The sequence below is a fragment of the Tasmannia lanceolata genome, unplaced genomic scaffold, assembly GCF_043159265.1.
Source record: "Tasmannia lanceolata isolate RefF3 unplaced genomic scaffold, GAP_Taslan_0.1 ptg000012l, whole genome shotgun sequence".
Classification (NCBI taxonomy): Eukaryota; Viridiplantae; Streptophyta; class Magnoliopsida; order Canellales; family Winteraceae; genus Tasmannia; species Tasmannia lanceolata.
The window spans coordinates 7352861-7497039 of NW_027518689.1; the positions used below are offsets into that span (position 1 = coordinate 7352861).

Here is a 144179-nt window from a genome sequence, read left to right on the forward strand (position 1 = left end):
TCCATCAATGTGCTTTTCATCCATAGGACTTGAGCACAGCAAGCTCCAGCTGCCACATATTCTGCTTCTGTTGTGGACAGAGCTACTGAATTTTGCTTCTTGCTAAACCATGAAACAAGTGATTTACCCAAGAATTGGCAAGTCCCACTAGTGCTTTTCCTATCTACTCTACATCCAGCAAAGTCTGCATCTGAATATCCGATGAGAGTGAAGGAAGATGATCTTTCATACCACAGTCCTAGACTTTGGGTTCCTCTTAAGTACTTGAAGATCTTCTTAACTGCTGATAGGTGAGATTCTTTAGGATCCGATTGAAATCGAGCACAGAGACAGACAGTAAACATAATGTCTGGTCTGCTGGCTGTCAAATAGAGCAAACTACCTATCATACCCCTATACAATTTCTGATCCACAGATTTGCCAAATTCATCTTTTTCTAGCTTAGCAGTAGTACTCATGGGAATTCTTGATGTCTTACTGCTATCCATGCCATACTTCTTTAATAACTCCTTTGTATATTTTTCTTGATTTAAAAATATTCTATTTTTGTATTGTTTAATTTGGAGTCCTAAGAAGTAGGTTAACTCTCCCATCATGCTCATTTCAAATTCATTTTTCATTAAGGTTGCAAATTCATCACACAATTTTTGATTAGTTGAGCCACAGATGGTATCATCCACATAGATTTGGACAAGGAGGATATCATGATTTTCTCTTTTGATAAATAAGGTTTTATCCACCTTTCCCATCTCGAATCCCTTTTCAACTAAGAAAGTGCAAAGCCTCTCATACCAAGCTCTAGGAGCTTGCTTTAATCCATATAAAGCTTTATCAAGCCTGAAGACATGATTTGGATGTTTGAAGTCTTCAAAACCTGGAGGTTGCTCAACATACACTTCCTCTTGGATATAGCCATTTAGGAAGGCACTTTTGACATCCATTTGATATAGTTTAAATCCTTTATGAGATGCATATGCCAAAAGTATCCTAATAGCCTCCATACGGGCAACAGGAGCAAATGTCTCATCATAATCTATCCCTTCCTCCTGATTGTACCCTTGGGCTACAAGCCTAGCTTTATTCCTAGTGATAATTCCATTTTCATCCAATTTATTTCTATACACCCATCTCGTGCCAATGACTGGATGATCACTAGGTCTAGGCACTAGCCTCCACACTTTGTTCCTTTCGAATTGACTTAGCTCTTCTTGCATAGCCATCAACCAATATTCATCCTTTTCAGCTTCCTTGATGGATTTTGGTTCTAATTCGGATAGGAACGCCAAATTGTTACTCACACTACGATAGTATGATCTAGTTCTTACTGGCAATGTGGCATCACCTAAAATTTGGGATTCAGGATGATCTACCAATGTTCTCCTATCCCTAAGTAATGAGTCATCATTTTCATTTTCTACTTCCTCACTAGGTAATGTATGACTTGTTGATGCATGAGGAGGAGCACTCAATTTTGGAAAAAGATGTTCAATGGGTTCATCCTCATCATGTGGCATTTCTTGTGGTGTTGGCTCTCTTTCATCAAATGTCACATGCATGGATTCTTCTACTACTAGGGTTCTCCTATTAAATACTCTATATGCCTTACTATGAGAAGAATACCCTAAGAATATTCCATCATCCGATTTCCTATCAAATTTGTGTAAATTATCTTTAATGTTTAAAATAAAGCATTTACATCCAAACACTCTAAAATAGCTTATATTTGGTTTCAAGTTTTTCCAAAGCTCATAAGGTGTTTTCTTAGAAATTGGCCTTAGATATACCCTGTTTATGATATAGCAAGCGGTGCTAACCGCTTCCGCCCAAAAATATCTAGGGAGATCATTTTCATGCAACATAGTTCTAGCCATTTCTTGGAGAGTTCGATTCTTTCTTTCTACTACTCCATTTTGTTGAGGTGTTCTAGGTGCGGAAAAATTATGTTTTATGCCATGTTCATTACAATAAGTGTCAAAATGTACATTTTCAAATTCAGTTCCATGATCACTTCTAATGTGGGAGATGGCAATACCTTTTTCATTTTGAATTTGATTGCACAATGTAAGAAAGTTTTCATAAGTTTCATCTTTATGTCCTAGAAATATGACCCATGTGAATCGTGAGTAGTCATCAACAACTACAAACACGTACCTCTTTCCACCTAGGCTACTAGTCTTCATTGGTCCAAAAAGATCCATATGAAGTAGCTCCAAGGGGTAGGAAGTTGAAATCATATTTTTAGGTGTAAATGAGCTTTTCAATTGTTTTCCTAATTGACAAGTTCTACAAATGTGATCCTTGATGAATTTGAACTTAGGCAATCCTCTAACACTTTCTTTTGAGGAGAGGGTCGAAATGAGATCCATTCCGGCATGACCCAACCTCCTATGCCATAGCCAAGAATCCTCACTAATGGCATTTAGACAAGTCACATTTTGGAGTCTAAGATCATCTAGTCCAATTGTATAAATGTTATTGTCTCTAGACCCTATGAATTTTACTTCTCCATTTATCTTATTTTTAACAATGCATTTATCGGGATTGAAGACAACTTCAAAACCATTATCACATAATTGACTAATGCTAATAAGATTATGGGACAAGCCATCAACAAATAGTACATCATGTATGGGAGAGGTAGAGTTACCTATGGTGCCTTCACCTTTGACTTTTCCTTTCTTATCATCTCCAAAGGTAACGTCTCCACCATCCTTGAGCGATAGGGATGCTAATTGAGTAAGGTCTCCGGTCATATGTCTAGAGCATCCACTATCAAGGTACCATGTGTTCTTCTTGTTATGGCTTTTAAGGCATACCTACATATGAATAGGCAAGTGAGATCCCTTAGGTACCCAAATCTTCCTAATCTTGCTATGTTCATTTGTTTTCACATTAGAGTTCAACTTAATCTTATATTGTTTAGCATGTAAGCAAGCAACCTTGTAATGACCTTCTAGACCACAATAAAAGCAAATTTTGGTACCGCTAGAAGAGACCTTTTCAAGTTTAGTTTTATAGTTGGATATTGTGGTGTTCCATTTATGTCCAAGTCCACTTTTGTCACTTGACATTCTTTGAAGATTTACAAGCCTATCCAATTTTAATGAACTATTTTCAAATTTTTCAAAACGTTTCTTTAGTTCATCATACTCAAAAGATAATCTACCATTTTCATGCTTTAGATTGTTGTTTTCATTTGAGAGTTCTTGTCGGTTTTTATTTAAGATTTTGATAGAAGCATTTAACTCATGAATTTCTACTTTGTATTTTTCATTCTTATCATCTAAAAATTCATGATCCTTTTTTAACCAACCAAATTCTTTTGTCATGTTAGCAAGAGAATTTTCAAGTGATGCAATTTTATCAAATTGAATTTCAAGTTCATCATTTGCATTTTGTAGGGAATCAAGAACTTCTTTTAAAACAATAACATCATTTAAAGTGTTTACCTCATTGTTGTCGTTTGTTGAGGCCATGAAGCATACGTTCCTTGCTATCAAGCAATCTTCGCCATCATTTTGTTCGCCTTCGCTTTCAATTTCCTCATCCCATGTGGCGGTCATTCCTTTCTTGCCTTCTCTTCTCTTGAAGCGGTTGTTTGAAGTGGGTTCATTGTTGAGTGGACAATCCGGGCGAATGTGTCCAAGCTTCTTGCAACCGTAACATCGTGGTTGAGAAGATCCATCACCGAGTTCTTCTTTCTTCTTGAATGGAGGGTTTGTCCTTCTATTTCTCATCCCTCCCATGTTCCTTTGCAAGAATTTGATCCTTCTTGTTAGGAGGGCAACTTCATCTTCCATGTCTTCTTTTGCATCTTCATTTTCACCTACATTACAAGCAAAAGCAATTCCTTTTCCTTTTTCGATTTTAGTTTCGATTTCGGGTGCTTTTGTTTTGAAAATAATTTCATGGGTGATCAAGGACCCTATTAGTTCATCTAGGTTCAATGTGTTCATGTCCTTGGCTTCGGTGATTGCGGAGGTTTTGGATTCCCAAGACAAAGGTAAGGACCTAAGGATTTTAGTCACTAAATCTCTATTGGAAAATTGTTTTTCAAGACCCCTTAATCCATTTACAAGATTGGTGAATCTAGTGTACATGTCGGCAATTGTTTCATCGGATGTCATTTGAAAGAGTTCGTATTGCCGAAAAAGATGGTTCATTTTAGATTCTTTTACTTGATTGGTTCCCTTATGGGTGACTTCTAAAGTGTCCCAAATTTCCTTAGCCGAATTCAAATTTGATACTCTATTGAATTCTCCGGGAGATAGAGCACAAATAAGAGAATTCATGGCTTTGGCATTATAATTCGAAGCTTGTTGTTCGGCTTCGGTCCAATCATTTAAATTTCTTGTGGGTAAGATGTATTCATTATTAATTGCTCTCCACATTTGATAGTCTTGGGTTAAAAAGATTTTCATTTTGGTTTTCCAAAAACCATAGTTTGTTCCATCAAAATAGGGTGGCCTAGTGTTTGAATAACCTTCATGGTGTTGAGGGTAGTTTGCCATTTTAGAATCTTTACTCTATACCGGTTAGGGTTTTCTAAAAATTAGAGACGAGGCTTTGATACCAATTGAAATAGTCAAGAGGGGGGGTGAATTGAATTTAACTCAATATTAGGCCTTTTGAAAATTACCTATGAACCCTAATTGGAATTTTTCTTCACTTAATTAAATATTTGGTTAGTGCAAATATAATTGAAAAACAAAGTGAAAATGCCAAGCCAAACAATAATGGAAATGCAAGAGTGAGAAATGACACACCGATATATAGTGGTTCGGCCAACGGCCTACTCCACTCTACTCAAGGTCGCACTTGAGGGATTCCACTATTGGAGACCTCCACGATGCCCGGCTCCGAGGCGGTTACAATTCCAAGGGATATTAAACAAGGATGCCCTTACACCTTTACAAAGACTCTCCTTCTCCGCCGAGTTCTAAGCGGTTGCTCTCTAGGGAATTAAAAACGGAATACCCTAGCCACCTATACAAGATATGAAGGATTGATAGCTTGGCTTCTTCTTGAAAGCTTGATGCCCTTTGTAGTTCCTTGATTGCTCTTCAACAAGGATTTGCAAGTGATAGCTCTAAAATATCCAAACTCAATAGGTTCACAAGTGAAAGGCAAGTTTGGGAAAAACCAAAAATCTTAAGCTTGAAAGGGTTGCAAGTTTGCTTGAGTGCTTAAGAGGGTTTTTCAAAAATCAAGAGAGAGGAAATAATCCTCTAGAAGTTGTATAAATAGTATCTCCTCAAAATATGACCGTTTGGGCTTAAGAGAATAAGAAAATAATTTTTAAATCAAAACCCAACGGCTCTTTTTTGAGCTGTCGCAAGGTTCTCGGAGTTCCGAGAACCATTCTCGGAGTTCCGAGAATTCTCGGAGTTCCGAGAAATATTCTCGGAGTTCCGAGACAACGGCCAGAAAATGGAATTTTTCTACTGGACCATTTCTCGGAGTTCCGAGAAAATGTCCAGACGCTACTGGACCTTTTCTCGGAGTTCCGAGGGAACTCTCGGAGTTCCGAGCTCGGAGCTCCGAGAAAAAATCTCGGAGTTCCGAGAAGCCTAAAAATCCACATATTTTGAGATTTTATTTCTTGTTTGATTTTTGGCTTTTGGAACTCATCTCCTATGATTATTTTGGAATGTTTATGAGGGTCCCAACATGTTGGTCCACCACATAAGCATTCACTAATCCATTTTAAGTTTTTAAGTGTTCTTTGAAAAACATTTTGAAAACACTTTGCCTTGACTTGGAAATCTAAAGAGAAAGGATGTACAATGATACCTATGTAATCTTCGATCCCTCTTTAGCTTTGGTCTTCAATTGATCTTCCATCTTGTGTATGCTTGCTTGAGAGATGAGGTGAGCTTCACTTAGCTCCTTTGACTCTTGTATGAGATATCTCCAAGCATGACCATGTTGTGTGTTGGTTTCTTCAATGATCAATCCTATCTCAAACACAACACTTCAAAGCAAATTGATTAGTATTCAAAAAACACAATCAATTATGTTTAGAATCATCAAAACAAGATAGGAGAGTAGACCCTTGGGCTTACAGTTTCACACTCATACCCTATCTCATTCTATGTTTAAAAAAAACGGATTTTTGAGTCTAAATTCACTACCATTTGCTATACATCTTCGTTTGCCTCATTCAACAGCTTAAGGGGGAGTTTTATAGCTAATCAACATGAATCACTTCTCGGATATATCCTTGTTCATGTATGCGCTTAAAACTTGATTAATTCGCCTTTTTGTCGATGCCAAAAGGGGGAGAATTTTAGAAATTGATTATCTATTTAAGTTCCATATGCACTGAAATCCCAGTTGGGCAACCAAGAGGGGGGTGAATTGGTTGGGTATTAAAATTTCTACTCTTTTAGTATTTCTTTTCTCAAAAGATTACTAACACTTGTTAATTACTCTTTGGTTAATAAATGTTAGCAAAAATAAAAGTAGAGGAATGAACAACCACAAAGCAAATAAGAAAAGGGGAAGAGTAATAGAAGAGATACCACACTAAGATTTATAGTGGTTCGGTCTTATAAATCCAAGACCTACTCTACTCTTCCCAAGTTTGTGTCCTTGAGGGAATCCACTAAAAGTATGATTCTTGGTACAACGAAGAAGACTCCGCGTCTTCAACACTTGCCCACGAAGATGGCTCCGCGTCTCCGAGCACTCGCCAATTTCAAGGGGTTTAATATTGGTGCCCTTTCCACCTTTACAATGATTTTCAAATTACAATATGTGAATGCCTTCACTTAAGGCTAATACATTACGTCAATACAAGAAATCTTCTCCAAATGATTTGCAAGTGAGCTTGATGAGAACTTCTCCAATGATGGGATTGCAAGTGAGCTTGGGAGATCTTCAAAGATGTTGAAGGCAAGTGAGCTTGAGTTATTCTTCTTCAACTAGATTGCAAGTAGGCTAAAGGAAATCTTCTTCAAAGTAGATTGCAAGATTTTGGACAAAGAAGAAGAACTTTTTATAAAGATTGCTTGAAAACTTAAATCACACTTAGGGTTCTTTTCTCAAGATTGCAAAAGTCATAGAATGATGAAAATAAACTCATATATATAGCCCCTTAGAAGATATAACCGTTGGAGGACATATTGGGCATTTTTGGGTTTTGAAAAATAAAAAAAAGAACCAGCCGCAACTCCCAACGGTCATATTTTCCCGACGCCAGATGTCTGCCCAGACGTCTGGTTGCTTCCAGGGATTAACCAGATGATCGGGCAGACCTCTGCCGCAAGGTCTGGTTTACAAGTTCACTTATCAGATGAATGAGTTTTTCTCTGAATTTTTGTACACATATGTGTTGTTATTAGGGAAGATTATGTACCAAAATTTAGCTCATTTGAAAACCGTTTGGGTCTCTTTTTGATCCACCAGATGATCGGACCAGACTTCTGCCGCAAGGTCTGGTCTGCAAGTTTGGCTAGTAAATCAATGATTTTTCTTCCCAAATTTTGTACATATCAAAGTAGGTATGAGATAAAGGTGTTGCCAAAATTTCAGCTCAATCGGAAAACATTTGGGTCCCTTCGTGATAGGAAAGCAAATGGTCTTAATTATGGTTTTCAAAGGATGTTTGGATTTTTGCGTTAAAAAACACTTTGGAAACACTTTGAAAATACTTGCAATCTTGTTTTAAAGATGATCTCCATTTGACCTATTTTTGAATAGTCCTCTTGAGTCCGGTGGTTGAATGAGCATGCTTATCCTTCCTTGTACATGCTTGTTCTTTGGTCTTTAATTTGACTTAGCTCTTAATGACTCCATCTTGATGTTGATTGCTCTTCTCTAAAGTTCAACTTGATTTGTCTTTGTCCTTCTTGGTTGACGGATCTTCACTATGCCTTTGATCACCATGTTCTACCTTGTTGTCGATCTTGGTAATCTAAGTTTCCTGTATGAGCTTATCATGGTAGAATCATTAGTACCAACCTACTTCGATCAATGTGGGTTTGTTGTCATCAAAACAATGAGTAGGGCCACACATGGGAACCCTTGGGCTAACATGCACTATATGCTTTTACTTATTATCTTTTATCGTTGTGCAAATGTTGAGGGGGCGTTTATGCATTCACTTGCCTATTATGTGACTCCACACACACCTCATAATCAATTTTGTTTGTCATCATAAAAAAGGGGGAGATTGTAAGCACAAGGGTCTACTCTCCTATCTTGTTTTGATGATTCTAAACTAAATTGATTATGTTTTTTAATACTGATCAAATTTGCCTTGAAGTGTTGTGATAAGATAGGTTGATCATAGAAGGAACCATCACATCACTTGGTCATGCTTGAAGATGTACTACACATAAGTCAAATGAGCTAGAGACCACATGTGACAACTTACCTTGGAAGAACAACCAACTCACCTCAACATACTCAAGCAAAGCAAGCACACAATAGAAGATCTATGAATACCAAGACCAAAGAGGAGCGTAATTATACTTAGACTTGTTGTACATCCTCTCTCTTTGGATTTCTAAGTCAAAGCAAGCTTTTTTAAGAAAATGTTTTCAAAACGATTAACATTCCCCGTATTAAGAACTTAAATGGTTAAGTGAATGTTAGTGTGGTGGACCAACATGTTGGGACCCTCATAACATTCCAAATTATAATAAGAATAGAGTTCCAAAAGCCCAAAAATAAATCAGCAACAAAAACAGGAAAAGACTGTTGTTTTAGGCTTCTCGGAACTCCGAGAATTTTCTCAGAGCTCCGAGCTCGGAAGTCTGAGAAATCTCCCGGAGCTCCGAGAAACTTTCTAGGAAGTTTATTAAAGTTCTGTTTGATTTCTCAGAACTCCGAGAAACAATCTAGAAAGAATTCTGGTAGTTTTCTCGGAACTCCGAGAACGTCGCGATAGCAAAAAAATATAGCCGTTTGAACTGAAACGGCTAGTTATTTTTTGGGGTCTTTTTGATACATCCACCCCCAAACGGTCATATCAATTTAAGGGCTTATAAATACACATTCAAGAGGTTCATCTACCTCTCTTGAATGATTGAAAAACAACCTTAAGCATTCAAAGCATTTGAAAACCCTTTTGGCATAAGCTTTTGTTTTCTTCTCCACCAAACTTGCCTTGCACTTGCAAATTATTAGAGTTTGGATTTAGGGCTTTTATTTGCAATCTTTTTGTGGAGAATATTCAATAAGCAATCATTGTGCATCAAGCCTTCAAGAGAGGTCAAGCAATATTCTTTCCATTCATTGTAAAGGTGGCTAGGGCATCCTACTCTTAATACCTTAGGGAGTAGCGCTTAGAACTCGGCGAAGAAGGAGAGTCGGTGTAAAGGTGACAAGGGCATCCTTATTTAATACCCTTGAGAGTGTAATCGCCTTGGAGTCGGGCATCCTTGGGTGCTTACATGAGCTTCTTCTGGTCTTGAGATAGTCTTCGAACATGTTCTTGCACTTGTGGTTCCCTTGATTCTTCAATACACCATACGGTTTGAAGGATAACCACCAAGACTTGACTTTCTCCAAGACTAGCCCTTGTTCTTCTTGCTCCAAGTGTTTATATGAATTAAACCTGTCTCAATCACAACACTAGAGCAACCATTAGCGCACTACCATCAATTTGGGTTTGATGATCACCAAAACAAGAGTGGGATGTACCCTTGGGCTTCCAGGAAACCTGTGGAACGTGTGAAGAGAAGTGGTGGTTCTTATAGTGGAATAAAATATTAAGAAGAAACTCTCTCTCTCTATCTCTCCCCTCCCATTCTCCTTATGTAATTTGTGTTTTTATGGGTTGTTGCTTCCACGCTTTGATCTCATTTATTAAACAAGTGGTATCAATGCTTTGTTGCTTTGATCTTGATTTTCTACAAGTGGTATCAGAGCCACCGGTCAGGGATTGATGTACGTAGCCGATCGAAGTTGATCAAGCCTCCAAGGTCGAGATCTGAAACTTGTGCGCTCAGAGATAAGACGTAGAAGTTGTAGATTTGGGATCCGACTTCAAGTTTGTCACTCGTCAAAAGCTTTGATCAAGGAGATGAATTTTGCCAATTCAGTCAATGGTGTTGAAAAGCTGAACAAAATAAATTATCAATATTGGAAATCTTGCATAGAATCGTATTCCCAAGGGAAAGATTTATGGGAGATATTGAATGATTTGTAAACCACTTTTCCTAATGGAGGTGCTGAAACCGCAGACGTTTTGAGGAAGTGGAAGATCAAACCCGTTAAAGCCATGCTTGTGTTGAAGGCTATCATTCAGAGGGATTTTTTTATTATATTCTAAAGGCGATGACTCTGAAGGAAGCATGGGATATCTTTGCCATTTTGTTTTAAAAAACAAACCATGCAAGACTACAGATGCTTGAAAACGAGTTAGGATCTGTATCTCAAGGGAACATATCATGAAATATTGTAACTCGACGAAGAGTCCAGGATTTCAGATACACGGATGCGGAGGATTATAATCTGAAGATTGAAACCCCAAGTACACCGGTTTCATCACTGCAATCTAAGGATGGCCGTCTCAACCAACTTTAATTGAATTGGAGTCTCTGGGCAAAATAAGAGATTCTAGCCAAGCAGATAACTAGATCTACAATAAAGGAGAACGAGGAGTTTCTCTTTGCTGGCCGAGGGAGGAAGTTTCAGAATTCCACTTCAAGAAAGAATGAAAAAGGTAAGACGGAGGACAAATCAGATCAAAGGGAAGAAAGTTTTGATCAAGGGGGAGCCTCAAGTGATAGTGATTCTGAGAAACAAACTCGGAACTCTGGATTAAGATGGACGTGCTACAATTGTGGTAAGCCAGGCAACTTTGCCAGAGATTATCACGCACCAAACAAGAAGAAAGAAGAAGGTAATACTACAATATCTGAAGATTCTCAAATGTATGACAGCGATGAGGAGTGAAGTGCTTTTCTCTCCATCGAAGAAGACAAGATGATTCATGCGAAGTAGCTCTTACGATTATAGAGATTGTTGATGTTACGAGTGAGAACACAAATAGTGTTGACCGAACAGTTGATTCGGGATCTTAAAATCATGTGATAGATGTTCCTTTCAACAATGATTCTAGTGGAGGTAATGTCGAATTAATAGAACCTCGGGAGCAGGCGATGCCCAGAGATGAAAACTTTGAAAGTCAAAAGTCTGCTGATGTGGCGTATTCAACGACATAAGTTTAAGAAGTCGGTATTACCGAACCAACATCTTTGGAAGAAGCCCAAAATGTTCCTAAATGGAAAGAAGAAATGCAAGAGGAAATCCTAACCTCAGAAGGAAAATGAAACGTGGGATCTAGTTCCACTACCTATTGAAGTGTCACTTATTTTGTGTAACCGGGTGTAGAAGGTAAAGACCAAAGCAGATGGATTGGTTGAAAGGTTCAAGGTGAGACTTATTGCCCTTATTGCTTGTAAATGGTGAAAGTTGTGGAAAATAGGCATGGAGAATGCTTTCTTGCATCGTGAAGTGGATTGGTAAAATTTCATGGAGCAACCCAGGGGGTTCGAGAGTACTATGAATCCATAATATGTGTGCAAGTTGCGAAAGGCTTTGTATGACGTAAGCCAAGCTCCGAGAGCGTGGTACGGTTAGATAGTGAAGTTTCTTGCTGCATTTGAAGGGTTGGACTACAAGAGGTTTTTGAAGTTTAGAAAGGAGCTTAACATGACTTGTAAAGAGTCAGAGCTGAGGGGGAGAGTTGAGAGTCATCGCCGACGCTCCATGACACCGGTGGGAACGGGCCGGTGCGGACGAGGGCGGGCGACGCAATGTGGGCCCACATGAATTGATTTGGTAGTTTCAAATTTGGGTTTTAGAAAGTGGTACCTTGAGGAAGTTGAGTTGTTCTAGGAAAAGTATAATGTGAGTTAGTTTTTAGTAAGTATAGGACACTGTTATGGTAGGACTTTTTTATTTGTTTATAAGAAAAAGGATGATAGAATCGTGTGTTTCCTTTTTGTAGTTGGGTCTTTTGGTATTGCTTATAAATAGATGAGATGGACCAAAACATGTATACACAAAAATTTTGAGAGAACAATACTTGAAGTGTGAGAAAAGTTCTAAGATCGTAATGGTGAGAAAGAGAAGAGAAAATCGTGGAACGTGTGAAGAGAAGTGTTGGTTCTTGTAGTGGAATAAAATCTTAAAGAGAATCTCTCTCTCTCTCTCTCTCTCTCTCTCTCTCTCTCCTTCTGTAATTTGTGATTTGCGGGTTGTTGCTTCCACGCTTTGATCTCGTTTATTAAACAAGTGGTATCAAAGCTTTATTGCTTTGATCTTGGTTTTCTACAGAAAAATCCTAAGAAATTGATATAGGCACACAACCCTTTTGTCGTATACCATTCATGAACCTATATACAAGCAACAAAGTATTGGTTGTAGCAAAAAGAAGGGTGGTCCTCCACACTCAAAGATCATTAGAGAATTCTTCCATTGTATGAAAAAAACTGTAACTTATCATTTGTTTTTATATTTAAAACTTTAATGCATTTATTGTAATTTTTGCACTCAAGCTCCATTTCTTTACATATTAGAACTTTTCAAGGTAAATTTTTAAACTGAAAAATTTGTCGTTGTTGCTTTGCGCACACTAAAATGAGACGTAAAATTTCATATTGTTTCTTTCACCATAAATTTTACCCTTTATGAAAAAAGAAAACTCCCTGTATTTACCTACCCATATACTGATAGATATTTTAAGTCACTTTATCACTCAAAAATTATTGTTTAAAGATTTTTTATAAGGCTTTTCATCATATAAAAACTCATATAAAAGAGCAATCGTGTCCAATGAAGAGGTCCCAGAACCAACATCAAATATGTCTTCATTTATCTTTACATTATTTTACTTGTCCACACTATCTTTTACTTTCCATTAGTTGTAGTTCAACCCAAGAATTAACGATTGGAAAAAAATGGATTCATCATCTCCGGTGAGCATTTTTCTTTAATTCTCTATCTATCGCACCGACATCTTTTGTGTTATTTTATTAGGAATTTAATTAGATTCTTTTCTATCCCCGTTGAGTCGTTTGCATTCGGTGTGCATCGACCTTAAAGCCATAACTTTGGCACCGTGTCCTTTAAAAGTCCTTTTGTCTTATAAGGCATTAGAGCCCAAGGAAAAAGTGATGTTGCCCTCTTCTTCTCAGTCGACTGAAAATCCAGGGGATGGAATTGACTACCCTCGAATTGACACCTGCGCGTTCAACACACATCACACAATACTCACTCCTCACTAACTGTTTCACAATCTGACTAATCCGAGTAAATGAGCCATCAAGTATGTCTATTCTTTCTTCTGTCAATAATAGAAACAATATAACAAATGATTAATAAGAGGATAATTAAATGCTTGAAGCAATTAAAACAGAAAATCTACCAAAGAAACAGTCATTTCCTTCTCTGTTTCGCTTTTCTTTTTTGTACTTTTGTTTCTCTTTTTCTTTTTCCTACACTTGGAGGAATCTCCTTCTTTCCCTACGTACCGTCGGTTAAATTAGTCTAAGTAGAAAAGTGTAACTATTTTCCGGAGGCTCTTTGCTTCGTGGAATGTTTCCATGTTCATTTTGCATTCATGGGACGCGAAGCAAATGACTTGTTGTACATGTGGGACAATATCTTTGTTACACAGCATTTGTTTCATCACCAAATCATTAGCAAAATATCAAAAAAAAATTATCTTCCAATAAGAACATATTTTGTGTTTGTGTACACATATCTATCGATGTGCTTGTGTACACATATAGATAGTTTCCATCTTTCCAAAACTGAGGTCCTGTTGTGATATGTGCATGTTCGTGGGGTTAGTTAGATTGTGGTTATTAATTATGTGGTTATGGGTTTAAGGTTGTGGATGTTAGTTATTTCCTATTTGTTATGTAAGTGGGTTAGTGGGGTAGTGATGTAAAACTACCTTTATGCTTGTATTTAAGTTTGTTTTTCAATGGAATGAAGAAGAAAAGAAGATTTTTAAAACAAGAAATGAGACTTTGTTTTTTAGAGTCACGGTTCCTCTCGAATTTAGCTGCTAGGAGGTCCGGTTGCCTCGAATCAACCTCTCTCCCCCTCATTTCTATTTCCTATTTTGTTTATTTGTGTTACAGCCAATTAGGCACGTAACAATTAATGATATGTGCATGTTAGTGGGGTTAGTTAGATTGTGGTTATTAATTATGTGGTTATGGGTTTAAGGTTGTGGATGTTAGTTATTTCCTATGTGTTATGTAAGTGGGTTAGTGGCGTAGTGATGTAAAACTACCTTTATGCTTGTATTTAAGATTGTAATTCAATGGAATGAAGAAGAAAAGAAGATTTTACAACAACAAATGAGACTTTGTTTTGGATAGTCACGGTTCCTCTCGAATCGAGCCGCTAGGAGGTCCGGTTGCCTCGAATCAACCTCTCTCCCCATATTTTTCTATTTTCCATTTGTTTACTTTTGTTACGGCCGATTAGGCACGTAACAAATTGGTATCAGAGCCGTCGATCTTGCGCCATGGTTGCACCTTCAAAGTTTTGGGAGTCCATACGTGAAGATCTGCAGGAGATCAAGGCAATGGTTTTGAAAATGATGGAAGATCATCGACAATTTGAGGAGGGCTTGGAGAAAATCAGCAAGGTAATCAAAGAAATCCGTGAAGATGAAAAGTTCAATCGTGACAATGTTGATCTTTTAGTGAAGAAAAATACGAGAATTGATGGTGATGAAGGTGATTCAGTTGAACGCATTGTCAAGGACCATCTTGATTTTGCTGACCCATTTGGTCGTTTCATCGTTTCAATTCATGTTTCAATTTTGATCCCAACAAAATTTGAATGTAGACTTCAAGAGATCGAAAACCATTAAGCTATGGGATCCCGGTGGATTAAAGTGTTTAATTCAATAATTCGACCTTGAGGGCAAGGTCGTTTCAAAGGGGGGAGGAATGATATGTGCATGTTAGTGGGGTTAGTTAGATTGTGGTTATTACTTATGTGGTTATTATGGGTTTAAGGTTGTGGATGCTAGTTATTTCCTATGTGTTATGTAAGTGGGTTAGTGGGGTAGTGATGTAAAACAACATTTATGCTTGTATTTAAGTTTGTATTTCAATGGAATGAAGAAGAAAAGAAGATTTTTACAACAACAAATGAGACTTTGTTTTGGAGAGTCACAGTTCCTCTCGAATCAAGCCGCTAGGAGGTCCGGTTGCCTCGAATCAACCTCTCTCCCCCTCTTTTTATATTTTCCGTTTGTTTGCTTGTGTTACGGCCGATTAGGCATGTAACATGTTGTTTTGGTTTTTTCAGTTTTGGACTCACAATCGGTTCTCAAAATCCTAAGGCCTTGTTTGTTTTAGAATGTGATAACTGATTGTGGGCCCCAAACCGATTATTGGACTCAAAATTTACAGGCCAATCGTGGACTTGTTATTGGACTGAAAATTAAAGTAAATTAAATGAAAACTTTTAGATAAACAATGAGAATTAGTGTTAGGCCTGTAAATTTGATTATGGTCTCATGCCAAATGAACTATTTTAGATCCCCATAAATTCAAATCTAGTAAACCAAAGAAAAATACTAAAAATAATATAACAGTTTGGCTCTTTCAGAACAAGTATGACTGCCACGTGGAAATGTTTGATCCTATCTGGCTAGTTACAACAAGTCCATCCCATTGTCGCTGTGTTGCGGTCCAGGTCCAAATCCAGCTGAGTGCTTGAACAGATCCTTCCACGAGGCGTTCCAGAGTTCAGAAGGTCTACAAGACGGTCTGGAGGAGGAACCTTCGCTCATAGACAAAGGGTTAAGGTAACGCAAGGGCGTATAAGGGGAGGTCATAGAGAAGGAACAATGGGCTGAAATAAAAGCGTAACTCTTGGAAAATTCGAGGCGATAAAGGCAAGCATAAGGTGGGTTGCATGGGAAGGTAACAACAAACAGCAGATGACTTGTTTTGGGATGATGATTTCTGGTAAAGGGACAAACTGAGGCAACGAAAGGCAACTAAAATTTTATTCATCAAAAGCTATCCAAACGTTTACACAGAGTAGTCTATTTATAGACTTTGTAAAAGCTTCCTAATCCTACTCAAACAAGGAAAAAAAAACTTTCTAAAATTCTAAAACTCTTAAACAATATCCAACGTCTTAAAATTCTCTAACTGAAATAAACCAGAGGGGGGGTGAATTGGTTTTAACACTAAATTTATACATTTTTTAAAAATAAGTATTAAACCTAATTTGAATTTTTTTCTCTTGATTAGATTTTGGTTAGTTCAAATAAGATCAAAACAAAAATGAATTGCAAAACCAAAATCAAGAATGAAAGTGCAAGATAAAGAAAGAGCACACCGATGTATAGTGGTTCGAGCAAAGCCCTACTCCACTCTTCTTAAGATCGTCCTTAAGGATTTCCACTATTGTGAGACCTTCACGATGCCCGGCTCCGAGGCGATTACACTCCCAAGGGATATTAAATGAGGATGCCCTTGACACCTTTACACCGACTCTCCTTCTTCGCCGAGTTCTAAGCGATACTCCCTAGGGTATTAAGATAGGATGCCCTAGCCACCTTTACAATTAAAGAAGATGAATAGATTAGCTTCTCTTGAAAGCTTGATGCATGTTGTAGTCCCTTGAATGCTTCTCCAAAGTAGGTTGCAAGTTGAAAGCCTAAATCCAAACTCAATAGATTTGCAAGTGCAAGGCAAGTTTGGGGAGAAAACAAATTCTTAAGCTCAAATGGGTTGCAAGTTTATTTGAATGCTTAAGGAGGTTTTTCCAAATATTCAAGAGAGGAAAATAATCCTCTTGAATGTGTATATATAGCCTCTTAAGAAAATATGACCGTTTGGAATTATAAAAATCAAAAACTAGTTTTTTATTCAAAAACCAACGGCTCTTTTCTTGGCTGTAGCGACGTTCTCGGAGCTCTGAGAAATTCTCGGAGTTCCGAGACAAATTCTCGGAGTTCCGAGAGAACGGCCAGAAGTTGGAAAATTCTACTGGACCATTTCTCGGAGTTCTGAGAAAATGACCAGAAGTAAAAAATACTACTGGACCATTTCTCGGAGTTCCGAGCTCGGAGCTCCGAGAAGCCTAAAATCAGCAAACTTTTTATATTTTTTGTTGCTATTTGATTTTGGGCTTTTGGAACTCAATTCCTAAGATAATTTGGAATGTTATGAGGGTCCCAACATGTTGGTCCACCACATAACCATTCACTAAACCATTTAAGTTCTTAAGTGTTTTTTGAAAAACTATTTTAAAACACTTTGCCTTGACTTAGAAATCTAAAGAGAAAAGATGTACATTGAATTCTAGGTAACCTTCAAACTTCTCTTTAGCCTTGGTCTTCAATTGCTCTTCCACTTTGTGTATGCTTGCTTGAGAGATAATGTGAGCTCCACTTAGCTCCTTTGACTCTTGTTTGGTACATCTTCAAGCATGACCATGTGAAGTGTTGGTTTCTTCAATGATCAACCTATCTTAACACAACACTTCAAGGCAAATTGATTAGTATTCAAGAACATAATCAATTATATTTAGAATCATCAAAACAAGATAGGAGAGTAGACCATTGGGCTTACACTAACTCTAAACTAAAATTCGTCCAACTCAATCTTCTCCTACAATTTCTCAAACATCAAATCCTACTCTAAAAAGAAGTCTCATACGACTAACTCTTAGAAAATTAAAATTAAAATAAACAAGGCCTAATAAATCAAAGTTAGTGATCAACGTGGACCGTTGATTTAAATGTCGTCCGATATCTTTTGATCTGAGGGTCCTGGATGATCCGATCAAAGCTCTGACGATCTTGACCGTTGATCTTGTGTTAGAGCAAGATGAACCTACATCACAAGGCCGAACTCCGAGGGAACCCCTTGACACTCAAGTCAACTCTCGAGGTAACAGATGGAACTAAGCTCAAAACAAAAGCTTATGCGTACTTTGGCATCTCTTCCAACTGAGTTTGAGTTTCCCCTTTTATAAATGGAGTTCCCTTGGGATGTGGGGATGCATATGATCTCGGCGAGCGCAGGCATTGGTGCCTTTGCCGTGGCCTCCAGTATGCTCAACCTTTCCAGGTTGGGTTTGGCCATAGACAGGATGTTTTAAAGAGGTGCCAGATGGCACCGACGCTACTTCTTCCCTAGTGAAATACAGGTGTGACAATCCAAGGAGGGGGGGTGAATTGGTCAATTAGAAATTTTAGGCTTAATTAAGTGAAGATTAAAAGTTAATCTATTAATTAAGCACTAATTAATCTAACACTTGTTCAAATAGGCATATTAGTGAAAGCTAGGGTTTAGACATTCTAATCATGCACATTTACTAACCCTTGTTCAAATAGATATTGTAATGTAATTAGGGTTTAAAGATTTTAATCAAGTGCATTTACTAACCCTTGTTCCATTTAAACACATAAACAAGTTAGGGTTAGAGATTACCAACCACCACACGTGCAAGAGAGAGAGGGAGAAGAGACATCCACAAGGAACACAAGATTTATAGTGGTTCGGTCTATCACAAGACCCACTCCACTCTTCCAAGTTTACCTCCTTGAGATCTCCACTAAAATGTTAAAGTCGTACACCCGACTCCATCTCCAAAGGGAACAAACCCTTTCTGCACGTCGCAGTTGTCCGGCCCATCGCGGTCGTCCGGCGAGGCTAACCTGTTAGCTCAAAAATTCGACTAAAAAACCTATCCGCGGTAGACCGACCCATTGCGGTCGTCCGCCAAGCCCAACGTGGATGTTTTCTGGATTTCCAGAAAATCAATCCGCGGTCGACCGGATTGGCCCGGTAGACCGGCCCGATGAATTTCGAGATGTCCTGGACTTCTAGGTTCCATCTCGTGGTCGCCCCACAAAGCCTGGTCGACTGGCCCTGTGTGAAATTACATTTTTAACTTTACAAATCAGGGGCTTTTAGGCCATGGTCTTGGGCTTAAGTCCTAGGTTTTCAAACACATTCTAGGGTGTGTGTATGGTTTTCGAAGATGGAAAAAGTTAAGTATGAAAACCATTTGAAAACCTTTTCAAAGTGCATTTAAATATAAAATCAAGAGGACTCTAAATACATTCTAAAATGATACTGTTGAGTCTTCTTGGAATGTATTCGCTCCTTCACACTTTCTTGGACTTTTTCGGCTTGTGAGTGAACTTCTTGACCTTGTTTGGCTCTTATGACTTGTCCTCCAATCTTCAATGCATGTTGAGGTAGATGAGGTGTCACTGTGGACCCCGATCCGAGAGAAAGGGGGGGACGAGCCCCCAACAGCCTCTGGATCATCCACATGTAAAGGAAAGCTCTATCGAGGAACTCTCAAAACGGATGCCACCCTCATAGCATAGCACGAGTGGCAATAAATGAGATACCTCTTTATCCAAGGATAAATCCTCAAACCAAGACGTACCTAAAACAAACTCAGAGTCGCCATCCATGGATAGGCCATGGAACCCCAAAAAATAAATATGCTATGTATACCATGGATAACCAGAAATCTATATGGACTCATGCCTGATTACGAATGGAGAAAGTCCGAAGAGCTCCTCCAATTCGTCTGAGTGCAAGCACTTGGTCTCTTATGCAATTTATTATTAACCTTGAAGAGTTTTGGGTGAAAATCATGTGAAATGGGAACAAATATCCCCGAGTGAACGTCTACCTAAACATGCTTATTTCGGGGATGGAAGAATAAGCGCACACAAAATAATGAAAGAAGTGTCACTTAAGCATAGCTAGGTTATGAGTGACATGCCTAACTGATGTCTAAGTTCTTATGAACAAGCACATGCATACTACAACTAAAGGTATAAGGTCTGTACAGGAAAGTAAGAAAACACAACAAAACATACAATATAACTCGATACCACACACGACGCAACACAACAAATTCTAAACTTTAAACGATTTCGCCCGATTCTTTGGATGGTCTTAATTCATCCAAAGCTGCCTACGTATCCCCGCCTCCACGAGAATCAAAGCAACGTAGTTCTTCGCACCTATTCTAAGCTATGATGCCAAAGACATCTAGACCTCTATCCTAGACTCGACCTAAAAAACCGGACTAGTTATTGTAAGCCCAATGGTTCCCACCTTGGCAATTCCCATCTTATTTTGATGATTCCAATACACAAGTGATTTAAGATCACTAATGTGTTTGATTGTTTAAGTTGTAGATCTTAATTGTGCTAAGACAACATTGCTTGGATTGAGGCCAAGAAGATCTCATTGGACCACACATGAAGGCCAAAGACATCGAAGTCCAAGACGAATGAAGACTTGAAGAATCGCATTGAAGATCGAAGTTAATTTAGATTGTAAAAGATCCAAACTTAAATTAGATTTTAGAGGCATAAATTAAGTAATCTCACACACCCTTAAAATGTATAAGTGATTGTCCTTGTGGTGTTCCAACACTTTGGAACCCTCACAACAATCCCAAGTTGGTGAAATATTGGAAGCCCATAAACAAGAGTTGAAAATCTGCTGCTGATAGGCTTCTCGGAACTCCGAGAGAATTCTCGGTGCTCCGAGCTCGGAACTCCAAGAGATTCCTCGGAGCTCCGAGAAATGGTCCAGTAGAAATTTTCTAACTTCTCTTTGTATTCTCGGAACTCCGAGATTTTTTCTCGGAACTCCGAGAACACTATAACGGTCTGATTTATAGCCGTTGCGAATTTTCACAGGAATTACCACTATGCCCTTGAACGGTCATATTTTGGTTTTTCTATATATATGGGCATTCTAAACTTCAAAACTATGAATCCTAACACTCTTAAACTCTACTTGAATATCCTAAGAGTGAATCAAAGCTTATTTATGCCTCTCATCCTCTAAGATTAGGATTTGGATTATAGGCTCAATTTGTACATCTTATTCAAAGTTGTAAACCCTTGTGAGGGATTTTTTAGTTCTTTCTTTCTTATTCTAAGATTGTATTTGGGCGAGTGCGAAGGGACGCGGAGCCATCCTTAGAGGGCTAGTGCGAATGGGACGCGGAGCCATCCCAAGAGCGAGTGCGAGGAGACGCGGAGCTTTCTCCGGTTCGTGGCAAGTTTTGGAGGCGGAGCCGAACCAAATTGTAATTGGGTTGATTCCTCGCCATTAAAGGAATCCTTAGTGAAGTCATCAACGGGTTTGGTTGGTGGAGTGGAGTAGGCCTCGTGTTTTGAGGACCGAACCACTTTAAATCTCGGGTGCACTCTCTCTTATCTTTTTGCTCTAAATTTGCATTGCACTTAGGATTTAACTTGTTTGCTTAATATTCATTCCTTGATCCCTTGATCTACAAAATTAGGTTAGAGGTTTTCAAAAGATTAAAACTTGTTAGGAACCTAAATTTGTGTCTCCTCATTTGTTGCCATATCGGGACCACCCTTGGATTTTCACTTGGTATCAGAGCCTTAGCTCTTAAAGGATTTTCTTTTCTTAAAATCTTTGGTAAATTTTTCTTTAAAATTTCAAACAAGGGAAAGATCATAAGATCTTTGGCAACTTTCTATTTTGTGAAATGGCAAATTCAAATGGAACCGGACTTCCGGAGGGCCATTCCACAACTAGACCTCCCTTCTTTGATGGGTCCAACTATGGACATTAGAAGACAAGGATGCGCATCCATCTTCTTTCGATAGATGTGGTGCTTTGGCACATTGTTGAAAATGGATACATGTTGCCTTCCAAACCATTTGAAGAATGGAATGTCGTAGAGAAAAGGCATGCAAATTTAAAATACAAAGCTATAAATTCTTTGTTTTGCGCCCTATCTACGGAGGAGTTTAATAGAGTAGCTCTTTTTGATTCTGCCAAGGTTATTTGGGATACACTTGCCGTTACCCATGAGGGAACATCAGAAGTTAAAGATTCCAAAATAAACTTGTTAAAGACCAAATATGAAATGTTTAGAATGGGTCAAAATGGAAGTATTTCCGAAATGTATACCCGATTTTCTAAAATTTCTAATGAACTAGCTAATCTTGGTAAATCTTATCCTACTGATGAGCTTGTGAGTAAGTTGCTTAGGTCACTTCCTCCACTTTGGGATCCAAAAGTCACCGCCATACAAGAATCAAAGGATCTCAAGGCGCTAACTATGGAAGAGCTCATAGGATCTCTCATCACCCATGAGATGCTCCTCACTAGCCGACAAGATGAGAAGAAGCCAAAAGAGAAAGAAAAAGAAAGTCGATCTCTAGATCTAAAGGTCTCCAAGGCAAAAGCGGACTCATCATCCTCAAGTGAGGTGGATAGTGATGAAGAAGAAGCCTTAAGAAAATTTAAAAGCTTATGGAGAAAGAAGCATAAAAAGGATAAAAAGAAGAAGAAAGTGAAGTTGAGGGAGCTATAAGATGTTACAATTGCAAGAAAACCGGACACAAAAGACCGGAATGCCCTCTTCTCAACTCATCCTCCTCAAAGTACAAGGGTAAGAAGAAGGATTGGAAGAAGCATAAGGCTCTTGCCGCCGGTTGAGATGCGTTAAGCACGTCGGGCAAAAGTTCAACTGAAGAGGAAACCAATAAGGATGATCTTTGCCTCATGGCACTCTCCCATGAAGTTGAGGTAAATTCTAACCTCTCTTATAATTCATCAAGTAGTGATAATGAAAAAATATCTTATGATGAATTGTGCTTAACCTTGCATTCTCAAATTTCTAAAAATAAAGTTCAAAAGAAATCTATTTCAAAATTAGAAAATGAACTTATTTTTTTGAGAAATGAATCTTCTTCCATATCTCAAGCTAAAGAAAAAATTGAAAATTTTAAACTTGAGATTAAAACCCTTAAGGGTCGTTTGGATGAGAAAACTTGCCAACTCCAAAATGTGGCAAGCTCTTCCAAATCTTATGAAGATGAATCTAATAATTTTTTAAATCAAATAACCCATCTTCATAATGAAAATGAAAGGTTAAGATTATGTCTCCATGGATTCCTAAATGGTGACAAAATAATTGACATAATCTTAAAGAAAGCTAGTCATAGACCTAATCATGCATTTTATGATAGGTCTAGCTTATCTAACCCTTATGTTAGATGACATTATTGTGGAATAAATGGTCATTACCAATTCCAATGTGCATCTAAGATTAGGGATTGTGGTGGAACCAAGAAATCTTGGGTTCCCAAAGCCCCCATATGATTCTCTTCATATATGCTTAGATTATGGGCTTATGCTTAATATTGAACATCTTTTTAATGGTTAGTTTAATATCCCCTCTTATATTGAATAAAAATTCTAAATAGGGGGAGTACTAGGTTTGTCTTTTTCCATGAAAAAGGGGGAGCTTAAAATTGTAAATTTCATCCACTTGCTTTTCTTTTACCCCAAATCTTTTTTATTGATGCCAAAGGGGGAGAGAATTCTAGTATATGGAAAAATATGTGTGCTTTTATTGGAAAATCTCTTGTGCTTATCATCATCAAAAAGGGGGAGATTGTAAGCCCAATGGTTCCCACCTTGGCAATTCCCATCTTATTTTGATGATTCCAATACACAAGTGATTTAAGATCACTAATGTATTTGATTGTTTAAGTTGTAGATCTTAATTGTGCTAAGACAACATTGCTTGGATTGAGGCCAAGAAGATCTCATTGGACCACATCATGAAGGCCAAAGACATCGAAGTCCAAGACGAATGAAGACTTTAAGAATCGCATTGAAGATCGAAGTTAATTTAGATTGTAAAAGATCCAATCTTAAATTAGATTTTAGAGGAATAAATTAAGTAATCTCACACACCCCTAAAATGTATAAGTGATTGTCCTTGTGGTGTTCCAACACTTTGGAACCCTCACAACAATCCCAAGTTGGTGAAATATTGGAAGCCCATAAACAAGAGTTGAAAATCTGCTGCTGATAGGCTTCTCGGAACTCCGAGAGAATTCTCGGAGCTCCCAGCTCGGAACTCCGAGAGATTCCTCGGAGCTCCGAGAAATGGTCCAGTAGAAATTTTCTAACTTCTGTTTGTATTCCCGGAACTCCGAGATTTTTTCTCGGAACTCGGAGAATTTCTCGGAACTCCGAGAAATATTCTCGGAACTCCGAGAACACTATAACGGTCTGATTTATAGCCGTTGGGAATTTTCGCAGGAATTACCACTATGCCCTTGAACGGTCATATTTTGGTTTTTCTATATATATGGGCATTCTAAACTTCAAAACTATGAATCCTAACACTCTTAAACTCTACTTGAATATCCTAAGAGTGAATTAAAGCTTATTTATGCCTCTCATCCTCTAAGATTAGGATTTGGGTCATAGGCTCAATTTGTACATCTTATTCAAAGTTGTAAACCCTTGTGAGGGATTTTTTAGTTCTTTCTTTCTTATTCTAAGATTGTATTTGGGCGAGTGCGAAGGGACGCGGAGCCATCCTTAGAGGGCTAGTGCGGAGGGGACGCGGAGCCATCCTAAGAGCGAGTGCGAGGAGACGCGGAGCTTTCTCCGGTTCGTGGCTAGTCTTGCGAGGCGGAGCCAAACCAAATTGTAATTGGGTTGATTCCTCGCCATTAAAGGAATCCTTAGTGAAGCCATCAACGGGTTTGGTTGGTGGAGTGGAGTAGGCCTCGCGTTTTGAGGACCGAACCACTTTAAATCTCGGGTGCACTCTCTCTTATCTTTTTGCTCTAAATTTGCATTGCACTTAGGATTTAACTTGTTTGCTTAATATTCATTCATTGATCCCTTGGTCTACAAAATTAGGTTAGAGGTTTTCAAAAGATTAAAACTTGTTAGGAACCTAAATTTTTGTCTCCTCATTTGTTGCCATATCGGGACCACCCTTGGATTTTCACTTATTAAAGCTTCTTGTGCAATTATTTAAATTCCAGTAGATTGTGAATTTCAGGACACCCTATATGCCTTAACTAAATGCAGGTTAGCCCTAAGCTAATGCAGGTCGTTCCTACACCCTATGTGTAACTAGGCTGTGTGCCCTAAGAAAAATAATGGGATCACTAACGCATCCTAGACCTAGTCATCAGTCGGCGATGTGAATTGCCAACTGACCGGACGGAGGCGTAACAAACTCCTAACTCTAAAACTCTCTATCTGGGACAACTCCTAACTCTAGAGGAAGATCTTTTTTTTAAAACAAGGTTTTAAAATATTTTTGTCATTTTTAAAGAATTCAAATGATTTATTTACAAAGTTTGGCTGGACTTGTGATAAAAAATCCCAAGCTGCACTACGTACCTCTTGGAAGAGGATCAAGCCAATGTAGTTCAAAACGAACTCTTGTAACTACCACTAAAACTTGACAATCCAAGTGATTTAAGGTTTTTGATATTTTCAAATGTTTTTTATGTTTTAAACTTCTGATGTTTTTTGAGTTTTCAAAATATTCCAATATTTTTGAACCTTTAAATGATTTCAAATGTTATTGCGATTGTAAATGATTTCAATGCTAATGGATTTTAAAATTTCAAATACTTTCACCCTTTTGGTCAAAGGCCAAAGGGAACACACAATGCAACACCCTAGGGTAAAACCCCTAGGGTAAAGGGAAAATCCCAAACCAGCAAACTAGTATCCCAAAACAAGATGTAACAATTCACAAACAAGTAAACAAGTGTTTCAAGAACAATGAAAATGATCTAAGATCCCTAAATAAGCAAAGCTTCAATAAGACTCAGATAGTCCCTAACAAAGTGAAGTAACGACAACTCTAAAGGAGAAACTTCTAACTAAAAATACTAAAGAGGGGTACAAATGAGTCAATGACTCTCTAATAACGCTACCAAGAATTGGGGGAAAAAGTGAGTCAAAGACTCACTAGAAGAAAGGGGGATTCTAACATGATGCTGGGTAAGCCTCCTAAAGGGAAAACTCTCTAAATGAGACAAGGCTTGTCTCCAAATAGGGGCTCTATAAATGAGGCAAGGCATGCCTCCTAGACACAAAGGTGGGCTCCAAGTATCCCTATCATTGTCCTTACAATCATTAGTAGGGCCAGGGCAACTAAAAAGACAGTTAGTCTTATACTTATGAGGGCGTTCCACAAACGAGGCTAGGCAAGCCTCCTAAAAGGGGAAACTCTATAAATGAGACAAAGCCAGTCTCCTATGGGCGGACTCCTCTAATGAGACCTAGATAGTCTCCAAAAGGTTTGACTTTTCTGCTGAGACATAGCTTGTCTCTCTAAAGGGTATGACTCTCTGTTGAGACGTAGCTCTCCTCCCTAAGAGGATGGGCTCTAGACGACTCTATCATTGCCCTTGCAATGATAAAGGGCTCTAATTTCTACAGGTGTATAAAAGACTAAGGCTGGTCTACTAAAATAAAGAGGGGAGTGCTACTTGGACAAAGCAAGTCCCCTAAGGATGGGCTTGGGATGACTCCTCCATCACCCATATGATGAAGAAGATCTAAGTAAACCTAAATAAATCAAGAAATTTGATAATAAAATATAATAACATCTCAACTCTTTATATTGTAAAGTTAACAAGATGAACTACACCACACTATATAAGCTAAGATGTTGCCAGTACAATTTTGAAAACCTAAAGAAATCCTATTATACAACTCTTTTATTAAAAATTTTATTTATACCCATCATTAAAACAATTATTTCCCAATCTACAACCTCTAACTAGACAAGATGAAAAATTCTCTTAGAATCCCCACTGTTGTTATTAATATCAACAACCATTCTCTCCGGCCCAACTCCATCTTTTCCGACCACTCCATCCGGAATCCGACCACCTTCTCCATCGACCCCTACCACCATTTTCTTCCCATTCCATCTTCATCAACACCTTTTTACAAACCCCTTTCTTCTCTGACCCAAATCCAAGCAAGCATCTCGGCCCCCATTTTCCGGCCATCTTCTCCAAATCCCAAACCCATCGCCTCTCCTCACAGCCACCATCAAACCATCTCCCAAACCCATTTCATTTTCCCACCATCACCAATAAACACCATCATCTCCATCTTCTCCTTCATTTTTCTCTTCTTCTCTACAAAAATCCAAAACCCCAAAACCCAATCACCTTCACCAACCCCCATTTTCGTTGGAAACAGAGGAGGGGAGCTCCTCATTTGGGCGAAAATTAAGAGACAGGGAGAGATAGGGAAAGAGAGAACTAGAGGAATTTTCCAAGCCTTAACCACTGCCATTCATCTTCTCCGACCAATCACCGACAAAGCTCCGGCCAGTCGGTTTACCCCATTAAATCATTTTTTTATTATCTTCTTCTTCAAGTTCTGCCATCAGTATTTCCCATTACCATCCACCTGTCCATCCTAGATCCCCAATTCTCCTTCTTCTTCTTTAATTTTCACCATCACAAACCTACCTCCAATTTTCCTGCCGGCAAATCCGAGCTCCGGCTCCGTCTCCACCCTCAAATCCATTTCCATTTTCGCCCAAACCAACCACCACCACCATTTCTACTCTAATCCGAACCCATCCCCATTAATTTCCAAAGAAAAGAAGGAGAAAAGTTGCAGAGAACTTGTTAATCTCGTCCTTCATCTCCGATCTGAGCTCCACCGCCACTTCTTTCAGACAAAGGCCTTCGTCTTCAGGTAGCCCCTATCATTTTAATTATATAACCTGATTAGATTTGAATGTGTGTGCTCATGATTGTAATCCCCGGAATTCTTCATCTTCTTCTTCTCTGATTTGGCCTTTATGATGCTATTTATCATGCTTTGTTACTCTAAAATGAGTTTAACAAATTCCTTCATATTTCTGACTGTTTCGGATGAAATTTTTTATATTGACTAAAAGTTTTATTGGAATTTTTAACGGCCTTGGAAGCCCATATCCCTAGAGTGGATTTTAGTCGTGAAATAGTAGCCTCGAAGCGAACCTTACAAAATCATGTGAATGTTCAATGTAAAGTGATGTTTCATCTTCCTCATTTTCCTCTAGATTCTAACCTTTCGTGGGTAATTGAAACGGTTTTATTTCTTATTTTTTATCTTGATCATGGCATAGCAATGAGCATCATAGATAGTTTGGTCTGGTACAAGGGAATTTTCATCCCTTCGTATATGAGGACATTTTAATAGTAAATTGGTGGAATAATTCCATTTGTAAGATCCCTTTTGAATATAGCACTTATGTCTTTAAATTGTCAAGAAGACTAATGGCCAAGCCTGCTACGGAAGTTGTTAGACCAGTGGTAAAGAAGCAATTCAGACAGTTTGACCCATTACCGTATCCACTGCCCATGATACTTAAGAAATTGATCAGAGACAAGAAGATCAGACTTTCAGATATCAAACTTGCACCTAGTCCACTACCTGTAAGCTAGAGAAAGGATCAATACTGCGAATATCACAGAGGCCCGGGACATTTGATTGAGAACTGTTTAGCTTTGAAGCACGCGATTCAAAACATGATCGATAAAGATAAACTTGCAGTTGAAAGGCCGAATATCACTCAGAATCCTCTTTCCAACCATCGTGTTGTTGCTCCTCCTACTACTAATGCCATCTTTGTAGATGAGCCCATTCTTGATCCCTCTGCTTTCATTTGCACTATCAAGTCAGACAAAACATATGTTTTGAAGTTTGACGAGGAAGAACTCAAAAAATTCAAAGAAAAAGAGCCTTATGTGCTGTCATTTGACGACGCTGAGCTTGCTGAGTCATCTTCATCCCAGTCTTATGCGCTTCAGAATGTTGGTATGGAAAAAATAAAGAAACCTACCTATGTTCTAAGGATGGAAGACTTTGAAGAGGAAAACGTCAGTAATACACCATATGTTTTCAGAATGGACGAAGATGAACTGTTGCTGCTAGACGATCAATCTGACGAGATGCGTCACATGACCAGAGGTGGGCAAGTATTCAAACCTCCGGAATTGAGCGCACAAAATCCGACAGAGGTTACAAAAAACACAGAAAATCAAGGGCAGAATAAGATGAACATAGACGAAGAATATGAGAGCTTGTTAAAGCAGCTGAAAAAGACTCAGGCTAATATCTCAGTATGGAGTTTATTCATGGCCTCATCAAAGCACAGAAAGTTAGTCCTTTGAGAGCTTAATACAGCACAAGTCTCTGTTAACACCACACCCGACAAGCTTGTCAGTCTCGTAGCCATGGCTAGAGCAGCAAAGACTTTGTCATTTATTGATGACGATTTACCTCCTGAGGGCCGAGGCCATACCAGACCTCTTAAAATCACAGTCATTTGTAATAAGAAGAAGGTGCCAGAGGTGTTGGTTGACAATGGCTATGCGCTTAATATTTGCCCGTTAAGCACCGCAACAACCCTTGGATTCAGTCCAGAGAACTTTATTCCATCTGAACAGGGTATTCTAGCATATGACGGCAGTCACAGAGATATAATCGGAACTCTGGTCACTGAAATACAGATCGGAGGAGAAGACTTTGAGATAGAATTCCAAGTCTTAGATATTAAGGCTTCCTACTATTACTTGGCCGTTCGTGGATGCACAGGGTGGGGGTTGTTCCGTCTACTCTCCACCAAAAACTGAAGTTTGTTCACAGGAACAAAGTGATAACTGTAAAGGGGGATCCAGATCTTGAGATAGGGCAGATTACTCCAGACTTACTGGGTTTTTGTTAGAAGTGATTGCAATCACTGTTGAAGAAGCTATGAATGAGAAAATTTGTTTCCTAACCAGCACAAATTCGAATGTCATCAAGATGATCAGCTGACAGGGGTATATACCAGGTGCCGGGTTAGGCAAATATCATCAGGGTCTGACTGAGTTTCCAGTGTTCGAAACATTCAATGGTCTATTCAGGCTGGGGTACAAACCCACAAAGAAAGAAGTCAAAGAGATGAAGCAGTTAATGCTGAAATGGGCAGAAAACCGTCGTCGTGGCTTAGGATTACCAATGGCACCAATTGATTTGACAATGAACAGCCGATTCCGAAAAGAAGGCGCGGCCTTTCCTTTCTGTGGCTATACTGAGACTTGGTTGGATGAGAATACAAGCCAGATGCTTCCGGGGTTCGAGATTTTCTTTGATCTTAAGGTAGAAGATGAGCCAATGGGCATGCAGATTATAGAGATAGAGTCTGAGATTGACTAGGCCGATCACATAGAGCTGAGCCTTCTGAGTTCACTATTTCACGAGGAGTCACAGACTGTGGCCATGATTTACAAGAGCCCGCTGATACTAGACCCAACTCGCCTTATCACCCCGGCTGAGGAACCTTTGACTAACTGGACTTCTCAAGTCCTACCCCAGGTTATTTCCAGTACAAACATATCCCTTCAAAAGAGTCAGTTGTCCGTAAGTATGTGTCAGTCTCCGAGTTTGATTCAGTGTCTATTTCTGCTAATGAGTTTTTTGATGCAGGTACCATAGAGGACTATTCTCCTAAGGTCGATGCGGTCCTTCTTTCTCTGGCGAGATTGAGCTGGAGATTATTCCTAATAAAGCATCTGATGCTGTTTTCTCATATAGTTCTGAGTCAGCTGACACTGGTGTCAACATATCCATTGCGTCGGTAAAAATGAGTCCAGAGTTCATTGTAAACCCCGATGAGGGTAATTCATCTTCTGATGTATTTGATTCAAATTTCAATGAAATAAAGGATTCTTCTTCTGTGTACATTCCTGTCTCTGTTTCTATTTCATCTACTGAATCTGCTTTAAAATCTGATAATCTTAATAATAACAATCAAGACTCCCCCTCTGACGAGGATGCTGACGAAACTCCCCCTGAAATCAGACATATGTTTCAACAAGAGGAGAGTCGCCTAGCAAAACCGCTTGAAGAGAAAATTGAGACCGTGAATATCGGTGACGAAACCTAGGCTTGGGAGATTCGGATTGGCAAAATTTTATCTCCTGAAGAGCGCAAGGAATTGATCGCCCTGCTTAAAGAGATCAAGGAAGTTTTTGCTTGGTCTTATGATGATATGCCGGGATTAAGTGAAGAGATTGTCCTACACAAACTACCTTTAATCCTTGGCTCTAAGCCAAAGAAGCAAAAACTCTGAAAACTCAAAAAGGAGTGGGAATTGAAAGTGTATGAAGAAGTAAAGAAGCTGTTAGAAGTAAAATTTATTCAAGTGGTCGAATATCCCGAGTGGCTTGCAAATATTGTACCAGTACCCAAAAAGGACGGAAAAGTTTGAATGTGTGTCGATTTTCGAGACCTGAACAAGGCAAGTCCTAAAATGACTTTCCTCTTCCAAACATTGATCTCCTTGTGGATAACACTGCCGAGCATGCTCTTTTATCTTTTATGGATGGGTTCTTAGGTTACAATCAGATCAAGATGGCACCTGAAGACATGATGAACACAGCGTTTATTACTCAGTGGGGTACTTATTGCTACAGGGTGATACCGTTTGGTTTGAAAAATGCTGGTGCTACATATCAGAGAGCCGCTACGACTCTTCTTCATGATATGATTCACAAAGAGGTCGAGGTTTACGTAGATGACATGATCGTAAAGGGGAAGACTCGACCAGAACACACTGTTGCCCTAAGAAAGTTCTTTGAGCAGATCAGGAAGTATCAGGTTCGCCTGAACCCGAGTAAATGTGTATTTGGCGTTAGATCAGGAAAACTCTTGGGGTTTATGGTCAGCAAAAGAGGAATAGAGGTGGATCCACAAAAGATCAAGGCGATCCAAGAAATGCAGCCACCTGTTCTATCACCTGTCATTCCAGGCCAGCCATTGTTGTTGTACTTGTCTATCACGGATACAGCGATGGTTGCATGCTTGCTCAGCAAGATCCAGAAACTAAAAAGGAGAGGCCTACTTACTACATCAGCAAGAAGATGTTAGAGTATGAATTAAAGTACACTGTTTTGGAGAAGACTTGTCTAGCATTAGTTTGGGCAACTCAGAGGCTTAGACATTATTTGCTGTCAAACAAGGTTCTTTTGCTTTCACGGATGGATCCGTTAAAGTACTTATTCGAGAAACCTGCCCTTACAGGAAGGACCGCAACGTGGTTATTGTTATTGTCTGAGTTCAAAATCACTTATGTCACCCAAAAATCTATTAAGGGGCGGGTCGTAGCTGAGCAACTGGCTTATGCGCCTGTTGAAGAGAATGTTTTTCTTAGGGCAGAGATCATGGATATTGAAGAAGAGACTCTGAATACTACGTGGCTTATGTACTTTGATGGAGCTGTCAATAATCAACGACAGGGAGTAGGAGCTGTGCTTGTATCCCCTTGGAAAGAGTACATTCCTATCTCTATCAATTTGCAGTTTGAGTGCACTAATAACATGGCAGAATATGAACCTTGCATTGCCGGATTCGAGGCAGCCTTAGATTTGCAGATTCAAGAATTGATGTGTTTGGGAATTCCATCCTGATCATTTGCCAGATTAATGGACAATGAAAAACTCGAGAAGATAGATTGATCCCTTATAATACGTATTTGGAATCTTTGGTCATGAAATTAAGGAGCGTCACATTTACTCACTTGTCAAGGACCAGAAATCATTTTGCTGATGTTTTGGCCATTTTGGCCTCGATGTTAGACATTTCTGCTATAATGGAAGTTCAACCACTAGCCATCAGACTGCAATGGGCTCTTGCGCACGTGAATGCTATAGAGATTTCAGCTAGGTGTCCAGAAGCCTTGGTACACAGATATCAGAAACCTCATTTCAGGCAAGGGACATCCTCCAGAAGCTTCAAGCAAAGAAAGGAAGACTCTTCAGAAGTTAGCTGCTAACTTCATCATTTATGGTGAAGAGCTGTATAGAAGGTCATTTGATGGCATACAACTCTGTTGCGTTAATGAAGATAAAGCTGCAGAACTCATTGAGCATACCCATGAGGGAGTTTGTGGACCTCATATGAACGGGAAGATGCTATCTAGAAAGATCCTTAGACTCGGATTCTATTGGCCTACAATGGAAGCAGACTGCTTTGCATTTGTGAAGAAATGCCATAAGTGTCAAGTCTATGCGAATCTTATTCATGTTCCTCCTTCAGATTTGCACTCTTTGACTTCGCCATGGCCGTTTTTAGTATGGGGAATAGACATCATTGGGAAGATTTATCCGAGATCCTCGAGCGGACATGAGTACATTTTGGTAGCTATAGACTATTTCACGAAGTGGATAGAGGCTGCATCTTATGGTTCCATCACTTCGAACACAGTTGCGAAGTTCATCCGTACCAATATAATTTGCAGATACGGAGTACCTCATGAGTTGATTTCTGATAATGGATCACATTTCAAGAAAAAGGTGTTACACCTGTGTGAAGAATTTAAAAGCAAGCACCACAAGTCGTCTCCTTATAGGACGCAGACGAATGGAGCCGTTGAAGCAGCAAATAAGAACATCAAGGTAATCATCAGCAAGATGATTGAGACTTACAAGGACTAGTCGAATAAACTCCCTTATGCCTTATTGTGGGACCCAATCCCGCGAGAGGGGTTGGGCGCGAGCCGCCACGCTCTGTCTTGGTCTCTCGTACCCGAATGACGTGTGCTTTTTATTATTGATTTTAATTACTCAACCAAGCAAGCAGCAACCAAGCCATAGGGTGCAAACAAACGTGCAACCCAGTACCCATAAGGGGAGGGGTAAGCTGCCGAGCCTAGCAAGGTGTGATTTAATTCATCTTTTCTGTGAACTTGAGATCACTAAGGCAATCCGAATTCCACACAAAAGAGAGTGACAGAGTCGCCACCTAGATGAGGGATCTAGGACCCATAATTTACCAGAAATCTAGACTCGTTACCTGGTTACGAGAATGGAAGGTATGGGGAGTTACCACCACATGCACCATTCCTGCCCGATAATCGGTCTTCAATTCCAAAAGTTAACTCTTTTGAATTTCTTTTAAATGGCTCATTTAACTCTATATTAATATGCGAACTACATGACATGCATCCTAAGATCTAATTTCAATGTAATTCCTAAATGTGTATCTTGATTTTCTTAATTTGTTTGAATTCAATATAAGTGAAAGTTCTCCTAAAATTCTAATTTCATGGAAAGTCCTAAGTGATTTAATTACTTTTAATTTAAGGATTAATATACAAAACCCCACCACTTATGTGTAGAGCCGACTCGGGCTTGATATGTCACTCGAGTATCCAAGTTGCCTACGCATCCCAGCCTCACTGGAATCAGAGTCGGTCGTAGTTCGGTGCACCTGAACTAAGCTACTTATGCCTAACTCATCTAGAACACCAATCTAGACTGGATTGACTGTTTTAACAGTTTAAGAGAAATTATTTAGTTCAAGTTGAAGATTTTATTATCCTAGGACCTCATCTAAGATGTTATATGGTCCTATCTAAGTGCAAGACACCCCTTAGACTAATGCAGGTGAACCTACATCCTAGGTAACTAGCTTGTCCTATGAGAAAAGGGGTGACTAGTGTAACTAGATCTATTGGCACGGTTGCTATCCATAGCAAACGACCGTGATGAGACTGGACGCCTAACTCTAGGACTCCCTAAAACCTAGGATACAACGAGACGTAAGTTTTCCTAAGGGGCCTTAAAGGTTCCTACGATAGGAGACCGTAATCCAACGGCTCCTAAGATGCGGATCGAGTTAATTCGATTTGTTAAACTTAATGATTTTAGATTTTTGAGGATTTTTTATTCCTAAACATCTAAGGAATACCAAAGGCTCTATGGTTCGCAAGTTTCGGCCTCGAATCGCAACCATGGAAGGGAATCATGTTCTCAACACTTGTATAATTTAGCATGTAAATTATAGTATCTTATTGCCTGGCATATTTCTCAGGATTTTCGTGGACAGTGGACCTCGGAGCCAATATCATACTATAATTTACGCACTCCAATTATGCAGGATTAATCGCAATTAGTATACGATTACGGTTGCGATCTCGGTAGTTAAATTGTCACACCATAGCCAATTTATAAATGAAATCTATGAACCCTAAGGTTTCTGTTTAAAAAACGTTAGGGATTGAATTTATGATGAAAAGTTAAGGTTGTTGGGAGATTTTTACTAACTTTTGTATTGGTTTGCTATTAAATTGTGATTTAATATCATTAAGACCAAATTGCTAGGATTACACAGTAACCCTAAGCAATCGAATATCAAATCAGCTGAAACATTTCCAGTAACAAGATATGGATGATTGTGGATTACTGGAAAATTTTCATGAATTATCATTAAGATTTGATATCAATTGCTGATTTTCTAAAATTTAAATCATATTATAGATTAACACCGCAACTTATAGCATATCAATTTCAAATTAATCCAAACTTTCACAGAATAGAGATCTAGATTATTATAGCTTATTGGAAACGTATATAATTTTTATTAAGATTTGATATCAATTTCCAATTTCTCAAAATTCAAATCAGTTCATAGATTAACACAGTAACTTATAGCATATCACTTTCAAATTAATCTAAACTTTCACAGAATAAATATAATCATGAGATTAGACTGCGGTATGACTTTCATGGACTTTTCTTACGATTTGATGTCAATTGAAATTCACACAAAAATCGGATGAAACCAAAGAATTACTTAAAAAGCAAACCTAATAGTATCCTAAAATCAAATAAAAAATTTTAGTAGATATATAATAGATTATAAAATTTTCTATCAAAATTTTAAAACTTAAAAAGTAAATCTTCTCCATAAAATCGATTTTTAAATAGAAAAGGGGAATTTGTTTCCTAGGAATTGAAACCCATTTATTAAAATAAATTACAAAACCAAATTAAAACTTTGCAAAACCAATTGAAAATTTTTATCTAACATTCCACTAACCAAAGTTACTGGTTTGTAAGGAAAAATTCAAAAATTTATTAATTTAATACGAAAACGGATTACGGCACGTAAAACGAAGAAGCGATTAGAAAACAAATAAAAAAACTTTTTTTCGTAAAAGCAATTTCATGAGAAATTCAATTTATTATTAAAAATTAATTCTGGAGAGTTTCATCAATTTGTAAAACATTCTGATATTTATTAAAAATGGCTGAAATTTAAAATAATTTAAAACCGGATTAAACAAATTCAAAAAAATCTCAAAATTTTTTGGTGTTCTGAAAATCAAAACATTGGTTTGGAAACAAGATTTCACAAATTTTGGACATGGTTTGATATACTTTTGGATTCGTTTATCAAGAAATAACCCCTTTCGGGGTTATTGTTTGAAAAATAGAATGAAAATTAAAACGGCCAAACCGCGATTGGAAATTAAGTTTCCAGTAGTATTTTATTTTATAGAAATCCCAAAAAATATCAGTTTTTAAAGAAACCCACGTTTTCTAATACTTGCTTTGATAATCCGATTTAAATTCATATTGAATAAAAAACAAAAGAAAATCATTATTAAATGGAGAAAATTTAATTTTTTGGTGAAATTTTAAATTTTGAAAACTTATAATCTATATTATAACATACTGGAATTTCAAGGAAAAATTCAATGATTTGATCTATCAAAAGTAAAACCTTGGCAAGTTTTTCTACTTTTGATATTACAAAGATAAAGATCCTACCGTTGATCGCGTTCCTTGTCTCTAGGGTGCGTAGATCCGAGGTATACGCTTTGTCGCACCCTTTTATATGATAAGGAAGACCCAAAGAACACCCCAAAGATCCTTGATGTGTGATTTGTTGAAGAAGAAAATGGATTTTAAGAATCCCTTTTGTGAAGAACCCTTGAGAGATATGAACACACTTCAAGAGAGAAGAGGTTTTTTTTTTTTTTTCTTGGGAGGAGAGAGAAAAATGATGAATTTGGATTTTTTTCCATCTCTTCTAGGTGTTTGCTTTGACTTTTATACAAAAAAAGGTAAGGTTAAGAGAGAAATAATAATTTCCAATGTGAGAGCTCCCTTTTTGGCTTGTTTCCAATTCTCCCCTCTTGCTTTCTTTCTTTTTTGTTTCCAAATTGGATTTGATTCCAATCTTAATTTCTTGTCAATCAAGACATGCTATTCTTATTCCACATTGCTTCTTTGGAAGAAAACCTTTGTAAGCAATCATTCATCTTTTCCTTCTTTTCATTTTTTATTCTTTTTATTTTTCTTTTAACAAATATGATGTCACCATTGTGACATCATCAAGGTTGGGTGCTCAACTCATGTGGGTCAACCATGTGGGCCACCCACCATGGTGGTTGACCCATATGGGTGAACCCACATGAGCTCCATCTTTGCGGGTTTTAGCTCAATGGGCCCTTTCACACGGGTTTCGGGTTTTTCCGTAAAAAATCAATAAAATCTTTCTAAATTCAACATTCTATATATGGACCCAACCCATTTGACATTTATGGTGCATCCCTCACACATGATCGGACCATCTTTTTTGGAAAATAACTTTTCGGACCAAAATGGCCCTATTTGACTGTTAGACATCCAAATGAAATACCCTCAGATTGGTTCACCCCTAAAGGGAAAAATTAAAAATGGAAAGTCTTTGTGGTCAAACTTCAAAATAGAAAATTTTAAAATTAGGTCATTTCGGTGAGCAATATTAAACAGGATCATTTGGTATCCCCTGAAAATACCCAAAATGCCCTCAACACTTAGAATTTCCAAATTAAGCGAAACTCCTGAGAAATTCTAAATTTAGCAGGTTTTCCAAAATTCAGGAAATCATTCATAATTTCTCAGACATATTTCGAGGATCAAAAGAATTACACAGGAAAAGACCAAATTACCCCGAGGTGCTAGAATTTGGCGAGACTAGGGAAAACCCTTAGAAATTCTAAAAATAGCAGATTTTCAAAAATTTATGAACGAACTCAAGATTTCTTAGACACAACTTAGGGACCAAATATGATATGTTTGGAAATGTCTAAAATACCCCCGAAGTGCAAGACTAAGAGAAAATCTTGAGAGATCTAAATTTAGCAGGTTTCCTAAATCTTACGAAATTACTCCTAATCCATCAGCCGTACCCTCGAGATAGTTTTGGACATATGAGAAATGATTAAAATATCCATAAGATGATGAAAATGTAGAAGCCCCATGAGTTTCTAAAAATAGCAGCTTTTTCAAAATTTGTAAAATCACTCAAGATTTCTCAAATATAACTCGGGGGTCAAACGAGACACATCGGGAATGACCAAAATACCTCTGCAGTGCAAAATTAGCAAAAATGATGGAAACCCTGAAAATTCTAAAAATAGCAGATTTTTTCATTTACTTGGAAACTTCAACTTTCATCCTCTAGAGGCCAAAGGAACCCCCTAGAGACCTTCAGGATCGCGAATCAACTTCAAAACTCCCATAATGAAATGAAATCTACCCTAAATGCATGGATGTCTAATCTAATGCTGAATACGGATTCAAAACTCGATGATACTACCGAATCTTTTGCTTTGTAAAGCGTAGCAAAATGGGGGTGTCTATACTTATGGGCTTATAGGACATCGATCAGGTCTTCAACAGACGTAACTTTGTATTCTTTGGTGTACGGAATTGAAGCAGTTTTACCAGTTGAATTGAGAATCCCGTCTTTGAGGGTGATGATGGAGGCTAACCTGCCAAAGTCAGAATGGGCGAAGGCCAGACATGATGAGCTGCAGATGATAGATGAGAAGAGGTTGATAGCCTTATACAATATCCAGGGATATCAGAGATAGATTGAGAGAGCTTTCAACAAGAAAGTTTGTGTCCATTATTTGAAGCCTGGAGATCTTGTTTTGAAGTCCAATAGGGCACCGGTATTTGACCCAAGAGAAAAGTTCAGGCCAAACTGGTCTTGTCCTTACATTGTTGATGAAGTCCTGCCTAGAAAAGTCGTATGTCTCCTCAATGAAAATGGAGAAAAATTAAATGAACCTACAGACCTGGATCAATTAAAGAAATATTATGCTTAAGTACACCATAAGGCCATCCTTGGACGATTTGAGATTTCAAGCCAATAACCTAAATGTTTTGAACCATTTGCAAACCCTTTGGGCCTAAAAATTATTTTCTTTGATACCCGCAAACTAGGGGCATTTTATTTTTATTCTTTATTCTTTATTATGAACTACGTTATGACCTGATCCCTTTTTAAGGGTACGTAAGCAACCTGATCACTTCAGGTTCGGTCATCATCTTTTACAACCTTTCGCCATCTTTCGCAGCTTTTCGCAACCTTTTAGAAAAATAAAAAATCCATGAAACCTAAATGGGCGAACTACGCGGATCTGATTCCCATTTCTTCAGAGATACGTAGGCAGTCTGGAGGGTCCAGATTCGGTCCAAATACATGCAAACGCACCAAAGTTTAACCTGTTTGAACCTAAGCCTACCTGAAAGTCCTTCTGATGTATTTAGGCCCCGGTTTGTAGAGAAGCAGAAAGAAAGAAGAATGATGGAATCTTAGACCCGCTAGACTGAAAACCCGAAAGGGCAGTCTAGGCAAAAGTTAGGGTCATTCACCTGCTAAGCTAAAAACCCGAAAGGGCGGCTTAGGCAAAAATCAAGGTGCTGAGCTTGCTGGACGGAAAATCTACAGGGGCAGACAGTCCAGGCAAAATATAAGGCATGCGGTCCGTCGAATCGAAAATTTGAAAAGGCGATTTGGTCATGGCAGTGACTTCATCTAGAGATGGCAGAGCTTCAAAGAGCCAGCTTGACTTTCATTTTCTTTAGCACCTTCTCAAAGTCTGAGTAAGCACCAGTAGAGCTTCCTCTGGTACTCTTTGAGTTAGGAATGTTGAAACTAAGCAATCTAAAGGGATAATAACCATGATGGAAATACCAAAAATATGAATGAATCACCTTAAGCGCAGTATTCAAAAGACTCTATGAGTGGTGGACTTTTAACCATTTTAAAATATTTACCAGAGACTAAGAAGCAGATTTCAGTTTCTCTTAGTGTTCGAGTCATGTGTTTGTCATTGTCTCGTTCGTGGTTTGTCAAAGTCTTTCCTTTGTTGAGTCAAGGTCAATCTTCAGAGTCTTGTCAAGTTAATATTCCTCCAAAAGCCGAGGTGATAAAAAAAACTCTCAGAGAAGCAGAGAATTGTGGCTCCTATGAACAAAATGCAAAACACTGCAGAGTTCAGAGGTTGATAGACTTTTAGCCCAGTTCCAGCATTAGTAAATGGCAGAAATGAAGAAGAAGATTCTGAGGAGAACTATGTTCTTGTACTTTTGAAAAGCTTTATAAGCCCAAGTGTTTATCAGAAAACTTTGTAACCCCAAGTGTGCATTAATGAAAGCCTTTGGCCTGTTTTTCTTGTGTTGCTCTTCAATGAATTTTGTTATGGAAGTAATCATACTAGGGGCATCTTTTATGACTTGCGTCATAAAAGATGTCAAAACTACAACGATATCTGAGATGGACATTCTCCTCAAATAGAGACTAGAGAAGTTTGAACACGCTCTTTTAGTTCAAGTTCCCCCGTCGAGTTGTTCTCTTTTGGAGTAAAGTTTTCCAAAAATCTTATTCCCAGCGGAGTCTAAAACTCACTTCTGTCGTCTTTAAAATTCCGTAGAGTGCTTTACATCTTTTGAAAAATGATTACAACCCGGAAAATCCTGTTAAAATTACTTGAGTTTGGTCTTTGGTAAAGATCGTGCATTCTCATTATTCTCTTTGAGAAATTATTCTTCCATTGGTGAAATCGATATGAGTCAGTCATTTCGAGTTGTTTGTGTTAAAGGAAGAAATTGCTAGATTCCATGATTCATGGTCTAGCCCTTTCTTCTGCCCTCTGAAAAAGCAAAAAAAAGAGCTTTTGATTGATTAGTGTACTTTTAATTCTTATTCTTCGAGTATTTGGTTAGTGTTACTTTGGTAAGACTTCAATTTCTAAAAAAAATAAAAGAAGAGAGACTCTTTGAGTGTTGCAGACTCATGGAGTGTTGCAGACTCATTGAGTGTTATAGACTCTTTGAGTGTTTCCTTTGTGACTCTCTGAGTGTTGCAGACTCTTTGAGTATCCGCAATGTATCCCTACCTAACAAGTTAGGAGTCAGGCATATTTGTGAGGGGGTTTGTATGGATCTGTATTGCATGACGGGCATACAAATCTGGATTTATATGGAACTGTGTTACCTCACGGGCATATAAATCTGGGTTCATATGGGACAATTTAGCAGTTACTTTGTTGATTAGAAACTCTTTGAGTAGTTGGGACCCTTTGAGTGTTACAGACTCTTCGGGTGGTTGAGGCTCTTTGAGTATAAAGGTTTTTGTGTGTGTTTAAGACTCTTTCAGTAGTTTAGACCCTTTGAGTGTTACAGACTCTTCGAATAGTTGAGGCTCTTTGAGTATAAAGGTTTCTTGGTGTGTTTTAGACTCTTTGAGTAGTTGAGACCCTTTGAGTGTTACAGACTCTTCGGGTAGTTGAGGCTCTTTGAGTATAAAGGTTTTTGTGTGTGTTTGAGACTCTTTGAGTAGTTGAGAACCTTTGAGTGTTACAGACTCGTCGGGTAGTTGAGACTCCTTGAGTGGTATGATTTCTTCGTTTAGTTGAGACCCTTTGAGTGTTACAGACTCTTCGGGTAGTTGAAACTCTTCGAGTGTTGCAGACTCCTAGAGTATTTGATTTGAGGTTCTTTGAGTGATCGGTTTGAGACTTTTGAATATTACGGTCCCTTTGAATGATTTGATTATGGGCTCTTTGAGCAGTTGGTTTGTATCAGTTTGAGCAAACTGGTTTGTACCCGTGCGAATAATATGGTTTACATTTTTTGAGTGATTTTATTGTGTTCGTTTTCATAAAACTTTGTTTAAAGATAAAAGAGTAAGTTTGTGTTTTGCGTTTTCTTGCTTTAATAGAGTCCTTGTGTATCGGTTTTGATAGTTGAGTCGTGAGTATTAGAGAGAGACTATCTCATTGAGATGCCATGATTGCCGAGTTAAGGGTCGGTGAGAAGTTATCTCCCTTTTGCTTTCGGTCTTTGAGTCTCGTAGTGTTATTTTGTTGTTTTACCTTTGTGAATACCTTTTTAGAACCCAAAACCCAAAAATTGGCTTTGCTTTTGGGTCAACCAAAATGAGTTGTCTGTTCAGCTTTGGTATTCACGCGTTACACACGCTCTGCCAAAGAGGGGCATCAAGCCTGTGGACCCCGATCCGAGAGAGAGGTGGGGTACGAGCCCCCAACGGCCCCTGGATTATCCACATGTAAAGTAGAGCTCTACCAAGGAACTCTCAAAATGGATGCCACCCTCATAGCATAGCACGAGTTGTGATAAATGAGATACCTCTTGATCTAAGGATAAATCCTCATACCAAGACGTACCTAAAGAATCTCAAAGTCGCCATCCATGGATAGGCCATGGAACCCCAAAAAACAAATCTGATCTGTTTACCATGGATAACTAGAAATATATATGGGCTCGTGCCTGATTACGAATGGAGAATGTTGGAAGAACACCCCCAATTCGTCCGAGTGCAAGCACTTGGTCTCTTATAACATTTACCTTGAAGAGTTTTGGGCGAAAATCATGTCAAATGGGAACAAATATCCCCTATTGAATGTCTACCTAAACATGCATATTTCAGGGATTGAAAAATAAGCACACACAAAATAATGAAATAAGTGTCACTTGAGCATAGCTAGGTTATGAGTGACATGCCTAACTGATGTCTAAGTTCTTATAGACAAGCACATGCATACTACAGCTAAAGGTATAAGGTCTGTACAGGAAAGTAAGAAAACACAACAAAACATACAATATGACTCGATACCACACACGACACAACACAACAAATCCTAAACTCTAAACGATTTCGCCCGATTCTTTGGATGGTCTGGTATTGATCCAAAGCTGCCTACGTATCCCCGCCTCCACGAGAATCAAAGCAACGTAGTTCTTCGCACCTATTCTACGCTATGATGCCTAAGACATCTAGACCTCTATCCTAAACTCGACCTAAAAAACTGGACTAGTTATTAAAGCTTCTTGTGCAATTATTTAAATTCCAGTAGATTGTGAATTTCAGGACACCCTATATGCCCTAACTAAATGCAGGTTAGCCCTAAGCTAATACAGGTTGTTCCTAAAACCTATGTGTAACTAGGCTGTGTGTCCTAAGGAAAATAATGGGATCACTAACGCATCCTAGACCTAGTCATCAGTCGGCGATGTGAATCGCCAACTGACCGGACGGAAGCGTAACAAACTCCTAACTCTAATACAAACACACAACAACCACAACAATCAAACAACAAACTCCTAACTCTAAAACTCTCTATCTAGGACAAACTCCTAACTCTAGAGGAAGATCTTTTTATAAAATATGGTTTTAAAAGATTTGTGTGCTTTTTAAAGAATTCAAATGATTTATTTACAAAGTTTGGCTAGACTTGGGATAAAAATCCCAAGCTGCACTACGTACCCCGTGGAAGAGAATCAAGCCAACGTAGTTCGAAACGAACTCTCCCAACATCAAATGTTTTTTATGTTTTAAACTTCTGATGTTTTTTGAGTTTTCAAAATATTACAATGTTTTTTAACCTTTAAATGATTTCAAATGTTCTTGCAATTATAAATGATTTCAATGCTTATGGATTTTAAAATTTCAAATACTTTCACCCTTTTGGTCAAAAGCCAAAGGGAACACACAATGCAACACCCTAGGGTAAAACTCTTAAGGTAAATTGGAAACCCCAAACCGGCAAACTAGTATCCCAAAACAAGATGTAAAACCCCCAAACAAGTAAACAAGTGTCTCAAGAACAATGAAAATGATCTAAGATCCCTAAATAAGCAAAGCTTCAATAAGACTGAGATAGTCCCTAACAAAGTGAAGTAACGACAACTCTAAGGGAAAAACTCCTAACTAAAAATACTAAAGAGGGGTACAAATGAGTCAATGACTCTCTAATAACGCTACCAAGAAATGGAGGAAAAAGTGAGTCAAAGACTCACTAGAAGAAAGGGGGATTCTAACATGAGGCTGGGTAGGCCTCCTAAAGGAAAAACTCTCTAAATGAGACAAGGCTTGTCTCCAAATAGGGGCTCTACAAATGAGGCAAGGCATGCCTCCTTGACCAAAAGTTGGGCTCCAAGTATCCATATCATTACCCTTGCAATGATTAGTTGGGCCAAGGCAACTAAAAAGACTAAGTTAGTCTTACACTTAAGAGGGCGTTCCATAAACGAGGCTAGGCAAGCCTCCTAAAAGGGGGAACTCTATAAATGAGACAAAGCCTGTCTCCTATGGGCAGACTCCTCTAATGAGACCTAGATAGTCTCCTAAAGGTTTGACTTTTCTGCTGAGACATAGCTTGTCTCTCTAAAGGGTATGACTCTTTGCTGAGACATAGCTCGTCTCCCTAAGAGGATGGGCTCTAGACGACTCTATCATTGCCATTGCAATAATAAAGGGCTCTAATTTCTAAAGGTGTCTAAAGGGCTGAGACTAGTCTACTAAAATAAACAGGGGAGTGCTACTTGGACCAAGCAAATCCCCTACGGATGGGCTTGGGATGACTTCTTCATCGCCCATATGATGAAGAAGATCTAAGTGAACCTAAATAAATCAAGAAATTTGATAATAAAATATAATAACATCTCAACTCTTTATATTGTAAACTAAAAAGAGGAACTACACCACACTATATAAGCTAAGCTGTTGACAGTACTATTTTGGAAACCTGAAGAAATCCTATTATACAACTCTTTTATTAAAATTTTTATTTATACCCATCATTAAAATAATTATTTCCCAATCTGCAACCTCTAACTGGACAAGATGAAAAAGTCTCTTAGAATCCCCACTGTTGTTATTAATATCAAGAACTTGAAAACATCATCAGTAGAAAATTCCAGTTTCATGGACACCATTATGTTTCAGTAAACAGCTTAAGAATCAAAAGTAGTAATTCAAATTTTCACCAAATCTAAATGTAATTAATCATAATTAATAATAACACTAATTATGGGTCAAAAGTAGCACTATAAGATATAGATTAATTTAAAGAGCAAACAAGTTTCATATCCTTATTAAAAATAAGTACAGCCAATCATAAAACATATATGGTTATTCTGTAAATAAATATACAACAAGGTCCTAGACCTCAAATCCAAAATATAAGATGAGATGAAAGTTTTTTTTTGTTCTCACATATGGAACCAAAAGAAAGGACATGAGATAATTTTGTGCAAATGCTTAATGTTGTCAACATCAAAACGAGAGTTCTAAAAAACAGGTATGAATCCATTCGACCCCTGTATAGTACACTCTATGCATGATAGTCTCATCGAGATATAACAATTCAAATCCTTTAAATTTCCTTCCATGTATATCTCTCTCTATCTTGAACCTCTTCTTTTACAATCTTTCTATCTCTCATTTTCTTTTAAATTTGTGATGGTCTGACAGGAGACTAGGATTTGAATCAAAATGAAACGCTATTAGACCAAATGGAGGTAAGACATATGAGTATTGCATTCCCATAAAAACCAAATAGCATACACAGCAACAAAACCTATAGGATCACTTGGCATAAAACTACCTGAACTGAAAGAGGTTATGCAATTCATAGAATATACTTAGGCTGACATTATGACACAGAAAACTTGGGCTGAAATGTTCAGAACATGGGATGATTCATGGACTGAGTTGTGAAAGAACTGGGACTGATTCAGGGGCTGAACTGGGCAAAAATCAAGACAGATTCAGGGGCTGAACTGGGCAAAAAATTTGGACAGATTCTGGGGCTGACTTATGGACTAAGCCTGTAAATCAATGAGAAACTTAATTCAACCGATGTATAAACCTGTGGGACAGCAGTGGAACAGCGACTGAGTGCCTTAAACCAAGACAAATCACAGACACAAAGTGTAGAAAGCCATAGGACAACAGCTATATACTTTAAAACCGATACAAATCATGATTGTTGAGTGCATAAAAACAAGGAACATAACCATGGTTGAATTGCCAAAAAACTGGGAACACAACCGTGGCTGAATTGTTCCAAAACAGGGTTGTAATTTTTGTCCTCTCCTCTATAAGCCTATATTCCATGGTTAAGAGAAGGTATCTAGTTTACACATTGGTCATTACATACCTCCGAAAAATTATGAATGTAATTTGAGAAGCTAAAGTAGGGATTTACAATCAGACCTTCTACCTGATAATATCTTCTCAAAAACAATTGATGTCTCAAAAGAAAATAAAACAGGGGTATACAATCAGCTTTCCAATTATCCTTGCATTCTAAAAGCAGTTAATCGTACAATTAGTACAATCTAAGCAACATGAGACTCTCCAATTACCACTACATTAAAGATGAATTACCACAACACTACTGACATCTAACCAAACACTCAGGAAAGTTGTCTAAAATGATTTTCTTGACAATTTAAAGACAGAAGTGCTATATTCAAAAGGGATCTTACAAATGGAATTATTCCACCAATTTACTATTAAAATGTCCTCATATATGAAGGGATGAAAATTCCTTTGTACCAGACCAAACTATCTATGATGCTCATTGATATGCCATGATCAAGATCAAAAATAAGAAATAAAACCATTTCAATTACCCACGAAAGGTTAGAATCTAGAAGAAAATGAGGAAGATGAAACAACACTTTACATCTAACCTATAGAGAAAAACCGAATGAATTAACCTTGAACATTCACATGATTTTGTAAGGTCCGCTTCGAGGCTACTATTTCACAACAAAAATCCACTCTAGGGATATGGACTTCCAAGGCCATTAAAAATTCCAATAAAAACTTTTAGTCTATATAAAAAAATTTCATCCGAAACAGTCAGAAATATGAAGGAATTTGTTAAACTCATTTTAGAGTAACAAAGCATGATAAATAGCATCATAAAGGCCAAAGCAGAGGACAAGATGAAGAATTACAGGGATTACAATCATGAGCACACACATTCAAATCTAATCAGGTTATAGAATTAAAATGATAGGGGCTACCTGAAGACGAAGGCCTTTGTCTGAAAGAAGTGGCGGTGGAGCTCAGATCGGAGATGAAAGACGAGATTAACAACTTCTCTGCAACTTTTCTCCTTCTTTTCTTTGGAAATTAATGGGGATGGGTTCGGATTAGAGTAGAAATGGTGGTGGTGGTTGGTTTGGGCGAAAATGGAAATGGATTTGAGGGTGGAGACGGAGCCGGAGCTCGGATTTGCCGGCAGGAAAATTGGAGGTAGGTTTGTGATGGTGAAAATTAAAGAAGAAGAAGGAGAATTGGGGATCTAGGATGGACAGGTGGATGGTAATGGGAAATACTGATGGCAGAACTTGAAGAAGAAGATAATAAAAAATGATTTAATGGGGTAAACCTACTGGCCGGAGCTTTGCCGGTGATTGGTCGGAGAAGATGAATGGCAGGGGTTAAGGCTCGGAAAATTCCTCTAGTTCTCTCTTTCCCTATCTCTCCCTGTCTCTTAATTTTCGCCCAAATGAGGAGCTCCCCTCCTCTGTTTCCAACGAAATTGGGGGTTGGTGAAGGTGATTGGGTTTTGGGGTTTTGGATTTTTGCAGAGAAGAAGAGAAAAATGAAGGAGAAGATGGAGATGATGGTGTTGATTGGTGATGGTGGTAAAATGAAATGGGTTTGGGAGATTGTTTGATGGTGGCTGTGAGGAGAGGAGATGGGTTTGGGATTTGGAGAAGATGGCCGGAAAATGGGGGCCGAGTAGGCTTGCTTGGATTTGGGTTAGAGAAGAAAGGGGTTTATAAAACGGTGTTGATGAAGATGGAATGGGAAGAAAATGGTGGTAGGGGTCGATGGAGAAGGTGGTCGGATTCCGGTTTGAGTGGTCGGAGAAGACGGAGTTGGGCCGGAGAGAATGGGTTTTGATATTTAGAAACAGAGGTTGGGATATGGTGGAAGTATAAGGGGAAGGAAGAGAATGGAGGTGGAGATGGAGAAGTGGCGGTGGGGATGGGGATTCACGATGACCAGCCGGAGAGATGGCCGGAGATGGCAGCTCCCTTTCCTTCTCTCTCTCTGCAATTTTTCCTCCTCTTCTCTTTTCTCTAGAAAAAAAAATCCTCCTTCCCCGAATGCCCTAATTCGACCATCCCCCCCCCCATTTCCCTCCTTGGACAGCCCCTCCTAATGTATTTATAAACATTTTTTATACTAGCAGGGGGTGGTCCAAGTAAAAGAAAAGGGAAAAATTTTGTGAAAAATATCTTCTCTCTACACGATCTCAGCCCTTCATATTGCCTTTATGAATAACGGGTTGAGATCAAAACCCTTAAACCTCCTAGGAAGCTTCCAAGAAAGCTTCATAATATTCCCAACCAACTAATCCTAACCCTAAACCTCATTAACTCATGATTAGGCTTAATTGTAACTTGCAAAGGAAGAAAATAATCTTCTATATTTACCAAACTACCCTGCTCCCGGATAATGCACCCCTTAATTATGCTACACATTAATCTGCACACCCATATATCTTCCTGGACAGTCCCACCGCAGTAAGTTTGAACTGGCTTTCCAGGTTCCTGCACACCCCCTTTTCTGGCTAAGTTGCCACCATTATTTCTACGCTACACTACCCGACAAACTTCATTCGTTTGCTAGGCAAACCGCAACGAATTGGATGAAATTTTATGGGGACTTAAATGAGACCCTAACTTTTTCTAGGAACAAATTGGGGACACTAAAACACTAGTTTGATAGGGTTTTTATCCTAACCGAGCTTATTATGGTTCGGTCAAAATGGAGTGTCTATAGTCACCATGGCATGTTCAACTCCAAGCTCCTTCTTGACACTTGTTTAGGAACTTGTGGGATCTTCATGTTCAGCTTCTTGACTTGAGCATCCTCAAATGAGGATGTCTAGGTGCAAGCTCTTGGTTTCTTTGATCCTTGATCCACAAGTCATGTGTTGAGAAGAGTTGTGTAATGACGATTATGACATGAAAATTCTGTAAACAACATAAAACCTCAAAGCAACACATTAGTCCATAAATGCTAATCAATTTGATTTCCTAGCATCAAAACAATAGGGTAAGGTGAATGTTTGAACCCACGGAAACCCTTGAGCTTATATTCTCCTCCTTTTTTATGATGGCAAACAAATTGATTAGGGAGGCAGGAGATATTTAAACAAATTTATGAATAAGCATTTAAATACTATAAATAATGAAGCAATGCTCCCCCTCACTATATGCACAAGTGTAATACATGAATATAAAGCATATGGTGCATATACAATGGACTACCTAATCAATTTCCAAAATTTTCCCCCTTTTGGCAGCAGCAAAAAGGTAGGAATATGCAAGTGAAAGTGTAAGTGGGGTGTCAAGATGAATGATAGCTTATAAAAGCTATATTTATATATATATATATATATATTATATATATTATATAGTATATGATATGACAGTCAAGCTCATATGATGCTTATCAAAATATAAACCAAGGTAAAATGCATGTAAGCAGATTTGTTTTTTGATGTAATGATTTGTAAGTTAAGCATAAGTATGGGGGCAATAGATCATTTAAACATATCATAGTGATCTATATAAACATGAGTATATACCTAATTAGCTCTCCCCCTATTTATTTATCATTGGCCCTAGGTGAAACCTATGTTAGGGCATGACAAGGTAGAATGGTTGGAAAGGTGATGGGTTTTAACTTTGAACTCTTAGGCAATGGGCAGACAAGTCTATTCCAGAGCATGGATATACTCTGAACTTATAAAATAAATTTTTCAGCACAGGTTGCTTACCCTATAGATTTGAAATTAAAGCTCCCCTTGACTATGTGCATATGGACTAAGTGTAATAGTTTAAGCACATAGGGCAATTAAGTTGCCACTTTACACCTTTAACCATTCATTAATAATCCATTCAAAAGAATTTTTTATTTGAAATGTGAATGGATGAATATCAGACAGAAGATATACCAAATGAAATGAATATGGTCTGTGTAGACACCCCATTTTGACCGTGCCCTGCACCTCCATGTTTTGTGCTTAACTTTTCCAAATCAGTGCGTTGGAGTCCCAAATTGCACCTTGGGCTAGCTTAGGTTCCCACTGAGGTCTCTGCAAATTTTCGTCGAAATCCGAGCTAATTTGCCCAGCGAGCAAACCTCAGAAAGTGTCGTGGTACAAGTTCAGAAGGGCGGAGGTGAAATACGTCTTTTTCCATGTAAAAAAGGGGCACTCTTGGCAATTTTATGTTGCTTCCTTCACAGGTAATCTTTTATGGCCATTAGATCAAATCAAAGGGTTTAGATTAAGAGAGAGAAGAGAAGTTTCTTGCCCCCATTTTCTACTTGGCCCCCCCTACTAGGATAAAAAATTATTGTAAATGCACTTGCAAGTGGCTGTCCGGGGGAGAAAAGGGGGTCGAATATAACTCCCTTTTGTTTTATAAACCCAAATTGATTAGGGTTTGGAGGGGAGAAAATGTCTGCAGCCGCATAAGAGAGGGAGAGCTTCCAAGCTCCGGCCAACCCACCGGAATCCGGCCGGCCATCACCACCAAACCCATTCTCTGACCATCCTCCACCTCCATCTCTCCACCTTCTTCCCCCCATTTCATTAAAAAAAAAAAAAACAGAGAGGGAAAAACAGAGAAAGAGAGGGAGATTGCAGAGAGGGGAGGAGAAGAAGACCACCGGCCACCACCACCAATCCCTTACCTTCTTCCACCTTCCGCCGGAGATCCAACCGCTCCCATCTTCGGCCGCACCGCCCTTCCACCACCAAACCCTCTTCCACATATCCACCTCCACCTCCACTTTCGGCCTTGCCTCCACCAGCCGCCACTCCCTCTGCAACTCCGGTCAACCCTTCAGCCGTGCCACATCCGACCACCATCCCCAACCATCATCGTTTTCCTTTTGATTCCACCTATAAGAAAACCACCATTTCAACCCATTCCCATTTTCTCCTCAAACCCATTTCACCAACCGCCACCATCCTCATCCTCTGTAACCCACAGCCGAATCCCATCGCCACCTCCGGCCACCACCTCCGGCAGGGCGACTCCCCGACGGCCATCACCACTAAACCCACCACCGTACCTCCACCATTACAACCACCCCATTTCTTTATCTTCTCCAAAATCCGGCCCGGAATCCGACCATCCGGCCACCACCACCTCTGTAACTCCCTCAAACCATCTCCAACCACCTTCGCCGGCACCACCACCACCATCACCACTACCAAACCATCTCCAACCACCTTCGCCGGCACCACCACCACCATCACCACTACCAAACCATCTCCGACCACCATCCCTAGCAGCCACCACCAACCACCCTTGCCACCATCAACCCCTTTCCACCAAAACCCACATCTCCACCCTCAGCCACCCTCAGCCTCCCCTGCAACTCCTTTCTTAAAACAGAAAAAAAAGAAAAAAAAAAGAAAGAGGGAAGGGAGGGAGTGGTTGGCCACCCAACCGGATTCCGGCCACCACCACCGGCCAGTCACCTCCTCCACCATTACTCCTCTGCCATTTTCGCCCCAACCCACCTCCATCTCCATCTCAGCCACCATCCCTAACCTCCACCGAGCCAACCACCACCACCACCTTTCTTCAACCTTCAACCACCTTCCGCCGGCCACCGACCCTACCTCCACCAACAGCAGCCACTAAGGGAGAGACCCCCACCTCCATTGATTCCGGCAAGCTTGCCGGAATCCGGCCTCAAACCCAAAAACCCAGCCACCACCTCCATCAGCCGTACCTCCACCCTCAGCCACCGTACCCCACCACCTCTGCAACTCCATCGCCACCCCATTCTCTCCTTTACCACCGTCGGCCCCACCTCCCATTTTCTCCTCCACCACCGTCGGCCACCACCCCCATTTTCTCCTCCACCACCGTCGGCCCCACCCCCCATTTTCTCCTCCACCACCATCGGCCACGATCCCCATCTCCGACCACCTCCATTGTCTTCAACCCCATTGAACCCTCTGTCAAAACCCACTTCAAAAAATTAAAAAAAAAGAGCCGAAACCCACCTCTCCCAACACAGCCGCCCATCTTCTTCACCCTCCATAACTCCCATCTCCGGCCAGCCATCCCTCTCGCCGTCGGTAAACCCCCATCCATCCACTCCCTCGGCCGCGCCTCCTCCAACCTCAACCAACCCCAACCTCTGCGAATTCGGCTGATTCCGACCCAAGCCCATTTCCCCATTCCCTCCTCTTCATTCAACAGAGAAACAGAGAGAGAGAGAGAGAGAGAGAGAGAGAAATTCGAGAGAAGACTAGAGTTCCAGCATTTTTCTGCATTTTCTGACGAGATCCACCATTTCTGGTCATCTCGCACCGTTTTCATTCTTGAATCACCATTAGATCAGTTGCTGATCTTGTCCTTCATGTCTGATCTATCTACGTTCGAGCTTTGTTGATGACCTCTCTTCCATCGTTTCCGGTGTCTGCACCAAAGATCCGAAGAGCACCTGGCCATTGCAATTTCAACCGACTCGGGTAATGCTTTTGATCATTTTCCTTAGTTTATTTTGGTGACTGATTAGTATAGGGTAGAATCTCTAATTCTGACTTCCATTTGATGGTATATTGTCATACTATTTGGTAAATTAGTTTCAAAGGAAGATTTTCATTTTTCTTGTACGGATTTTTTGGATTAGTCAAAATTTTCTATCGAGTCTGCAAATTTTTGTATGACATTTGGTTAGTGAATTCTTGCTCGTTAGATGATTTTCTTTATGCTTATCTGTGCAAATCGCTCATTGAAGTATTTTTTTTGTCATCATTTTTTATCTTGCTACCAAGTAATTTTGGGCTCAGAAAATCAGTTTTATCCGAAATCTCGCGCGTGCCTGCTTAGAAACCTTTATTATGTCTACCTGGTAAAGGCTTAATCTAATGATTCTTATTGAGTACCAAGTGATTGAGAGTTACCAAATCATTTTATTGGAGATTTTGAATTTGTACATCAAGTGATGTTCATTGTATTGCTAATTCAATGCCATGGGTATCCATAGCATTTTGGGCATGCTTAATTTCATTTTTGGATATACCCCTTGGATGAATTTGAGGTCTGTTTGGCTCTACTTCTGTTTCTGAACAAAACAGAATAAGAAGGGAGCAATTTAGTGTAATGGGTTTGGGGTTGTAATTTGATGGCGCATTTGTCGGAAGAAGAAAAGGTGTTGTGGTTGAAATCTTGAGGATTTGTTTCGGGCGATGAAGGTGCTAGCCCAAGCCCATCTTATAGGGGACTTACCTGGTCTTAATAGTAATCCCCTCTCCCATTTAGTGGACTTTCTCAGTCTTTTAGACGCCCATAGACATTAGTAGCCCCTTCATTGCAAGGGCGATGAAGGCGCTAGCCCAAGCCCATCCTTAAGGGACTTGCTCAGTCCGAGTAGCATACCCCTCCTTTGTATATAGGAGACTTGCACAGTCTCATTCTCTTGCTAAACCTCCTCTTTGTGCGTCGTTTGGTTTTGGGAGAACACCCTACTCGGCTTGGCAGCATACCCCTACCCTTATGGGTATTGGGTTGCACATTTGTTGCACCCTAGGGCTAGGCAGCTGTCCGGCCCGGCTAGGTGTTTTACCTTTGCCAAATATGCACAGGGTCTCTTATTCCTTTTTATGTCATTTGTGTCTCGGAGACAAGCTTTGTCTCATGTAGAGAGTTTCCCCTTTAGGAGGCTTACCTAGCCTCATGTTAGAGTGGCCTCTTCTTTTAGAGTGAGTCTTTGACTCGGTAGTGTTATTAGAGAGTCTCTGACTCATTTGTTCCCCTCTTTAGTGTTGTTAGTTCGGAGTTTCTCCTTTAGAGTTGTTGATTACTTCGCTTTGATTAGAGGCTAACTCAGTCTTATTAGAGCTTTGCTTGCTTGGGATCTTGGATCGTTTTCTCTCTTCTTGGGACGCTATCTTTCTTGTTGTGGTTCGTCTCTTTGAGGCGTTAGTTGCTTGTTTGGGGTTTCCCCTTTTTGCTTTAGGGCTTTGCCCTAGTTTATGGGTATGCTTGTTTGTTCTCTGTAAGAGTGAATTCATCTAAAGGTCCTGAGCATTGGAAAAGCTTTAAAATCCAAAAACATTAGAAATTTAAAACCCAAAAACATTTGAAAACTTTAAAAATATCAAAAACATTTGAAAATATAAAAAACCTTAAAAAATCTGAAGTGTGAGTGTTTCTTTTAGAAGCGTAGTTTGAGAGTTCGTTTCGAACTACGTTGGCTTGATCCTCTTCCACGAGGTACGTAGTGCAGCTTGGGATTCTTATCCCAGGTCCAGCCAAACTTTGTAAATAAATGCTTTAACCTTTTTTCTTCAAAACCTTGTTTTCAACAAAATCTTCCTCTAGAGTTAGGAGTTTGTCCTAGATAGAGAGTTTTAGAGTTAGGAGTTCGTCTTTGATGTGTTGTTTGCTTGTTTGTGTTTGTGTTAGAGTTAGGGGTTTGTCCTAGAGTTATAGGAGCGCCTCCGTCCGGTCAGTTGGCGATTCAGATCGCCGACTGATGACTAGGTCTAAGATGCGTTAGCAATCTTATTGTTTTCCTTAGGGCATACAGCCTAGTTACACGTAGGTTGTAGGAACCACCTGCATTAGCTTAGTGCTAACCTGCATTTAGTTAGGGCATATAGGGTGTCCTAAAATTCACAATTCACTGGAATTTAAATAATCGTTCGAGAAATTTTAATAATTAGTCTGGTCTTTTAGATCGAGTCTAAGATAGAGGTCTAGGTGTCTTAGGCATCCTAGTTTAGAATAGGCGCGAAGAACTACGTTGCCTTGATTCTCGTGGAGGCGGGGATACGTAGGCTTCTTTGGATGAATACCAGACCATTCGAGGACTCGGGCTTAATAATTTAGAGTCTTAGGATTTGCTGTGTTGTTATTGTATGTTTTGATGTGCTTTCTTATTCTCTTGTACTGATCCTAATACCTTTAGCTGTAGCTTGCGTGTGTTTGTACATCAGAACTTAGACACCCATTAGGCACGTCACTCATAACCTAGTTATCATTAGGTGACATTTATTTCGATTCTTTTGTGTGTGCTTATTTTCATCTCCGAGACATGCATGATTAGATAGACGTTTTCTCGGAGATGCGTGTTCCCATTTCATATGATTTTCGCTTGAAACTCTTCAAGGTTAATAATAAATGGCATAAGAGACCAAGTGTTCGCACTCGGGCGAATTGGGGGCGCTCTTCGGACCTTCTCCATTCGTCACCAGGCACGGACCTTTTGTATCTCTGGTTATCCATTGCAAACAGAGCATTTGTTTTGGTTCCATGGCTTGTCCATGGATGGCGACTCTGAGTTATTTTCAGATATATCTCGGTTTCGAGCCCTGGCTCCGGATCAGGATGTATCTCTTTCTTTTTATATCGCCACTCATGCTATGCTGTGAGGGTGGCAAACAGTTTCGAGAGTTCCTTGGTAGAGCTCTCCTTCACATTGTGGAGATCTTTGAGGATTGCTGTGGGGACCTCACGTCCCTCGCCGCACTCGTCCTCGGATCGGGGTCCACAGTCTGGTATAAAAAATGCACATGGATACAAAAATAGATAAGTAAATACCATATCCATGGCAAATAATGAAACATGTATATATATATATAGATAAAGCATGATAAAGTTCTATATACATGAACCAAAAATGGAAGAGATTTTACAAATAAGGCTCAATTTATAATATCATGATTTATTTCTCAAAGAACTTATCATGTATATAAGATGTCTACAGTGAATTATACATGATAAGAACAATCAAACATAGATCTGACAAGATAGCAGTGTAGAGCAAATCTATGTTTGAGAATGGGCATAGATAAAGTGAATTACTTTAAAGCACTTCTATGACCCATGAGACTGGAAAGGATATGCTTATAAAGGATCCAAGGCTTCCTTAACAACCTTCCTAGCAATGTTTATGCTTATCATTCATTATGCCTGAATGTTTAGAAGAACTTCAATCAGTGCTTGATGTTTTCATCCTTGTCCATAATGTTGGCATCCTTAATAATCTTCCTAGTTTGAGGGACTATGTACTTGTCTTAAATCTTTTTTCTCATCAAAAGATCATCCTTAAGAGGATTCAGGAAATGCACATGCCAGCCTTTAAATATGAATCATCAATTTCCTTAATCTCTATTCATCCTTCACTGTAAAGAGAGATAGGAGTGGACAGAGAAAAATTGTGTACATCTACTATCTTATTACATCTGGCATGATGGAGAGAGACAAGTACCTTAGACAAGCTGCGAAGAACCAATTATCTGAATTGGTGTTTTCTTTCGCAGACAAGTGAGCTAATGAACAATGGGACATGACAAACTCAAGGATATTAAGAAAGATACTTTGCCAGCCCAAAGAATTAGCTCTCCCTCAAACAATAGTCATTGGCCTTAGATAAATCCTATGGGGCAAGGCATGACAGTGCATAATGGCTATAGATATGTCTATAAATGTATAGACATTGGATCTTATTATGGTGAATGATATTTTTACCTTCAAATACACATGATAAGACAACTCATAGGAAACAAGATGATCAACTAAAGTATGATCTTATGAGGAAGAGTTCTAGAGATTTTTCAAACTCTAGAACATGATACTTATCATTGGAAATGATGATATCAAATGAGTTCATCCAAGATAAGTATAAAGCCTAAAAGAATATGTCATTAAGGTACGGGCTAAGGATACTTGCCAACAGAGAGAGATAGTCTCAGAGTTAAAGTACAAGACAAGACCCAACTACCACACATATGGAGTAATGTATCTCCACATGAGTGTTCTTATCATATGTGATGCACATCAAACATCATAAGATAAGATGGATGGACAGACATTGAGCATGTATAGCTCTCCCTTTTGAAAAAAGACTCATACAGTGTATGAATCCAAAGGGTTGTTCAACCACAGAGACACCAAGGGATTTAAAGGTGAATGATTTCCAAACCACCCTTGGGCCACTAATGCATAATTTGCTAGGGATAGTCAAGTGATATAAAACGAGATAACAACCTAGCAGACCATGCTCCCCTAACTAGGCATATATAGCTAATCATGGTTAAGATGTTAGCTAGAAGCCAAAGAGATTAGATATTTTAATTAAAGAATGAGTGTACATTCTCCAACTTACTAGGTAAGAGGACTAAGAGTACTAATTGGGTAGCTTTTAACTTTAGGTTTACCATCTTTACCATGTAGCTAATGCCTTACAAGAGGATAAATCTATAGATTATATAGATAAGCTATTTTAGCTCAAATCTATAGGACTCGGACAAGAAAAATATATTATGAAAAACTATGTTTGAGAGAGACATACATGGCTCATGCAAGTGAAAATACACCACTATTGGTACTCATGAGCAAGATATGACCTTTTAAGCCACCATGGATAGTTTACAATGTTTGGACACAAGGATTATGGTCCAAACATCTATGCCTACATCCACAAACCACCATATAAAGATTGGGCATTTAAGCACAAAGTGCAAAAGCTCATGGAAAACAAAAAATGTGTGGGATACAAGTGTTCCCATCACAATGTGTTACATGATAACCACTACAATAAATAGCTGACATTTTCAATTTTACTCAACTGAGTTTCATAAATTGAATTTAGACACATTTTCAATTCTCTACAAAGAAAATATTCATTTAGAACAGTAGAGAATGATCTAAGGATTTCAAGAGAATATCAAGTGATAAACACCTTGGACACATGTTTTCTAAAATGAACTACTATGACTAGATAATTTTATCTTAGTCATGAGATGATATTCATTTTGAGCCTTTTTGAAATACATCTATTTTAACCCAGTAAGATTTCTTATGCATTTAATGATAATCATTAAGCACATAAGAATGGGTTTAAATGACAAATAGGTGTATAATAATAGATATACTTACTTACCTAGGGCATAAGAGATGTCTAAGAAAGGATTTGAGTGGATTTCCTTAGACATGTCTTTTAACACTCAATCTTGCTAGAAATGATATTCTACCTAAGTTGAATATACCAAGATCTAGCAAATGCCAAGATTGTCCTAACAAGAGTTCAAGAATGAAATGAATGAACTTGACAGATCAATTTGAACTCAAGGGCAAAAAGGGTGGTTGACTTTCATGAGAGCACACATATGGTTTTCACATTTGAATATTCTATTATGGATTTACTTTGTGGATGCTAAGTGCATAAGTGATGTGATTTTGCACTTAGATAGGCTTATCAAAAGGATATTCAATAAAGCACAAAAGTATAGTCTAAGATAAAATACATCATTGAATTATTTTTAGACTATAGCAAAAAATATATGTGATCATTTAAGCTCATATAATCTAAATACAAAAAAGTAAATTAGTGAATTGAGGTATCTAGAATAAATGTGAATGATATAACATTTTAGCACAACTTCTAAACTAACACATTCACTAATTAGTTTAGATGGGATCTTTGGAACCCATATCCCTTTGGTTCCATCCAAGTTTGTTTGTGGGAGTGTATCTTTTCTTATCCAAACAAACTTGTTAGATTTCACAAATCTAAGCTTACATCTAGATTTGTGATGTTCAAATCTACCACAATAAGTACATGGGTAATGATTGGTAGATGAGGAACAAATAGAATCACAAGACTTTTAAAATTAAGCAAATATGCTTATCTTTTTCTTCTTGTAGTCTTTGATTCTTAATGGAGAGTTCTTCATTTACTTATTCTTCATTTTCACAAATATGTTTATATTTTTCAATTAGTTCAATGTTTGTGTTTTCAAGGCTTTTAATTTCTTTTCCAAGGAATTGAATTTAATGAAATTTTAGTACATCTCCTTGGAATAGAAAATCCCCCTTAAATGACATCTAAGATGTCAAATCTATGGATTTGAGACAGGCTAATATTTTTACTTTCCAAGCTCTACAATTCCTTCCATCAAGGTATGGAGGAATTAGAGAGGATCAGCCTTTCTAAAAAACCATCTGGATTATCACCGATCTTTTCTCTTGTAGATTTTTAAAGTTAAAAATCTCTTTAAGAGCCAAAGCTCTGATACCAAATGAAATACAAGTGTGACAATCCAAGAGGGGGGTGAATTGGTCAATTAGAAATTTTAGGCTTAATTAAGTGAAGATTAAAAGTTAATCCATTAATTAAGCACTAATTAATCTAACCCTTGTTCAAATAGGCATATTAGTGAAAGCTAGGGTTTAGACATTCTAATCATGCACATTTAGTAACCCTCGTTCAAATAGATATTGTAATGCAATTAGGATTTAAACATTTTAATCAAGTGCATTTACTGACCCTTGTTCCATTTAAACACATAAATTAGTTAGGGTTAGAGATTACTAATCACCACACGTGCAAGAGAGAGAGGGAGAAGAGACATCCACAAGGAACACAAGATTTATAGTGGTTCGGTCTGTCAAAAGACATACTCCACTCTTCCAAGTTTACCTCCTTGGGATCTCCACTAAAATGTTAAAGCCGTACACCCGACTCCATCTCCAAAGGGAACAAACCCTTTCTACACGAAGCCTTGACGAGGGGACACACCCTCGTACCTGATTCACCTTTATTAACGGGCCGAATCGGAGACCCTCGCCATGTCTTCTCAATTCTTAACGGGCCGAAGAGAAAGCCCTCGTCTTCACAATTCTTAACGGGCCGAAGAGAAGACCCTCACATGAAGAACAAAGAAAAATGAAAAACGCACAATGCCTCTTAATAGGCGGATTACAACTTTGTATAGCTCACAATCACTCCAAGAAAATACAAATGTAAAGCCCTATGGAGTGCCTCTTAAAAGAATGTGGAAATACAAGTTCAAAGAGGTTTTGCTTTTGATTTGGAAGGTTGAAGCTCAAAGAGAAATGTGATTTGATCTTTCTCAAATGTTCAAAGGCCTATAAAGATAGGTTTTAATCATGTATATATAGTATATTTAAAAATATGACCGTTTGGGGTAAAAGTGTAAATAATTGGCTTGAAAAAGTCAAGCAGAAAATGCCCCAACGGCTAGTTTGCTCGACCGTTGCGGTCGACCGAGCCACCGCGATCACCCGCCCCTATCAGGCGCCCTTTTATATTTTCAAATTTCTTACCGTCGCAGTTGATCGACCCCATGGCGGTCGTCCGGCGATGCTAACCTGTTAGCTCAAAAATTCGGCTAAAAAACCTATCCGCGGTCGACGACCCATTGCGGTCGTCCGCCAAGCCCAACCTGGATGTTTTCTGGATTTTCAGAAAATCAATCCGCGGTCGATCGGATTGGCCCGGTCGACCGGCCCGATGAATTTTGAGATGTCCTGGACTTCCAGGTTCCATCTCGCGGTCGCCTCGCAAAGCCCGGTCGACCGGCCCCGTGTGAAATTCTATTTTTAACTTTAAAAATCAGTGGCGTTTGGGCATGGTCTTGGGCTTAAGTCCTAGGTTTTCAAACACATTTTAGGGTGTGTGTATGGTTTTCAAAGATGTAAAAAGTTAAGTAAGAAAACCATTTGAAAACCTTTTGAAAGTGCATTTAAACATAAAATCAAGAGGACTCTAAATACATTCTAAAATGATACCGTTGAGTCTTCTTGGAATGTATTCGCTCATTTGCACTTTCTTAAACTTCTTCGGCTTGTGAGTGAACTTCTTGACCTTGTTTGGCTCTTGTAACTTGTCATCCAATCTTCAATACATGTTGAGGTACATGAGGTGTCACCATGTCATGTTCAACTCCAAGCTCCTTCTTGACACTTGTTTAGGAACTTGTGGGATCTTCATGTTGAGCTTCTTGACTTGAGCATCTTCAAATGAGGATGTCTCAAATGTAGGTGCAAGCTTTTGGTTTCTTTGATCCTTGATCCACAAGTCATGTGTTGAGAAGAGTTGTGTGACATGAAAATTCTGTAAACAGCACAACACCTCAAAGTAATACATTAGTCCATAAATGCTAATCAATTTGGTTTGCTAGCATCAAAACAATAGGGTAAGGTGAATGTTTGAACCCATGGAAACCCTTGGGCTTACACCTAGGTTCTTCGGTGGTTCTCAATTGACCGGTGGGGATGTGTTTGACCTCTGGCGGTGCCTTGCTGGACTGTTGTGATGGCTTCAAGGGATTGTCATGATAGGGAGTGATTTGTCCCGCCAATGTGGCTTCAAGTCTCTTGTGAGCTCATAGGTCATGTGGCGATATATGGTTCGTGCTTGATTTGGACCCCAACACGATGACCCTACCTTGATTGTGGAAATGTTCGATCTTATCTAAAATAAGTCCAGCCCATTGTCGTTGACCCTACCTTGATCGAGTCATCCTAGCTCCGAAGCATCTCTGTCTCCTTATTAATCTAAGCCTTCTTTAGGCCATGTTTGGATTACTGGAATTTTTTTGAAAAAGTTCAGAGAGGAATAATGTTGTAAAAGTTCCTAGATTTTTACACACCAAATTGAATTTGCCCTATTCAATTTTAACTTAAGAGGACCTTCAACTTATGATAGTCTCTCTCTAAATTAATTAACCATGATCTCATCATTTCCTTCTAAAATGTGGAAAGAAAAATAATTCAAGAAATAGTTTTCCATCAGAAATGTTTTTTCATGCAATCCAAACAGGACATTAGAGTCCACCAACAAAAGTTAAACTGTTAATTTGGTAGATTTTCTCATTCTCACTTACTAGTCCATTTGACATGAGTCTAGAATCATGTGGGTCTCCACATGATGATTTACAAGATCAACAGTCTCGATTTCATATTCAAGCACAATGCGGATCCAAAATTTTGACGTTAGAATTGATCCTGACTGTGACCGTCGGTATAGTTGAACTCCAAATCAAAAGGTTCCCAACTTTTCAAGCGATTTTCACGTGTCCGTACAGTATTATGGTGCAGAACCGACCATGTCTGCTTAATACGGTATTTCCGCCCCAACTCTTCTGCGACCAGGTGAACGGTCAATAATTGCTGATAATATCACAATCGTGCCACGTGTACGGTGATCGAAGACGAGAAGGACAAAATGGACAAAATGAATACATATCGGGTGGAATGATATTGGCACCCTACTTCGATAGAAAAGAGATAAAAAACATAAGGATTCCCGTTAGAAGGGACATGAAGGCAAAAAATCGAAGACACTTTAGGTTAAAAACCGCTTTTTAAAAGGGCAATGATATATTCGTCCCCTTTTTTTCTCTGGGCCACTCCCATTTGCTGTTAAAGAGTTTTCATAAATGCACTAGAGGGGGATGACCCGAGAAACAAAGGGGCAGAATGTATAACTCCCCTTTTAAAATTTTAAAAATAAAAATCCTACTCCACAGGAACACCACCTGAATATCTGCTACTCGCTCTATAAATCTCTCTCGCTCTCTCTGGAGAAAAAAAATAAAAAATACAGGAAATAAGGAAAATCAAGAAATCTCCCTCTTTATTTATTTTTTCTATTCGGCAATGTCGTCCCTGAGATTGAAGCCTTTCATCCACCATTGCCCAAGAGAAAACCCTAGATTTCGCTATGAATCGAGGAAAATTAAAGTTTCCAAATCAAGAGCGTTCTCCACGGTGGGGAATTTCTGTAAATTCAATCCTCGTAGGTTTTATCCGATTAGGGCAAATTTGGCTGAGACTGCTTTTGTCGAATCTGATGCTAGATCTCCTGTCCTATTCGCCGAGACATTTCAATTCAAACGCGTACAAACAGTGAGGAAAATTCATTTTGAAGATTTTTTTTCTTAATCAATCAGATTTTTGTTTTGTTGCTGTTTCTATGAGTTTTCCTGATTTAGGCGTCTTTTTTTTTTCCTCTTGTTTGATTTGGAAATGGTAGGTAGAGGGGAAGATTTCGGTGAGGTTAGAACCAGGGAAGGATAAGGAGAATTGGAAGCTTACTGTAGGATGTAATCTTCAAGGGAATTGGATTTTGCATTGGGGGGTTACTTATATTGATGATGTGGGCAGGTATACATTGTTCTTCTGGTACTTGTTGAGTGCACTCGGTTAAATTTGTTATAGTATAAAAGATTTAGGGAAATGATAAATGCGCCCCTTTTTCATTACTTGGGACACCCAGGTGCACTTTATCTATGGCTGCAAAGAGCCTGTACCTCACATGGAAAGGATTGAAGGGATCTGATTGCATTGTACACTGCACCTAGTTGTCCCAAGTAATGAAAAGGGGCCCATTTATCATTTCCCAAGATTTAATAACACCTTCTCCAACAGTGTAAGCTTTTGGAGTAACTAGTACTTTCACATGATATCAAAGCCAACGGTCTTGAGTTCAAACCTCCTTGATAGAAAAAATCCACGGGCGATGACAAATTTGCACCCCTTTAAAGGAGGGAATGTGGCAGACTTTAAAGCTTTTTAACGTCAATTCACCTTAAAGGGGTGTGAATTATCCTACAAGGGGTGCGAATTTATCATTGCCCAAATCCACATGCAATGGCCAAACCCAAAAGAGGGCCCACATGTGCCACGTGTGGGCCAACCCTAAAAAAGAGGGGCCACACGTGAGGGGGAGTGTTAAAGTATAAAAGATTTAATGACACCTTCTCCAACAGCTTAAGCTTTTCGAGTAACTGGTAGTTTCACAAAATTAGAATTTTATTGCGTAAGAGATAAATTGTATTTTTTTTTCATTTGAAGATGTGATGTGCCTAATTGGCCATAACACAGATAAAAATAGAAAAAAGATAGAAAACGACAAGGGAAGGGTAGATTCAAGGTAACCGAACCGAACCTCCTAATGCTCTGTTTGGATACAGGTAGTTACCTTGTAGATTAGTGGTATAAGTAGTCAATAGGAAGGAGACAACATTTGATTTACCTAGGATTTACCTTGTGGAATAGTGATAAGTTAGTGTTTGGTTGCCAACCTTGTGGAGCAGTGGGAGAGGGTGTCATTGCCAATATAGAAAGAAAAGAGAGAGAAGGAAGAGAGAGAGAGAAAGAGAAAAAATCAACATTCTCCGGGCCAAATTCCACCTTTCTGGAGAAATTTAGCTTGGAAGGTATAAGGAAGGGACATGGATGGGATGTCACTAGATTTGCAATAATTACCTATGAAACTTGTCTGATAGTCTCCAGGGATTTCAATGCTACATTGGCAACCAAAGAAGAGATTTTGCTGATGTGGCACCCAAATGCAAAGCAAAACCCCTAAACTATCTTGGCTTTTGTGCAACCAAACACACCCTAACTGTTCAATTCGGAGGAACCATGACTCTCCTGAAACATAAGTTTATGTTTTGGTTGCAAATTCTCTTTATCGTTATTAGAATATACTTCTTAAATACAAGCAAAATTTAGTGCCACGTCGCAAGCCCATCTACCTGCTTACAAGACACATCACCAATGACTAACCCCCACAAGCCTGAGCTACATAAACATAACAACATAACTACACTCTAACTACCCAGTATACACCACAATAACATGCAAATATCAGAAGAAGTTAATAGAACTTTAATAAAAGAAACAAAATTACAAAAATATATCGTCGGGCAGAGGTTTCCCTATATACAACTCAGATCTATTTAAACAAAACTTTAATAGAAGAAACAACATTACAAATGTTAGAATAAGTATAGTGCATTAGGGCATTATAGTCATTGTACATCCTCTACTTATTATATAAATACTTTAGTGACGGGGAGTCATTCTCCAACTGTACAAGTATATGTTGATGATACCATATTTGGATCAACAAATGAGAGTATGTGTAAAGAGTTTGCTCAATGCATGCAAGATGAATTTGAAATGAGCATGATGGGAGAACTCAAATATTTCCTAGGTCTACAAATTCATCAATTGAAAAATGGCATCTTCATTAATCAAGAAAAATATATAAGAGAATTGCTTAAAAAATTTGGGATGGATAACTCTCCAACAAAGCCTACTCCTATGAGTATATCCACCAAACTAAGCAAAGATGATTTCGGCCCATCTATTGATCAAAAGAAATATAGGGGTATGATAGGGATTCTACCATATTTGACTGCTAGCCGACCGGACATTATGTTTAGTGTTTGTTTATGTGCTAGATTTCAGTCAAACCCTAAGGAATCCCATTTGCGAGGTTGTAAGAGAATACTCAAATATCTCAAGGGGACTTCTAGTCTAGGTTTATGGTATGAAAATTGCAATGATTTTAACTTAGTAGGGTATTCAGATACTGACTTTGACGGATGTAGAGTGGATCGAAAAAGTACAAGCGGCACTTGTCAGTTCCTAGGTAGATCCCTTGTTTCTTGGTTTAGTAAGAAGCAAAATTCGGTCGCCTTATCCACTACAGAGGCCGAATATATTGCTGCAGGAGCTTGTTGTGCACAAGTCATTTGGATGAAGAACACCTTGGAAGACTATAGTCTCAAATTTGATTGTGTTCCAATCCATTGTGATAACACTAGTGCGATCAATCTAACCAAGAACCCTATTCAACACTCTAGGACAAAGCATATTGAGATAAGACATCACTTTCTTAGAGATCATTCAGAGAAATGTGACATCTCAATTGAGTACATTCACTGATGCTCAACTTGCAGACATATTCACCAAACCTCTAAGTGAAGAAAGATTTTGTGATCTTAGAAGTGGTTTGAATATGTGGTCACTTCAACATGTCAAAGAATTTTGAACTAGCATGCATATACATATATTCTATGTATTTGAATGGTTATCTGTTATTGAATGCATGGTCATGATGTCAATTTAATTTTAAAATATACTCAATTGGGACTCTTAGTCCTCTTACATTGTATCCTCACCTTCTAATTAAAACATCTAATCCTTTGGCTTATTGCCTCATCAAGACCATGAACATTTCTATTTGCTCTCTAGTACTATATGTATCTAGGCATGTATTCTACAAAAAAGAGGGAGGAAAAGATTTTTACAAAAGATTTTATCAAAGGTTTTTACAAAAAAAAAAAAATTTGGGGAATTTGCACTTGTTTTATCTTTCCCCGTTCTTTTTAATGTGACGAAAGGGGGAGAAGAATGTTAAATTGATTATGTATGCATGTATGCTCTTTTATTTCATTTGTGTATCCCCTTGCATATTATTTCCCAAAGTCACTTTGTTAGCTCTACCTATGCTTATCTTGTGCTCATTATCATTTGTTGCAAATGAATGCATAAATCTTTTAATCTTTACTTTTATAATAAGCATATATTGAGGGGGAGGCACAATGTGCATAATTGTTTTATTAAGGGGGAACCTCCAACCCAGAATCAATTTAGGTTTGTCATCATAAAAAATGGGGAGAATGTAAGCCCAAGGGTACATCCCTCTCTTGTTTTGATGATCAACAAATCCAAACTGATGGTAGTTTGCTAATGGCTTCTCTAGTGTTGTGATTTAGACAGGTTTTATTCAAGTCAACACTTGAAGCTAGAAGGACAAGGGCTAGTCTTGGAGAAAGTCAAGTCTTGGTGGTCATCCTTTAAGCCGTTTGGTGTATCGAAGAATCAAGGAAGCCACGACTGCAAGAATGTAATTGAAGACTATCTCAAGATAAGGAGAAGCTCATTCAAGCGCCCAACAAGATTGAAGATCAAGAAGACTCAAGGTTATAGTTTTAGAATGCATGGGAGTCCTCTTGGCATTTAATGTTTGCATGCTTTGATGTTTTCAAATCATCTTTAAAACCATTTTTCTAAGTGCTTAAATGTATTTGAAAACACACGTGTAAAGCCCAAAAAGCATGGCCCAAAGTCCCTCAGACCAAACTTTTAAAATCAAGTTTTTAACACAGGGTCGGTCGGCGGGGTAGCCGGGCGACCGCGGGATGCTACCTGAAATTCCAGGGCATCTCGAAATTTATCGGGCCGGTCGACTGGGCCAAATCGGTCGACCGCTGGATGATTTCTCAATTTTTTAAGAAATCATCCAGGTTGGTCTCGGCAGACGACCGCGATCTCCTCGGTCGACCGCGATGTTGTTTTCGAGCCAAAATATTTTTTGAACAGGTAGCCCTTGGCGGGCGATAAAAAAGAGGCGCCCGATAAGGGCGGGCGACCGCGCCGGTTCGGCGAAAGAGCCGTTTGAGCCTGCCAGTGGTAGGTGCAACCACCCCACCTACCCAGTTTTATTACGGTTGTGCCATTGAAGTTTTCTAAATCAACTATGGGTATTTAAACATGAAGAAAAACCTCATTTCACACCTTTTGAACATTTATCAAACCTAGAGCTTTACTTTTTGAAATCAAAAGGATTCTTCTTCAAATCTCTTGAGCATTCAAACTTGCATTTATTTCTTGCCAAGAGGTTCTCCCTAAGCTTTTAGTTTCAATCATTGGGAGTCTTGTGATCTTTGAGAGTTGTATACGCCTACAAGAGGTTTGAGTGCGTTTCATTTACCTTCATCCTTCTTTCATTTGTATTTGAGATTGCAAAGAGGAGTTGCTTTCTTCAAGGCCGGAGTGCAACGAAGAAGAATGCTTGTGGAGGTGGATTTGTAATACAAGTGTGTGTCCCCTTGTTGAGGTGGTGAATGTTGTATACGCTTTGTGAGGCGGCGTCATGGAGTCTCACCATAGTGGAGAAAATCCCAAGGAAAGGCGAAGTACTTGGATAGTGGAGTAGGTCAAATTGTGACCGAACCACTATAAATCTTTGTGTGGTCTCCTTACTCTTTCTCCTCTCTCTTGTGGTGTTGGTAATCTCTTTCCCTTCTATTTTGAATATAACTTGAACAATGGTTAGAACTAATTAGGCTAATCTCACTTGCCCTAGCTTTTCAAATAAAAAAATTTGAAAACACCAATTCACCTCCCTCTTAGTTGTTGCCCTTTGGGATTTCAATAATAATTAGTAATGAATCTTACAAATCTTATTCAGATGCACATCGAAAGCTACAAGAATTCAAACAAGGTGATATGGTAGGCGTGAGCGTTATGGTAAATGTGTAGTTAGCAAACTACATGCTCGTGGCGTAGGACCTTTTAAAATAATTAAAAAGATTAGTGCTAATGCCTATGTTTTAGATTTACCACTTGATATGGGATTAGTAATACTTTCAATCTTGAAGACCTTTCACCATATCATTAACTCTTTTCTACATTTGATAACCCCAAATATTCTCAATCTCCACCCATCCCTATACTACCTTCTTCTACCTCACCAGTACCCAGATTTGAGAAAAGAAAAGTAGTACAAGACTTCTTCGATGAGAAGATTGTCTCCATCACACTGGAGAAAAAAGAAGTTCTTAGTCAGATGGCGAGGATGACCAAATAGCGACGATTCTTGGATTACAGTTGACGAGCTGTCAACTTCAGGAGCTTGATCCAGATTGTTGGTACAATCGGTTTCATTCACTGGGGGTGAATTTTTCCAAGTCGGGGAGAAATGATGGGGACATCAACAACGGGCGTGGATTCAGGGTTTATGAGCGCAGATGTGGACGAGACTGATGGTGGATGCTCTAGCATGGGCCACAGACACTGATGTCTTTTTTATTATTTGTTTTCTATTTTCATCATTTTATTTGTAGCCTACTTTTTAGGCATTAAATCTCAACCGTTTGGCGTGTTTTTGGTATTATTAGAAAGGTTTTTCAATTACTTATCTAATGAGCCCAAGATCACATGATTTGGATATGATTTGATCAAGTTATGAGTGTTTTTAGGAAGATATATGTCTATTACGGGATTACTATTTTAGGTAAGTTTTTAACTTTATTTAGTTTACTTTGGATTAGATGAATGGTTGAGATTAGTTGTTTAGGATTTAAGTTATCTTCTGGGGTTTCTTTTCTTAAAAATACATCTTATGAAAGTAATGTAAGGGACTTTTTGAATATTGAACAGAATTGACGTTTTGCATGAAGCCAGAAATTTGGACTTTCTTCTTGTCTCTTCTTATGGTTTGAAACCATCTTCTCTCATCCCCTCTCATCTATTGTCTTCTATTTCTTCAATCAAATCACCACAAACAATGTTAGTAAATCAGATTTTCTATTTTCTTTATTCTTGAACCCTAAAACTAGAAAACCCAAAATCCATAGATCTCCTTTGTTCTTCAAGATCTTGTTTTGAGATTTTGAGGGATTGTTTTAGTGATTAAACCTCACCTAAAACTCATAAGAATCTGAACTTTCAAATCTTTTTCAACCCTATTGCAGGTGTTACACTTTTCAAGCCCTGACCCCTTTTAAATATCCATAGCCTAAACCTACCATCAAACCAGAACCTAAACCCTAGAATTACCTCTATTTTACCGACCTAAACCCTTACCTTAGATTAGCAGTTTCCTTCAAGTTCCATATTTGCAGAAATTACCAAAATGCCCCTACGGCCTAAATCTGGACTGTTTTGACCCAATTTCTGCTGCTGGACATTTTTTTTTGTTTTTCTTCATTGATTATTATTAATTTCTCATGATTTTGTTACATTTAATTGATAGGTCTTACATTATCTTTTAGTTTTTTAATTGGTTGCATGCGTAGGTCTAGTTTCAGACCTAATCTTTCTATTATCAATTCATCTTACAAATCTTTATCGCTTTGATTGATTTGTATAAGATTTAGTTCATGCTTAATTATGATCTTTACAATTATTTATGCTATTTAGGTCTCATTATTACTGCTGTCCATAGATTAATTAGGCGTTAATTCAGCCCTAGGTTAGTTATTAGTGTTCTTTTAGTTTTCTGCCTAAGCCGTAAACTGTTCTAAAGTCTTAATCCCATTAGGAGTGTTGGATTTTCCCTAAATTAGGTATTGTCTTGCATCACCTATGATTTAATCCCATGAATCAATGGTCCAATATTTTTGTTTGGCCATCAAAGTTGTGTTGACTAGAGTATGCTATGCTACACCTCGGATATACCTGAAATGACTAACCTAGGAGCTTAGTTTGAGTTATGGTGGGGTTTTGTTACTATGTTCCTCTAAGAAATATTTTTGGTTTTCCTTTTCATTTTCTCTGGTGCTTCTAACTATTGATAAGGGAACACCATTTCATATTATATATGAAATCTTGTTTCAAGATTAAAGCTTGCTGCATATAGGCTTTATTACCTGGTTTCTGTACCATACATGCATATTTTTTTTATTTCACTAACATAGGATCATATTTTGAGTTATGGTGGGGTCTCTTTTCCATAATGAGCAGATCATTTGGAGTTTTGTAATGAATCTGACGAAACATATCTTTGTTATTGGTGGATCCTAGGAGCCCTTGGTCAAATATCAAGCATCTTGCTTAAAAATGAAGGTCCTGGACCTAAAGCTGAGGGAAACATTGGTGGTGCCAAACAAGATAAGAAGCAAAATCGGCGCATTGAAGGATTCTATGAGGAATATTCAATTTTCAAGGATGAGCCTGTTCAAAATTTTGTGACTGTTTCCGTTAGGGACAGCCATGAGAAATATAAGTCTCTTGTGCATTTTGACACTGATCTACCGGGTGATGTTGTTGTTCACTGGTGTGTCTGCCGAGATAATTATAAAATTTGGGAAATTCCGGAAGCCCCACATCCACCGGAAACCAACATCTTCAGGAAAAAGGCTTTGCAGACGTTATTACAGGTATCCACGCGAGAAAAACTTCCCTTCCATGATTTAAAAACTAAATATATTTATCTATGTAAACCCAAATATTTATCACTGCATCCATAATAGTAGCTATCCACGATTTTTCTAGTAATAATAAGATATTAGTTCATTTGAGAAGATAATTTTCCATGAAACTTTTGAAAAACTAACCTTTTTGGTTTCCACGGCAATTGAAACTATGAACACCTGTTTTATGTCTATAATCATATCTATGTAACTTTGGTATCTCATCTCTGTAAATGGTTATGTTTAAATCTTGTCTCAATAATTTGTTTACTTAGTCTTTTAACTGTTTGACTTGAACCCTTCTGTTTGAGCATTAGATAATTTTGAAGAACATTTCGTTGCCTTTTCACATGTTAGTTGCCCAATTTACTGAGTTCTTGTGTCACAGCCAAAAGAGAATGGACATGGAAGTTGGGGATTATTCTCTTTGAGTAAGGAATTCCTGGGGGTGCTTTTTGTGCTCAAGCTTAATGAATACACTTGGATGAATGATAGGGGCAGCGATTTCTATGTCCCACTTATGAGTGAGAGTAGCTTGGTCACTCAAACCGGCAGGGTTAAAACTGGAATTCAAAAACTTGGACAGACAATGGTGGAGCAGGACCCGAGTTATGAGGAGGGTCGCTTGTCTTCTCCTAATAAGGAGTCTTCAGAACAAATTGTTCTTGAAGGAGATATATCGAAAATGGCTTTGGAGGCAAACCAGGCAGTTAGTACTGCAGCATATACGTACGGAATTATAAATGAGATAAGGAATTTGGTTAGTGATAATTCCTTGGAAAAGAGATAAAAAACAAAAACTAAAGAAGCACAAGAAAGGATCCTTCAAGAAATTGAGAAATTGGCTGCGGAGGCCTATAGCATCTTTAGAAGCTCTAGTGCAACATTTTTGGAGGAGCCTGTTTCCGACACTGAGGAATCGAAGCCCACTGTAAAGCTTAGTTCAGGAACAGGATCCGGATACGAAGTACTTTGCCAAGGATTTAACTGGGAGTCTCATAAATCAGGAAGATTGTATTTGGAGCTCAATGAGAAAGCCACTCAATTATCTTCGATGCGTTTCACTACAATTTGGTTACCGCCGCCTACGGAATCTGTGTCACCTGAAGGTTACATGCCAAAGGATTTATATAATTTGAATTCCAGGTACTCATAATATGGGAAATTGGTATGTTTTGTTTAGGTCTGTTTTCTTTTGTTTTTTTCTTTTAAAATTTTCCTTAATGATTTGTATACACAGTGCTTTATTACTGTCAATTTCATTGAGTGATGGTTACTTGGAAAAAGGGGTCGCTTCTACCAATTCCTGATCAAACTATTCTTGGTTTTCCCTTATATGTCCCCATTAACTTATATGTAACTCATCTATATCTTGCAGTATCTCCCCATAGACTTCATGAGTGTTTTTTAGTGCTCCTACATTCTATATTGTGGTTTAGTATGTGTTTGGACAATAGAAGTCAATAAGCCGTGAGTACAGGATGCATGCAGTTGGAAACATTGATATTTGTATATCGTGGCACGCTCTAGATTAGAGGTCATGCATGGTTCTAATTGTTATGGAAAACTTAGTATCCTGCACATGATGGATAATGTGCATGTAAGTATATACGTGTAGTCATATATTTGTTTATTTGTGCATATAATAGTAAAAGAGGCACATGCATTGCATGTGATAGAAATAGGACACTTCATCTCTTGTGAAATGTATTGCAATAAATCCTCATGAAATTGGGAAGGTGTCTTATATATATATATATATATATATATATATATGAGGAAAGTGTTCCTAAGCTATAGCTTATCTAAGCTTATCTAAGCTATAGCTCAAAAACACATGTGGCCCCATATTTTTTGGGGGATCCAAAGCATTCATTTGGCAGGTCCTTCCATGGATAGGTTGTGTGACAAAAATCAGCCCTATAGGATCATCCTAGCCCAATCAAAGGTGGAGTGGAAAATGGACAGACACTGTTTGTCCATGTTTCTGCTCATTTTTTCCCTCAACAGATGGCAGGGTAGGATGATTCTATAGGGCTGATTTTTGGTACACACCCTATCCATAGAAGGGCCTTCCAAATGAATCCTTTGGATCCCCAAAATATGTGGGGCCACATGTGTTTTTGAGCAATAGCTTAGATAAGCTTATCTAAGCTATAGCTTAAGAACACTTTCCTCTCTCTCTCTCTCTCTCTCTCTCTCTCTCTATATATATATATATATATATATATATATATAGAGGAATATGTTCGTGCGCTTGAGCGTTGGAACCAAATGGTGTGCTTGAGTGCACCATCCACATGGGTCCCACAATTTCTGTGAGGATCCAAACCATTCATTTGCAAGGCTCTATCATAGATAGGGTGTGTACCAAAACTCAGCTCCATTGAATCATCCTAACCCCTCCAAAAGTAGAGGGCAAAAATGGGCAGATTTGTGGTCTGTCCATTTTGACCTCCACAAATGGATGGGTTAGGATGATCCTATGGAGCTGATTTTTTGTACACACCCTATCTATGTAAGGCCCTTTCTAGTGAATGCTTTGGATCATCCTAACAATGTGGGCCTCATTGGTTTGAGAGCTCAAGCTCACCATAAGGTTCCAATGCTCAAGCTCACAATCCTTTTCCTCATATATATATATATATATATATATATATATATATATATATATAGAGAGAGAGAGAGAGAGAGAGAGAGAGAGAGAGAGAGAGAGAGAGAGAGAGAGAGAGAGAAGGGTTTCTGCGCTCGAGCGCAGATAAGCTTATCTGCGCTAGAGCACAGAAACAGGGGCGTGGGGCCATTGGGAGGGTGATCCAAAGCATTCATTTAGAAGGCCCCATCATTGATTGGGGGGGGGGGGGGGGGCTACCAAAAATCAGCTCCATTGGATCACCAATGGGTGTCCATTTGTGGGGCCAAAAATGGACAGATAGTGTTTGTCCACAAATCTGTCCATTTTTGGCCCCACAAATGGACATCCTAAGGTGATCAAATGGAGCTGATTTTTAGTGGACACCCTACCCATGAAAGGGCCCATCACAAATGGACATCCTAAGGTGATCAAATGGAGCTGATTTTTAGTGGACACCTTACCCATGAAAGGGCCCATCAAATGAATGCTTTGGATCCCACGCAAAATGTGGCCTCACCCTGTTTCTGTGCTTGAGCGCAGATAAGCTTATCTGTGCTCGAGTGCAGAAACCATTTCCTTATATATATATATATATATATACTAGTAAAAAAACCCCATGCGATGCACGGGCCTACAAAGAACTGTACGGACCACATCATAGGTTGATCCAAACCGTCCATGTGATGGAACACAGCATCAATAGGTTGTGCCCATAAAATCATTCCATAGGCTGATCCTAGCCCTCCAATCTATAGAGGTTTCCATAATTAAAAAAGCATAAAGGAGGGGGGTAGGATTGAAATTATGTGACTTTAATGGGTGCCTTTGTTAAAAAGCATAAAGGAGCGGGTAGGATTGAAAATATGTGGGTTGAATGGGTGCCTTTGTTAAAAAAAGTAAAAAAAAGTGATGTGTAATTCTGTTAGAATTTTGGGAGAAATTCAAATAATTCTCTCCTTTTCTCTTCTGCTATATAGTATATGGATATATAAACACACTAAAACTTCTTTGATTGGTTACAATCAAGGTTTTAAATTTCGGTTTCGGTTTCAGTTTCAGTCGCCACGGAAATGGAAACGTTTTGATTCCAGTTGGAATTTTGGGTAGAAATCCTATAAAATCATGGAAACATATGGAAACTTATGCAAATGATATAATTCAAAGACGAAACTTTAGGAAATGCTGCAATAAGCTCAAATTCACACTTGGAAACCATCACATAAGCAAGCAACCATCAATAATTGTTTAAAAAATCCAACACCTAGCTACATACACTTTCACACATGTCTGATAATTTAGTACGCACAAAATTTCTATTGTAATTCATTTCAGTATTTATATCTATTACATGCATCTCATTTCGCATGCAATTCATATAGATATAATTATATAACATGTACTGGTATAGTATACCACTATTACACTAACGATTTTAGTTTATGCATTTCATATTTTTTGGGTTTGGTTTCGGTTTTGATGGGGATGGAAAGAGAAACATTTTTGCCGTTTTCGTGTTGGTTTCGGTGGAAATTTAAAACTATGGTTACGATATGATCCTCTCCTGGGCATCGTAGTGGATTTGTTGATTAAGAATGTAGAGTGTAGAAGGAAGAAGACGGAAGAAGATTGAAAAGAGGAATATAACAGAGAGTTTAGGGTCTCTCTGTGTCATGGTATTTTATTTATTCATATAAAGAAAATTACATAAAAGCCCTCACTTACTAAATGGACTCTAGACAAATACTCAACAGTCCACAAGATGGTACATAAATCACATGTGCCCAACTCACACAAAATTCTATGATAACTTTTACAAGTAAGTCCTTTAGTTAGGATATATGCAAGTTGATCTTGTGTCCTCACAAATGGAGTACAAATAAAGCTGATACTCAGCTTATCCTTGATGATATGATTGCCAACCTCAACATTCTTTGACCTGTCGTGCTGCACACAGTTATGAGCGATGTTGATGGCTGTCTTATTGTCACAATATTGTCTTGTAGGGCGTTGATGATCATCAACTAACTCCCGAATAATGATTTTTAACGATAACAACTCAAAAACTCCATTAGTCGTACTCCACTTGACCTAGCAACATCGAGTTGCTTCTTACTCCATCATATTACTAAATTACCGCCATCAAAAGTACAATAGCCTAAAGTGGATCTCTTATCATCAACTGAACCAACCTAGTTTGCATCCCCGTATGACTTTGTACTCAGATGATTGTTCTTTGCAAACAATAGGCCCTTCCATAAAGCAGATTCCAAGTATCGTAGAATCCTAAACACAACATTTTGGTGAGAGGATTGGGGAGCATGCATAAATTGAGTCACCATACTCATATCACAGGCAGTATCTAACGAGTATAAGATAGATAAATAAGTCTCCTTGCTAGCCTTTGATATCTTCCAGCATCCACTAAATAAGGCTCCTTGCTAGCCTTTGATATCTTTCAGCATCCACTAGATCACCCTCACTGTCTTGCCCGAGCTTATGATTAGGATCTATAAAGGTGCCTACAGGTTTACAGGTTTACATCCAAGCATTCATGTCTCCTTAAGGAGGTTGATTTCATACTTCCTATGTGGCATGAAAATGCCCATTTATGATCTTGTCACTTCTATTTCAAGAAAGTACTTCACTTTCCTATGTTCCTAATCTCTATCACCGTAGCCAAATGAGTCTTTAAGTTCTGCATCACTTGAGGGTATTTTCCAATTATGCCAATATCATCTACGCAAATGATAAGAGCAATTGTTTTTCTCTTAGAGTGCTTGATGAATAGGGTATGGTCAGCTTGGCTTTTCATATATCCGTGCATTATCATAGCTCTATGATATCTTTCTAACCATGTTCTTGGTGATTGCTTTAGACCATATAGAGCCTTCTTCAACATGCACACCTTGCCTTAAGTAGATAGACATGAGAATTCTAGAGGGACATCCTATGTTTCTTAAGGCAATAGATTGTTCGGGGGAGACAAAGGACAAACATTTCATTGCTAACTTGTTGAAGGAGGTAATTAATGAGGTTGGGAATGAAATTGTTGTCCAAGTAATTACTGATAACACTCCAAATTGCAAGGCGGCCGGACAACTTATTGAAGCGCAATTTTCTTCTATTTTTTGGACCCCGTGTGTAGTGCACCCCTCAACCATGCTTTGAAGAATATATGTGCGGCAAAGAATGTGGAAACAAATCAAGTTGCATATGACGAATGTAGTTGGATCTCGGATGTTGCGTGAGATGTTATGGTAATTAAGAATTTCATCATGAATCATTCGATGAGTTTGGCCATATTCAATGACTTTAATAGTTTGAAGTTGCTTTCCGTGGTGGAGACACGATTTGCAAGTGTGATTGTGATGCTTAAGAGATTTAAACTCTTAAAGCAAGGTCTTCAAGCAATGGTGATAGTGACAAATGGACTTGCTATCGGGAGGATGATGTGGGGAAAGCAAGGTATGTGAAAGAGAATCTGTTAGATGACATTTGGTGGGATTCTATCGAGTGCATACCCTCATTTACATCTCCTATGTATGACATGCTAAGAGAATGTGATACAGATAAGCCTTGTCTTTATTTGGTTCATGATACGTGGGACACGATGATTGGGAACGTGAAGGCGATAATATATAGGAAGGAAGGAAACAGGAAACAAGAGGCGTCTACCTTTTATGAAGTGGTGCACGAGATTCTTGTTGATCGTTGGAACAAGAGCAACACTCCACTTCATTGCTTGGCACATTCATTGAATTTAAGGTTAGGGGACTTTAAAATTTATTTGGATTAGTAGCTATGTTTATTTCTTACTTTTAACTTGAAACTAAATTATTTTTTTCTATTCTTAAAGGTATTATAGCGAAGAATGGATTGCTGAGGGTTCAAATCGAGTTCTTCACATAGGGATACGTAGATTTATGCAGAGAGTGTAAAGTGCCTCAAAAGGTACTTTCCTAATTCAACGGATCGTATGAAGGTTAATGTGGAGTTTGCCCACTTCTCTATGAAGTCTGGATTATTCAATGACATTGATTCCATACCCATACCCGTGCTTCTTAGGTGGTGCAGCAATGAGAAAAGAGAAGGAGAGTGGTGCGAAGGGTCTAGAGTTGGAAAAAGGATGTTGCGGCAGTGATTAAGAGAGAAGGGGATGCAACACTGGTTGGGGTATTAAATAGGGGGGCGGCAATGGCTTTTAGGGTTAGAGTTATATGATTAGGGTTTCTAGAGTTAGGGTTATAGGTTTAGGGTGTCTAGTGTTAGGGTTTGAAGTATGATTCCTTTAATTGATGGAGAACTCGATCTTCAACGTATTCCTTTGCTCTGATACCATGTTGAAACTCAGAACTACATTGGAGATGAATATGCGAGAGAGAGAGAGAGAGAGAGGAGAGGAGAAGAGAACGAGTGACGCTATAAGATAATCCTCATACGCACCATATGTATTTATATATATATATATATATATATATATAACATGTTGAATGACGTAACTGCCCCTATAGAGGGGCGCACGCATGCACATCTTTATTTAACAACTCTCACTACAACTCTCAAGATGATGTACCAGGAGAAACCTATCAAATCCCTAAAAAACTTGCAAATTATGACACAAGTGTCTGTGTTTCTAATAGTTAGTATGACAAGGATAAGCTAGTGTTATTGGATCATGTCTAAGGATCCCAAGAGCCATATTTATAGAGTTGGAACCAAAAATAGCTGTTATAGCATTTCCAACGGGTAGAATAGTCGATCCACGGTCGACCGTGGAACTAGCCGTTGGAGATCTTAACATTGCTTAAAGATCCCGGACGGTCGACCCATCTTGTGCGCAGTCGACCATGCTCGAGCAACAATCTACTGTTCACAATAACAGTCGTTTGTGAAGGCTTACAAGTTGTTTTTCCTATTTTGCACAACCTACTATCACGATCAACCATGGCACCCCATGGTTGACCGTTCGCAACACTGAATGTGTTCTGAATGGTCTTAACTCCACTCTGGCTTCCCGGAGTTACGTGCAAAGCGTTTTAGGTTCATTCTAAGTTTGTTTAGCCTTATTTAATGCCTTCCTAGTGCCATTACTCACAATTACTTTAGGGATTAGTTTTACAATCTAAGACTTGACCCATGAGACTTTAATCTTCTTAATCTTCAAGTCTTTAATGCTCCGTGGATCTTCATTTCAATCTTGTCTCTTTGGCTTCTTGGATCTTCACTCTTCTTTAAGCTTTGGCTTCATGATCCATGCCTTGATCCATGCTTAAATGACTTTAGTAATATCTTCAGATTTAACCTTTGAGGAGCATTCTTCCAAGTCATTTGAACGTTATTAGTATATCAAATGATGTAAAATATCATATTGTGTTTGTTGTTATTAAAAAACAACTTAAAAGATTGGCCAAGGTTGAGCCCTTGGGCTAATAGTCTCCTTTTATCATATGGTGGAGTTCTGCATTGGTTTTAACGTATACCAATCTGATCTCTTTGTATTGAGGGACACATATTTTTCGAAGTATCTCCTAAGCTTTATCTAGTTCCTCCCAAAAGTTATAATTTTATTTCTCAAACTTTGTAGAAGAAATGCATTTTGAGACATTTTCTTGCTTATATAGAATAAAATGTGTATAGACGCAATATCGTGCATTTACATACACACTTCACAATCAATGCCATTTTGTAAGCTTCTAAAGATTAATTTTCTTGGGACTATGTTTTAGAAGATGATCTTGTTCTCAAAATTTCAGAGGTTTCATATCTCTGGTAATTTCTGTCTTATCCTTTTTTTTAATTGTAAATATCAGGTCAACCATTTAAATGGGGATTTAATTACTAAGTAGATAAATGGCTATCATATTAACTTCTTATTATGGTATGTACCAGATATGGAAGTATGGAAGAATTAAAGATTCTGGTGAAGAGGTTCCATGAGGTGGGCATTAAAGTTCTCGGAGATGTTGTCTTGAATCATCGTTGTGCTCACTATAAGAATCAAAATGGTGTTTGGAATATTTTTGGTGTTCGACTTAATTGGGATGACAGGGCAATCGTTGCCGATGACCCACATTTCCAGGTACAATTTCTTTTGTGATACACTACTCTTCTTCAATAAGATCTAATGATTTTAGCCAATATAAAGTTCAGATTGACTGAATTACGATCTTTTTATGATACAATACACAGATAGAGACATCCAATTATTTGTAACTTTATGTTTTTGTCCCTCTTAGACATCTTTTGTTTGTATGCACTCAATATCTAATCCCATATAAATTAAAAAGTTTTCTTTAAATTGTTTGAGCTAGCCCCTCAGCTGTTCTTTTTTCTCTTTCCTTCTTTCATTAAGTGTTGCAAATTATTGGAAGAGTATATTATGTAGTATTTTTTTTCGTATTTGCTAGCTTCCATCGCAGAAGGCATTTCGTGGAGCGTCTGTTGCATGAGAGAGCATCCATATAGGCTCATATTTTGTCCTTTTCATTTAATTCATCTGAGATGGCTGCTCTCTTATGCAACAGATGCTCTGCGAAGTGCCTTCTGCAATGGACGCTTCTATTTTCGTAGGTCAATGAATCTTCTAGTGCTTCTCGCAATCCTAAGTCTAGGAACACTAACAAACATGCAAGCCTTATGGGAAACATATAAGATCGCAGCCAAAACTACATGTCATCGATTGAAAGGGTGTTCATGGTCATCTTTAGTTTCTCCCAGACAAATTGGTTTTGTCTCATTATCTGTTCCTTGATGATTTGATGGCCTGTGAGGTCGTTGACCTTGTGCGTAAAGCTGGTTATTTCTACATGATGTTGAGATTTGCATTGAAAAATCCTGTGATTGAATCTGGTGCCTCTCTCAATTTGGAGATTTGGAAATTTGAGAGGATGGGATTCTCCAATAATTTGTTCACAGAAGCTTATTATATTCTAAATCAGAATTATCGAAGTAAAGAATAGAAGAATACAGTATGGTTTTGAATTTCCACTGAAGCCAACACCAAACGACCAAAATGTTTTGATTGCCATCCCCACCGAAGCACATACCAAAACCAAAACCATAAGTGTATTAGTGGTATACTATATCAAAAACTGGGGGAACTGTTGACCACCTATTCATTCACTGCTAAGTAGCGAGGGAGATTTGGAGTAAAATCCTTTCTAGATTTGGCATTGCTTCGGTTTCCCATCCAATCTAATGGATGTCTTTCTTAGTTGGACCTCTGACCCCTGGAAGAAGAAAGGGTAGATTCTATGGAATGTTTCTCTCCTAGCTACAATTTGGGTCTTATGGAAAGAACGTAATGCAAAAGTGTTCATAGGTTATTCCAAGGTACCCCTTTCCATTTATTGGAAAGTAATAGCTTTGGTAATTTCTTGGGTCAGAACCTTAGAAGCAGGAACCTCCTCTCGGGGTGCCGCTCTCACCTCGGAACCTCGATTCGGCGCTCCTTAGGAAGGAGCTTCTAGGGAGCTCGACCTTAGAGAGAGACGGGACCGCTCTAATGATGCTCCCAGCCTGCTTCTATTACTCTATAAGTCCCACCATCACCAACTTCTTTATATCAAACTCCTCCAATTCTTTAAAGTACTTCGTTGGAGCAAGCACAAAGGCTTGTGCATCTTCAGAAGGCACGAGGCATGAGTGCACACAAATGAAGATCGTGAAGATGGTTAGAAATTAGCTTTTAGATGTTCTTAAATTTGGAAAGATACATATGAAAATGGTTAGAAACTATTATTTTTTGATGTATTTGAATTTTGAAAGATATATAAAGAAAATATTACATACACGCTCCCATGGCGCTCCCAAACTTAGATTCTTCTAGATCCCACGCTTCCTCGCCCCCGCTCCCGCCTTCGCCCCCGCCCCCGCACCCGCTTCGTGCTTCTAAGGTCAGAACTATCCCAAGCTTTAGATTTGTGTCCGCTTATGACTTGTGGTTTGGATGGAGGGAGGTGTGTTGTAGTGTGGAGGTGCGGACAAAGTTTGTGGAGGAGTGTGTGTGGAGCCTCCATCTCAGGACCTCATTAAATTTAATTTTGATAGGGGGGTTCTCAGAAATGACCTATGGGAGGTGTTGTGGGCCTTTGCCGGTCCTATTGGCATTGCAGATTCAATTGAAGCTGAGGTTCGAGCCGTGCATCAAGGACTCAAGGTGCTGAATAAAAGTTGCTTAATAAAGTGGTGTTTGAAGGAGATTCTTGGAGATTCACTTAGTTCTTTGACGAAATTCAAGATTGCGCGGGTACTTCATCTATTGTATTCTAGCATTTGCGCCGATCCACTAATGGGGGAGCAGATAGGCTTGATAGAGAAGGGGTTGAAAAGGATGATTTGGAGCTGTTTGATTTTTTATCTCCTTGAATATCTTTTGTCATTTTGTTCTTTATTCTTTTGTATTCTCCGTATTTGACCATCTGTCTTTTTCTAATCATATTTATTACTCTTCAAAAACAAAATCTGAATTGTATGTAACATATGGTGTATGTATAATGTATAAATATTATATGAATTGCACGTGCAATGTATATGTACTGAATTATCAGACATGTGTGACATTGCATATCACTAGCTGTTCAATGTTGTTAAATCTATATGGATGGTTGCCTTGCTTATGCGATGGTTTTTAAGTCGTTCCTAAAATTTCATCTTAAAATTATGTAGTTTGCATATGTTTCCATACATTTTGGTGATTTTATAGTATTTCCACCAAAATTTCTTCAGAAACCGAAAAATGGTTTTGTTTCCTTGGTGGCCAAAATCAAAACCGAAAGCGAAATTTAAAACCTTAGGATAGAGAAAGGAATCGTGTGATCTCATTAGCTTTATTTGTAATCCTTGATATTTATAGTAATGGCCCTGTTAGGTTATTATTCATAGGTAGTAGAGGGAATGTGCATGAGATACATATAAGAAAAGTAATAATTCTCAACAACGTTTCGCCTCAAGCTGGTATGGATTTCAAGGAAGCTCAGCTTGGTCCCTATAAAAAGTCAAAGTCTCACGTACGTTTCTGGAACGGAGATTCTTTGAATAGAATGAACGACCGTAACGGATGTCAGCTCAATCCGAAGGAAATTATGCGGAAGCTTTACAAAATTATTATGAAACCGCTTTTGGGCAACCCTCTCAACAACTAAGAGATCCATTCGAGGAGCACGGGGACTAGTTGAAATAATGAACCTCCCATATTGTATTGGGAGGCTCATTACTTCAATTGAGATAATAAAAAATCATTAATCAGTTCCTAAATAGCCTTTGTGAACATATCTCCTAATAGAAACTCTTGTGACCTTTTTCCTTCCGTAGGTCAATCTATCTCTATGTTTAGTTATGTTGTGGAATACTGAATTAGAAGCAATTTTCATTGGTACATGGTGTGAATCTTGAAGATATAAAAGGGAAGTATTAAGAGAAAGGAAGAGAAGATGGAGACGAAGAAAAGAGAAAGAAAGGAAGCAATGTTTTATGGGGAGGAAAGTTGCACAATTCATGTAGCTTTGTCTCTTTTATTGTATTTGAGTTAAACTCATTGACAAAAATGCCCTTCATATAAAAAGTACAATAAAATGTCTCAAGTTGTTGGCGGGGGGCTCTCTTGGGAAGGTGCGAAAAGTCCCTAGGATGGGACGGCTCATTAATGTTATATTAATTGTCACTGCACTAGGTTTTACGGGATGGGACACTTCAGGGCCTCTTTCAGGCCTACTCTTAAGGTGGTAGTATCTTTTATTTAATGAATTGACTGGAGGTTACTACGATCTAAGTGTATCCATTTAGTCTCTTGAAAATAAGGATGGCAGGTCATGTCTCCGGACAGCAGGAAATATCATCATGTCCAGGGAGGCGTAAGAGGAAATTATTCATGGAAATCATGGTGCTGGAAAATATCCTTTAGAAGATAAGAAGGATGTCCTATGATGAAAGATTAGCCTCCCTTAACGGGTTTCTAGTGAATAGTAGAAATCGGAAGAGTACATGGGATTTTTCGAAGGAGTTGGCTATTTCCTTTATGGAGGATGAGCTTGAAATTCAAAAAAACTAGGGATTTCTGGACAGGATCCCGGAAACGGAGAATCTACCGATTTCCCTCCTACAAAGCTTTGTTGATGATCTTGGTAAATGCTCCACTTAGGTGACTCGCCTATCTAGGAGGGTGCTTGTGCTTCTGATCTTCGTTGGAAGTCATTGGGATAGTTAATAGGCTGGGAGCCAGCTCAAGGCGGGTTAAAGAAAGTTCCCTTAAGGAAGGGGGATTCCTTTGGTACTCAGGACTTTGGTATCCGATCTCCCCTGGTGGCGGGGGACACCGAGTAAGGAAGGTTGTATGTTTTGTACTGCAGGGCATTTAGTTGGAAACGGATTGGGGGTAGTTCCTGATTCATTTAGGAGTTAAGCTACATTGGTCTGACTTAGGGTATACCCTCGTCAGTCCTTTCTGATGCTATGAAATGTTAAGTGGGACCTCTGGTCCTCTTTGTAATTATTATAGTATCAATAAAATATGCCATCTTTCAAAAAAAAAAATCTCAAGTTGGACCATAGATCTTGATACTGTCCAACTTGTGATGAATATCTCTGTTAAAGTATAAAACATAAATACTGCCTTTCTCCAACAGCTTAAGCTTTTGGAGAAGTTGGTAAGTTAACATGGTATTAGAGCCAAAGGTCTCGAGTTCCAACCTCCCGGATAGCAAAAATTCACATGCAATGGTAGGCCCAAAGTGGGACCACATGTGCCACGTGTTTGCAAGTGGGCCACACGTGCGGGGGAGTGTTGAAGTATAAAACATAAATACTAACTTTCTCCAACAGCTTAAGCTATTGGAGAAGTTGGTAAGTTAACAATCTCAAAGCCACTTGCATGTTGTTAATGCATGCCATAGGGACATAGTGGCTATTGTATTCACTACTGGGGCATATTTGTCCCTTTTAGAGTTCATTTAATGAAATACATAAATGATGAGGGTTAGTCAATATAGTAACTTTCCTCCATACTTTGCTCTCTTTACATCGCTCCCTATCATTACATGGTATCAGAGCAGGCTCCAGATTACACATAGGGAATTCTCTCTATCCTTTCTTTTTCTTCCTCATTCTCATTTTCCCTCATAGCTTGAGAAACAAAAGGGCCCAAAAACCTAATTACTGGCTGTAACCTTGTCGGGATCAGTCCCTTTCTTTGTTTTTTGGTGGAAAAATCCACCATGTGTGTTGTAAGCAAAGTTTAAGGCTGCTACAATCCATTTTGGATTTTCTTACTGCAGCCTCAGCACAGTTTTGGGTTTTTTCTTGTTGCCGCAATCTGTGGTTGGGGCTTTCTTGTTGTCACAACCTAGATGCGAGCATTAAGGTTCATACAACCCTTGTGGAAGATGGGGTTTCGCCAGTAGCTCAATGGTTGAGGCTTTGTTTCCCATCTTACCAACAAAAAAAAAACCTTGTGGAAGACTGTTGATGCTTCTCCTACGATTTGTTTGATGCTACTGCTACCAACTCATGGATGATATTTGATGTTGTAATGTTCCATATTTGATGTTACTACACCCATGTTCTCCTTTAAGAAAGAACAGGGGCAGCCAATGCATGTGAACAGTGTGTGAACAATTTGTGTGAACAGTGATTTACTTTTTCAAGCATTGGGATTCCTTGATCGTGCAATGTGATATCGACCATCTCTTGATTTGAGTAGATTCGCCCAAAATATCATATTTCATAACAATGGGTCCCTAGAATGATGACAGTTTTGCCCAACAAGTGTGTATCTTTCTGAATTTTATAGTCTCCAGATGATCTTCATTTGTCTAAAAGAGAGTAGCTACATCCCTCGGTCTAGATTTGTCCAATTTTTCCTAGCAGCCAAAAGAAAACTAGAGTTTCTTACAAAATACAAATGAGGGACCACGTAAAGGGGAAGTCAATCGCAGTGCTTGGGTGAGAGCAAATGCCCAAATTATGACATCACTATTGAACAATACGGGGGTAGCGAATATCCAAAAACAGAAAGAAATCAATAAAGGACACAAAATATCTAATATCCAAAAACAGAAAAGATAGGGGATAGGCCCCACACATCATAGTGCGCAAATCAATCAAATTGTTATCATACTAGGTGACAAATTAGTTCAACAATGTCATCAGACATGTCTCAAAACGCAACTCTTTTATCTTATTCAAAGATAAAAAGTTTGGAAACAACCGACGAAGAATAAGCAAGGGAACATGACTGAGTCGAGAATTCCCTAGCAAAAGTGAATGCCTTGAACTCAAGAGAGAAATCTCATAAAATCTTACTAGTAGATAACATGTGGACAATTGCTATTCTATCAATAAAGTTTGCTTGGTGATGACAAGAAGTATCTAGTGGATGTTGGTTTTAAGCTTTAAATTCATTAATTTTGTTCTCAATGAGCCATCATGGTAAGTTTTAAGAGGATCCCTCCGCCAGGAATTAGATCATGCTCCTTGTCCCCCCACTTCACAAAAATTGGAGAGATGAGTTGATGGATTTATCAGATCCTAGTTCAAGATTGATGGAGATCGAACGCGCATTTGAACATGTTGAGAAGAAAGAATGAGGGGAGAGAATCGTGAGTGGAGAGAACTCTCCTTCACTTATGTATTTATATTAATGAGATAAAGTACGTAGACAATTATACCCTTATAGTGACTACTCATTCTAACACTCCCCCTCAACCTGGAATGTATATATATCATACATTCCTAGCTTGTTCCAAATATCACTCAATCTAGCCTTTCCCAATGACTTTGTGAACATATCCGCTAATTGATTCGGAGAACGAGTGAATACGGTACATATTTCTCCCTTCTGGATCCTCCAACGAATAAAATGACAATCAACCTCGATATGTTTTGTGTGCTCATGGAATACAGGATTAGTTGCAATATGTATTGCAGCTTTGTTATCACAATACAACTGTGAATGTGAGGATGAGACGATACTAATCTCTGACACAAGTGATCGTAGCCAAATGAGCTTTGTACTCGTATGTGCCATCGCTCTGTACTTGGCTTCAGCACTTGACTTAGCAATGACATCCTGCTTCTTACTTCTCCATGACACTAGATTATCCCCTACAAAGGTACAATATCCAGTGGTCAATCTCTTATCTGCTGGAGATCTAGCCCAATCAGCTTCAGAAAAACCTTCAATCCTCATATGACCATGTCTCTTGAATAATAGACCCCTTCCTGGTGCTCCCTTCAAATACTTAAGAATATGAACTACTGCTACCCAATGTGAGGCACGTGGGGAACTCATGTACTGGCTGATTACTCCTATAGCATACGATATATCTGGGTGAGTAACTGTAAAATATATAAGCTTTCCAGCCAGTCTCCTGTATCTGTCAAGGTCTTTCAACAACTCTTCTTCTTCTAGAGCAAGTTTTACATTGGGGTCCATGGGTGCAGATGCAGGCTTCACTCCAAGGTTTCCTTCTCATCTAATAGATCCAAAACATACTTCCTTTGTGATAGAGATATAGACCTTTAGAAGAATATGCTACCTCTATCCCAAGGAAGTATCTAAGGTGTCCCAAATCTTTAGTGGAAAACTCTTTCTGTAAGAATGTCTTCAACTTCTGTATGCCCCCTTAATCACTGCCTGTGATGATGATGTCATCGATATACACAATCAACAAAATACAACCAGATGAGGACTGATGACTGAATACTGAGTGGTCTACAGTGCACTATTTGATGCCAAAACGCATGACGGCATGACTAAACCTCCCAAACCATACTCGCGGAGACTGCTTCAACCCATAGAGATTTCCGCAGGAGACAAACAAAGGAGGATGTCTCCCCCTGAGCAACGTACCCTGGAGGTTACTCCATATACACCTCCTCAATGAGGTCGCCATGAAGAAATGCATTCTTCACATCTATTTGATGAAGCACCAAACCCTGATTAACTGCCAGAGAGAGGACACGAACTGATGGTATCTTGGCAACTGAGGAGAAGGTCTTTGTATAATAAACTCTAAAAGTCTGTGTATATCCTTTAGCGACCAGGCGCGCTTTCAAGCGCTCAATAGTACCATCAGGCAAGTACTTAATCGAGAATACCCAACGACACCCAACTGGCCGAGCACCAGATGGAAGGGGAACCAGATTCCAAGTCTGGTTCGCATGAAGAGCACCCTTCTCTAGATCCATGGAAGCAAGCCAACCTGGGTGAGCAAGGGCCTCTACCATCGATTGTGGTAACACATCAGAAGACAAGTAAGAGACAAAACTTTTGAAAGGAGTTAGTTTATCATAAGAAACAAAATGAGAAATAAGATGCACAATAGAATGAGAATGAGTGCGCGAAGAAATAGGAGAATCAGAAGGCTCAACGAAATTATGTAGAGAAGATACCTGAGTGCTGGAAACTAGGATCTCCTTCTATGAGGGCGATGGCTCGAGAGTCGGAGGTGGTGGGCCATCAATGCGGCGACATCGCTGATACTGCTTTATAGAAACAGGAGGGGCCTGCGGTGAGGAAGACAGAATAGGAGGAGAATCCACAGTAGGGATAGGTAGAGGCTCAGGCAGTGACAGATGTGGTACTAGAACGGAGTCTGGTAGGACTGGAAGAGGAACCGAAACCACTGGTTCGATGACCTTAGTGAGAGACTCAAACATGGTGCTAAAGAATGACTTAGACTCAAAGAATGTAACATCTCCTGACACAAACCATCGACAGAGACGAGGACTGTTAGAACGATAGCCCTTCTAGGTACGAGAGTAGCCCAGGAAGACACAATGCTTAGAACCAGGATCAAGTTTATTGCGGTCAGGGCCTAAGTGGTGAACAAAACACACACACCCAAAGACGTGAGGAGTGAGATAAAATAGATTCTGCTGAGGTTGTAAAACCTGAAACGGCAAATCTCCTTGAAGCACAGACTAATGAAGACGATTAGCCAAAAAACAGGTCAAAATAGCATCACTCCAATATGTCTTCAGAACTTGCATATGAAACATTAAGGTACGAGCCACCTCAAGTAAGTATCACAGTTTTCTTTCTGCAGCACCATTCTGTTGGGAGGTGTATGCACACGAATACTGGTGGGGAATGCCATGAGTCGACAGATAATCCTGAAAACCGATAGCCTGAGAAATACTCGAGAGCATTATCTGTGCGTAAACGCTTTAAATTGCAATTGTATTGAGTTTTTATTTCAGCATGAAGAGAGCGAAAAACAGAGAAGACCTCAGAACGGTCTTTAAGCAAATACACCCATGTCATACGTGAATAATCATCAATAAAAACAATAAAATACTTGAACCCAGTAGTTGACGCGATCCTAGAGGTTCCCCATACATCTGATTGAACTAAAGCAAAAGGACTAGTGACTCGACTAACAACTCGAGAAGGGAAAGACACATGATGGTGCTTCCCGAGTTCAAGGACTCGCATGAAAACGAAGACATAGTGCCAGGGACAATAGACGTCTGCTGGAGCTGCTGAAGGGAAGGGTGGCCAAGGTGACAATGCGATTGAAAAGTGTCCACAGAACTATGTAAGTCAGCAAATAGTGGTCGACAGTCGAGACGGTAGAGCCCATCCACCTCACGACCCGATCCAATTGTACTCCCAGTCGAGAGATCCTGAAACAAACAATAAGAAAGGTAAAATGAGATGGAGCGATTCAAAGATTTCGTAATCTGACTAACATAAAGCAAACTAAAAGATGATTTAGGAACACATAAAACCGAAGACAATGGAAGAGAAGAACAGAGACAAACAGTACCATCATTGATGGGTGTAGTGGACCCATAAACAAGAGTAATGGACTGAGAAGCAGATGGAAATGAGCGAAAAGAGTAAGCTGAGATGGGTTACCACTCACGTGGTTCGAGGCCCCCAAGTATATAATCCAGGATCCGGGACTAGAAAGAAGGGTAGTGGATGAACTACCTGGCTGTGCAAAGCCCGCAGTGGGAGGGCGAGCAGCTAAGTTATAAATTCCGTTCCATTCCGGTTGTTCCGGCCAGAATTCCTTCGGAATCCGAAATTCAGGGCTAAACAGGCGGAATGCATTGTTTCGTCTGAAATTCCCCAAATCTTGTTTTTTTCATCTCTTCATGTTTCCTCTTCTTGGTTGTCTCGTCTTCTTCCCAATATTTACATGTCAAGTCCCCAATCTTGTTTTTTTCATCTTTTCCTCTGTCCTCTTCTTAATTCTCTCTTCCTGTTCCCAATATTTACATGTAAAGTCATTTAAGTAAATGTCCATGTACTTAAGATTTACATGTAAATAAGGGAATACCCCCCATTTGGATCTATTAAAATTAGTTTCAAGACGCAAATCTAAAAGGATAAAAAGTCAACTTTCCCGTTCTAGTACAAAATTCGAAAAAATGGGTCGGGCCAAAATCCTAACTTCCAAACGATGTGGTATTTTCTAATTTTAAAAATTCATAAACTCTATCATGTCCAAACATTATTAAATCCCAAAAGTCCGGTAAAAAAATCTCATAATTTGGTCTCTTAAATTTTTTCATCTTGTCAGGCACTGGTCAACGCAGTGGTCAACAAACTGGTCAACACGCTGGTCAACACTGACATTTCAGTTGATAGTGATTTTCCTTTAAGTAAATGTTGGATCTTTTACATATTTTGTTCAATTAATTGGTTCTTATATTTTTCTAACAATTTCTAATTTTTTTCATATTTTTAACTATTAAAAAAAAATTTCCCTCATCGCAGGGAACAAAAAGTTTCGAATAAAATGCCGAACGAAAGTGACGAAACACCGAAACGTTCTGTTCTGGTAGCCAAAACGAAACGGCGAACGAAACGGATAACTTAGGCGAGCAGTCAAGCGAAGTCGCTGAAGCTCCTCATAGTCGGCACATGAGATGGTAAAGGAATCATCTGCTTGGACAGGAGCGGCAGTGGATGAAGCAATAGATGCCTCACTTGGGGTAGAGGCAGTCAGATCCGCCGAGCGAGATTGGCGAAGCTTAGGATGAAGACTGTAACATGTGTCGATATGGTGGCCCTCTCTGACAATGAGTACAATAAGGGAGGCCACGACCACCATCAACACAGCCACCTCCACGGCCACATCCTCGACCTCAGCCAAAGGAACTGCCACAACGAACAGATCGACTACCACCATCATAAGCTGATAGAGCAGAACTGTAGGAAAATATGACGGGTGAAGACTCTCCAAGGCACTGCTGGGCATGTGAATAGATCTCAGTAAGGGACGGAATAGAACCAGTCCCAATGATCTGATGGCGAAGATGTATGAACTCAGGGCCTAGACTGTCAAGTTAATGGCCACACGAAGCTGGCCAGCTGACGATGAAGCACTATAATATCAGAGGTAAGGGGCATAAAAACATCTAGTTGCTGGCAAAGAGAGATGAACTGGCCATAATGTGTAGCAAGCCTCATATCACCACGACGAAGGTGCATCCACTCAGAGTGTGTTGCACAAATTTGTGCGAGGTCAATCCTGGAGTATATTAGTGCGGTATGATCCCAGATCTGCTTCGAGGTGGGAAGATGGATCATCATGGCAGAAATAGACAGGGTCATACTCTACCAAAGAAGCGTGCGAATCAAAGCATCCTCTTGCTCCCAACGAGCATAACTATGATCCTTAGTAGAGGGAGGATGTTGGAAACGTAATTCAAACGATGTAGCTAGTGGGCCCCGCCAGAGTTGATTTTATCTTTATCTTGAGTCTTCTAGAAGTTGGTTTGTTTTATCCAAGAGCTGGACATGTGTGAAGGTCTCTGGAGTATTCTTAGTTTCCTTTGAGAAAATTAAATACTATTTGGATAGATATTATCTAGTTGAGTTTCTATGAAGTTAGGATTGTAAAAGTGGAAACGTATGGGTTATTGTTGCTGTTAAACGTGTGAAGCAACAATCTATTTAAAGGCTGTTTTACTGATTCTTGTTAATTGAATAAAGTAATGAAAAATAGTAAAAAGGCGAATCGTCCATTGTCTTGTATTTTTTACTTTCAAGAAAAGCTTATGCTATTCTCTTTTTGAATAGTATTTTTTATTCTTTAGTTTCTACATAGGATCTTGACGAAGAAGACTAACCTTGCCCCGAGCAAGGAGATATGTCTTAACAGCAACCTTCCATGATAAATAGTTGGTTCCATCTAACTTAACAATGGTCATCTGTGGGAAAGAACCCTCCACATGGACAAGTATGAAGCAGACGAAGAACCTGAAGGCGGGTGTGTGGCGCGAACCTCAGTGGTCGAACCAATAGAGGGATCCACATTGACAGGTGGAACCATGACGATAACAAAGGACTAAGAAAGGAGAACACCCACTCAATCGGGAAAATAAAGAAGGAAAAACAATCGAGGAACCAACTAATGAATAGGAGATATCATATCGCAGCTCCGATGGCGAAGGAGGAGCAGACATAGATAGCCATAGATGACGAAGATCGAAGCCGTGAACGAGAAGAAAAGATCAAGAATAGAGGATCTAGGACATAGGCTAGGGTTAGGGTTTTGGTGTTTCCCCCTTTTTGGTTTTAATTTTGTTATTTAGGGTTTGGAAAGGAGGTTAGGGTTTGTGAGGGTGGGGGGTAGAAAATGGGGCAGGGTGCAGACGAGGGTCGGATGGAAGGGTGGGGTTGCCATTTGGGGGGGGGGGGGGGGTTAAGGGTGCAGTCGCGAGGGAGGGTGGGGTTGCCCGGGGGGGGGGGAGGGTAAGGGTGCAGGCGGGGGTCGGGAGGGGGGTAGGGGTGCAAGTGGGGATCAGAAGGGGTAGAGGGGGGTAGGGGATGCAGGCGGGGGTTGGGAGGGGAGGCGGGGTTGCCGCAGGGGGTAGAGGTTCCGCTCGGATTGGAAGGGGGTTAGGGTTGCCGTGGGGTTGAGGCGGGGCTGAGGGTCGTGGTGATGGCGGCGGAGGTGGGGGCGGCAAGGGTGAGGGTGGGGAAGAAGAGGAAAGGAGAGGTCGATGGTGGTCCTTAGGGATCCAGAACCCTACGGCTCTGATACCATGTTGAGAAGCAAGAATGAGAGGAGAGAATCGTGAGTGGAGAGAAATACCCCTATTTATATTAATGAGATAAAATACATAGACAATTATGCCCTTATAGTGACTACTCATTCTAACAGAACACTTCGGTGGAACAAATTGGAAACAGTTTTTTTTCAATGCAATAAGAAAAGGCTACTTGTTACAGTATATACCTTGAAAAACCAGTAGAATAACATAATGTAATCAATAAAGGTTTATTTCATGACATGAATGGGTATTTAAATTAATAAATGTGTGTGATGTGCTTAATTTATGACACATGTTCATCCTTAGATAACATAGTAGAAATGACATTCTCAAAGGATTCATAGATCCAAGGGAGCAAGGAGATATGGCATCTCGATTCTATGCAAGCCTTAATTCTGGTTGGGAAAGAGACTGAACATCTCTTTCTGTATACAACTAGGATCAGTTTTGCCTACATGCACGTTTCGTGAGATGACTTGTCTTTGTCATCTGGGTTGTGGACCCTAAGTAAGAAAAGTGGGTGCGACGATTGGATCAAGCAACCGAACCAAGATCAAATAAAAGAACAACTTGTGGACAAGTGAGTGTAAAGTTGTTCTTCCAGACAGGACCCTTCACATGTCCTTAGACCTGAGAGATCTTATTGGTTTGTGGGCCTGTTCTAGGGTCGTAGTCTATCCCATAGTGATTCTAGTATAGAGTCACATTCGGATAATGCTATATCCTAGAGCAAAACCTCAAGACCAATAGTGATACTCAACATAAGATTCTTCGCCCAAAAATTTAGGGAATGACATCCATGGTTTTAAATTTCGACTGAAATCCGAATGTCGAATTTCAATGAGGAACGAAACGAAATCGTACCGAAACCGAAATAATTTTTTGGAATTTCGTCGAAATTTAAAATAAAATAATACTTTTTTATTTCGATAATTTCGATTGAAATTTCGTCCAAAAAATCAGGGATTTTATGCGCAATACCAGATTTCGCCCGAAATTTTGAGATTTCGGCTGAAATTTCGGTTTCGGATAAATCCGAAATTTTAGCCGAAACCGAAATTTAAAACCATGATGACATCTTACGAATTTGTTAGAGCGATAGGCCTAGTAAATAGCCTGGCTAGGCGGATTTGATAAAAGTTTTATCGGAATGTTTTCTGAAACATTGAATAGTTTTCAAAGGATTTTACAAATGCATTTGGAGGCCGAACACCGCTTGACCAAAATGGTATACCTAGAGTGGGCCAAGGGGGTAAGAGGTGTCCACCCTCGTATGACTCAACTCAGTAGATGTAGTCAAGAAGAAAGGACTTGCACATACAAGATGTGATTAGGGGTAAGATGATCTGACGGTCATCTTCAAGGTTACATCTCGATGGAGGCCACTGACCTAATGCGAGTGTAGTTTAAATATTGAGCGAGATCGCAGTGGGACCCATCATAGGGTTCCGCAGGATCGATCGTCGGATCCCTGCGACGATCCCACTCATAACTCGAATGACCCGATATATCAAAACGGATCAGGGTTCCGCATTTTATGTATTGCACGAACGTATATGATTCGTTATATATATATATATATATATATATATATATATATATATATATATATATATACTTGTCTTTGCTAGTTAACTAGCAAGAGACTATGAGAGAATTTTTCATGAACAAAATTGGAGCCGAATAAGTCCCATTGGATGCGAGTTATAAATCAATTAAATGGATAATTAATTATTCATTTTTTATATGTTATTAAATATTATTAATATGATTAATAATAATAATGTGAAATCCAAATGAGGACAGTTATTCCCAAACCGGTTTAGCAAAGAGAGCCAAATTGGAACGGAATTGGAAATTGGAATTGTCCTTAACATTGGGAAACGAGTGGTGGGGTCCACCACACGCCCCAATCAGTTGGAAGACTTGGAAAAACGTTTCCTAGTGGATCATGGTCTTTGAGTTGCATTAGAACTCCACTTAGAGATAGAGTTGTTCAAATCTAGCTTCTAGAATTTGAGCAGTTTCCAACATGAACTCTTATTGGATAAGACCTAAAATAGCTGGAGAGTGACTCAAATTCACGCCCCCCAAGGAGAGTTAGGCGTCCCACTCAACCATGGTCGGTTTTGGGAGAGTCTCAATTGGTTTTGGGAGTTTCAATGCAACTTGTCTTCCAATTTGGATTGGATTTGGATGAGAGAAAGGAGGTGAAATTCCAATGATAGGCCCAAGTGGCAACCTAAAAGGAGATTAGGTTTATAAAAATAAAATTTACCTTTTGAAATTTTAACCAAATTATTTAAACTCTCTAATGAAGGATTAAGAGATCAAAAAGTAAAACAATTTAAGCAAGTAAGTTAAATCTAAAGTGCAATGCAAGAAAGGAGCAAGAGACAAGAAAGAGTGCACCCGAGATTTAAAGTGGTTCGGTCCTCAAACACACAAGGCCTACTCCACTCCACCAACCAAACCCGTTGATGGCTTCACTATGTTGATCTTCTTAACCTTGGCGAAGACCGGTGCCAATTACAATCGCTTTAATCTTGGTGGCAATCCTCACCACGGAGAGAGGGCTACGCTTCTCCGAACACTTGCCCAAATACAATGAAAGAAAATAGAAAATTACAACTTCCCTCTTCAAGGGTAGATAGCTCTCAAGCTCACACAAATTCCACTCTTGAAATGATGTACAAATTCAAGCCTAGGTCTAATCCCTTTAGATATCCCAAATTGAGGCACAAGGGTGATTACTACTCTCTAATATGTTTAGAACATGTTTAGAAATGAGAGAGAGATGTGTTCTAAGGCATAGAGAACACATATATATATAGAGAAAACCCAAATATGACCGTTACAGGGGCATAGTCGTAATTCTGTGAATTTTCCCAACGGCTATAATTGTTTTTGCCGACACACTGTTCTCGGAGTTCCGAGAAATTCTCGGTCTCGGAGTTCCGGGAATTGAAATAGAAGTTGGAAAATAGTCCCTGGACCATTTCTCGGAGCTCCGAGAACTTTCTCGGAGTTCCGAGAAGCCTAAATCAGCAGATTTTCCAGATTTTTTATGCTGATAATTTTGGGCTTCATGGGTTTCCAAATTACACATAGATGGGATTGTTATTCCAATTAGGGTCAGTTGTTTGGTGACTCCATTATGCCTCAAGGTGGGGTACCTAATAGGGATTAGATGTACAATCTAACACAAGACTTAAGCCTTCAAATCTTCTACTTTTGAAGCACATCTTCAAGTCTTGAACTCTTGCATGGATCACCTCCATTTCTTTGGCTCTTCAAGATCTCTCCTTGAATGCTCCAAGCCTTCATCATCCTTTGGCTTCAAATGGTGTTCAAGGATGTACAAGCCTCGATCCATGCCGTTTTCCTTGATCTAAGTGTTTGAAATGCTTGATTCTTCAATACATGCACTTAAACATCAAACACCTTAGAAATACAACACATTTCAACTTGTGTTTGGAATCATCAAAACATAGAAGATTGCCAAGGTGAGAACCATTGGGCTTACTGGAGGACTAAACAAACCAAACTCTTTGTGAATAAAGGGGAGAAAGGGCTGGACGAATTCTCAGAGTGAGAGATCCAAAAATTCGTCCCCCTTCTCCCCCTTGAAAAATCATTTTTCACATCCCCCTTCATCTCTCTCTCTATCAATTATTTAAAAACCACACCCAAGATCAAAAGAAAAAGGCATCCAATTTAGTTTTCTAATCTCTACTACTTTGGTACTGATTAGATCAAATCCTAAAGAAGTGAATAAGAGTTATTCACATCCACAATTGATCGTGCAAAGCAAAAGAATCCATCGGTTCAACTTTCTGGTTCGCGGTGTTCAGAACGATCGCAACCGTTCGAGGAGTAGATCAAGCAACTTCAATTGTTAATTTATTCTTCTAGAAGGTATTTACTAATCTTAGATTAATTATAATAACTAATCTAGACTGCAGGATCTTGAACAATAGCAAGATCGAAAGGAAAATTTAAAATACTATGCGATTCTACTTTCCGTTGCGCATAGCGATCTTGCCGGAAGGGGATAACCTTCCTTCCAATGGTATCAGAGCAACTAGGGATCAGATTAGGAGATTAATTTAACCAAAGATAGATCATGCGGTATATCCACTGGGAGTTCGAACGTTCTATCCCGGCTACCGAGGTTGTTAGTCCGTAGTGCTAATTAATATACATAAGGACTGTTATTTAAAGAACAACAGATCCGATCTACTCAACATGATTTTTGATCTGATTTTTCTTGATGGTTGAAAAGTAAACTCGAATATGAGTCCTACACATCAAGAATCATCAAAATCCGATGAGAGGATTGAGAGATATGATTTTTACAAGTTAAGGCCAAAATTAATGATTTTTATTTCGTGAATTACATAATTTATTTCAGAATGACCTCAAAGTTATGAGAAAAATTTATAGCCCAAGATTAAAAATTATTAAAAATTAGGTGAATTAAAAATTAATTAATTTAATTTTAGCATTATTTTATCAGTGTTGTTGAAAATTGGGCAAAAAGGTTACTCGACCTCTATCCATGCATGAGATGCATATGGATAATGTTTGTGGATGTTTATTATTTATTTTCATGGTTTAATATTGCTGTAATGTAGCAATTAAAAGTGTGCAATGTAGTAATTAAAGATTTTATTGTTTAATGTACTCCCTCTGGCAGTTGTGCAGACAACTTGTTTCCCATGGATAATTTCTTTTGATGTTTGAACACCTATTGAGAGGCTTAGGTTATGTGAACTCAGAAAAGACCCCCGTCAGTGGGGCATGGGCATTAGCCTATATGTGAACATAAGAACTGTGATCCCGCCAATGGGGGATAAACGTTGGCCCTGTCGACAGGTATGTGAACCTAGGAACTAGTTCCGACACCGTGAGCGGTCAGTGTAAGAAATAACTCGCTTTCTTGACCCGTGGGCAGTCGGGGTGAAAATAACTTGCTTTTTGGACTAAGCCGATGATCTCGGGGTGGTATCGTACCTATAAGAGTTTCCCATTTGTGACCCTCAGAACCTATGACTCCCTTCGTTGTGACATTATGAGACATCTTTTATGAACTTTGCTTCTAAGCTATTGCTCTTGTGATTAGTCATGCCTTGTGTAGCTTGTACCTACTTTATTCATTATTGGCCTTTGATCCTTTGAATATTGTGACTCCTTTTCCTTTGACACTTTGACCTATGCCTTTATGAACCTTACTCCTCAACATTGAACTTGTGTTAAATATCTCACTTGTGGCTTATATCCTTCTATTCTGTTACAAACCTCTCTTTCGTAGCATGCATGATCCCACTTTTGTAGTGCGTAATTATGTACTGAGCTTTTCAGCTGATTGTGGTTATATTAACATTTTCAGAGTTTGATCCTCGTGGAGTTGGCGAGGAGGCGCAGAAGTGATCTTTGATTTCTGATTATTGTTATCTTTAGTACTTTTACATTCTTTAGACAGTGAGTATTGTTAGGATTATTGAGACTATGTCATTTGATTCCGTTACTTTGATTATTATGGGACTATGGGTTAGATGAGAATTTGAGATTTTAATAATGGATTGAATTAAGACTTTTAAATTCAGTTATTTAGATTATTGTAGATGGTTTTGATTATTGCTTTGCAGGTATACGGCGCTGTCGCACCCTTAAGCCTTGTGTTGTGAATATGTATGTATGTGTGTGGCTTGGGGGCGTGACAGTGACCATGGCCATCTCCAGTTCGTTATGTATTTGTTTGACCTAATTCTATGATTTTATTTTTTTCCACAATACACTTTGGACTTTGATATCTCTACTCTAGCATGGCATGTCAAAAAGAAGAATAAACTCTGGGAACACCTAGACCATTTTGGATCTAATGAAATTCGTCAACATCTTGTTTTTGCTAAAGGGTCATTGGAGATTCCCATCCGGGAAGGAAATGCAAGGCTATGCATACATCCTGACACATCCTGGAACACCATCAGTCTTCTATGATCACATTGTCTCTCACTACCGAGATGAAATTTCAGCACTTATCTCACTCAGACATCGGACCAAGATTAATTGCCGCAGTACAGTATGGATCCAGCACTGTTCTTAATTTCTCTTTCCATAACTTCTTACAATATCTTCAATGAGTGTTACTTATTCTGCGAGCACACTCGTACTCAGTGAGCATCTACGGATGCCTTAGATGTGAGGGTTTCTTTTGACTTGAAGGAATTTTTATCAAAATTCAAAATTAGAGAGACTCCATTATGTAGAACTGTCGTTTCATTGTTACTTCCATGCATCCCCCCATGGCAAAGGGCATATTCCTTTATGAGAGAATTTGTGAGTCTCTTGCATGGTACTGTAGTAAATAGTGCAAACCTCGTTCAATTTGAGGGATTTCATTTGGCTGGGGGCTTGGGAGCAATCTGTCATGGAAAACGCGCACTTTCAATTAGGGGTGCAACTCGGGGTAATTTTTTGAAATACGGGTCGAGTTTTTACCATAAAATCAGGTCGGGCTCGGGTTGATTCCGATTCATTTGTTTGCAAAAGCTCAACCCAACCCCACTCAAGTTGTACCCCTACATGCAGTAAGTGCACACCGTCAAGGATTGCATGTTCAGTCATCTTCCGTCTAGTTTTTTCTTTGTTTTTTTGTCTATGCAAAACAGCTTGTTTGGTTTGTAATTTTCAAAATCAAGAGCTTGTTTATAGTTTTCCGCATGGATCTCCTTTAGTTTTGTCCCTTTAAGGATGATGATGTTACATCTTTCAGTAGCTCCAATTGTTTTGATGTATGATTCAGGTTCAGATAATCAAGGCTGAGAGGGATTTCTATGCGGCATCTATCGACGAGAAAGTAACAGTGAAGATAACACCAGGGCATTATGAACCCCAAAGTGGTCCTCAGAAATGGATTTTGGCTACCGAAGGGAAAGATTACAAGGTATGGGAATCATCCTGAGAATAATCTGGTATGATTCGTGATTCGTAATCCGATTGTTGTAATTTTAACTGTAAAATGTTTCTATCATTTATGAAAATGTAGTTGTGGTAAATATCATCAAATGTAACAAGCTTATGCTACAAAAGGAAGAAAGCAAGATATCCTCGCTAGTAATATGAAATGCAAACTTCAATAACTGTATCTTTGCTACTATCTACATATACCGACTTGTCACTATGTTTTCCATCTCTTGTGGCCAAAAATTCAAGTTAAGCATCCAATTGTAAAATCTAGTAATGGGTAATTTTTGTTGTTGAACATGGATGGACAAATATTTTACATATCCAATATTTCACACTTAAAAGTCAAGAAAATACATTATTGGTCGTTAGGATTGCATGATTAACGTGATTTTTGGGCATTGGAGATACAAAGCAAGGGCTGTCATATGGGCGGTTCATATCATAGTTATCAGGTTGGAAAATGACTTTGAGAAGCAAAACGTGGAACGGAAGCAGAAAATATGAGAAAAAAAATAGAGGAAATGAGAAGTGCGGAAGCAATTTATGGGAAGCAATTTATGAGAAACGCATTGTGAAACTCTTAGGAAAGGCATTAGAAATATTTCAAAAACGATAGTAAAACATCAAAGGAACAAATGAAATACAAGGGAAAATATGAGAGATGTGTGAGATTTGATGCCTAAAAAACCAAGATTTGATCACTTTAAAAGAAAGTGGTTTTTATTTTTGTTTCAAAATAATAGAGATGCATCCTACTGGGGCTGGACCACGAGAATCTCCCAAAAATATAAAGATGGTTTTCTTAAGATGATATATTCGCCCCCTTTTCTTCCCTGGGCGAACCCTCTCTAAGTGTGTTCATGACCACCCAATGAATAAAAAACGAGTGATTATATAATATCTTTTCCCTTTTCTTAATTGCCATTATAGTAAGTGGCATCTGTTATTTCGCCCACGATTCTCCTTTGGGAGGGTTTTTGCCATCATATCAGATGAATTACGATCAGTGAATCTTTTCCCAAGTGCATCAACTAATTTTCAATGACATCCTATTTTCGAGATACCTTGTGCTTATCTATTTGGGAAGTGTATAACACTTCAACAATCACAATTAAGTACATGTTTGTCTTGTTTCAATCCGATGAAGTTATTTATCTATAGTATCTTCTTATCTATATCTATACCGCATAATGGAATAAGCGGGTGATTTATTTTTTTCCCACGTGTACCACCCCTCTCCTCTCTTCACATTTACAATTTACCCCCACCTACAACTATTAAATTTCTCTCCCCATACTCGACGGACTACTCTTTCTGATGCAGTCTAAAAATCAGCAGTAGAGAGGTAAAATAGATAAAATAAAGAAGAAAAGGGACATTTGATTGCCGTTGGGGGAATACATGTTGGGTATATAATATAACCCTATTATGTTCTAATATAAGCCTAATAAGATAATGGACTGGTGTAGTGGGCCTATTTGGGATAGAGCCCATTAACCTATTAAAACCCTAGTTTATCCCTATATATAGGGGCTGGAGGCAACAAACTTGGCATTCCAAACTAGATACATTGGGTGTAATGCTTGAAGCAACCTCTTGCTTGACCTAATTCCTCTAACAATCTTGAAGCATTAGATTTCAAATCCTAATTTTTTATCGTTTTGGGCGTGGGTTTAATCCCTCGAAAAAAATCAATTTGGGTATGGTTCTTCGATTGAGGTTTCACACGGAACAACGATTTGGGCGTGATTGTTTTCTCTCCTACTCGTTGTATCATCGGCGGCCAACATTCAACTCTAGTGGAGGAATATAGGGCGTGGGTATAATCCCCAATTGGATTACACACAGAGACGTGTGCCTCCCTCAAACGCTCTACAGTTTTAGTCCCCATCCCTCTCTTTCACTCGATAGAGATTGGTGTTCATGTATTTCAATTCTTGGGAAAAGAGGGTCAGGAAAAAGACGGAATTTCGTTTGATTTGGTGATGGTTCTTCCTCCACGTTCCTATCTATTCCCGAGCAAGAAGGGCTTGCTTTGGTGTGATTTGGTGTGTTCTGTGATCTCCTTCTCTCTCATAGAAAATCACAACCGACCATACCCTCTCACATGCGCAACCGACCATACCCTCTCTTTGTAGAAGAACAGACCTCGTCTTCCCTATGCAAAGATTTGGGTGTAACCCCTTATTAGTTGAGATCCGTCTTGTGTAAAATCCTTTTTGGTTGAGGATTCTTTTCACATTAATTCCTTGTTGATCAGGAGAACTGTAGTGGTTCTGGAGAATTGAGGTTGGTCTTTTTCTCCTCGGATTTTCTTCGCGGATTTGGCAACCAGTTCTCGCACCAGTTCACTCACCGGTTCTTGCTCGCCGGTTACACCGGTTCTCACGGTTTTCCGCCGGTTCTTGGATTTGGTTCTTGGATTGGGCTCTCTCGATTTGGCTCTCGCGGTTCGCAATCAGGTGCACTCTTTCCAATTTTTACTTTTCTCTAATTATACAATGGAAAAGAATAGTATTTCTTTTGAGATGGTCAAACTTCAATCCTTTGGTGGGTCTGAGTATAGTTCATGGAAGCGAAAGACTCAATTCGGTCTAAAATATATGAACTGTTTTTACACCGTTTTGAGTACTTTTGCTGAGACGGATGAAGAAGTTGATGAATCTCAATAGCTTAAAGATGAGGATTTCTGCAAAGACTACTTGTTGCATTGTCTTTCTGACCATCTTGCAGAAACCAATAGCAAATATAACACTACTAAAGAAATATGGGACAATTTAGATGCTCAATTCAAGAAGGAAGATGAATTGTCCAAGACCCATCTTGCGGACAAATTCATGGATTATAAGTTTCAAGAGGACAAGAAAATCACTCATCAAGTTACTGATCTAACGAATTTAAGATCTAAGTTGCATAATAAAAAAATAGTTGTCTATTATTCGTTTCTTGTGGGTGCAATTATATATAAGTTACCATCTGCATGGCACTCTTTCAAAACCGAGATGTATCAGAAAAAGGTGCAAGTGAGATTGGATGATCTCAAACGATTCATTCGAATCAAAGATGAGAATCGAGCTAGGAATAACTTGGAGATGGTTAGACAACAACAGTCTGCTGCTAATGCGGTAACAAATCACAAGAAATTTTCTCGAAAATCCAATTCACCTAAAAGTTAACATCCCAAGTTGGAGGCAAAAAATACTATCTTTCAGAAAAAGAAGGGCAACTGCCACAACTGTGGAAAATGGGGTCACTTTGCTGCAGAATGTAACAACCTAAGAAGGCTAAATCTGACACACCACAAAAGGAAGCTCATATGATGGTGGGCAGTGTTGAGCCTAAGAGTTTTGTTGCCATGTTAGGCAATGGTAAGGTCAATACTTCTTCAGACTGGTGGTTAGATACATGGGTCACCTGTCATGTTTGAAACTCCAAGGAACTACTAGTTGATGTTATTGCCGTGAAAGAGACGTTACAGTAGCTAGTGGAGTAGCGGCAGAGGTGACTCACACTGGTACTGTGAACTTGGTCCTTTCTTCAGGAAAAATATTAACTCTGAAAAATGTTAAAGTAGTTCCTGCTATTTAAAAGAATTTAATTTCTTTTACTCTTTTAGACAATGCTGGCATGTGTTCTTCTTTTTTGGGTGGTAGAGTAACTTTAACTGTTCACTCTTTTTATTTTGGCTGTGCATTCTTGATCGATAGTATGTATAGATTGAGTTTAGCATATGATACAATTAGTCAAGTTAGTTCAACTTTGATTGATCCTAAGTTGTTACACAATAGATTGTGACATGTGAACTATAGGAAAATGGTCAAACTTGCTAAAACTTATAATATACATTTAGATACATCGATTAGATTTGACAGATGTGAAGTGTGTGCACAAACCAAGATCACTAGAAAACCTTTTCATTCGATTTCTAGGATCACACAACTTCTTGAGTTAATACATTCTGACCTCTTTCACTTTAAAGTTTCACTACTAGAGGTGGTCGGAAGTATTTAATCACTTTTATAGACGATTTTTTCTGGATATTGTCATATTTATCTCATAAAATCGAAAGATGAAGCTTTTGATAAATTTAAAATTTTCAAGAATCGTGTTGAAATCAATTGAACTTGAAAATTAAGAGATTTAGGAGTGATAGAGGAGGAGAATACACTTTGACAGAGTTCAAGAAATTATGTGCCTCTCAGGGCATAATACTTGAAACTACTCGCCTCAATCTAATGGCATAGTTGAACGTAAGAACATGACGTTTACTGAAATGTTAAATTCTATGTTATTGACAGCTGGCATGCCTACTAGCTATTGGGGAGAAGCAGCTTTAATTGCAAATTACATCATGAATAGAGTACCACACTCTAAGTTGCCCTCTACCCCTTATGAGTTATGGCATAAACATCCTTGTAGATATGACACTCTTAAGACTTGGGGTTGTATTGCTTATGTGAGGATACAAGACCCTTGGAGACCTAAGGTAGGACCTAGAACCAACATTTGTGTTTATCTAGGTGGTGCAGAAGATAGTGCTGCTGATCGGTTTTTGGATCTATCTACCAATATAGTTATAGCATCTAGAGATGTAGTATTCTTTGAGAATAAATTTCTCAGAGATCGTGGTTTGACCATACCTGGCAATACTGAGATGGTTACAGAATCGCATGTAGAGTTTGAACAGAATATTTCTGACACCCGTCCTACACTGATTTCTGAATCAGAACCTTTAAGTGTTTCTACAAGAGATAGAGTACCCAAGAACTTTTGTGAGGACTTTGTGACCTACCATGTAGAGAATGATCTATCAACCTATAAGGAAGCGATGAGATCTATGGACTCTTTATTGTGGGCAGAAGCCATTGATGATGAAATGAGCTCTTTGTTACAAAATCAAACTTGGTAGCTAGTCGATTTGCCAAACGGTGCTAAGACTGTGGGCTGTAGGTGAATTTTGAAAAAAAAAACTTAATCCTTAAACAAGCACCTAAATTGTGGCATCAAAAATTTGACAAGGTAGTAAAGAGCTTTGGTTTTCAGACCAGTTACTCAGATAAATGCCTTTACTTTCGTTCTGCGTCGAATAAGGTTGCGATTATTTGCTTGTATGTAGACGATATGTTGATTCTTGGTTCCGATCTCTCTGTCGTGAGTGACGTGAAATCCACTTTGGCTAAATAATTCGACATGAAAGATCTTGGTGTGGTTGACACCATTCTTAGTATGAAAGTAAGTTTTGAATGGCAAGGGATTACTCTTAGCCAAGCCCATTATATTGAAAAATTACTTTCTACATGGGGATACAATGAGTGTAAACTGATTGAAACACCATTTGATTATACCAAGAAGTTGATCTCTAATGAAGGAGACAGCGTGAATCAGTTAGATTATTCCAAACTGATTGGTAGTCTCATGTATGCTATGAGTTGCACTAGGCCAGACATAGCCTTTACAGTTGGCATGTTGAGTCGTTTTACTAGTAATCATGGCCATGAGCACTGGGATACCCTTATGAGGCTGATGAGATACCTTAAGGGTACTCAAGGATATGCTCTATGTTATAATGACCATCCTCCTATCCTGGAAGGATATTCTGATGCATCATGGGGCTCAGAATTAGGAGACAGTAAATCTACCAGTGGTTATGTATTTATACTGGGTGGAGCCGCTGTTGCATGGACGTCAAAGAGACAGACTTGTATTGCTCTGCCATCTATGGAATCGGGACTTTATGCTTTAGCTTCTGCAGGAGATGAAGCAGAGTGAATAAGAGATCTGATCCTGGACATTCCATTGACCCATTTAAAGATTAACTCTTTAAGTTTGTTCTGTGATAATCAAGCTACAATTACGGTTGTGAAAAACTCACTCTTTAATGGTAAGAGGAGACATGTCAGGCTAAAACATGCCATGCTGAATTATCTTCTAGAACAAGGTATTATCACTTTGGTTGATGTGAGATCGAAAGATAATATGACCGATGCTCTTACGAAGGGACTGAACAAAGATCGAATATTCAAAACTATGGGGGAGATGGGGTTAAAGACTGTGTAGACGTGTCTTAACCTACATCCATGTTATTTTGAATTTTTCGAATCTCCCTGTCTTGGCCAAGATAAGCACTTGATATGTTTCAATGATGTTTACAGTTGTCTTTATGTCATTCCACATTTGATGACATGTCCTTCTTGGGAAAGGTCGTTTCATTCCAAACTTGATGATACAGCTTAACTCAATTTGGATATGATGCCTGTAACATTCCAAATGGAAACATGGAATGGTTCTTTGTAAAAGAAACTGTTTAGGTCTTGTTCTTGATTAAAATTTGACATTGATGCTTCTTGATATTGATATTTGTTTTTAAGCCATTATGAAATTGTACTAAGTTCTTCTGATAGAACTAGATACTTTTAGTAAAATACACAAATGATTGGATTCATTTTTTAATGAAATTCATATTTGGTAATTTACAAGAATCGGCAAAAATGGAGGGGATTGCCTCAATTTGGATCTTGATGAGGATGACTTACTTGATGAGTGAATCCTTATAAAGCGGTTGAACTATTATTTTCTGGTAAATGCAGGACCTTTATCCAATGGATATAAATGGGTCATTCGAGTTATGAGTGGGATCGTTGTATGGATTCGACGGTATATCCTGCAGAACCCATTATGGGCTCCACTGCGATTTTGCTGGGTAGTCAACTTCTACAATCGCAATGGATAAGTAGCCTCCATCAAGACGTAATCCTGAAGATGACCGTCAAATCATCGTACCCCTATTCACATCTAATATGTTCAAGTCCTTCCCCATTCCAAATCTACAAAGTTGGATCCTACGAGAGGTGGACATCTACTACCCCCTGGGCCCACTCCTGGTATACCTTCTTGTCAAGTAGTTAGGGCCCGCAAATGCATTTGCAAAATCATTTCATAAACATTCAAGGCTTTAGTAAAACCTTTGATAAACCATTTATCAATTTCGCTTGACCATGCTATTTTATAGGCCTACTACTTTGACCGAAACTATACATGATATCCCTGTAATTGGGGTGGAGAATTCCATGTTGGGTATCCTTATTAGCCTTGTTGATTTGTCCAAGACTCCAGTACTGCCCTCTAGTGATCTCTAGAAGGACCACGGTTAGATAGACCAAGAATCAAGGCCGGGCCCACACACCAATATGACCTCTCAGATCTAAGGACTTGTAAATGGTCCTGTCTGGTAGAATAACCTTACTAACTCCTGTCCACAGGTTATTCTAGTATGATCATGTTCAGTGCGCAATCCCAATTGTCGAACCCACTCTTCTTGCGTAGGGTCTACTACCCAATTGACTGAGATAAGCCACTCCACGACATGTGCATTTAGACAAGACTGGTTCTGGTTGTTTACACGAGTAGATGTTCAATCTCAACTATGACCAGGAATATTTAAGGTCTGCAAAGAACCGGGTTACCATATCTCCCTGCTCCTTAGGATTTGTGAATCCTTAAGCACAGTATTCCTACTTTGCAACCTAAGGAAGAATATGTCCCAGATAATAAGCACATCACACATATTCAATATCACACACAAGAAATGTCATGCAATATTTCCTTTATTAGTTTTAAATATGACAAGATATACGAAATGTACTGGATTTTAAGGCACTAACTCTAACAATCACCTACTTGGCCTCAAAGCCAGCCATGTATATATTGCGGACCCATTGCCGTAGGTGTCAAACATCCTTTTGACTAAGGGACTTGGTCAAGGGATCCACCACATTAACATCGGAAGCACTCTAATTATTGCTACATCATCCTTGTTGGTGATCTCAAGTATCGTTAGATACCACCGAAGGATGTGCTTTCACTTCGATTAAGATCTTAGTTCCTTTGCTTGGGCACTTTGCCCATTTGTTGTACTCATACAATATAATTGGCCTACAAACAGAGTGAACAACCCCGAGTCCATACTAGAACTCTCGTAGCCATACTGCCTCTCTCTCTCTCTCTCTCTCTCTCTCACCATATCTCATACGGAGATATACTCTGCCTCTGTCGTGGGGTCCTAAATGGTGTCTTGCTTGAAAACTTCTTCAACTGATTAGCTAAATGTAATATGAAATTGTTTCATTCCTTTGACATCTGATTAACATCCTTGTCATTTAATCCAGTGATGATCTTATTATCCTTCTAATAGATTAAGCAATGCTTAGTCATTTTAGGGAACTAGAAAAATATGCTTTACTATTTTACAATGTTTAAGACTTAGGTCAAATAAAATCCTGCTGATTTGAGTCACGTAGTGACAGATATTCGTCTAGGATGGCTCACATCAGACATCCCACAACAGATATATGGAGACTGATGCTAATCCTCTGCTCCTCCTCAGATGTCCCATAAGACATCATCTTAGAATGCTTATTTCCATACGGAAAGGAAATTAACCCATTATAGGAATCTGCCATACTAAACCTAGCTAGTATCATGTCCAACTCTTCTTGGATATCCCTGACATTCTGTTTCCAGTTCCTAAACACTTTAAGGTCCAAGAATGTACGATTCTCAAATCCATCATGGCAAAGCGATTGGACAATCTTGTGCAACATAATATTCCTATACTAATTCAATGTTCATGATATTATCTATACACAACATTAAAATATATCACCAACCTACTTGCAAATTCAAGCCTCCTCCGTGTTTTGGGCGAGGCCAAACTCTTTGATCCCTTCACCAAAACTGAGGTTCCAACTACGAGACAACTGCTTCAATCCATAGATTTTGATTACTCTTTTTGGCAACCTCAAAACCTTCAAGCTGGAGCATTTGTATCTTCCTGAATGTTTCCATTCAAGAAAGAGGTTTTGATATCCACCTTCCAGATTTTGTAATCCTAGTGCGCCATTATCATCAACAAGATCCTAATGGACTGTAGCCTAGCTATAGGCGAAAGGCTCTCTTATAGTCAATGACAGCCATTTGACTATAGTACTTTTGCCATTAATCTAGCCCTACAAGTTTCTAGCTTTCCTTTTCGAGTCCGTCCTCATTATAGATCCATTCATATCTACTGGGATCCAAGCCCTTTGGTGGTTCTAATAGAGTCCAGACACAATAAAAATATATTGAGTCCATCTGGATCATATTTAGTTACTTGTTCGCATCAATGTACTACATTGTCTCCTTGTAGTTTAGGTGATCCCTTCTTGACCTCGTCATAGACTATACATTGATCTTCGCTCAGATAGACACATTTATCAAGCGACCTGATCTACATATAACTACATAATAGCTTTGGAATAGATTAAGTACTTTTTTGCTCACTATCTTTATATGTCTTGTATATTTGACTTTTAAGTTTGCTCAACTATGGCAACCCTTTCCCACTTGCATGCATTTAAGAATAATACGTCTTTCAATGATGGACCATTGCAGCTTGCAAAACAACTTTGCTTATCAGGGTTTATAAGCTTTTATCTCCTTGGTATATCTAATAAAGACACACCATCGGTCCTCATCTCCAATCTTCAGTACCTAACTTTTCCATATGGGCTGAAAACAATTCAATGAGGAATACGTCCCTGTCCATATCTAATATGGAGCCATTGGCATTGAGCCAACTATGACTCTGTAAAGGAAATAGAACACTGTTTCTAAGATGTAGCTCCAAAGAAACAAGTATGCTTTGGCAAAGCTCATCATCGAATTATGTCCAACATGGTTTGATTTCTCCCTTTTGCAGCACCGTCATCCTAAGATGGTGCAAATGGAATCTACTGAGAGATAATTATTCCACTCATCCGTAAATTCTCCTTGAACTTATCTGTGAGGATTTCTTCTTCTCAATGAGAGGAGGATTCTTACTTTACTTACCAACCTCATTCTCTACTTCGTTCCTGAGTTCTTTGAAATTTTCAAAGATCTTCAACTTCCGTTGCTTCAAGTATAGCAAGCTATTTCAATAATAATCTCTAAATACTATGAAGCATACGAACCCACCTCTAGATTGATAAGAAGAAGAGTCCGCAAACAGCAGTGTGAATCTATCCCAACAAATCCTCTAAACTTTCACTCTTGCTCCAAATGGGAATCGTTGTCATCTTAACCTTTAGACACGGTTCACACATTGGATAGAGTTCCACATGGATTAGATCCAATGGAACCTCCAAAACCAATTAGTGATATGTTCTAGGTTACTACGACCTCAACTGTAGGTATCAATGATACCAATTAGGTATCAACTGTAGGTATCAATATTGCTAACCTTTTTTGAGTAAGGTTGGACCATTTATGAAAGTACCCCTCGTCTTTAAAATTTTCTTTGTTTTTATAAAAACAATTTTTATTAAAAAGAACGTATATCCAATGAAAAAGTTTTTGAAAATTTGAAATCCAATTTCTCTTTTTAAAGGGTACCGATAAATTTCCTCTCATCTGTAATAGTGCCCTATCTCTAAAACAAGTTAACCTAAACAATCCTATAATCTTGACCGCAACCATTTCGTCGTTCCGACTTGTAGGAAGAGCTTCCCATTGGTTAACCTTATACTTTTCTTAAATCCCTGCAACTTTTGCAAATGTGTGGGATTATACAAGTATCCACACTAAGGAAAGTAGGACCAATCATATCGGTTTCCACAATGAAACACTTTTCATTGCTTATGGACGCCTGTTGTCATTGTTCTTTACCACAATTTGAATATGCCTCTTGGAGTTATTCATTGCCAACTGCCTAGCAATTTGACTCCATCCAGCAAAACATATCCTAGACACTGGCTAGTATATCTATGGTTGTTGTTAATCTCTGATACTGCTTTTGCAGCACTCAGACCATTTACTGCGAAGATATGACATGGATTCACTATGCCATTTTACGAAGTAATTCTTATCAGTGGCATTTGGACTTGGCACTCGTAGCATCTTTATGGTTAAAAAGTAGTTTGACCTTAATCATGTTGTGATTATTCTAGTTTAGTTCCCTGACTAGTTTATGAATCATTGGATTGGATCACATTATGAAATCGTATGCAAAGGAAAATGAGGTTGACTCCAACAAGTATCCACTTTTTAGTTTTATAAATTTCATGACATATATCCATCAGATTTGGGTTTTTGATCTTCGATGGTACCGCTCATTGAACGTCTCATTCACGGACCCCTCAACCTCGTGAATCAAGAGAAACGTAAAGATTTCTTCAATGGGCATCGGAAACTCATTCATGAAACCATGGCCATAGGTTTTGGCCATAGACCATTTTTTTTTAATAAGAGGATTCATCTAATTTTCCATCTCCAACACAACATCCTATTTAATTTTGCCTCCAAGCATCGCAGTGTGTCTATCTTTTGTGCATCAACACTCTTTGCTTAGTTAACTTAAAACCCACTGCCTCAGAAACGTTCACAAAATACAATGGCTTCTGCTTTGGCATATGACCAATGCATTTTGAAGACTTCCCTTATCCTAATAGGAGTCTATCGTTACTCTAGCCAAAGAAATAAGATCGGCTTCTGCTTAGACATATGATCGTTTTACTCTCTAAACTAGCCAACTGACATATGGCTATGGAAGGCCATGAGAATCAATCCTTTCTATCAATTCCCCATTTAACAACTTAATATTATTAAAGAGGGAATTACATGTGGGAGTACAATAATCATATTATCTATGTTTTTAAACTAACCATTCCATAGAAAAATAAAAGCATAAGCAAACATGCCATCAACAATCTATCACATGGGAAATGTAAACAAATTATCCATCAAATGGAAATATAAACAAACCATGGAAACATACACAAACTCATCCATGAACCCAATTTGGTATCTTGGATTATAAGGATTCTCTCACTGACCTTATTTTAATAAGGGAATCCCTACAACGCCATATTACCAAATTGAGGGCAATGAAGTGCTTTCGCACTAAGGAAAATCCGCTGACCTCAAAGCGAATTTTCCAAAGGATCATATCGCTGATTTTTCTCATTTAATGAAGCAAAATAGCCCTATATATTCATCTTGTATGTTCGTCCTCAGTTGGGTCGAATTTTGCCACCATTTGCCAGATTGTTTGGAGTATCGCCATGCCGCGATTCCCACGACACATCTGTTGATCTCCAAGAGAGCAATCCCATCCTCAAATATTCTTGGAAAAATATAAAATAAACTAACCTAGTGGCCTACACTAGCCTATGTAATCTATACATCCGGAATAATCTCCATGGGAAACCAGTTGTTCGCACAACTGCTTAGAGGGAGTACATCAATAAAATTAAAATAAATTAGTTACGTTGCGGACTTTAAAATATAGAAACCATCGATAATAAATCTCTGGAAATAACATCAGAACCATCCATCACAAATAATTCATGCATCCCATGCACGAATCGAGGTCTAAAATCCTTTTTGCCCAATATTCACTAATAACGATCAATTCACACAAAACTGAATTTAATTATTTTTTAATTCACCTACCACATCATTGATTTCCATGAAAATATGATAAATTTTTTTTTTAACATCTGAGAAATCAGCATAAAAAATTTCGTGCGAAACAAGATCATTTGATTGCGAAAACCTCGAAACAGTCCTGTACCGGGTACTAAGCCGAATATCATGATTATCTGAATAACCTATGTGGGAATTAATTATTCAGACGACCAACCAATATTCTAATCATTCTAGCAATATCCCAAATCAGTGTTTCAAAGGTTTATACCTGGATTATAAACTTTCCAAACAGTTTTGGGATTGAACGGAAAATATCTGTTGATTCCCGCAGTGAAAAATTGCATTTTTGGCACAACTTAAAAAATTCATATCTCACAATTTGCTTGTCGGATTTCAATGATTCTTAATGCGTTGAAATTGTATTCTAGTATAGTTTCCAACCATGTAAAGAAATCAACACGAAAATTCTAGCAAGCAGATCGTTTCTACTGATCTTTACACAACAATCCCTATCTCTATTAAATTACACAATCGATTAGGAACTTCGGATAGCTAGGATAAACGTCGAGGCTCACAGCGGGTAACCGCATGATCTATCTTTGGTTCATTAAACACCTAATCTATTCCCTAGTTAACTATGACACCACTTGTTGAAAGGGTTCTCACCCCAAGCGAAATCGCTACGTGCAACGGAACTAGAAAACGTGTAAAACAAAAATTTTCTCGTCGATTTCGCCTGTTAATCCAGGAACCAAGGCTCTAGATGATCTTACGGCGATTCAAATTAACAAATAAAATATCAAAATACCTTTGTGGCTGTCCGCAATAACAGCCTCTTCTTTATCTACTCCCCGAACGGCCATGAACGATCCGATCATCGCGGACCCGCAAGTTGAACCAATGGATTCCTTCAAATTGCGTGAAGGGAAGTTGAAAAACTTTTCTGCAAACGTATGTACTGATCTATATTAATAACTTTGGATGGTAATTTGAATTTTCTTGATGGAGCTTTAGGTTTTTTCTATAAACAATTTGAACTAGAATTGAAAAACTAGGAGTTGAGAGACAAAACTTTAGAGTAGACAAGAGAGATAGTCTTGGATGTTATTCCAAGGAGGGATCACGAATTTTTCAGCCTTCATTATCCTTCAAAAAAGTAATATGATGGTTTATATAGAGTTGGTTTCCTAATTTTAAAAATTTGTAAAGTTTCTCTCACATTTTGACTCAAATTTGGAAAACAAGTCAACTAGACTTTGCAAAATAGAATCCAAATATTGTGGGAGTCTTTTTAAAACATTTGGTGAATATCCTAACCTTGAAAAATCGTGGGTTTATATTGGAGAAGAAGAAAAGATTAATTCCTATTTTTTCTCCTAATAAATCTCCCTTTTCCATTTTCCCACTACAAAGCTGTTGACTGATTTTCAAGCCTGTTTTTTGGACTATTAGATGGAAGAATAATGAAAAATCATAAACTATGATGTTCTATACCTTTGAGAGATCTTTCCAATGAGTATTTACACAATCAATTTGGCCATGTGGTTAGAGAGTTATGACTTTTTCGTAAAACGGGTCTATAAGCTAACTGCACAGTTGTTATTTATTTATTTTTAATTAAATAAACTTATTTTCTCCCACCCAATGGGATAAAAGCTCCATCAATAATATTCAATAATTCCCAAAATACCCCTAAGTTAACAATTAACTATTGTGGTATTCCAAATGCGTCCTACGGTATGTATACACCGAAGGAACTATATAAAGCTTTTCCCTCCCATCAAATGTGCTGAATCTAGTCTGCTCGTGCAATATGGTAAATGCAGGACCTTTATCCAATGGATATAAATGGGTCATTCGAGTTATAACTGGGATTGTTGCATGGATCCGACGATATATCTTGCAGAACCTATTATGGGCCCACTACAATTTTGCTCGGTAGTCAACTTCTATAATCGCATTGGATAAGTAGCCTCCATCAAGACATAATCCTGAAGATGACCGTCGTACCCCTAATCACATCTAATATGTGCAAGTCCTTCCCCATTCCAAATTTGCTTAGTTGGATCCTACGAGTGGTGGACATCTACTACCCCTGGGCCCACTCCTAGTATACCTTCACGTCAAGCAATTAGGGCCCGCAAATGCATTTGCAAGATCATTTAGAAAACATTCAAGTCTTTTAGTAAAACCTTTGATAAAGCATTTATCAAATCCACTTGATCAAGCTATTTTATAGTCCTACTGCTCTAACCGAAACGTAGATGATATCTGTTTGTTACATTAAATAACCGCAAGTGCACGGATCATATGTAGTCACGGGTCGATCTCAAAGAAGAGAATGTAGAATTTCTATCTTTATATTATTTAGAAAATAAAAGTATAATAAGTTATTGCCTAGCATGTGTCTCAGGATTTTCGTGGATTTACCTTGGAGCCAACAACTTACTATAAATTTACCCCTTAAACAAAACAAAGATCAAAACTAACTTTAATTTAATAATTACTTTATTTCCTATACCTAGGCAAAGTGAACCAAAGATTTAATGATTCTATTAATTACCTACTAAATAAGGAAGATCAGTTCTAATTAATGAGAGAAATCAGTTCTAATTAACAAACAAATTAAAACTATTCTAGTTAGAAAATAAAAAAAAACTAAAATCTGAATTTTAGAATTTAGAATTAAAAACACTATTTACTAAAATAGTCAAATCTCACTCATCTGAACTTGGATTTTAACCCTTAAGTACTCATGTCGAAGGATTTTAAGATTGTTCCTGATTTGGTCGTTTACCTGTCGAGAAATGGCTTTGCAAATTGACTAACAACATTAAAACAGGAAAATCAGATTTGAAATCAAACTTGAAACCTAAAATTAAAAGACAACTAAAACCAAGATTTGTTTAAGAAATAAAAGATAAATTAAAAACTTACTTAGGGGTTGAAATCCACCATGGTTCCGGTTGGGATAATTAATTAAACCAAATTTTTTCTTTAACTCATTACATAATTGATAAACATGGTCTATGGAAGATAAAATCGAAAGAAGTCCTTTTCCATGAGTTGTTATCGATTATCTAACAATTTTTAAGGAATATATAGGAGTTTTTAACTCATTACAACCTATTTATACGTACGTTATATTAGCATCATAAAAGATTTTTAATCAAAATTTTTTCCTCTTCCCATGGTTTCATCTAAACCCCAAGCAAGGGAGTTTAGTTGCTCATGGGGAAAGGAAAAGAATCCCAGAATTTAATGTAGAACACAAACATATCCATCTAAATGAAAAGAAAATGAAAAAAAAACTCTTCTTTAATTGCTCTTATAACAAGATTACTCAACTTGAAACAAAAATAACTAAAAGTAAAGAAGACTTAGTCTTTTTCTCCTTCGAGCAACGGCTAACTTGTCCTTCTCCATCTCTTGATGTCACCTTGGAGTGGAGCCTTGGATGGTTGACCCTTGGTAGAGAGAGACAAAGAAGAACTTGAAAAAGAAAGCAAGAGAGAACATGAGAGAGAGAGAGAGAGCTTGAGAGTGGTGAGTGAGTAGAGAGATGGACGGTAATGATGAGATGGTGTAAGAATACTAGTGTAATAAAGAGAATAAGGGAGGGAATTTGTTGCACAAAAATTAAATGGGAAGAGAGAAAAAATGGACGAAAAATTTGAGAGTGAGAGGAAGTGAAAAAAAAGTGTAAAGTGAATGTCTCGAGAGCTTGTAAGAGAAAGAGGGTTGTTAATATATAGTATTGGAGAGAACTACCCTTATTAGCATATTTCCCAAGAGATAAACATCCTCGGTAGCTGCAGCCATCTTTATTACTTAGAAAAATTAAGTTGCCATTTCCACCCTCTATGTAAACACCCATAACTTCTAAATCAGCAATACTGGGCCCCACTTTCTATTGCCACGTCCCCAAAACATGACCCTATCCCTCTAATAAAGTAAGGCTTGCTGTAAAAAAAATCAAAATTTTCATGAATAATACCTTGTCCTCATGCAAGATGTCACAATCTTGGGTGAGAATTCCCACATGGGATTCCTTCCAACACTTGGAATTATCCTTGTTGTTTTCTTCACTAATTCGTCCGTGTAAATTTAGCAACATGTAAATTCAGGGAACTTGTAAATTTAGCAACTTTCACAATTCCAGCAATTCTAATTCCAGCTAATTTAATTCCATTCCATCAGCCACCATCACTTGCTAATTCCAGTTCTATATAAAAACAGTGTAATTCATTTCTAGTTTCTTTCGATTTCCAGCAACTTGATTGTTTCGGCAACTTCATTCCAGCGTTTTTAAATTCAGCAATTTCCATTCAATAATTTCAATTCCAGCTTTATCCCAAAACCGCAAGTGATTCCAGTAATGTCTTCTCTATTTTCAGTAACCTTGAATTCAATTTTTTTTTTTTTGAATTCCAAATTCCAGCAACTATTTATTTTCAACAGCCATGAACTCGGCAATTTCAGCTTCTTTTTCCAGCCACCTTCTCTTGGCAGCTTGCAAATTCTATTTCTAGCAACCTTGGTTTCTATTACAGCAAGTTCCTATTCCAGCAGAACTTGTAATTTCAGCAGCTTTTTTTAAAATTCCAACGAGAATCGGCTGAAGTGTTGGGTTATACCATGCATGCTTTTTAATTGCCACCTGTTAAACTCTCTTATTTTTTGCAACACTTGATGAAATACTAATCCTCACCTGGAATGCCATGAGTGGTTGCCATAGATTAGTCCAAATCGTCCATTTGCTTGCCTAACATTAAAAATACCTTTAGTAGGTTGCCCCTTTTCCATTAGTGCCATTTCCATACATACTGCCACCTCATTCCATACTTTTCAAATCCTCCAAGCTTCGGCAATAGTGGGAACCACTTAAAATAGTTCTCTTTATTCTCAAAACATTACTGACTTCCATTTAGAAATAAAATTTCAAAAAAAACAAAAAGAGAAAGAAAAAAAATTATTTTGGTTAAGAAGAAGAAAGGCAAGTTGGAGTTGGTTGCTTTGTATAAAGAAATTGGGTCGGATGGATTATGTCTCCACCATGGGATGATCCTAACCACTCATTTGATAGCCCTTTATGTAAGTTGATCACTCCCCTAACCTATTGTCTTAGGATGATCTAAACCGTAGAAATGATGGGCCGACTTTGGTTGCTAGCTGATCATTCATTCTCCCCAACAATGGTAGGCCCCACAACAAGTTGACTGAATACCATTTATCTAAAATGGGTCCCACATATGTTTCATAATCACCCTCAAACTCATTCCCAGAGCCGATCCATGCCATTCACTTTATTAGGCCACAATATAACTATTAATTGCACCCTTAATCATTTTCATGAGCCACCCAATTGAAGAGTTACAATATAAATGATGAAAAATTCTTCATTTTTATATCTTCTTAGCTCCATTTTTCGCAAAATCCATAGATAGCCCTGCACACCACAAACAAGGAAAATATCTTTAGTAGCATCGCACTAAACATTAAAAATATACTTGATTTCTTACCTAAGATTCTCACATAAATGTGCTCATCAGATTTCCCCATACTTAAGCTTTACTAGTCCACGAGCAAACAGAAAGAAAAAGAAAACAAAAACAAGAAAGAAAATAAAACCAAGCAAAAACGACCTAACTCACTTTCGTTGGAATCACGGTTGCACTTAGCACGTGCAACAAGCCTTTGAACCCTTAGGTTACCCTAGTGGACGAGTTTTGTCTCGTGAGTCTTTGCAGTGAATATACACACAAAATTCTAAAACAAACTTTTCTTTTCAAATCTCACTATAGAATAAAGCCAAAAATTTCTAATCCTTTTTCTTTGTACTCAAAATAGAAGAACAAGAATACGCCATACTTAAACTTTGCATCCTATCCCAAGTTGAAAAAATTAGAAAAATATTTTAAGTAAGGAATCTTCGTTTGAATTTTTCCTACTCTTCTCCCTTAAATTTGCTTCTAATGTAATCGTACCATAAAAGAAATTTGATTCGAAAACTTCGTGGAAAACTTGCAAAATTATATGGTCCACTATACTGTCCACTTTCCCCATACTTTCTAATAATAGACTCACTTTTGTAATCCATACTGCTTTTGGCGTGAATGACACGCAGGACATGCGCTAGACACCGAGGCTACTAAGCATTGTCAGACTAATACATTAGATTTTTGCATATATCATAGACATTGATCCATATGAGTTCACTCTTTACCTTTGATTACGTGCAATGCTTTGATTTATTAAGCTTTCTAATTGACCCGCGTATGGAGTTTTGAGTCAGTTGCACTTAAGCCAGTTGGCTTTAAGGAACTAGGCGTAAAAACCCTTCAGATGATATTACGGCGATTCAAAGTAACAAATAAAATATCAAAATACCTTTGTGGATGTCCACATTAATATTACGTTCTTTATCTACTCCTCGAACGGCCATGAACGATCCGATCGTCGCGGACCCGCAAGTTGAACCAATGGATTCCTTCAAATTGCGTGAAGGGAAGTTGAAAAATCACTTGGTGAACATCCTAACCTTGAAAAATTATGGGTTTATATTGGAGAAGAAGAAAAGATTAATTCCTATTTTTTCTCCTTCAAAATATCCCTTTTCCACTTTCCCTCCACGAAGCTGTTGACTGATTTTCAAGCCTATTTTTGGACTATTAGATGGAAGAATCATGAAAACTCATAAACTATTATGTTCTATGCCATTGGGAGATCTTTCCAACGAGTATTTACACAATCAATTTGGCCATGTGGTTAGAGAGTTATGACTTTTTCGTAAAACGGGTCTATAAGCTAACTGCACAGTTGTTATTTATTTATTTTTAATTAAATAAACTTATTTCCTCCCATCCAATGGGATAAAAGCTCCATCCATAATATTCTATAATTTTCAAAATACCCCTAAGTTAACAATTAACTATTTTGGTATTCCAAATGCGTCATACGGTGTGTAGACACCGAAGGAACCATATAAAGCTTTTCCCTCCCATCAAATGTGATGAATCTAGTCTACTCGTGCAATATGGTAAATACAGGATCTTTATCCAATGGATATAAATGGGTCATTCGAGTTATGAGTTGGACCGGTGCATGGATCCGACGGTATATCCTGCAAAACCCATTATGGGCCCCACTGCAATTTTGCTCGGTAGTCAACTTCTACAATCGCATTGGATAAGTAGCCTCCATCGAGACATAATCCTGAAGATGACCGTCGTACCCCTAATCACATCTAATATGTGCAACTCCTTCCCCATTCCAAATTTGCATAGTTGGATCCTACGAGAGGTGGACATCTACTACCCCTGGGCCCACTCCTGGTATACCTTCACGTCAAGCACTTAGGGCCCGCAAATGCATTTACAAGATCATTTCAAAAACATTCAAGTCTTTTGGTAAAACCTTTGATAAAGCATTTATCAAATCCACTTGGTCAAGCTATTTTATAGTCCTACTGCTCTAGACGAAACATATATGATATCTGTTTGTTATACTAAATAACCACAAGCGCACGGATCATAAGTAGTCACGGGTCAATCTCAAGGAAGAGGATGTAGACTTTCTATCTTTATATTATTTAGAAAATAAAAGTATAATAAGTTATTGCCTGGCATGTGTCTCAGGATTTCGTGGATTTACCTCGGAGCCAACAACTTACTACAAATTTACTCCTTAAACAAAACAAAGATCAAAACGATTATTACTTTATTTCCTATATCTAGGCAAAGTGAACCAAAGATTTAATGATTCTATTAATTACCTACTAAATAAGGAAGATCAGTTCTAATTAATGAGATAAATCAGTTCTAATTAACAAACAAATTAAAACTATTATAATTAGAAAATAAAGAAAAACTAAAATCTGAATTTTAGAATTTGGAATTAAAAATACTGTTTAATAAAATAGTCATATCTCACTCATCTGAACTCGGATTTTAACTCTTAAGTACTTATTTCGAAGGATTTTGAAAGATCTACACCTTCTATGTTTAAAATGTTTCCTGATTTGGTCGTTTACCTATCGAAAAGTGGCTTCGTAAATTGACTAACAACATTAAAAGGATAAATCAGATTTGAAATCAAACTTGAAACCTAGAATTAAAAGATAATTAAAACCAAGATTTGTTTAAGAAAGAAAAGATAGATTAAAAATATACTTAGGGGTTGGAATCCACCATGGTTCCGGTTGGGATAATTAATTAAACCAAATCTTTGCTTTAACTCATTATATAATTGATAAACAAGGCCTATGGAAGATAAGATCAAAAGATGTCATTTTTCATTAGTTGTTATCGATTATCTAAGTTTTGAAGAATAAATAGGAGTATATAATCTACTTCATCAACAATCAACATACGAACGGGGAAAGCTGATGTCATGAATGATTGGGATAGAGCAATTATACAACCTATTTATACGTACGTTATATTAGCATCATAAAAGATTTTTAATCAAAAATTTTTCCCCGTCCCATGGTTTCATCTAAACCCCAAGCAAGGGAGTTTAGTTGCTCATAGAGAAAGGAAAATAAACCCAGAAATTAATCTAGAACACAAACATATCCATCTAAAAGAAAAGAAAAAGAAAATTAAAAAAAAAACTCTTCTTTAATTGCTCTTATAACAAGATTACATCAACTTGAAACAAAAATAAATAAAAGTAAAGAAGACTTAGTCTTTTTCTCTTTCGAGCAACGGCCAACTTGTCCTTCTCAATCTCTTGATGTCTCCTTTGAGTAGAGCCTTGAATGGTTGATCCTTGGTAAAGAGAGAGAGAACTTGAAAAAGAAAGCAAGAGAGAGAGAGAGAGAGCTAGAGAGTGTTGAGTGAGTAGAGAGATGGACGGTTATGATGAGATGGTGTAAGAATACTAGTGTAATAAAGAGAATAAGGGAGAGAATTTGTTGCACAAAAATTAAATGGGAAGAGAGAAAAATTGGACGGAAAATTTGAGAGTGAGAGGAAGCGAAAAAAAAAGTGTAAAGTGAATGTCTCGAGAGCATGTAAGAGAAAGAGGGTTGTTAATATATAGTATTGGAGGGAACTACCCTTATTAGCATATTTCCCAAGAGATAAACATCCTCGGTAGCTGCAGCCATCTTCATTACTTAGAAAAATTAAGTTGCCATTTCCACCCTTTCTGTAAACATCCATAACTTCTAAATCAGCAATAGTGGGCCCTACTTTCTATTGCCACCTCCTCAAAACATGACCCTATCCCACTAATAAAGTATGGCTTGTTGTAAAAAAAATCAAAATTTTCATGAATAACACCTTGTCCTCATGCAAGACGACAGGATCTTGGGTGAGAATTCCCACATGGGATTCCTTCCAACACTTGGAATTATCCTTGTTGTTTTCTTCACTAATTCGTCCGTGTAAATTCAGCAACTTGTAAATTACAGTGTAATTCATTTCCAGTTTCTTTCCATTTCCAGCAACTTGATTGTTTCGGCAACTTCATTCCAGCGTTTTTAAATTCAGCAATTTCCATTCAATAATTTCAATTGCAGCTTCTTTCCAAAACAACAAGTGATTGCAGCAATGTCTTCTGTATTTTCAGTAACTTTGAATTCGATTTTTTTTTAATTCCAAATTCCAGCAACTTGTTATTTTCAACAGCCATGAACTCGGCAATTTCAGCTTCTTTTTCCAGCCACCTTCTCTTGGCAGCTTGCAAATTCTATTTCCAGCAACCTTGCTTTCTATTACAGCAAGTTCGTATTCCAGCAGAACTTGTAATTTTAGCAGTTTTTTTTTAATTCCAAGGAGAATCGGCTGAAGTGTTGGGTTATACCATGCATGCTTTTTAATTGCCACCTGTTATACTATCTTATTTTTTCAACACTTGATGGAATACTAATCCTCACTTGGAATGCCATGAGTGGTTGCCATAGATTAATCCAAACCGTCCATTTGCTTGCCTAAAATAAAAAATACCTTTAGTAGGTTGCCCCTTTTCCATTAGTGCCATTCCACACATACTCCCACCTCATTCCATACTTTCCTAATCCTCCAACATCCGGCAATAGTGGGAACCACTTAAAATAGTTCACTTTATTCCCAAAACATTACTGACTTCCTCTTAGAAATACAAATTTCCAAAAAAACAAAAAGAAGAAGAAAAATAAATTATTTTGGTTAAGAAGAAGAAATGCAAGTGGGAGTTGGTTGCTTTGTATAAAGAAATTGGATCGGATGGATTATGTCTCCACCATGGGATGATCCTAACCACTCATTTGATAGCCCTTTATGTAAGTTGATCACTCCCCTAACCCATTGTCTTAGGATGATCTAAACCGTAGAATAGATGGGCCAACTTTGGTTGCTAGCTGATCATTCATTCTCCCCAACAATGGTAGGCCCCACAACAAGTTGACTGAATACCATTTATCTAAAATGGGTCCCACATATGTTTCACAATCACCCTCAAACTCATTCCCAGAGCCGATCCATGCCATTCACTTTATTAGGCCACAATATAACTGTTAATTGCACCCTTATTCATTTTCATGAGCCACCTAATTGAAGAGTCGCAATATAAATGATGGAAAATTCTTCATTTTATATCTTCTTAGCTCCATTTTCCGCTAACTCCATAGATAGCCCTGCACACCACAAACAAGGAAAATACCTTTAGTAGTATCGCACTAAACATTAAAAATATACATGATTTCTTACCTAAGATTCACACATAAATGTGCTCATCAGATTCGCCCATACTTAAGCTTTACTAGTCCACGAGCAAACAAAAACAAAGAGAAAACAAAAACAAGAAAGAAAATAAAACTAAGCAAAAATGACCAAACTCACTTTCGTAGGAATCATGGTTGCACTTAGCACGTGCAACAAGCCTTTGAACCCGTAGGTTACCCTAGTGGACGAGTTTTGTCTCGTGAGTGTTTGCAGTGATTATACACACAAAATTCTAAAACAAACTTTTCTTTCCAAATCTCACTATAGAATAAAGCCAAAAATTTCTAATCCTTTTTCTTTGTACTCAAAATAGAAGAACAAGAATACTCCCATACTTAAACTTTGGATCCTATCCCAAGTTGAAAAAATTAGAAAATATTTTAAGTAAGGAATCTTCGTTTGAATTTTTCCTACTCTTCTCCCTTAAATTTGGTTCTAATGTAATCGTACCATAAAAGAAATTTGATTCGGAAACTTCGTAGAAAACTTGCAAAATTATATGGTCCACTATACTTTCCACTTTTCCCATACTTTCTAATAATAGACTCACTTTTGTAATCCTTTACTGCTTTTGGCGTCAATGACATGCAGGGCATGCACTAGACACCCAGGCTACTAAGCATTGTCAGACTAATCATTAGATTTTTGTATATATTATAGACATTGATGCATATGAGTTCACTCTTTACCTTTGATTACGTGCAATGCTTTGATTTATTAAGCTTTTTTATCGACCCATGTATGGAGTTTTGAGTCAGTTGCTCTCAAGCCAGTTGACCATTAACTTTAAAAATCTCACTATTTCTTGGATTAAGAACCTCGACCGCACCATGTGAGAAAACTTTATGCACAATGTATGGTCCATCCCATCGGGATCTTAACTTATCTGGAAATATATGCACTTTTGAATTGTAGAGAAGCACTTTTTCGCCCTCTTGAAATGATTTTCTCAAAATATGTTTGTCATGAAAAGCTTTTGTCTTCTCTTTGTAGATTTTTGCACTCTCATAGGCATCATTCTGCAACTCTTCCAACTCGGCAAGTTGAAGTTTTCTATGATTACCTGCATCAGACAAATCAAAATTTAGTTTCTTAATAGCCCAAAAAGCTTTAAGTTCCAATTCGACCGAGAGGTGACAAGCTTTTCCATATACAAGGCGGTAAGGAGACTGACCAAGATCGGTCTTGAATGCCGTCCTATGAGCCCACAAGGCATCTACTAATCTAATGGACCAATCCTTGCGGTTAGGATTAACTGTCTTCTCCAAAATTTCCTTAATTTGCGTATTTGAAACTTCTACTTGACCACTTGTTTGTGGGTGATAAGGGGTGGCCAACTTATGAGTAATCCCATATTTCTTCACAAGAGCTTCAAACGGTCTATTACAAAATTGCTTACCCCTATCACTAATGATGGCACGAGGTGTACCGAAGCGCGAAAAAATATTTTCTTTAAGAAACTTGACCACCACCTTGTGGTCATTGGATTTGCAAGCAATGACTTCAATCCATTTTGACACGTAATCTATACCTAACAAAATATACAAGTTTCCAAAAGAGTTGGGAAACGGACCCATAAAATCAATACCCCACACATTGAAGATTTCTACCACTAAGATCGGGTTGAGGGGCATCATATTTCACTTTGTAACTCTTCCTAAGGATTGATATGACCTACAAGCTTGACAAAAAGCAAAAGAATCCCTAAAGAGACTAGGCCAATAGAAACCACATTGTAAAACTTTGTGCGTAGTTTTCTTTGTACTAAAGTGGCCACCACAAGCTTGATCATGGCAAAAAGATAGAATCGATTGGTGCTCATGATCGGGCACACATCGTCGGACAATCTGATCCGAACAAGTTTTGAACAAATAGGGATCATTCCAAAAGAAATACTTTACTTGTGAGTGAAACCGGCATTTGTCTTTGTTGGACCAATGATCCGGTGTAGCACCTGTAACCAAGTAATTCACAATATCCGCATACCATGGCTCACTAGAAATAGCGAACAATTGTTCATCAAGAAAGTTTTCATTAATTGGACATTCGTTATTCTTCGCATCAGGAAGTCAAGACAAGTGATCAGCAACCAAGTTTCTCGTACCCTTTTTATCTCTAATCTCCAAATCAAACTCTTGAAGAAGTAAAACCCACCTAATGAGGCGAGCTTTAGCATCCTTCTTTCCAACAAGATACTTGATTGCCGAATGGTCGGTCTAAATTATCACATGCGATCCAATCAAGTAGGACCTAAACTTCTCTAACGCAAACACAACCGCTAAGAATTCTTTTTCCATAGTGGTGTAGTTGAGTTGTGCATCATTGAGAGTCCTACCTGCATAATAGATTACATGCGGTAATTTATTGAATCTTTGACCCAACACGGCTCCTATTGCAAAGTCGGAAGCATCACACATAATTTCAAATGGTTCGGTCCAATTGGGTGCTTGAATGATAGGAGCTTTAGTTAGCTCCTTTTTCAAACACTCAAAAGAATCGAAGCATTCTTTGGAAAACTCAAACTTTTGATCCTTTGCTAACAAATTGGTTAAAGGCTTAGCAATTTTAGAAAAATCTTTTATGAAGCGTCGGTAAAAGCCCGCATGACCTAAAAATGATCGGATGTCCTTCACACTTTTGGACGGTGGAAGATGAACAATGAGATCCACCTTGGGTTTATCTACCTTAATCCCTTCTTTCGAAATCACATGGCCTAACATGATGCCCTCTTTTATCATAAAATGACATTTTTTCCAAATTAAGGACCAAGTTATTTTCCCTACTTCTTCCTAAGACCAACTTTAAGTGATGTAAACATTCGGCATAGGTGGAGCCATGACTAGAAAAATTATCCATAAAAACCTCTAAGAAGGTCTCCACCATGTCAGAAAAGATACTCATCATGTATCTTTGGAAAGTTGCCAGTGCATTGCATAACCCAAAAGGCATGCGTCTATAAGCAAACGTTCCAAAGAGGCATGTGAATGTCGTTTTCTCTTGATCTTCAGGAGCTATGGAAATTTGGTTATAACCGGAATAACCATTTACAAAACAATAATACTCGTGACCCGCCTAACCTTTCTAACATTTGATCAATAAAAGGCAAAGGAAAGTGATTAGGCCAAGATCAATAAAAGGCTAAGGCCAATTCGGCCACCCTAGGCTCACCTTCCCTCCCACTTTTGTTCGGCCACCCCCTCCCCCTCCTACTTTTCAAAACCCCATGATTAATAATGTTTCAAATCAGCCCCCTCCGGGTTTTCAAAAACAAGGGGAGTCGGCACGAATTGCATCTTTAGAGAAGAACATGAAGCTTCTCATGAGTACCTTCATGGCGGGCCAACAAAACATGGAGAAGCAAATTTCTCAACTCGCCACGGCTTTGCATGAGAGGGAAAAAGGTAAGAGGCCAAGTCAACCCGTTCCTAATCCAAGGAACTTGAATGCGAATGTGAATCCACAACAACCCCCAAATCAATTGAACGCCATTAAACCAATTCCGCCGCAGCAAGATCCCTCCAACCAATGCAATGATGTATATGCTTTAAGGAGTGGACGAGACTACCACAAGGATGAGGTCAGATCCGAACCCTCTAAAGATCATCAAGAGGCATCCGAAGAGTAAGAAAAGAGTCCCCTCACACAAGTTCCACAGCGGAACCCGAAAAGGTAACTGAAGAGCAAGTAGTTTCACCACCTAAAAATGAATATGTGCCCAAGGATCCTTTTCCAAGGAGACTTGCTAATAATAAGAAGGTGGATGCCATGGATAAAATTTTAAATGTATTTAAACAAGTGCAAATTAATATTCCTTTATTAGATGCGATTTCACAGGTTCCTACTTATGCTAAAGTGCTTAAAGATTTGTGCACACAAAAGTGCACGACCAATGTGCCCAAGAAGGCTTTCTTGGCTGCAAACATAAGCTCCATTTTGTCTCAACAAATGATGGCTAAGTATAAGGGACCCGAGATGTCCTACTAATTCTTGCACAATTGGTAAATAAAAAATTGAGCATGCTCTTCTGGATTTAGGTGCAAGTGTAAATCTTTTCCCTTTTTCTGTATTTAAACAACTAGGATTAGGAGACCTCAAACCAACCACCGTCACTCTCCAATTGGCGGATAGATCAATTAAGACACCCAAAGGGATGGTTGAGGATATCTAGTTAAAGTACGAGATTTCTTGTTTTCTATTGATTTTGTTGTGTTAGATACGGAACCCGTTGCTAATATTAATGATCAAATTCCTATCATCCTTGGTAGGTCTTTCCTTGCTACTAGCAACGCTTTAATTAATTATCAAAAAATTGTTTGTTATATTAAATAACCGCAAGTGCACGGATCATATGTAGTCACGGGTCGATCTCAGGGAAGAGGATGTCGACTTTCTATCCTTATATTATTTAGAAAATAAAAGTATAATAAGTTATTCCCTGACATGGGTCTCAGAATTTCCATGGATTAACTTCGGAGCCAACAACTTACTATAAATTTACTCCTTAAACAAAACAAAGATCAAAAGTAACTTTAATATGATTATTACTTTATTTCCTATATCTTGGCAAAGTGAACAAAAGATTTAATGATTCTATTAAGTATCTAGTAAATAAGGAAGATCAATTCTAATTAATGAGAGAAATCAGTTCTAATTAACAAACAAATTAAAACTATCCTAATTAGAAAATTAAAAAAAACTAAAATCTGAATCTTAGAATTTGGAATTAAAAACAATGTTTACTAAAACAATCATATCTCACTCATCTCAACTCGGATTTTAACCTTTAAGTACTCATTTCGAAGGATTTTGAAAGAGCTACAACTTTTTCATTTATGATTTGTCTTGATTTGGTCGTTTACCTGTCCAAAATTGACTAACAGCATTAAAAAGAGAAAATCATATTTGAAATCAAACTTGAAACATAGAATTAAAAGACAACTAAAACCAAGATTTTTTTAAGAGAAAAAAGATAGATTAAAAATTTACTTAAGGGTTGGAATCCACCATGGTTCCGGTTGGGATAATTAATTAAACCAAAATTTTACTTTAACTCATTATATAATTGATAAACAAGGTCTATAGAAGATAAGATCGAAAGATGTCATTTTTCATGAGTTGTTATCGATTATCGAACAAGTTTTAAAGAATATATAGGAGTATATAATCTACTCCATCAACAATCAATCATTCGAACGGGGAAAGCCGATGGCATAAATGATTGGGATAGAGCAATTATACAACCTATATATACGTACGTTATATTTGCAACATAAAAGATTTTTAATCAAAATTCTTTCCCCTTCCCATGGTTTCATCTAAACCCTAAGCAAGGGAGTTTAGTTGCTCATGGAGAAAGAAAAAGAATCCCATAAATTAATGTAGAACATAAACATATCAATCTAAATGAAAATGAAAAGAAAAAGAAAAAGAAAACTCTTCTTTAATTGCTCTTATAACAAGATTACATCAACTTGAAACAAAAATAAATAAAAGTAAAGAAGACTTAGTCTTTTTCTCCTTCGAGCAACGGCCAACTTGTCCTTCTCCGTCTCTTGATGTCACCTTGGAGTGGAGCCTTGGATGGTTGATCCTTGGTAGAGAGAGAGAAAGAAGAACTTGAAAAAGAAAGCAAGAGAGAACAAGAGAGAGAGAGAGAGAGAGAGCGAGCTTGAGGTGGTGAGTGTATAGAGAGATGGACGGTTATGACGAGATGGTGTAAGAATACTAGTGTAGTAGAGAGAATAAGGGAGAGAATTTGATGCACAAAAGTTAAATGGGAAGAGGGAAAAATTGGACAGAAAATTTGAGAGTGAGACGAAGAGAAAAAAAGTGTAAAGTGAATGTCTCGAGACCATGTAAGAGAAAGATGATTGTTAATATATAATATTGGAGAGAACTACCCTTATTAGCATATTTCCCAAAAGATAAACATCCTCGGTAGCTCCAGCCATCTTCATTACTTGGAAAAATTAAGTTGCCATTTCCACCCTCTGTGTAAACATCCATAACTTCTAAATCAGCAATAGTGGGCCCCACTTTCTATTGCCACCTCCCCAAAACATGACCCTATCCCTCTAAGAAAGTATGGGTTGTTGTAAAAAAATCAAAATTTCCATGAATAACATCTTGTCCTCATGCAAGATGACAGGATCTTGGGTGAGAATTCCCACATGGGATTCCTTCCAACACTTAGAATTATCCTTGTTGTTTTCTTCACTAATTCGTCCGTATAAATTCAGCAACCTTTAAATTCAGGGAACTTGTAACTTTCATAATTCCAGCAATTCAAATTCTACCTAATTTAATTGCATTCCATCCGCTTCCATCACTTGCTAATTCCAGTTCTATAAAAAAATAGTGTAATTCATTTCCAGTTTCTTTCCATTTCTAGCAACTTGATTGTTTCGGCAACTTCATTCCAGCATCTTTAAATTCAGCAATTTCCATTCAATAATTTCAATTCCAGCTTCTTTCCAAAACAACAAGTGATTCCAGCAATGTCTTCTCTATTTTCAGTAACTTTGAATTCGTTTTTTTTTTTAATTCCAAATTCCAACAACTTGTTATTTTCAACAGCCATGAACTCTGCAATTTCAGCTTCTTTTTCCTGCCACCTTCTCTTGGCAGCTTGCAAATTCTATTTCCAACAACCTTGCTTTCTATTGCAGCAAGTTCGAATTCCAGTAGAACTTATAATTTCAACAATTTTTTTTTTAATTCCAAGCAGAATCGGCTGAAATGTTGGGTTATACCATGCATGCTTCTTAATTGCCACCTATTATACTCTCTTATTTTTGCAACACTTGATGGAATACTAATCGTCACTTGGAATGCCATGAGTGGTTGTCAAAGATTAATCCAAACCGTCCATTTGCTTGCCTAAGATTAAAAATACCTTTAGTAAGTTGCCCCTTTCCATTAGTCCCATTTCCATACATACTCCCACCTCATTCCATACTTTCCAAATCCTCCAACATTTGGCAATAGTGGGAACCACTTAAAATAGTTCCCTTTATTCCCAAAACATTACTGACTTCCTTTTAGAAATAAAATTTCCAAAAAAACAAAAAGAGAAAGAAAAAAAATTATTTTGGTTAAGAAGAAGAAAGGCAAGTGGGAGTCGGTTGCTTTGTATAGAGAAATTGGGTCTGATGGATTATGTCTCCACGATGGGATGATCCTAACCACTCGTTTGATAGCCCTTTATGTAAGTTGATCACTCCCCTAACCCATTGTCTTAGGATGATCTAAACCGTAGAAATGATGGGCCCACTTTGGTTGCTAGCTGATCATTCATTCTCCCCAATAATGGTCGGCCCCACAACAAGTTGACTGTATACCATTTATCTAAAATGGGTCCCACATATGTTTCACAATCACCCTCAAACTCATTCCCAGAGCCGATCCATGCCATTCACTTTATTAGGCCACAATATAACTGTTAATTGCACCACTAATCATTTTCATGAGCCACAAAATTGAAGAGTTACAATGTAAATGATGGAAAATTCTTCATTTTTATATTTTCTTAGCTCCATTATTCGCAAATCCCATAGATAGCCCTGCACATCACAAACAAGGAAAATTCCTTTAGTAGCATCGCACTAAACATTAAAAATATACATGATTTCTTACCTAAGATTCACACATAAATGTGCTCATCCGATTCGCCCATACTTAAGCTTTGCTAGTCCACGAGTAAACAAAAAGAAAAAGAAAACAAAAACTAAGCAAAAACGACCTAACTCACTTTCGTAGGAATCACAGTTTCATTTAGCACGTTCAACAAGCCTTTGAACCCCTAGGTTACCCTAGTGGACGAGTTTTGTCTCGTGAATGTTTGCCAAGCCTTTTCCTTTTCTTTCCAAATCTCACTATAGAATAAAGCCAAAAATTTCTAATCCTTTTTCTTTGTACTCAAAATAGAAGAACAAGAATACCCACATACTTAAACTTTGCATCATTTCCAAAGTTGAAAAAATTAGAAAAATATTTTAAGTAAGGAATCTTCTTTTGAATTTTTTCTACTCTTCTCCCTTAAATTTGCTTCTAATGTAATCGTACCATAAAAGAAATTTGATTTGGAAAATTCGTAGAAAACTTGCAAAATTATATGGTCGACCATACTTTCTAATAATAGACTCACTTTTGTAATCCTCTACTGCTTTTGGCGTGAATGACATGCATGGCATGCACCAGACACCGAAGCTTCTAAGCAGTGTCAGACTAATTATTCTTTTTTTGCATATATCATAGACATTGATGCATATGAGTTCACTCTTTACCTTTGATTATATGCAATGCTTTGATTTATTAAGCTTTCTAATTGACCCGTGTATGGGGTTTTCAGTCAGTTGCTCTCAAGCCAGTTGGCTTTAAGGAACTAGGCATAAAAACCATTCAGACTTAATAGCTCAAGTAAAAAAGGCTACAAATCAAAACTATAATCAGAAGGTAAACTTTCTAAAAATATATATTTTTTCCAACCTTTCTTTCCTTTTTCACCATACGATATAAAAAAGCAGGTTTCTATTTCTATTTCTTACTCAAATTCTTTTAAAAACATAATTCCAAAAGAAGACAAATCTAAGAAAGGAAAGTATTCTTTCTAATTTTTTAGATTCCAAAATTAAAATATTAACCAATCTACTTTCTTAAAATAAGAAAACAAACTTCTTTCTAAAAATACCAAGTTCTTTATAATTTGAGAGAAATACCAAAAATAAAAGGAAAAGAAAATTTCTAACTTTAACTATAGAAAAGACTAGAAAAGAAAGTTTCTAAGAGCCACCCCCCATACTTGATTTATGCATTGTTCTCAATGCATGCAAAAATAGAAATAAAAACATGGACAATGAAGAGAGAGGCGCACCTGATTTGATCAAGAAAACATGAAATAAAGAGGCTCATGGAGACCCATAACCTCTTCCAAATTCTCATATTGTATTTCAATGTAGGCTTTTGATCTACGAAGGGCAACCTTTAGATGGCTTCCTTCATCACAGGATAAGCCTTTCTTTGGGGTTCCCTTGAAGGTTTGGAACCCTCAATGAATTCTATGTGGGGTTGCTTAATAGAAGGACTTATTCTTTTGATGTCGGCCATTATCCAATCAATGGCTTCTTTATTAGCTTTTAACAAGTTAAATAACTCTTCTTCTTCACTTAAGGTTAGATCCGCAATTAATTTAGGAAAAGTATGAATTTCACCTATAATCCTATATTTTGGATTTAAAGGCAAAGGCTTCAAATCTAACCATGTGGCCTCTTCAATGAATGGCTTGAGAAGGGATGTCAATAGGGGTCCTCCTGGCTCTATTTGATGGATGCTAAGAGCATCAGAAAAGAAGTCTCCCCCTCCTACATCTCCCAATTCTTCCAAGCATTCTTGAAAACCTGCATCAAAATTGATTTCAAATTTAGTAATAATATCTTCAGGAAAGGAATGCAACATATTAATTTCTTCATGAAAATTTGGTTGCTTACCCAGTCTAAAGATATTAAAATCAACCGATGTGTTTTCAAAAGACAATCTCATTAATCCATTTCGACAATTAATTAGAGCGTTGCTAGTAGTAAGGAACGGCCTACCAAGAATGATAGGGATTTGGTCTTTGTTATCAACAACCGGCTCTGTATGTAACATAACAAAGTCCACCGGAAATAAGAAATCGCCCACTTTTACTAGGACATCCACAACCATACCTTTTGGTGTTTTAATGAATCTATTCGCCAATTGGAGTGTGACGGTGGTAGGTTTGAGGTCACCTATTCCTAGTTGCTTGAAAACGAAAAACGGTATGAGATTTACTGAAATTAACAAGAGGGGGGTGAATTGAGTTTAACACTAAATTAGCCCTTTTGAAAAATTAATTAGTGAACCCTAATTTGAATTTTCTTCTCTTAATTAGATTTTGGTTAGTTCAAATGAGATCAACACAAATAGAAATACCAAACCAAAATTAAGAATGAAAGTGCAAGAATAAGAAAGAACACACCGATATATAGTGGTTCGGGCAAAGCCCTACTCCACTCTTCTTAAGATCGTCCTTAAGGATTTCCACTATTGGAGACCTCCACGATGCCCGGCTCCGAGGCGATTACACTTCCAAGGGATATTAAATAAGGATGCCCTTACACCTTTACACCGACTCTCCTTCTTCGCCGAGTTCTAAGTGATGCTCCCTAGGGTATTAAGGAAGGATGCCCTAGCCACCTTTACAAGAAATTGAAGATAAATAGCTTGGCTTCTTCTTGAAAGCTTGATGCTCTTTGAAGTCCCTTGATTGCTCTTCAATAGTGATTGCAAGTGAAAGCTCTAAATCCAAACTCAATAGATTTGCATGTGCAACGTAAGTTTGGGAAAAATAAAATCTTAAGCTTGAAAGGGTTGCTAGTTTACTTGAATGCTTAAGAGGATTTTTCAAAATGTTCAAGAGAGGAAAATAATCCTCTTGAAGGTGTATATATATCCTCTTGCTAAAATATGACCGTTTGGGATTAAGAAAATCAAAAAACAATTTTTAATTCAAAGCCCAACGGCTATTTTTTGGTCTATCGCGAGGTTCTCGGAGTTCCTAGAACCATTCTCGGAGTTCCGAGATAAATTCTCGGAGTTCCGAGAGAACGGCTAGAAGAAGAAAATATTCTACTGGACCATTTCTCGGAGTTCCGAGAAAATGGCCAGAAGCTACTGGACCATTTCTTGGAGTTCCGAGCTCGGAACTCCGAGAAAAATCTCGGAGTTCCGAGAAGCCTAAAAATCAGCAGATTCTTTATTTTTATTGCTTGTTTGATTTTTGGGCTTTTGGAACTCAATTCCTATGATAAATTTGGAATGTTTATGAGGGTCCCAACATGTTGGTCCACCACATAACCATTCACTAAACCATTTTGTTCTTAAGTATTTTTGAAAAACTCTTTTGAAACCCTTGCCTTGAACTAATAAATCTAAAGAGAAGGGATGTACAATGATACCTATGTAACCTTCAACTTCTCTTCAGTCTTGGTCTTCAATTGATCTTCCATCTTGTGTATGCTTGCTTGAGAGATGATGTGAGCTCCACTTAGCTCCTTTGACTCTTGTGTTGGTACATCTTCAAGCATGACCATGTAGTGTGTTGGTTTCTTCAATGATCAATCCTATCTTAAACACAACACTTTAAGGCAAATTGATTAGTATTCAATAACACAATCAATTATGTTTAGAATCATCAAAACAAGATAGGAGAGTAGACCCTTGGGCTTACATTTACACTAGCTCCCAAATCTAACAATGCATGATTAATTTGAGTGTTTCCAATAGTGATATAGTGGGACATCCCGGGTCCTTATACTTTGCTACCATTTGATGGGACAAAATAGAACTAACATTTGTGGCCAAGAAAGCTTTCTTGGACACATTCGTTGTTCTCTTTTGTGTACATAGATCTTTCAAAACTTTAGCATATGTGGGGACTTGAAAAATCGCATCAAGCAAAGGAATATTCACATGCACTTGTTTAAAAATATTCAAAACTTTATCAATTTGATCTACCGTTTTATTATTAACATGTCTCCTTGGAAAAGGAGCTTTAGGAATGAAATCTCGCGCAGGGGGAGAAGTTACCTCTTCTATACTTACCTGTTTGGGCTCCTCTTCTGAGCCTGTGGAGGAAGGTTCTTCACTTACCTCTTTTGGAAGATCTTGCGCATTTTTAGAAGGTTCGGTGCTCACCTCTTCTTTTCGATATTCTTTTTCACTTTTCAAAGCATAAACCGCATTGCATTGATTCGTAAGGTCTGCTGTGGCAAACTAGATTGCATGGCATTCAATTGATTCACCTGTGGTTGTTGATCCCATTCATGGCGACATTCTTGGGGTTAGGAATGGGTTGACTTGGCATTTTTCCTTTTTTTCTTTCACTTAGGGGGGTAGCAAGTTGAGAAATTTGCTTTTCTAAGTTGTGTTGGCCCGTCATGAAGTTACTCATGAGAAGCTCAATGTTCTTCTCTAAAGATGCAATTCGTGCAGACTCCCCTTGTTTTTGAAAATCCGGAGGGGGCTGATTTGAAACATTATTAATCATGAGATTTTGAAAAGTAGGAGGGGGAGGGGGTGGCCGAACAAAAGTGGGAGCAAAGGTAGGCTTAGGGTGGCCGAATTGGCCTTGGCCTTGGAAATTGGATGGCCCACATTGACTCCATGAAAAGTTGGGATGATTTCTCCATCCCGAATTATAAGTGCTGGAATAAGGGTTATTAGAATACAAAGCACTTACATTCTCATTAGAATTACCAAATTTAGCAAGAGTTGGACACTCTTCCATGACATGGTCCGTGGCTTGACACCAACTACACATAGGAACACTATGTGCAATTTGATGGACCTGTGAAGGTCCTTTGACAACTATTGCTTCTAGCCTTTTGATTAGGCTATCAAGATGGGCCTATTTTGCCACGGCACCCTCTATTAAAAATCCCTTGCTTGAAGTGGCTCTCTCACCGTCTTGAGTGGATTCCCACTCTCTTGTTTTTTCTGCGAAATTAAGTGAGAAGTTCCATGCCGCGACCTCATCCGTGAAAGATGTAAAACCGTTAGGACACATGGACTCAAGAAGTTGCTTTGTTTGGTAATCTATGCCCTCATAAACAATTTGGCATAAGTGCCACAAATCAATTCCATGGTGAGGACACTCTTGGAGTAGGTCTTTGAACCTCTCCATAAACTTAGAAAATGACTCTAATGGCTTTTGTTTGAATTGTAAAATATCTTTCATAAGCTTATTAGTTTTATGTAATGGGAAAAACATTTTTAGGAAAGCGACGACGAACTCCTCCCAAGTGGTGATGGAGTTCGTTGGTAAACCATAGAGCTACTTTTTGGCTCCATCCTTGAGTGAAAACACAATAAACTGCAACTTTACCGCATCATCGGTAAGTTGTTGCAACTTAATCAAAGCACATACATCTTCAAACTTACGCAAAACTAAATAAGCATCCTCCGAAGGGAGGCCATGAAAATGAGGAAGCCAAGAGATAAATTGTGATTTTAGCTCAAAATTATTGCCCTGCGCAACCGACAATCTAATGCAAGAAGGTTGCGTGGTTCGGGCCTGATAGAAGCGATCGCGTAAACTCTTGGGCAGCTCTTGTTCTTCCGACATAGTACCTTGATTTGGTTCGATGTCTTCCTCTGTTTCTGACTAGTTAGCTCTTTCTAATCGATTGGCCGAGTTGCGTACCCAACCTGCAGTCATAAAAACAAAAGAACCAAGTTAGAAAGAGAGGTAGGCAATAAAACCAAATTAAGAAACTTACTAATTATAAAAACAAAAAATAGAAAGAAATAAAAATCACTTCGAATGATATAGAAACTAAAGTAATAACGCACTCTTCCCCGGCAACAGTGCCAAAAACTTGTTTGTTATATTAAATAACCGCAAGTGCACGGATCATATGCAGTCATGGGTCGTTCTTATGGAAGATGATGTAGACTTTCTATCTTTATATTATTTAGAAAATAAAAGTATAATAAGTTATTGCCTGGCATGGGTCTTAGGATTTCCGTGGATTTACCTCGGAACCAACAACTTACTATAAATTTACTCAAACAAAACAAAGATCAAAACTAACTTTAATTTGATTATTACTTTATTTCCTATATCTAGCCAAAGTTAACCAAAGATTTAATGATTCTATTAAGTACCTACTAAATAAGGAAGACCAATTCTAATTAATGAGAGAAATCAGTTCTAATTAACAAACAAATTTAAACTATTCTAATTAGAAAATTAAAAAAAAACTAAAATATGAATTTTAGAATTTGGAATTAAAAACACTGTTTACTAAAATAATCATATCTCACTCGTCTGAACTCGAAATTTAACCCTTAAGTAATCATTTCGAAGGATTTTGAAGGATTTACAACTTTTATGTTTATGATTTATCCTGATTTGGTCATTTACCGATCCAAAATTGGCTTCGAAAATTGACTAACAGCATTAAAATGGGAAAATCAGATTTGAAATCAAACTTGAAACCTAGAATTAAAAGACAACTAAAACAAAGATTTGTTTAATAGACAAAAGATTGATTAAAAACTTACTTAGGGGTTGGAATCCACCATGATTCCGGTTGGGATAATTAATTCAACCAAAATTTTGCTTTAACTCATTATATAATTGATAAACACGGTCTATGGTAGATAAGATCGAAAGATGTCATTTTCCATGAGTTGTTATCGATTATCTAACAAGTTTTAAAGAATATATAGGAGTATATAGTCTACTTCATCAACAATCAATCATACGAATGAGAAAAGCCGATGGCATGAATGATTGGGATAGAGCAATTATACAACTTATATATACGTATGTTATAATAGCATCATAAAAGATTTTTAATCAAGATTCTTTCCCCTTCCCATGGTTTCATATAAATCCCAAGCAACGGAGTTTAGTTGCTCATGGAGAAAGGAAAAGAATCCCAGAAATTAATGTAGAACACAAACATATCCATCTAAACGAAAAGAAAAAGAAAAAGAAACTGTTCCTTAATTGCTCTTATAACAAGATTACATCAACTTGAAACAAAAATAAATAAAAGTAAAGAAGACTTAGTCTTTTTCTACTTCGAGCAACGGCCAACTTGTCCTTCTCCGTCTCTTGATGTCACCTTGGAGTGGAGCCTTGGATGGTTGATCCTTGTTAGAGAGAGAGAAAGAAGAATTTGAAAAAGAAAGCAAGAGAGAACAAGAGAGAGAGGGCTTGAGAGTGGTGAGTGTGTAGAGAGATGGACGGTTATGATGAGATAGTCTAAGAATACTAGTGTATTAAAGAGAATATGGGAGAGAATTTATTGCACAAAAATTAAATGGGAAGAGAGAAAAATTGGACGGAAAATTTGAGAGTGAGAGGAAGAGAAAAAAAAGTGTAAAGTGAATGTATCGAGAACATGTAAGAGAAAGAGGGTTGTTAATATATTGTATTGGAGAGAACTACCCTTATTAGCATATTTTCCAAGAGATAAACATCCTCGGTAGCTGCAGCCATCTTCATTACGTGGGAAAATTAAGTTGCCATTTCCATCCTCTGTGTAAACATCCATAACTTCTAAATCAGCAATAGTGGGCCCCAGTTTCTATTGCCACCTCCCCAAAAATGACCCTATCCCACTAATAAAGTATGGCTTATTGTAAAAAAATCAAAATTTCCATGAATAACACCTTGTCCTCTTGCAAGATGACACGATCTTGGGTGAGAATTCCCACATGGGATTCCTTCCAACACTTGGAATTATCGTTGTTGTTTTATTCACCAATTCCTCCATGTAAATTCAGCAACCTTTAAATTCAGGGAACTTGTAAATTCATCAACTTTCACAATTCCAGCAATTCAAATTCCAGCTAATTTAATTCCATTCCATCAGCTTCCATCACTTGCTACTTCCAGTTCTATATAAAAACAGTGTAATTCAATTCCGGTTTCTTTTCATTTCCAGCAACTTCATCCCACCGTTTTTAAATTCAACAATTTCCATTCAATAATTTCAATTCCAGCTTCTGTCCCAAACAACAAATGATTCCAGCAATGTCTTCTCTATTTTCAGTAACTTTGAATTCGGTTTTGTTTTTGAATTCCAAATTCCAGCAACTTGGTATTTTAAACAGCCATGAACACGGCATTTTCAGCTTCTTTTTCTAGCCACCTTCTCTTGGGAGCTTGCAAATTATATTTCCAGCAACCTTGCTTTCTATTACAGCACGTTCGAATTCCAGCAGAACTTGTAATTTCAGCAGCTTTTGTTTTAATTCCAAGAAGAATCGGCTGAAGTGTTGGGTTATACCATGCATGCTTTTTAATTGCCACTAGTTATACTCTCTTATTTTTGCAACACTTGATGGAATAGTAATCCTCACTAGGAATGCCATGAGTGGTTGCCATAGATTAATCCAAACCATCCATTTGTTTGCCTAACATTAAAAATACCTTTAGTAGGTTGCCCTTTTTCCATTAGTGCCATTTCCATACATACTTCCACCTCATTCCATACTTTCCAAATCCTCCAACATTCGGCAATAGTGGGAACCACTTAAAATAGTTCTCTTTATTCCCAAAATATTACTGACTTCCTTTTAGAAATAAAATTTCCAAAAAAACAAAAAGAGAAAGAAAAAAAAATATTTTGGTTAAGAAGAAGAAAGGCAAGTGGGAATTGGTTGCTTTGTATAAAGAAATTGGGTCGGATGGATTATGTCTCCACCATGGGATGATCCTAACCACTCATTTAATAGCCCTTTATGTAAGTTGAACTCTCCCCTAACCCATTGTCTTAGGATGATCTAAACCGTAGAAATGATGGGCCCACTTGCTAGCTGATCATTCATTCTCCCCAATCGTAGAAAGTTCTCCTTATCGCATCATCGGTAAGTTGTTGTAACTTAATCAAAGCACATACATCTTCAAACTCATGCAAAAATAAATAAGCATCCTCTGAAGGGAGGCCATGAAAATGAGGAAGCAAAGAGATAAATTGTGATTTTAGCTCAAAATTATTGCCCTGCGCAACCGGCAATCTAATGCAAGAAGGTTGTGTAGTTCGGACCGGATAGAAGCGATCACATAAACTCTTGGGTGGCTCTTGTTCTTCCTCCATAGCTCATTGATTTGGTTCGATGTCTTCCTCTGTTTCTGACTGGTTAGCTCTTTCTAATCGATTGGCCGAGTTGCGTACCCAACCTGCAGTCATAAAAATAAAAGTACCAAGTTAGAAAGAGAGGTAGGCAATAAAACCAAATTAAGAAACTTACCAAGTATAAAAAACTAAAAATAGAAAGAAATAAAAATCACTTCGAATAATATAGAAACTAAAGTAATAACACACTCTTCCCCGGCAACGGCGCCAAAAACTTGTTTGTTATATTAAATAACCTCAAGTGCACGGATCATATGTAGTCACGGGTCGATCTCAGGGAAGAGGATGTAGACTTTCAATCTTTATAATATTTACAAAATAAAAGTATATAAGTTATTGTCTGGCATGGGTCTCCGGATTTCCATGGATTTACCTCGGAGCCAACAACTTACTACAAATTTACTCCTTAAACGAAACAAAGATCAAAACTAACTTTAATTTGATTATTACTTTATTTTCTATGTCTAGGCAAAGTGAACCAAAGATTTAATGATTCTATTAAATACCTACTAAATAAGAAAGATCAGATCTAATTAATGAGAGAAATCAGTTCTAATTAACAAACAATTTAAAGCTATTCTAATTAGAAAAAAAAACAAACTAAAATATGAATTTTAGAATTTGGAATTAAAAATACTGTTTACTAAAACAATCATATCTCACTCATCTGAACTCAGATTTCAACCCTTAAGTTCTCATTTAGAAGGATTTTGAAAGATCCACAACTTTTATGTTTATGATTTGTCCTGATTTGGTCGTTTACCTGTCCAAAATTGGCTTCGAAAATTGACTAATAGCATTAAAATTGGAAAATCAGATTTGAAATCAAACTTGAAACCTAGAATTAAAAGACAACTAAAACCAAAATTTGTTTAAGAGATAAAAGATAGATTAAAAACTTACTTAGGGGTTGAAATCCACCATGGTTTCGGTTGGGATAATTAATTAAACCAAATTTTTGCTTTAACTTGTTATATAATTGATAAACAAGGTCTATGGAAGATAAGATCGAAAGATGTCATTTTCCATGAGTTGTTATCAGTTATCTAACAAGTTTTAAAGAATATATAGGAGTATATAATCTACTTCATCAACAATCAATCATACGAACGGGGAAAGCGGATGTCATAAATGATTTGAATAGAGTAATTATACAACCTATATATAATTGAAAAAGAAAGCAAGAGAGAACAAGAGAGAGAGAGAGAGAGAGAGAGCTTGGGAGTGGTGAGTGTGTAGAGAGATGGACGGTTATGATGAGATGGTGTAAGAATACTAGTGTAATAAAGAGAATAAGGTAGAGAATTTGTTACACAAAAATTAAATGCGAAGAGAGAAAAATTGGACAGAAAATTTGATAGTGAGGAAGAGAAAAAAAAGTGTAAAGTGAATGTTTCGAGAGCATGTAAGATAAAGATGGTTGTTAATATCTAGTATTGGAGAGAACTACCCTTATTAGCATATTTCCCAAGAGATAAACATCCTTGGTAGCTGCAACCATCTTCATTACTTGGAAAAATTAAGTTGCCATTTCCACCCTCTGTGTAAACATCCATAACTTCTAAATCAACAATAGTGGGCCCCAGTTTCTATTGCCACCTCCCCAAAACATGACCCTATCCCACTAATAAAGTTTGGCTTGTTGTAAAAAAAAATCAAAATTTCCATGAATAACACCTTGTCCTCATGCTAGATGACACGATCTTGGGTGAGAATTCCCACATGGGATTCCTTCCAACACTTGGAATTATCCTTGTTGTTTTCTTCACTAATTCGTCCATGTAAATTCAACAACCTGTAAATTCAGGGAACTTGTAAATTCAGCAACTTTCACAATTCCAGCAATTCAAATTCCAGCTAATTTAATTCCATTCCATCAGCTTCCATCACATGCTAATTCCACTTCTAAATAAAAACAGTGTAATTCAATTCCAGTTTCTTTCCATTTCCAACAACTTGATTGTTTCGGCAACTTCATTCCAGCATTTTTAAATTCAGCAATTTCCATTCAATAATTTCAATTCCAGCTTCTTTCCAAAACAACAAGTGATTCCAGCAATGTCTTCTCTATTTTTGAAATTCCACTTAGCAGCCCAAGAGGGGGTGAATTGGGTTTCTTTTCAAATTTTAAGAATTTTAAAAACTTAGATTGCACTAGTTTTAGATTTAATAGGAAATAAAAAATAGTATTCAAAGCAATAGTGAAAACTTACCACACAAGAAGAGGTGAAGAGGCAAAGAAGCTTTGACACAAAGATTTTTATAGTGGTTCGGTCTTAGCTCAAGACCTACTCCACTCTTCTCAAGTTACTCTCCTTGAGGATTCCATTATCTTCTCCAATGAACTTAAATACGGCGTTCCTTTCGCCTTGCACAAATCGAGCTCCACGCTCCAAGGGTCTTCTACGGCGCTCTTTGTGCCAAATACAAAGAAGATGAAATGAAAAGGCTTGCTTGCCTCTAGATAGGCTAATTTAAGGTAAAGCTCACTCACTCTCACAAGAACAAGATGAACAAATGAAGGTCCTAAGGTCTCTCAAGAATAGTCTAAGGTAAATGGCACAAGAGAGAGATGGAGAGTGAAGATCTTCAAGAGAAGGAGAATAAATGGCTTTTAGTGCTCTTGAAATCTTTGTAAAATCCTTAGGTAAAAAGCCCAAGAGTCCCTAGGTTCATATATATAGAGACGGCAAAGAAAACATAAAATTTCGCTCCCCAACGGTCGTCTCGGACTCCGGGCTCGGAGCTCCGAGCGACATATTTTTTGAACCTGGAACAATTCTCGGAGCTCCGAGAATATTCTCGGAGTTCCGAGAAGCCTACGAACAGCAGAATTTCCTTATATTTTTATTGTTTTTGTTTGGGCTTTTGGAACTTTGATTTTTCAAGATAAATGGAATGTCATGAGGGTCCAACAATGTTGGGACACCACTATGAACATTCACAAACCCATTAAATTCTATCTAGGTTGATTTTAACTCTCCTTTGTGCCATAGACCTAGACTAAACATTAAGGATCATTTACATTCTAAATTTACTTGGTCTTCAATCTTGTTGGTACCTTGTAGGGGCTTTGACATGTCTTCACTCAACTCCATTGATGCTTGAGCCAATCTTGAACTTTTAAGTTGATTTGCCATTTTTGTGCTTGAGTTGATTTGCCATTCTTGTGCTTCAGTTGATTTGCCATTTCTGTGCGTGAGTTGATTTGCCATTCTTGTGCTTGAGTTGATTTGCCATTTCTTGTGCTTGAGTTCACCCTTGTCATGCACTCTTGAGGATGGTACACTGTGAACATCGTAACTTTGCCACTGGAAATTATTAGTGTATAAAACCTTTATAACAAATTGAGTTTGTTAATCATCAAAACAATTCAATAGGAGTACTTGTTGAACCCTTGGGCTAACAATCTCCCCCTTTTTGATGATGACAAACATAATTTATTTTAGGGTAGGAGCTCCCCCTTTAGGGATGAATAAAACACTTTGGGCTCCCCCTAAGAGTTTGATTTAATTGAATATTTAAGGCATTACTTTAAGGATGAAAATTTGATTGCAAAATTTTAAGCATAGAGCTTTGCTCCCCCATAATATATGCATGGGGAGTTCAAATATTCTCCCCCTTTTGTCATCACCGAAAAGGTGGAACAAAAGGAGTGAGGGTAGGTGAGAGCAAATGAACAAGTAACATGTAATGCTATAAAAAGAGTAGGCATAATACAATGAATGCAAGCAAAAAGAATGGAACACAAAAGCACACCGCACAGAAAACAAAAGAGATATTTATATATATATATATATAGAGGATGTGAAATGACATACAGAAAAGTGCATACAACCAGTCAGCGTATGACACATCATAATAGTGACAGATGTAGATAAACCTAATACATCCCAAAAAAGATCCATACAACCAACGTATAGTCGAAAGACTATCGATACAAAAGAGAATAGATAGATACGCCGAATAGAAATCTGATAAAAAACAAGAGCCAACATCAGAGAACTCGAGCCATCTACTGATGCGGAGGAGGCGGTGGCTGATGAGAAGAGCTGCCCGGCGCCTGGCCCCACTGCTCACCGGAGAGGTAGCGATAATAGGCGGTCCACTGGTCATCAACATGGGTAGTCAGGGTCTGGAAGCGAGCAGAAATCTCAGAGTCGACATGGGTAAACAGCTGCGCGAACTGTGAGGCCATGGATCGCTCAATAGCCTCCTGCATGTCAGCCAAATCCTGGCAAGTGCAGAACTGAGAGGTATCCTATGATGGCTGGGGTGCTGGTGCAGCCTGGGCCTCGGCTTCGTAGCCGCCTTCATCGTCAGAATCAACGTCAATTGCTGCTTGATTCAGAGCCATGCGGTTAAAGGTCTGAACGTCAAACGGGGCAGTCGGAGTCATGGTCAGTTCTCCATCCAAGGTGATGCCAAAGTGACAGAAGACACGGGTGAGGACCATGCCATAGGGCAACGAAGAGCGGTAGCGGCCAGGGGTCTGAAACATGAAGCGGAACATGATGTACGGCAGACAAAGCTGGCGGCCCTCGAGGATGCTGTAGATAAGATAGGCCTCTAAGGGTCTGAGGGCTTCACGCATCCCATCACGAGGGATGAAGATGTGGTACATGAAAATGTGAAGCATGCGCGCTACCGGAATGAGGTCAGCGGATTGGACGGGCATATTTGAGCGGTAGCGCCGCGTAATCCGACCATAGACCGTGTCATGATCGATATCATCAAGTGAATGTGTCCCATCTTCCAGCCAGAAATAGTGTGTGAGGCCATCAGAGCTAATCCCAAGAAGAGTGGCAAAGGTGTGATAGTTGAGTTTGATGACTGTTTTCTTGATTTTAGATTCAATTTTGAAGAAGGAAGGGGAAATTGTGAGATTGGCATAGAAGAGACGCATCAATCGAGGGTATACTGGTTCATTGAGGTGAAGGATGGATGTCCAATGGAGGGCATCAAATTTGGCCTGTAAATCAAAATGTTGAAGGATAGGGGGATCAATGTACCTGCCGGTGAGGATGCCCCGAGTGCCGACGTCGGCCCAGAGTTTCTTGGCCTTATCCCCAGTGATAAATTAGTTGGGCATAACCTCGGCCGCCACAGCCTTCGCCTTCGCCTTCTTCCGAGGGAACTTCTTCAGGAATGTATTCGGGATCTACAGCTTGGGAGGAGCCTCCAATGTTGAGATTTTTGGTTTTAGGAGGCATGGTGAGAGAAAGATGTGGGTGGAGAGAAAAATAAAGAAGAGAAGAGAGCCCTAAAATGAAAGAAATTTGGAAAAATAGAGAGAAATAGAGAGAATTAGAGAGAAATAGAGGAGAATAGAGAAGAATAATGGTGTAAAAAGAGAGAATAGCCCTAGAATGGAGGAAATTAGAAGAAATGGAGAAGGGAAGAAGGAAAGAACGA

The 144179-nt window shown here is 38.2% G+C and overlaps 1 pseudogene across 1 annotated transcript; it reads left to right on the forward strand.

Moving 5' to 3' along the window:
• Positions 1 to 62317: 62317 nt before the first annotated feature.
• Positions 62318 to 99137, forward strand: LOC143887064 (alpha-amylase 3, chloroplastic-like; annotated as a pseudogene). Its single transcript, XR_013254011.1, has 7 exons — positions 62318 to 62452; positions 62580 to 62710; positions 69932 to 70287; positions 70709 to 71466; positions 78845 to 79034; positions 97884 to 98051; positions 98775 to 99137. The product of XR_013254011.1 is annotated as an alpha-amylase 3, chloroplastic-like (transcript).
• Positions 99138 to 144179: the final 45042 nt, after the last annotated feature.